Source organism: Sminthopsis crassicaudata, chromosome 1 (genome assembly GCF_048593235.1).
Source record: "Sminthopsis crassicaudata isolate SCR6 chromosome 1, ASM4859323v1, whole genome shotgun sequence".
NCBI classification, from domain to species: Eukaryota; Metazoa; Chordata; class Mammalia; order Dasyuromorphia; family Dasyuridae; genus Sminthopsis; species Sminthopsis crassicaudata.
Genome location: NC_133617.1, coordinates 352,704,041 through 352,848,219, shown reverse-complemented (window position 1 = coordinate 352,848,219; position 144,179 = coordinate 352,704,041). Strand labels below are relative to the sequence as shown.

Sequence of the window (144,179 nt, the reverse complement as noted above, 5' to 3'; positions counted from 1 at the left end):
CATATGTACAAAAATGTTTGTAGCAGCTCTTTTTGTAGTGACAAGGAATTAAATTTCAATCTACTCAAATTGGAGAATGGCTGAATAAGTTATATACATGAATGTAATGGAATATTATTGTTTTATAAGAAATGATAAGAAAGCTGATTTCAGAAAAGCCTGGAAAAACTTCCATGAACTGAGGCTGAGGCAAATAAGCAGAACCAGAAGAAGTTACACAGTAACAGTAAGATTATGTGATTATCAACTATGATAGACTTAGGTCTTCTCAGTAATACAATGATGATCCACGTCAAGTCCAGTGGGCTTGAGATGGAAAATGCCACAAACCTCCAGAGAGATAACTATGGAAACCGAATACAGATTGAAGCATACTATTTTCATCTTTTTTTGCTTGCTTTTTCTTAAAAGGTTGTTTTTTTTTCCCTTTTCTTCTGAGTTTTCTTTTACAACATGATAAAAATGGAAACATTTAAAATGACTGGATATATATATATATATATATATATGTATATATATATATATGTATATATATATATATACATATATATATATATATATATAACTTATATCAGATTGCTTACTGTCTTGAGGGGGAAAGGGAAGGAAAGAAGAAAAAAATGGAATTCAGAATCTCAGAAAACTGAATGTTGAAAATTATCTTTTCATGTATGTGCAAAAAATAAAATATTACTGAGGAAAAACATCTGAATATTGAAAACTATCTTTACATGTGATTGGAAAAATAAAATACTGGAGGAAAATACTATAAATTCATGAACTTCTCTTCTTTATCATAAAATGAAAAATTCAAATAACTCTTTTTGATTGATAGAAGAAAAATAACTGTAAGAAAGGGATTGAAATCAGCTCCACCCCACTTAGCTCTTATACATTTTTCAGGTGATAGAAAATCACATCTTGATTATTCACTTGGTGGGAACAAGATCTGGATACCACCCTAATATAAATGGAAATCTGGTAGGTTTGATTGAGGGACCTGATCATACCCTCTGGGAATTGTATCACACCAATGAACTAACTGAAAAGGGGGGGGGGATTTTGAAGGAATACGGGAGAAGAAAACATTTTAGTTAACACAGGAGAAGGAGTATGGGGGGAAAGAAAAGAGAAATTCCTTTTCTTAGAATTCCTTAGCCTCAAACTAGTCTGTCATCTTCCATACATATAAATATTATTGAGAAGAGGAATCATGAATTTTGAAGAACTAGAGTATTTAGACTGTTTTATTGATATTTTAACAACATTCCTGGGACAATAGTCAGCAGCAGTGCCTCCTTGTAAAAGTCCAGGGTGTATTGGATATGATAAGCAAAGATAAGATGGCCCAGGAAAAAACAACAACAAAAATAAAACCTCTACCCTATCTAATGGGAAAATCTTGAGTACTCTAGAGAAAGAATTTTTCAGAACTATGTCTTTGCTACATGTGTTCTATAAACTTGAACTTTTTTTTTTTTTTTTGGATTGTGAGAAATGAATGGACATTTATTTGACATCCATAGTTATGAAAATTAAATGAAAAAATGAAACTTAAATGAGAAAACTGAAACCCATAAGAACATCAAAGAATAATCAAAGTGGAGTTTATGTTCCCCAATAGAGTGTAAGCTCTTTGAGGGCACAAGGACATCAAGGAATGATCAAGGGTGAAAATTCTCTTCCCTCAAAAGAATGTAAGTTTCTTGAGGGCAGGGACTGACTTTTGTGATCAGGAGTGATGGCCTGAGATTTGAACAAAATCTTTGGTTTTTTGCCCTTAAACTTCTCTGTTACCTTCTCCTGGTCTAGATTATAAGCTCCTTTGGGGCAGGGATTGACTATATAATGAGGGGTGGAGATTCATGTCTAGAAACTTTTGTAAAATCAAATTAATGGGGAATCAGGGGAGGAATTTGTGCTTCAGGATAGGAAATTAAATGGTGCCTCTGAAGTTTTAAAGGTGTCTCTATTTACCTAAGCACCCATTCTTGCAAGAATGTAAAATAATTTTTTCCTGCATTCATCAGTGAGTCAGTGGAGTTCTTATAAGATATTTTGTTTCTTACAGACTATATTTTCTGGTAAGATAGAATACTTTTAGATGTTTTGTAGTAATTAAACCATCTTAAATACCCCTTTCTTAAAGGTAATTCTTGTTTGGTTTATTATTTAATGTCAACACACATGAAGCTCATGTACTCCCAAGATGGAACAAGTGAAGATTTCTCAGGGACTGTAGGATATAAAGCACATCAGAGCCTAGTTTCAGGTTGTTCATGCCAAAAAAAAAAAAAGGAGACAATGTTGTACATCAGCTAACAGCCCTCTTCCATGTTTCTGAAGAATTCAGTCCAACAAATGAATTTAAAAGTCAACAGAATAAAGGAGGACTTGTGGTTTTCAGTTAAATAGCCCAGCTTCTGCCTTTGCACTGAGCCACATCCTACAACACTACCTAGTGAGTGTGCTGACCCACTTCTTTCACGATCTGAATAAAGGCTTTCTGTTTGTATCTGGAGAAGTCTCCAAGTAACCAATTTGGGGAAAGGAAAGACTAGTACCCTGTCCCACATACTTCCATATTAGGAAAATTCCTAGAAACTAGACAGGATTTAGTAGCTATTAGAGCTCTAGACTTGAATTTCTGATGGCTACTAGGTCTCTTCAGCCTCTGAAGCTAAATGGTAATTGAGTTAAGCACCTTAAAGAATCATCTAATCCGGATTAATAGGATTCTTAGGTTAGGATCCATGAAAGGATTTCACAGATCACCTTTCAGAAAGTGATTTCAGTCATTTTGATGTGGTTAGTGGCAGTGTGGAAGAGTTATGGGAATCTCCTCTGGTCGGGGCACAGGGCCAATGTGAAAGAATTCATGAACCCAAAGTCTGAATGGCAAAAGGGAAGTTTATTAGCACTGAGAAGTTAGCTTTCCTAGGAAGACAGACTTGTAAGTGAAAAGAGGTCCTGGAAGAGAAATAACAAAAGGTTACCCTCTTACCCAAACTGATTACTTGGAGGCATCTCCAGATACAAACAGAAAGCATTTATTCAGTCCTTGCAAGGAGAGGTCCAAGTACATCAAATGGAAAAAGTCAGCATGGATGTGGCCCATGATGGAAAGAGAGAATGGATTATATAGCAATAACAGATGTGGGCACAACCCCCCTTCCTGTTGATTTTTAAGTTCATTAGATAAACTGAAATGGAAGTAATCATTGACTAATGGTCACCTGTGACCTGGGGCTACGAGGTCATTCCCACTTCAAGCAGTCCAGACCCAGATTCATTTGGAACAAAGAGATGAAGATCTTATCTTTTGGAACTGCTTCAGGCTGACAAGAGGCATAGAGCTGGCCCTGCCCAGTGGGATCCAGACTGAAGAGGGGAGATGAGTGACTTGTAGGTAACAGCAGGCTCTGGTGCTGAACGTCAGAATCAGGTATTAGGTTGACCAAGTAGTTGGAATTCCATGGTTTCGAGTTTGGAAGAAACAACTCTCACAAGTACATTAAAAATGCAAGGACTAAATATGAGAAAAAGAATAAACAAAAGTGGAGGTTAGTAGGGACAATAACCAGGAACCCCACCCAGAGGAAGACTAGGGGGAGATGAAGTTATCATGAATGCTACCCAGACAGCTTTTCCTAGAATAAATACCAAAGAACATTTCCCCAAAATTCCTGCTTTTATTTGCTCAAAGGAGTCGGGACAATGGGTAGGACAATGTGGCCTTAATTCTGCTAAAATGATCTCCTTTAGCAAAAACTCTAGAGCCTTTTCAGTCTTACAAAGGAAGGCTTTTGCCTAATTAGTACAGGTGTTAACAAAATCCAAAAGCAGTTTGAAGTCCCTGCCAGGAGGCATATGTGCAAAATCCATCTGCCAATACTCCTCTAAGTATATATATCCCTCCTCCAGATAGGCTTCAGAATGGGGTGGGAGGGAAGGGAGGAGATAACAATCCTTTCAGAATTTGCCTGGGAGGCTTGTTGCACATTACTATCCTTCAAATATTTTGAGCTCTTCAAACTGGACTTTTGGTTCCATGTATACAATGAATACATCTTTTGCCACTCTTTTTTTCTTTAAAAATTTTTAGAAAATTATGTACTTAGCAGTCATCAGCATATACATTTCCATATAAAAGAACAGAAAAAGGAATTATACATGTTTACCTCACAATTATGGACAACCCTTCCAATTGAGAGACATCAGGGAGAAGAGTGGCAAGATTTAAAGGGTGACAGACGCAGAGAGACAGATCAGAGGTATCTAGAAGGAGAATCTGGTACCTAGTAAGCCTCCCACTCGAGAGCCACTGATGCCCTTTGGTTTCTAGAATGCTCTGGACTCTGGGGGGGGGGGTGTTAAAATCTCTAATGGCTGACCAAGGGTCAATTTGGAGGCTTCCTCTATTTACAGGTCTGTGGCAGCCACTGCTCTGAGATAGAAAGGCCATCCTAGGGAAACCGAGTCCAGCTTCTTTGGGAAATAAGCCAAGGGCCTGGAATCAGGTCCTAGAGACTGAGTAAGGACTCCCAACGCCTGTCCACACCTCTCATCTACATACAGAGTTTCAGTAAGTTAGGCAGGGCAAGGGCAGGGGTGGAGGTTAGTTTGGCTTTCAGAGTTTTAAAAGCCTTAACCTAATCAGGTCCCCATTCAAGAAGAAGGTTATCAGGACCTTGAATAGAATCATAGAAGGGTTTGGCAATAATCCCAAAATTAGGAATCCAGATCCTACAGAGGCCAGCCATGCCCAGAAAGGTTCACAGCTGCTTCTTTGAGGCAGAGTCTGGGAGGAGCACAAAGATTATCTGGAGGTTTCAGCAGAGAGAATTGGGCTCCCAGTTTCATCATCAAATCTCTACCCATCAATGGGCTGGGACAAGAAGGGATAATTTAAAAAGAATGTGGAAAATGAGGTCCCTGAAATGGCAAGACAGGGGGAGGGTTTCCAAACAATTTCTATGTCTCCCCTCAATTCCCATCACCTTATGAGGGGAGGGGCAAGTAGGACCTGAATGCTCAAGCAGAACAGAAAGACAGGCCCCCATATCAAAGAGAAATGAGATTAGCATACCTGCTACATCCAGAGTCACCCTGGGCAGCTTGGCTTTGCTGATGAAGAAAGGGGGACCAGGTCCAGGAACTTTCCAGTCCAAGTCCAGAGAGGCCTGGAGGGCAAGACTGGGGGCCATGATCCTCCCCTTCCCTGGACAGTTGCTCTTCCAGTGTCCTTCCCGTTTGTATCCAGAGCCTGGAGGCCGGCTCCTATAAGGGCAATTCCTTGCCCAGTGGCCATGCTGAGTGCACCTATAGCACAAACCTTGGACCCCCTTGGAAATAGCAGCAGCCAGAATCTGGGCCTGCTCTCTGTTCTTTTGGTCCTTCTCCCGATCCCTGTTATTAAATACCCCAAAGGCGACTTCCAATAATTGAGTTATGGCAGTCTCGGGCCCTAGAACCAATCTCTGCAGCTTTCATTTTATATCTAGGGAAGACTGATTGGTAAAATGCATGCCAAGGACAGTGGTCCCCTCTGGAGAAGTGGGGTCCAGAGTAGTGTATTTCCTAATAGATTCTATGAAGTGACCTTGAAATAAAGCAGCTGGTTGGGTGACCTCTCTAAAGCTTATCATAATTCATCTGCTCTTTTTTTAACCCCCTTTTTCATGCCTTCAATAAGGCAGGTTAGGAGATGATCCTGCTTCTCTCTATCCCCACTCCTGTAGCTCCCAGGAAAAGTGGCAGCCACATCACCTTCAAATGTGGGCCAGGTCCCAGATCCTCCTTTTCTCCGCTATGGTAAAGAGATAATGATGTTAACATCTCCCCAGGACAGATTGTACTGGAAAGCAATAGCTTTAAACCCCTCAGAGTTGGTGAAATCCTCAGAGTATCTGCCCAGTTTCTCCTTAATCTGGGAAAGATTCAACATGGAGAAGAGCATTTGCACTCTAAGCATTTCCCCCCCCCCCCCAGGATTGGCCATTTCCCTCAAGGGGCAAAGCTTAGAGGAGGTAGTTAAGTCAGAGTCCTGAGCCACTGCTGTAGTGGAATCAGGCTCCGGGGCAGGGATAGAAGGGTGGAGGCTCAGGAGCAGAAGGGTGGAGGCTCAGGAGCAGGGTGGCCTGAGAAGGAGGCAGGAGGGAACATGAAGAGGAGAAAGAAGTGCTTCTTGGCTGGGAAGGACTAAGCAATGGAGTAGTCCCAGAGTCTGGGTGGGGGGGAGGGGAGTTGGATAGCATGGGATCCATGATACCCCTTCTGATAAGGGGGAGGCTCTGGAGGCAAGTTAGGAGTATCTTAACATTCTTTAAATAATCTTTTCTCTTCCTTCCAGAGGGTGTGGGATAAATTCATTTAAGTTTGTTTACACCACTATGCAGGGCTGTCCCCCTTCATCAAATGGACCCTAGAGCAGGGGCTGAAATCTACTTCCCTTGCCTGTCTAGCCCACCTTAGAATCCCCTAGGCAGGCAAGGATAGAGATCAGTTCAGCTCCATGCTTCCATCCTATGAGGAGGTGGTCCAGTCCGAAATCCAAATTATGTCAAACTCTTTATATCACTCTCAGCAAAAGAGCAGTCTCACTTTGCCTTACCCCACTAGAAATCCCAATCATGTCCCTGGGGCCAAATTCTCCCAACAAAATCCACTCATGGGCCATTTTGTGGCCATTGCCCTCTTCTGGATCAACTTGCCAAGGCACTCTGCCTCATAGTGTCTTTCCCCTTCCTCTTTGCCATGTGGTATCTCTCCTAACACCACAATGCTTTCCCACTTCACTTCTTATATCTGACTCTTTTAAGGTACTTAGTCACTCTCAGGATTTATCCTACCCCCTAAGGGCAAGCACCAATCTCATGGGGTGTTCCATTTCTCCCAACAAATAGCAAGTTCCACTAGAGAACTTACCCTTTCTTTCCATCATTAATTATTCAAACTCCTTTCTATTTTCTCCTACTCAGTTTCATATTTACCATTCCTAGTGTCTATTCTATAGATCCTTCTTTAGGCTTGGAACCACACATTTTGGAATAGCCAAAACATCCTGCTCCTCTCTGTGCTCTCACATCTCCTGTCTCTCCCTCCCTCCCTTTCCTTCTCTCCCTACTTAATTAGCAATTTCACAATTTTCATAAATGAAATAAATCAAATAAACATAACACAGCCTATCACAAAAACAGGAATCTAATGTAATTTACAGTCACTTCCAATTTTAATATAAACACCAGTTTAAAAAAAATGTTTTTTTAAATCAATACTTTACCTTGTGATATTCTAATTGAATGTTCTATTGAAATTATCAGCTGCTTTTGCAAATCAATCTTGACCCTTGTTTTTAAAATCACCTTCTTTTTTAAACTTTAAGATTGACAATAAAGTTAATATCTAAATAACTTTGGACCAAATTTCATAAAACTTATACATATATACATCAGAGCTGACAAAATTTTAAAGCACAGTTCATCATTTTTATAAATTACCCAATATACATTTTAGAAACCAATATATTTCATCTAATCAGGGGATATAAACATGTGACTTCTTAAGGTTAAGTTACTAGAACTGTGTTTTAATAACCTATTTTTAACTTCAAATAAAATACAGATTTCAGTTTCTAGTAGTAATGTTTCAATATTTGTACATAAATTTCTAAGATCTTGTGCTTAAAGTAAACAAATTCACAATTCTAGGACATAACAGTTAATAGTGATTGTCTCATATAATTATAATAGTAAGAGATTCATCATCATAAAAATGGCAACTCATTGATATCTAAGGAATGTCAACATTCCTGGCCCCAATTCTGAGCTATATACTCTCAGGCTTTTAAAGTGCAAACCTGATCCAGATAAGGTTCCCCCCTTCCCCCCCCAGATACAACCTTTTAGTTATAAGCCAAATTTCAGTTCTACAATTTTAGGAAGAAACCATTACCTTTTCATTGTTTTTGCCAGTCAAATCTTTTTCCTTTTCTTCTGTGAATCAGAAAAGGCTGAGTACCTGATAATGTAGACTGGTTTGCTTGCTGCCAGGTTTTAAAAGTAGTCAACTGCTTTTCTGTTTTTCCTAAAGTTCCCAAACACTTAAATCTTCTGTTAACACAGTGCAAAGAGATTACAATTTACCTGTACAATTTATTCTTTTAGTGGGCTTTAATTAGAGTTCCTTTAAAAAAAAATCAAGCTTTTTTTTTTTCTAAGATGGGAGTCAAGGATGTTAAGAAATCTTTCCCTGTTTTCTAACTGCAGCATAGGAGTTTTTTCTTCTTGCTGACTACATTTTAAATCTTTCCAGGTAACAAAATCCAGCTCACAGAATAGACATGACTTAGACATTCTGCACAAAGACACAGACGTAAACAAAAATTACATGGAAGAAGACTGTCCCTTCCTCACATAAAACAACAATAACTCATTAAGTGAACTACCTGGTGGTATTTTAGATTTTTGCTCCAAAGATTGCTCCAAAGTTTTGGTTTTGGACTGTTCCTTCCCTTTTTCCTGAGAGAACAGCACCCTGCTCTGTGCCATTTATCAAGACTTTCCTTTAAACTAGGCGCCAGCCCTTTCCTTGGATCATTAAGTCTTGATGATACCAGGGTCCCATTCAGCCTAAGGAGAGCCACAGAGCACAGGCAGTGCCTCTGCCTCTGGATTATGGGAGCACAAGTTACATGACTGTCCTCTTGTTATTGGGCTTCTTCAGAGGCTTTATTTTGCTTTCTGTTTTTAGCCAGACTTCCCCTCAGATTCATACTTCAGAGAGAGGGAGGCTGAGAGTTCGAGGACATTTGGAGAAAACAACCTGGTGCTTACCTCATATTAGAATTCTCAGCCATGTCTCTGGAAAGTTCATCATTTTTTATAAAACAATAATATTCCATAACCTTCATATGCAACAATTTATTCAGCCATTCTCCAAGTGATGGACATCTACTTATTTTCTAATTCTTTGCTACCACAAACATTTTTGCACATGTGGATTCTTATGGTTTTCTTGAGCTCCAGACAAGGAATGGTACTGCTGGGTCAAGGGTATGCATCATATATGCCTTTAGATATAGTTCCAGATTGCTCTCCAGAATGGTTAGATCCAGAAACATATTTTTGGAACCACAAAGGCAGCATTTTACTTCCTGATCCAAAGAGGAAGTCCCTTCCCCATTCTTCATTAATTGGATGTTTCAGAAATTACAGAATGTGCATCTCCACTTGTTATTACATAGTTAGGCCTGGCTGCCCTCCAAAGAGATTACATTCTTAACCAAGAAAGGATAGCAGCAAAGAACAAAGGATTCTTTTTCAAATCTCCAGGCACTGCCCAGTTTACATAAGCCATTTTCTGCTCCAAAAAGAGTTTATATTCTTATGAAAGTAGGGTTCATAGGATTCTCCTTCAAATCTAAAGCCTTCACCTTTATTCTTTGATGTCCTTATGAGTTTTTATATTTCTAATTTAAGCTTTATTTCTCCAATTTAATTTTCATAATTCTGTAGAAATCAAATGAATCTCTATACATTACTCATACATCTCTCAGATCTGGTAATTTTCTCTGACTGTCCTCTGTGTCTGTAGTGTTCTTTCTCATCTCTACCTACTGACCTCCCTAGCTTCCTTGAAGGCCCAAATAAAATCTTAGCTTTTACAGGAGGTCTTTCCCAACCCCTCTTAATATTAACTCCTCCCTTCTGTTAATCATTTCCCATTTATCCATAAATAGTTTGGATGTGTGTGTGTGTGTGTGTGTGTATGTGTGTGTTTGCTATCTTCCCCCATTAAATAATGAGCTCCTATTAGGCAAAAATTGTTATTTGCCTTTTTTTGTATCCCCAGACCTTAGTCACAATGCCTGATACACAAAAGACACTTTAAAAGGTGAGATGGTCAAGGAAAACCTCATGGAAGAGGTGGCATTTAATTTAGGCTTTGAGCAATGGCAGAATTTGAATAGGTGAAACCAGGGAAGATGGACTTAAAAAGTGGAGGATATTCCAGGGAGAGGGAATTATATAAGTAAAGAAATGAAGAGAGAAGAAGTTGTGTAGAAGGGGCTATGTTTAGAATATTTTAACTGCAGTGAAGTATTCTGATAGCAAAGTTGTGGGAGATGAAGCTGAAAACCTGGGATTGTGGACAGATGGATAGAAAGTCCTAAATATTGTGAAATTTGCCTAGATCCTGTGAGTCACTGTGAGATGACAGACAATTTCAGAAAAGGAAAGTATTAATAAGAAAAATATAGGTGGAGCCAAGGTGGCAGAGAAGGCATACACGACTTTCTGAGCCTCTCTCATACCCTCATTACTAATTATTAAATTAAGCCTCAAAAATAGTACTTGCCTGGTAAAATTAATGAAGATTGGAAGTGCAACAACTTACCAACCAAAGGTAATCTGGAAGACTGCCAGAAAAGGTTTGTCCTGAGTGGGAGGAGATCAGCGCAAGCAGGAATAGAACCAGAGCCTAGCATCTGGAGTGTACTGGGGGTGGGGGTGATCTCTGTGGTTGGAAAATTTACAGAGAAGAATCTACCATAGGTTGACTGCTCTTCTTTGCAACCAAAGCAGTAGACCAGCAGAGAAATTAAAGCCAAAGGTAGAGGGTACTCTAAGAAACGCCAGAACCTAACAGGATCTGGCTATACCCAGCCAAAACCAGAAGTGAGCGAAACAGCACAGGCCACATCACAGCTGTGTAGCCTTATTCTGAGACAAGGAGCTTTTGCCCTGGGCAGTCACACTTCTGCATGGCATGGGGGTGCAACTGCTAATACCTATAGGGAGCTTTTGGGTGGAGTAGTGACACTTTCACTGCTCAGCCTCTAGCCCCAGGGCAGTTGCTAATCCACACAGACAATTGTGGATTGTCTGAAATTGTCTGTCATCTCACAGTGACTCACAGGATCTAGGCAAATTTCACAATATTTAGGACTTTCTATCCATCTGTCCACAATCCCAGGTTTTCAGCTTCATCTCCCACAACTTTGCTATCAGAATACTTCACTGCAGTTAAAATATTCTAAACATAGCCCCTTCTACACAACTTCTTCTCTCTTCATTTCCTGGGCTCTTAACAGGGCACTTTGCAGCTCACCCATGCTACTCAGGCCTGAATCACTTCTGGTGTGGAGCTTTTCCCAGAGCACCCCTGCAGCTCAGCTGCTCTTTGCAGCTCATTGGCAGGATAGCTACTGTCCATATACCTATCCCTGCTCTGCAGAGGAAGATGGTAACTTTCTTGCCCTGAAGGCAGACCCTAAGAGCTTTAAAAAAATTAGTAAAATAATCAAAAGGATGTTCGATAGCTTCTATACAGAAAGAGAGTAGGTTTTCAACCACAAGCAGACTAATAACAAACATTCTCCAGACCAAAAAAAAAAAAAAAAAAAAAAAATCTTAAAGAGGAATATAACCTGGTTCCCAGCACACAAGGCTCTCCTAGAATAAACTATAAAAAAAAATCTTAAAAGAGAGCTAGAAGAAAAATGGGGAAAGGAAAGAGAAGCTATGCAAGAGAGTAACAACTTCCTGAAATGTGAACTCCCAGGAAGTGTAGGGAAGCAGAATTTGTGAATTGGAAAAGGTAAAGAACTCCCAGGAAAGTAGGATTTATGAATTGGAAAAACAAAATTACTCAATTAAAAAAAAAAATTAGTGAAATGGAAAAAAAAAATCCATAGAGCAAAACAACTCATTTAAAAACTCAATTGGACATATACAAAAAGAAGTAAAAAAAGCTAATGAAGAAAATAACTCAGAAAATCAGAACTGAACAAATAGAAATGAATGATTTATTGAGATATCAAGAATCAGTCAAGCAAAACCAAAAAAATGAAAAACTAGAAAAAATGTTAAATATCTACTTGGAAAAACAACAGACCTGGAAAATAGATCTAGGAGAGATAATCTGAGAATTATTGGAATTCCCAAAAATTATGATGAAAAAAGAGAGCCTAGATACTATTTTATAGGAAATCATCAAAGAGAACTGCCCAGGTGCAATAGAATCAAAAGATAAAATAGGCATTAAAAGAATTCATTGACACATTCTGAAAAAGACCCTAAAACAAAAACTCCAAGGAATATTGTGGCTAAATTTCAGAACTATCAGACTAAGGAAAAAATATTGCAAGCATCCAGAAAAAAAAAATTCAAATACTGAGGTGCTACAATAAAGATCACTCAAGATCTAGCTGCTTTCACATTAAAAGATCGAAGGGTCTGGAATCTGATATTCTCAAAGGCAAAAGAACTTGGAATGAAGCCAAGAATAAACTACCTAGCTAAGCTGAGCATTTTCTTCAATGGAAGAAGATGGATATTTAATGAAACAGATGAATTCCATTTGTTTATAAGGAAAAAAACAGAACTAATAAAAAAATATGATCTCCAACCGTAGGACTGAAGAGAAGCTGAAAAAGATAAAAAGAACTCTTGAGAACTGTATTTCTTTTGTGGTTATACATAAAGAATAAATATATAATTTGATTTTATTGATATAACAAAAAAAAGGAAGTAGAAATGGAAAGGGGAAAGTGTCAGAAAAAGGGGAAAGGGGAGATAAAAAGAGAGGAAATACATCTCATGAAGAGGCAAAGGAAACATATCATATCTGAGGGAATTTAGAGAGGGGGAGGAACATTGTGTGAATCTTATCCTCCTCAGAGTTGGCTCAAAGAGAAAATAATTGACATATTTGGTTTACAGAGAAACTTCTCTCACCTCATTAAAAAGTGGGAGAGGAAAAGGGAAAAGGAAAAGGGTAATAAGGAAAGGGTACAAAAAAGGGGAAGGGATTCAAAGGGGATGGTAGGGATCCTAAAGAGGGAGAGCTGCATGACACAAGTGGTGCCCATAAGCTTAATACTGGGAAAGGGGGGAAAGGGGGGGGAAGAAAAAGAAAAGCATAATCTGGGGATAATAAAATGGCAGGAAATACAGAATTAGTCATTTTAACCATAAATGTGAATGGGATGAACTTTCCCATAAAGTGGAGGCAGATAGGAGACTGGAACAAAAGTCAGTACAATATGTTGTTTACAGGAAACACACTTAAAGCAGGGAGATACATACAGAGTAAAGGTAATAGGCTGGAGCAGAATCTATTATGCTTCAAGTGAAGTCAAAAAAGCAGGGGTAGCCATCCTTATCTCAGATCAAGCAAAAACAGAAATTGATGTAATTAAAAGAGATAAGGAAAGAAACTATAACTTGCTAAAAGGTAGCATAGACAATGAAGCAATATCAATACTAAACATATATGCACCAAGTGGTATAGCATCTAACTTCCTAAAGGAGGTAAACTGATAAGGCTTAACATGATGACAATAACTCCAAGTAACTTAGTTAACAATTTTAGAATTTTCCTAAATAATGGCCAAAGTCTTAACTATAGTTAACATTCCCTTAAATAAGTTTCCCTTTTGTTTTAGGGAAAAAACAAGCTAATTCTTAAAATTGAGGCAAAACAGATTTAGAATTGACTTAACTTTAGTTAATGAGATTCCCTATATTCTGATTAAATGTCCAGAAAACTGAGTTGCAATTTGGTTATTTTCCAATTTACCCAAATCATTTCTCTTTTGTAAGTCAGGAAAAGGGTTAAAGTGCCAGTTTTTACTGACAATACCCTCAGGATAACCAGAGTTTTTAAAGTAGTCCCAAACTCTTCTGTTAACATTATCAGTGCAAATACATCCCTTCAATGGGCTTTAATTAGAGTTCCTTTAAAATTGCTTTTACTATCATCTCAGACAAATTTTCAATTTACTTTAGAAATCATTTATCAGTTGGTCACATCTAAAAAAAACCATAAAGTTATCAATTATGATGCAATTATATCCAATAAAGCAGCTAACATTCACACATTTATATAGCACATTTTATGCTAAGCCCTTTTGCAATCATGGTCTTCACAACAACAACTATTATTTCTTACAAATTAGAAAATTGGGCAGAGATAAAATTTGCTAAGATTATATAGCCAATATATATCCGCAATTGAGACAGAGAATAGTGGTCTTACCAAATGCAGAGGCTGACTTTGCTTTCTCACTTCACATTGCCATCCTGGGTAATGCCAGTGGTACCCAAATTCTTCCTAGGCAGTTTATGGACAGAACCTCTTGAAAGTTGGGGTGATTTTTGCCAGGATATCCCTTTGATGGTAGTTTCTGGTGCCAGAGCGCAGGGAATGCTGACCATTGCACCTTATTCCACCTATGTGGGGTTGGGAAGGTTATTTGGGCAGGGTCATGTGGGATTTCCACAGTTTTAAGCTGATCTGGGACGAGAGGGGTTAGCAAACAGAAGGACCTGGGATGTATTAATCTTGTTAGCAATCCCCAAAATTAAGAAACACTCAGAACCACTCCGGGGAGTGGAGAGTCCTTTAATACCTTCTGCTTTCCTAAAGGAACAGAAGTGGGATTCTGGACAAGATAGGAGTCAAAGGAAGAAAAGGTTAGCAAAAGGTTTCTATTTACCTAGTTTTATTTTTTTTCCTTTTCTTTCTGAATGGGGTAAATTCCTGGAATTATTCCCAATATTTCAGGAATTTTTCTTGCAATCTTAAAATGACTAATTGCCAGACTTTGTTTTTTGTTGAGGCAATTGGGGTTGTCACTTGCCCAGGGTTACACAGCTAGGAAGTGTTAAGTATCTGAGATCACATTTGAACTCAGATCCTCCTGACTTCAGGATTGGGACTATAGTCACTGCACCACCTAGCTGCTCTAATTGCCAGACTTCTTTTTTTTTTTTTTTTTTTTGAGGTTGGGGTTAAGTAACTTGCTCAAAGTCACACAGCTAGGAAGTATTAAGTCTCTGAGATCAGATTTGAACTCAGGTCCTCCTGAATTCAAGGCTGGATGTTCTATCTACTGTGCCACCAATTTGCCCCAAATTGCCAGACTTCTTAATCATTGCTCTATGAATTTGCTAAGATGTTTTTCTCTCAAAAATTTTGAGAATCTTTAAAGAGTTATTTTAATTTTAATTAGTTTACTTTCTGTGTAGTCCCCAGTTTGGCCAGAGCTGAAGTCCACAGAAAAAAAATTAGGCTTTTTAAGAAATCTTTCCAGTCTTCTAACTATAGCATAGAGGGGTGTGTGTGTGTGTGTGTGTGTGTGTGTGTGTGTGTGTGTGCATGTGTGTTTAATTTTCCATTTAAAAATTGAAGATTCCATTTAAAATTTTTCCAGCTAACAAAATCTAGCTCATAGAACAAACATGACACAGACATTCTGCACAGAGACACAGATAAAATGATATAAAAGAGAACTGCCCCATCTTTGCCAAAAGCTATAAAATTTTGCTAAAAGCTATTCTATAGCACTTCAGTTTTCTGGTGTTTCAGAGAAGGTGAAAAGGTAGCAATGGTTACCTAGGAACTTTGCCAAAAATTGCAAAAATTTCCTAGGCTGGGCATTCCAAGTCAAGGAAAATTTGCTGAGCATGGAGCTCAGGATCACCCACACAAGCCTTCTCTCAGTGGCTTGAGGTGTTCTGCTATAGGATTATGGGAGAAAAAAAATGGGAGTTTACCCTGACAAGGAAGGAATCAAGCCAGGGATTCCAAACTCTCCCTGTACCAGCCAACAAATGTTGAGATTGGGAAGAGGACATCAAAAATTTGGGGTCATAGGTCCCAAAGGACAGGAACTTTGGAGAAATATACTTAAATCAATCAGTATGATTGATTTAAACAAGGTGTTAACTCAGTGGAACTGATAATAATGAGGTCTAGATGTGGGGTACCTAAATGAAATTAGGTTTAATTGAGGTCTAGTAGCAGGTTTGGGGTACAGGGAGTCAAATAGAGCTCCCTTGCAACACCTTTGGATTCAGTGCAAGGATACAGAATTAAATGTCTAGTGACAGCACAAGAGTCCCCTATAAAGGAATTTACAGACCTGAAAACCTAGATTGATAAAAGAGGTTTATTTTGGAGTTTGGAAGTAAGGTTAAAGTCCAGTTAGTAAAAGGTGTTAAATAAAGATAAGAGGGCACCGGAACCAGTGTTCCAGTGGGCAGAGATCCTTGACATGCAAGAAGTAATGTTTGGAACCTCTGCAAAGATAGGACTCTCAGCACCCTGACTCCGCTCCTGCCTCAGTCTACCCCACTGAGTCTGAACCATATACATGTCATTGAGAACTCTGATTGTTTGCTGGATTCTTGGAGAAAATTGTCTTATTGAGCCCTGGGACCAAACTATGAATCCATTTGGTCCCAGTAAATCTCTCCCTTTTAAAGAAATTATTAAAAACTCTCTAGTCTCTATCTTGCCTCAATTGTTCCAGCATTACACCTGATTCCTCATTAATTGGATGTTACAAAAGTTACTAGACATGAATTTCCAACCCTCATTACATAGCTAGTCCCTGCCCCAAAGGAGCTTACATTCTAGAAGGGGGAAGATAGCAGGAGGGTTAAAGGCAAAAAACCAAAGATTCTTTTCAAATCTTTTATCACCACCCCTAATTACAAAAGTCAGTCCCTGCCCCCAAGGAACTTATACTCTTTTGGGGGAAGAGAACCTTCATCCTTAATCATTCCTTGATGTCCTTGTAGGTTTCAATTTTCTAATCAACTTTCATTTCTCCAATTTAATTTTCATAACTGTGGAAACCTAATAAATGTCCATCCATTTCTTACACTTGGTATGGAGAAGGTCTAACTGAACCTTGTAACATCAGCTGTTTAATAGAAGACTGTTGAAAAGGGAGCTAGAGCTTAGAAGAGAAGCCAAAGTTGGGAATAATTTCTATGTGTCATTTATAAAAAAATCAAGAGACATTTGTGGATAATTAATCATTTCATTAATAATGCTAGAGGATAATTAATAAAAGAGGTCAGTGGCATTCTTTTTTTCTTTTCTTTTTTTTTTTTTTTTTTTTTAATTATTAAAGCTTTTTATCATGACACTCTTGAATGCCAAGGACCCCTCATGAAACCTACTCAACATTTATATGCCTTTGGAAAAGTGGATATCCCAGAGGGTGGGTGGCAATTAACTTTGATTAGTGATTAAGGAGAAGGGATATTATAATGAAAGATGAAGCCATTCTAATGAGAGGCTAAGGAAATGTGACTTTGATTATTCTTCCTCCCAAACTATCCCCAGCCTCAGACATTTTAGACAAAGGATCTATCCATACCCAAATCTGAGTGGAACACAAGAGGCTGGAATGTGCCTTAAATTCTTTTTAAGGTTCTCTAGTTGGGTGGAGTTCTGAAGCTTCAGGTTTCTGAAAAAATCCTGATCTTACTTAACAACTGAATTCAACATGAGATTCTGGAGATGATATTTGAAACCATAAGAATGAGGGAGATGTCTGAGGAACTTTGTATGAATTGGCATACGACTATGAAATCACTATGATTATTTATCATTCCCCATGTTGACAGTAAAATTATCTTTAAAAGTTATCTGCCCTATGGGTTGTATCAAGTAGGAGAACCTAGGAAATTTGCCACAGGTAATTTGAGGGAAAAGGAATCAGAAGTTAGTCAAGTTTCACTTTGCTAGGCAATGAAAGAGAAAAAACTTTGAAGTTTACAATTGTCTAAGGGGATTTAGTATTCTGAGATAAGCAGAAATTTGTAAAATACATTGATGAAGTTTTTTATTAATAAAAATTCACAATTTTTTGTATCTTTTGAAATCTTCCCTTTGAAGATTTGTTTTGAAGACAGATCCCTGACTTCCTTTAAATCCAGCTCAGATTTTTTTTTTCCCACATGAATGTAGATATTCTTCCTGACATCCTTTACTTAAGCATCCCTTTGCTTGTTATACTGACTTCTTCAATGACAAAGTCCTGACAGAGAAATAATAAAAGGTTTTTTGCTGAGAAGAAAATGTCTTCACAGCGGGCAGGGTCCTGGCAGCTATGCCAAAGAGGCAAAGCATGTTACTTTGGACATTCTGCAAAGAAGTGAATTTAGAAATATACTTTATAGAAAATGTGACTTTAGGTTTCAGGTTGAAAAGAAAGCCAAAGTCCCCAGGCCTAGATCTCCAATTGAATGGAAATTACTTTTTGAAGGGTTCTGGAATTTCCTGAAAAGTGTTTGCATCAATGGGGTGATTTGCTTTAGATAAGCCCAGCCAGAAGGATATGCTCTCATAGACTCTCTGGAGTCTGGGGGGAAGGAGAGGAGAGAGAAGGGAAGGAGGGAGTCAGGAACCCAAGGGAACAGAATTTTAGTGTTAATTTTACAGCTCAAAAGGGAACACAGTTTCATACCCCCATTAAACTGTTTTTAATTGATTTCATCTTCTGACTCAATTCTGGATCTAACTGAATTTCCTTTCTATTCAATTATGACAACCAGTCTAATTTCTATCTTGTGAGAAAACTTAATTCAATTATGGAAATTGTGAGAAAATTGTATTGTATATTTGAAGCTAGCCCTGCATGGCTGAGAAACAGGACTACCTCTATCAGAAATCCAGGGAAACGCCTGAAGGGTAATGCAAGGAATTGAGAGAAATGATTATTAATAAGCAATTATTTAGGAGATTCAGATTTGTTTCTTTTTCTTAATCCTTTCTCTCTGAAGGTTGAGCTAATCTCCTCTTTCTAGATCCTATCCAGGTAGGGCAAACAGTGTTCTCTTTAGATTTTGGTAGAGTATATACATTTTTTGAATAGATTGTCCAAGGCTGGGAGTAACTTTTTAAAAAAATAATTTTTTTTTTATTAAAGCTTTTTATTTACAAAACATATTCATGTGTAATTTTTCAACATTGACTCTTGGAAATCCTTGTGTTCCAAATTTTTTCCTTCCCCCCACCCCTCCCCTAGATGGCAGGTGATCTGATACATGTTAAATAAGTTAAAATGTATGTTAAATCCAATATATGCATACATACTTATACAATTATCTTGCTGCACAAGAAAAATTGTATCAAGAAGGAAACAAAAAACTGAGAAAGAAAATAAAATTCAAGCAAACAACAACAAAAAGAGTGAAAATTCTGTGGAGTAACTTAAGAATTAAATGACATAAACAAAGTTCAGTTTCAGCCCCTCACTGTAATATTCATTCTCTCATTAATTGTTACCAAACAGGATTGATTGCCTCCCTGGGAACATCTCCTCTTAGAAATGCATAAAAAATTGTAAGGCAGACATGATTGTCTTTGATCTAAGAGAGAGTCAAAAGACCATCCTTTTATATAAATATTGGCATTATTAAGAAAATGATTAAATTACTCAAAAATTATGTTGACTGAACCTTTTTAAATGTAAGTGTTTTCTTAAAACTAATCATTTCAAGCAACTCATATGTCTTATCTGAAACCTGGCCTTATACTAGTCAATGAAACACCCGGGGCAGGGGGTGGGGAGTGGGATCCTTCTTTTTCTGAATTTTAAGGTATTACATCTATTCCTTTTCCCAACTCAGAAAGTCCCTAATCTTTCTTCAGATTAGAAATCAGATGACCTAATCTTGTATTCTGGTTTATGTCCTGTTAATTTTTTTTTTTTTAATGCATAAAAATCTGTCCACTGGGGTCCTTTGCCAAGCTGAGAAGACCTGTCCCAATTTGTTATACAATTGGTGTACATTGCTTAATATATCTGATATGCTCAGAAGATTGAATTTCTGTTTTCTCAAGTTATTTGAGATTTAACATGTTCAAATATCATGGTTCCACTATTGTCACTGATTAGAATAGTTCACTATATCATCACTGGCAAATGTTTCATTTTATTTGTTTGATGTCCTTTTTTCAGTTTTATCTATAAATGTCCTTGGAAGGATCTGGGTTAGATGTCTTAAAAACAAACTCTCCCTCTGCAGACTCATTTTGCCTTCAAATGTTTTTCTTTCTTTTGTGAGATTATATTGTTTATAGTATTTTGTCTCCCTCCCTGATTTTTCTTAAATGACCTTGCACTATGAAACAGTATTGTTTTAGCAGCTATATCTCTAGAAATCAAGAATTTATTGGCTAAAACGTATTCTGGATTATTTTTGGTCTGTTTCATTGCAATTACTATTGTAGATGGATTGTTAAATGTTATGTGATTTGGCTTGTAAGTTTTATTAAGTTTAAAACTGCAGTAAATTTTTTGGGACACCCTGTACATGTGTGAGCAAGTGGCATGCATAAGTAGTTGTTTAGAGTATGATAGATGTTGGGAAGACATACTAAGGAAAGAATATGTGAACAAGTCATTTTTTAAAGGTTCATTTATTTTGCATTTTGTCTTTAATAGTGTTACAAATAAAATTATCACGCTACCTTAACTTTGGGTAAAAATTAGTGTAATGTGTTCAAGTTCATATTTGTAAGAATTGAGAAATGTAAATTTTGGTAAGTGCAGGTTAATTTTTATGTTATTGATTTAATTAATTTCTTTGCAATAAACAGATATGATATCTGTTCTTTGTGAATGAGATGACTTGACAAATGCCATGATGCTTTATAATGGTTTCTATTTTGTATAACTAGTGTATTTTTTAATATTCTCAAATTAAATGTTAGGTTTTAGATTTAATAAATTTGAATTCTTTGTGACTAAGTATTTGATGAAGTGTAGAGCTAAATTGCATACATCAAAATTAATTTTAGAGTGAATGATACTTTTGAAAAAGCTTTATTTTAAAGAAACATGACATACTTCTGTGAACATTTTCAGGTCTATTAATGGATTTTATTGATGTTTCCCTTTTTTCCTTATCACAGTCAATTCTAGATATAACATCCTCTCCTTTTACAGATCATTACTTTCCCAAACAGAATCTTCCTCAGTGACAAAGAAAAATAAGTAATCTATCCACAAATGCAAAACTCTGTCCCTATATTCCTATTCCTCTCTTTTAATTAGAAGGAGGTATGTTTCATTATCTGTTCTCCCAGGGTGAAGATTTGTTTTGTAATTAGGAAAATAGATTAACAGCTGGAAGGACCTTCTGGGATATTTTGTCAGATTCCTGCATTTTATAGCTGAGGTATTTGAGGTTCAAGAAGTTCAAATAGTTTGGTAAGCTGTGGAAATAGAATTTGAACTTGGAACATTGACTCCAGAACCAGAACTCTTTTCACTGTACCTCTGGAATACATTAATTTCTTTATTCAGTTTGGCTTCCTTTTAGTATATTATTATGGTCACTGATATTGAGTATTGTATCTTCAGCACCCTCTATGGCACCTCAAGAGTTCTGAGCTCTTGGGTGCCTGGGCTGTTCCAGTCCAAGGATTGTTAAGGGCTCTAGTCACTGCTGTTCTCTTGGGTTTCCAGGGTCTCCATGCTGGAGCTTTCTGACTTTCTTGGAACTTTCTGACCATCTTAGGTCTTTCTAGAGGAGGCCTCTAATCTTTTTGTCTCCATATACAGAGTCTCATAGGCTACTACAAGGGGTGGCTTCGATAAAAGCTATTAACAGCACTCCCCTAAAAATTATATACATACATATATATAGTCTCTCTCTTTTTGGTTGTACTGGGAAGATGAAATTCTTTTTTTTTTTTCTTTTTTTTATTTAGAATTTTTTTCCCACAGTATATATGCATGACTAATTTTTTTTTTTTTAAATAACATTATCCCTTGTATTCATTTTTCCAAATTATCCCCTCCCTCCCTCTACTTCCTCCCCCGGATGACGGGCAATCCCATACATTTTACATGTGTTACAATATAACCTAGATACAATATATGTGTGTAAATACCATTTTCTTGTTGCACATTAAGTATTAGATTCTGAAGGTATAAGTAACCTGGGTAGATAGACAGTAGTGCTAACAATTTACATTCACTTCCCAGTGTTCCTTCTCTGGGTGTAGTTATTTCTGTCCATCATTGATCAACTGGAAATGAGTTGGATCTTCTTTATGTTGAAGATATCCACTTCTATCAGAATACATCTTCATACAGCATTGAAGTGTACAGCGATCTTCTGGTTCTATTCATTTCACTCAGCATCAGTTGATGTAAGTCTCTCCAAGCCTCTCTGTATTCCTCCTGCTGTTCATTTCTTACAGAGCAATAATATTCCATAACGGAAGCTGAAATTCTTAAACAAATTTAGTGCAGTGAACTTTAGTTACTGGTGGTCCTTTTTCCTAATGTCCGTAGATTTCTGTCTGTTTTTGTAGTTCCAGAGTAAAATATGTCACTGCAGTTTCTCATAGAATTTCTTAATCAAAGTTTACCCTGGATCAAATTTCAGGGTTTTTTTTTGTTGAAATTTGTATGTAGGAATGGAGTGTGCCTTTGATTAAGTAGCCATCTTGCTTTGGTTATATCCTATTGTTATCTTTCAAAAAAACTTTTATTCTCCCTGATAACTTGACTTGAGATGGGCTCCTCCATGTCTTTTACCTTTTCATGTAGCACAGAGTTCATTTGGTACTTTCTGTATAAACTGTTTCTTGGCCTTGGCAGAAATAAAAACAGCATAGCTTGTACAAATTATTGCAAAATTCTCCAACCTTTTATCCTTGACAAAGCATAGTCATTCGTATTGGAAGTTCCCACAGCTACCCTTGACAGTCTAATTGATAAACCTGTTCCTCATGGGTCCTGGCTTAATTCATTATGGCAGCCTTCTAATCTTTTCTCCCAACATGAAGATGCTATCTACTCAACTGCTTTGCAGGAGCAATTAGTACATTCCTGTCAAGCTCTAACACAAATAACAGTTGCTTCAGGTGTCTTTGGGAGATCAGCCATTACCAATTACCTAATTACTCCAATTACCTATAATTAACAAGAAAGGTAATTCTAACTCTTCTAATTACCCACTTCTGTTTGCTCTTCTCTCTGAAGACAACTGCTTTTCTTGGCTGTTTTCATAGTTTTTGATATCTGTTTTTTCATGAAAATTTTATTTTCATTTTGCTTAATTCTACAAACTACCCCACTGTTATTTTTTAAAAATAATATATACATTAACATAGGAAATATTGATATTTTTTTTATATTAGCTATATTGTACACAGAGCAAAACCACCTCCAATTACTTAGTTTTTCCCTTGTGACAAAAGTGTTTTATGACTTTTTATAATAGTTGCTAACATTTACATAATGCCTATTATGTGCTAAGGCACTGTGCTAAGCACTTTACAAATATTATTTCATTTGATCCTCACAACCACCCTGGGAGGTAGGTAATATTATTACCACTTTAACAAATGTGGAAACAAGACAGACAACATATGTGACTTGTTCAGGATTTCACAATTAGTGTCTAAAGCCAGTTTTGAATTCCTGTCTTTCTGCCTTGGGGCCAAAAGCTCTATCTATTGTACCATCTAGCTAACTTTAGATATATCTCACATATATTTTTGTTAGGCTAATGGCCAGATTTGATAAATTTTGTCATGATAGTATGTGGCATTTCTTCTAAAAAATTATCCCAGATGTTGGTGGCATTGTGAATACATCCAGTCATTCTGGAAAGCAATTTGGAACTATGCTCAAAAAGTTATTAAACTGTGTATACCCTTTGACCCAGCAGTGTTACTACTGGGCTTATATCCCAAAGAGATCTTAAAGAAGGGAAAGGGACCTATATGTGCAAAAATGTTTGTGGCAGCCCTTTTTGTAGTGTCCAGAAACTGGAAACTAAGTGGATGCCCATCAAGTGGAGAATGGCTGAATAAATTGTGGTATATGATTATTATGGAATATTATTGTTCTGTAAGAAATGACCAACAGGATGATTTCAGAAAGGCCTGGAGAGACTTATATGAGCTGATGCTAAATGAAATGAGCAGGACCAGGAGATCATTATACACTTCAACAAACAATACTATTTGAAGGTCAATTCTGATGGATGTGGCCATTTTCAACAATGAGATGAACCAAATCAGTTCCAATAGAGGAGTAATGAACTGAACCAGCTACACCCAGCAAAAGGACTTTGAAAGATGACTATGAACCACTACATAGAATTCCCAATCCCTCTATTTTTGTCTGCCTGAATTTTTGATTTCCTTCACAGGCTAATTGTACACCATTTCAAAGTCCAATTCTTTTTGTACAGCAAACAACTGTTTGGAAATGTATACATATATTGTATTTAATTTATACTTTAACATATTTAACATGTATTGGTCAACCTGCCATTTGGGGGGAGGGGCGGGAAGGAGTGGAAAAATTAGAACAAAAGGTTTGGCAATTGTCAGTGTTGTAAAATTACCCATGCATATATCTGGTAAATAAAAACTATTATTACTAAAAAAAAAAAAAAAAAAAAAAAAAAAAATCCTAGAAAGCACCTTGAAGACAGGATTATTTTTTTAAACTTTCTTTTATCCCCATCACTTAACATAGTACTTGCCACATAGTAATTTCTTAATACATGCTTGTTGGCTGATACATGAAAATATTTATTTTGGGAAACTAATCTAAAATCCTGTCTTCTTAGTAGTCATTAATAATTCAATGTGGTTTTTTTAAATGTTTCTTGAATTTCCTTAATATTCTAGTTTTTAATTTATAAATAATGCCATTCTTTATTATTATTTTTACCAGTGCTGATTCCCTTACTTTTTTCTTGCCTTGTAGCTAGCTTTTTTATTTTAAAAAATATTTTGTTGATGTTATTTTCTTTTTCTTTTTTTTTTTTCTGAGGCTGGGGTTAAGTGACTTGCCCAGGGTCACACAGCTAGGAAGTATTATCCTCCTGAATTCAGGGCTGGTGCTCTATCCACTACACCACCTAGCTGCCCCTGTTATTTTTTTGCATGATTGTTATTTCCCAATAGAATCCTACTTGTAATAAAAGTTACTGATCATCCCTTAACTGCCAAATCCAATAGCTTTTTGTCATTTCTCCTTTACTTCCTATCTACAGCTTTTGACACTATTTTATTTTCTTGATACTTTTTCTTCACTCTAGGTTTTTTTTTTCCCCATTGGATCTCCTTCTATCTGTTTGTCTACTCCTTCTGTGCTCTCTTTGTTGGAACTTTAGCTAGGCTACTATCCTTGTCATAGACCAGGTGTCAGTTGTATAGAAACTTGCAAGTAGTGTGATATAGTGCATAAAGTTTTTTTTTTTTTTTTTTTTTTTTTTAACCAAAACTGGAGTCAGGAAAATTTGGATTTAAATCATGCCTGTGACACTAAATAGCTGTGATTTAAGCAAGTCACAAAGTATTTCTAAATTTTTGTAACATGAAAGAATTGGATTAGATGGCTTTAACTTCTAAATATAGAAAGAGCAGATTCTATTGATAGGGTAGTGTAGAAGCATCAGCAAGAAGAGGGAATTTATGGAAGAAACAGCCTATTTTCCAAATAGCTAAGTCTCTTTCACAAAAATGTAAAAGGAATGGAAAAAAAGTGACCATTTCTCCCCTAGAACAGAGATCTGGATATCTTATTCTTAGAATCATTGACTAGCATAAGAGCTCTTTATCCCCTTGCAGTGGGTAAATGCTATTAAATGCATAGAATTTCATTTGGGAAAAAATCTGAAATGTGCCAACAACAAAAACTTTTGAATAAGATGGAATAATTAAGTCCACATATAAATAAAAATAAGATGGAATAAATAAAACTCAGGAATAATAAAAATCTAAATACAAAACCTCACCCTATTATTGTTACTGGGATATAGACACAGCTAATCAAATGAAAAACATTTTTTCGAAAGAGGCAGTTTTTAAAAATATTTTCCCTTATAAGCAGGATGCTCTCAGAAAAATCTGGAAAATCCTCCATGAACTCAAGAAAAGCAAAATGTACTATCAACAAAGCAATAGCAATGGTATGGGATGATCAACTATTCACAATACAATGATCCAAAACTACTCTGAAGGATGCATGATGAAAAATGCTCCGTACACCCCAGAGAAAGAACTGATTGTGTCTGAATATAAATTGAACTAAACTAAACAAAAAACTTTTTTTTCTTTATTATTTGTTGTTAATTTTCAGAAGGGGCAGAGAGGGAAATCTATGTTTTCTTTTACAACATGACTTATGGAAATGTTTTGCACAACTTCACATGTGACTTTTCCATGGGAGTGAAGAAGGGAAGAAGGGAGAGAATCTGGATTTCAAAGTTTAAAACAAATGTAAAATATTATTTTACATATACTGGGAGAAATAAAAATATTTAACACATATAAAAATAAATTTTTTTCATTATTGCCTAATAAATGCCTAGATACATTTTTTAAATAGCTTTTTATTTACAAGATATATGCATGGTAACTTTTCAGCATTGACAATTGCAAAACCTTTTGTTCCAACTTTTCCCCTCATTTTCCTCTTCCCCTCCCCCAGATGGCAGGTTGACCAATACATGTTAAATATGTTAAAGTATAAGTTAAATACAATATATGTATACATGTCCAAACGGTTATTTTGCTGTACAAAAAGAATTGGACTTTGAAATAGTGTACAGTTAGCCTGTGAAGGAAATCCAAAATGGAGGCAAACAAAAATAGAGGGATTGGGAATTCAATATAGTGGTTCACAATCATCTCCCAGAGTTCTTTCACTGGGTGTAGCTGGTTCAGTTCATTACTGCTCTATTGGAACTGATTTGGTTCATCTCATTGTTGAGGAGGGCCACGTCCATCAGAATTGATCTTCATATAATATTGTTGTTGAAGTATATAATGATCTCCTGGTCCTGCTCATTTCACTTACCATCAGTTCATGTAAGTCTCTCCAGGCCTTTCTGAAATCATCCTGCTGGTCATTTCTTTCTTTTTCTTTCTTTTTTTTTTAAATCACATTATCCCTTGTATTCATTTTTCCAAATTTTCCCTTCCCTCCCTCTACTCCCTCCCCTAGATGACAGGCAATCCCATACATATTACATGTGTTATAGTATAATCTAGTTACAATATATGTGTGTAAATCCAATTTTCTTGTTGCACATTAAATATTGGATTCCGAAGGTATAAGTAACCTGGGTAGAAAGACAGTAGTGCTAACAGTTTACATTCAATTCCCAGTGTTCCTTCTCTGGGTGTAGCTGTTTCTGTCCATCATTCATCAACTGGAAGTGAGTTGGATCTTCTTTATGTTGAAGATTTCCACTTCCATCAGAATACATCCTCATACAGCATTGTTGTTGAAGTGTACAGCGATCTTCTGGTTCTGCTCATTTCACTAAGCATCAGTTCATGTAAGTCTCTCCAAACCTCTCTGTGTTCATCCTGCCGGTCATTTCTTACCGAACAATAATATTCCATAATATTCATATGCCACAATTTATTCAGCCATTCTCCAATTGATAGATCCAAATGATCCACTCAGTTTCCAATTTCTGGCACTACAAAGACAGCTGCCACAAACATTCTTGCACATGCAGGTCCTTTCCCTTCTTTAGCATCTTTTTGGGATATAAGCCCAGTAGCAACACTGCTGGGTCAAAGGGTATGCACAGTTTGATAACTTTTTGAGCGTAGTTCCAAATTTCTCTCTAGAATGGCTGGGTGTATTCACAATTCCACCAACAATGCATCGGTGTCCCTGTTTTCCCACATCCCCTCCAACATAGTGCATTATCTTTCCCTGTCATTCTAGACAATCAGACAGATGTGTAGTGGTATCTCAGAGTTGTCTTAATTTGTCCTAGATAGATTCTAAATAACCTGCAACACTAATGCACTGGTGTTGTAAACTGATCCAACTATTCTGGAGAGCAATCTGGAACTATGCCAAAGTGCAACCAAACTGTTCATCCCTTTGATTCAGCAATATCACTTTTAAGTATATATTCCAAAGAAAATTTTAAAATTGTAGCAATCCTTTTTGTGGTAGCAAAAAATTGAAAATCAAGGGGATACTTATCATTTGGGGAATCACTGAAGAAGTGGTGTAGGAATGAAATGGAATACTAGAGTGCAATAAGAAATGAGCAGGCAGATTTCAGAAAAACCTGGAAAGACTTGTACAAATTGATACAAAGTGAAATGAGCAGAAACAAGAAAACATTGTACACAGTAATAGTAACATTTTGTGATGATCAATACTCTTAGCAACACAATGACAATTACAAAGGACCTATGAGGGAAAATGCTCCCCACATCCGATAAAGAACTGATGAACAGTGAATGCAGATTAAAGCAAACTTTTTTTCACTTTTTTTTTTTTTTTATTATTCTTTTGGACTGTTTCTTCTTTCATAACTGTGACTAATATAGAAATATGTTTTATATGAGTGCACATATATAACCTATATCAAACTGCTTACCATTTTAAGAAGGGAGGAGGGGAGAAAAGAAAAATTTGCAACTCAAAGTCTTGTAAAAATGGATGCTAAAAGTTGTATTTCATGTAACTTGGAAAAAAGTGAAATATTATTTTTAAGATTCTAAAAAAAATTTCTAAAATTAAGGTCATTACTTAATACAATACTATTAAAATCGCATGAATTTGAAAAAAAAAGTTTTTAAAAATGAATTCTGAATTCTGAGGTGCTTTCTAGTTTTTCAGTAGATCGGAGACAGTTCAATGGAATGGAATAACAAGCCTGACCAAGCTGGAAAGCTGTTCATTAAAGAAGCCTCTTTTTCCGAGAGGATCAGCAATCTGCTTTGGGAAATAGTGACCTTCCCTAAGACATCTTTTAAGAGTTCTTTAAATGGTAATATGCAAATTTTTATTGATTATTGATAGCATCAAAATTTTTCCAGCTGTAAATACTTTAGTGTGTTTCTCATAAGTCATGTACTGAACGTATCCGTTCCAAGATTAGGCTTACATTCCAAACCTGGATTGTAAATTAAGTATTTAAGAAACATCAGACACCATTTCATTGATATTTCATTCAAAGCTATGCCATTCTGGAAACATTTTCACATCACTCATTAATTTTCCCGATTTGATTAAAAAAAAATTCAGAGGGTAGTCCTCTATAAACTTCAGGTGCCTCATGGATGTGTGATATTGAAGGGTTTACAAAAATTTGCTCACGGCTTTACCAAATGCTAATGGAACTGAACATTTCCAAGTTTCAGGCACCATTCAACGCCTAGTATTAGACCCTCAGGTACTTGCCTTCCCGCCACCTGCGGGGAAACTCCTGGAGTGCCACGTGCTACCCAGTTTGGCGCTGCGCGCCGGCGCGTCCGCTCCTCCCGCCTTTCGAAAGCATAGCCCCGCCCCTTCCGAGGCCCCCAGTGCATGCTGGGAAGAGGGTGGCCGCGACCCGCCTGCTTATGTCACTGCCGGTTGGGGCGCCATCTTGCTCCTGCTTGCGTCTGTGGTGGGGTTGGATGGGACTGTGGCGGCGGCGGCGGCGGTGGCGGTAAGGGGGCGGCGCGCTGGTGCCCGGGCCTGGCGAGCCCCTCCTCCCCGCGGGCTCCGCGGCGTGTTGGGCGCCGGACGCTGGGCGGCGGGGGCGCCGGGCTGGGGGGATGTCCGCCTTCTCGGAGGCGGCGCTGGAGAAGAAGCTGTCGGAGCTGAGCAACTCGCAGCAGAGCGTGCAGACGCTGTCGTTGTGGCTGATCCATCACCGCAAGCACTCGCGGCCCATCGTGACCGTGTGGGAGCGGGAGCTGCGCAAGGGTGAGTTCGGGCCAGCCGCGGCAGCAGGCCGCTTCCTCCTCCTCTTCCCCTTTCTCCCCCTCCCCCATTCTTCCTCATCTTACCTTTTTTCCTCTCTCATCCTCCTTCTTTTTGCTGTTTACTATTCCTCTCTTCCTCCTTCCACCTCCTCTCCCCCTTTCCCCCTCTTCTTTTTTCTCCCTTTCTTTTCATCTTTCCCCCTTCTCCTGTCTTCCCTTCATTCTTCCAGCTGCTTCCTTCCTTTCCTCTTCTCCTTTCCCTCCCCCTCTTTTTCCTCCCTTTCTCTTCAATCTTTTCCCTCCTCCTCCTCATGTCTTCATTCTTCCTGCTCCTTTTCTTCCTTTTCTTCTTTCTCCTTCTTTCTCCTACCTCCTCCTCCCCCTTATCCCCTTCGCCGCCGCCTTTTTTCTCTCTCTTGCTCCTTGGATTCTCCCGGGGGTTCCTTGGGTCCCAAGAGAGCAGGAAAGTCTGCTCCTGACGCCTCCCGCCAGGATCCGGGAACCGCGAAGCCCAGAGGCCCCGAGGAAGAAGTGTTTATAATCCCACGCGTGCGGCTGCCTGCTGGACCTTTCTGGGGCACGTTCTTGCTCCGGGGCTGTCCCCATTAAATACTTTTGTATGAAGCCATCTGCAGGCTGTGGTTCTGGAAACCGCTCCTTCTTGGGTTCTAGGAGTTGGGCTGCATAGGTTCTGTGGTCCTAAAGCCTCTTTCTCTCGGATGGAGAGGTCCAGCCGAGCTGGACCATAAGGTCTAAAAGGAAGCAAGGGTAGAGGTAGTCCTGGAGTGGAGGAAACTTATGTGGGGAGTTGTCTACATTATATTTACAATTCATTTAATGTCACTCCCAGCCTCTGAGAGCTGTGGAAAGATTATTTAGTCCAGCTGTTATTTTTACAAAACTTGCCTTAAAGCCGCAGGTAAAGCAGCAAGGATTCTGTGGACAGCACTAGGTTCAACTTTGCAGATAGAAACTAGCTCGATAGAATTAGTTGTGTGTGTGTGTGTGTGTGTGTTTGTGTATAAATATATATATTTAAAATTAATTAATTAAAAAACTTTTCCCATTGGCTTGAATTTTATAAATTGATAATTTTGATGATCTATGAATATAATAAATATCTAAAAAACTCTCGGCAGAAGAAAGGTTCCCCACCTCTGTATTAAAGCATTCAAAGTTATCTGAGTATGATATGATTTCTGAATATTATTCATTCTAGCTCTTTGGGTTAGAGCAGTATGTTACTTCCTAAAGTTAAGTTAGTTCCAATAATTGTTTATTTCTGATAGATATTGTCTGAAATGATGGCTGCTGAACAAATTTACTTCTTTTCCTAGCTTTAGAGCTTCCAGAGAATTTAAAAGGCCATTTGGTGGTACTGCTCTCATTTTACAGCTGAGAAAACAGGCCATATAGATTAATTTTCACTTCACTTTAATTTTAGTATTTATTTAATTAAATATCTCCTTGCTCTGCAGTAGAAATACAAAGAAGCAAAGTTCCTGCCCTTAAGGAATTTATAATCTAAGGAGGGAGACAACATGCAAACAAATTTATACAAAGTAAAAGATTGACTTCCCTAATGTCACACAGTTAATAAGTTGCAGTCAGGACTTGGCTCTATTATCCCATGGTTTCCAAAGGAAAAGAGTGTTCCTTTCCATTTCCCTGGGGCCTCTTTAAAGTTAGAGGAAGCATCCTTTTAAAATTTGTTTTAATAGTCTGTTAACATTTTTAAAAAATATAACTGATGAAATGAATGTTTATTGAGATGGAAGTTATATGATGTGGTAATTACTTGACCTAAGATGGTCACAATATATTAGGGTTCCATGTATAATTAAATGAAGGAGCTCTTGTTTCAAAACATTCTGCATTTTCCTTTTGTATTTTTTTTTCTTGGTTTTGATTGAAAAATATGTGCATGCCTTTTTTTAGATTCATGCATTTGTGTCCCTGGCTTTATCTAATCTCACTGGACAATTTGTTTTTGTACACATTTTGTCGTGTGCTAATAAATTTTTTTTCATACATATGATTTTATCACCTCAAAAGTTTACTTTTTTGTGTAAAATCTAGGGCTTTTTTTTTGCCTCAAAGATATGGTTATTAGTAAAATTAGAATAATTTTGAGACAGTAGAAATGTCACATTTATGTGCTATAAAAATATGTAGCTTGTCTGTATAATTTTTCTTAATCACTTTGAAATTACTTGCCAGCTATATACCCCCCTCCCCTGCCTGAAGCATATAGTACTTAGAAAAATCTAATAAGACCAGATTTAGAAGACAATCTAATTATAGTGAGGCAAATAGGTAGCGCTAGATCTGAAGTTTAACAAGGCCTGAGTTCAAATGTGGCCTCAGATACTTAAATGCTTTGTGATCCTGGGCATATTACTTAAGTAAGTTTTCTCATCTGTTAAATAGGTATAATTATAGCACCAAGCGTCAAGCTTTTTGAAGATCCAGTGAAATATTTGTAAAATGTTTTGCATTTATTGATGATATCATTGCTTTTTGACATTAAAAAAATCTGTACATAATTTTCATTTGAACCTCAACAAGCATCTAGATTTCTCAAGAGATGAAGGAATAGAGGGAGACAGGGATTAAAGTTATTTGCCTAGCTAGTAACAGAGATAGTACTGAAGTTTTTTCTAATACAATTTTTTTGTTGTCTCAGATTGGAGCTACATAATTTGGTGAATTGGATGAGATAAGAAAATTTGGTTTCCTTATAAGTTCATTGTTATGTGTTTCTATAATGGCCTTTATGTAGTAAGCATTTAGTAAGCATTCACTAAACGGGCACTAATAATGGTTGTATTTGAGCTTGTGTAACTGGTACCTGAAAGCACTAATTTCAACTAATTTTTATTGGCAACTTGGTAATAGGATAATTCATTCATTTGTATTGGTCTAGTTGATTATTGTAAAATCATGACTTTAAGTGAAATACAGTAATCTTTGTGTTCATTATCCTTATTGGAGGTAGATTATGCAACCAGAAACACCCCTTCTCTTCCTGGGGTTAGCAATTACTCTTGTTTTGTCATCATTGTAGCTATCTAGTATTTAGATAGCAACTATACTACACTAGCTAGGATTTCCTGAGAAAAGTGGGAATGTTTGTTGGAGTTGATGCTTTCAAAATAACAAAATGGACTCTTTTTGGATTGCATGACTAATTTACTGTTATTTATACACTCACCCTCTTGGATTCTTCTGCCTGGTTCCCTTAAACACATTATTGGGTTTATTTTTAGATACTACATAATTTTCATGAGTGTTCTGGTTAGTTTTTTTAGCCTTAAAGTCACTTAATTGAACAGGTTATTCCAACTAATAAACTGAGAGAATTTGAAGGAATTGGTTTTACCTATAAGACAAAGTAGTTTACAACTAGGATGATTACTATAGGAGGATTAATAACTTTGTTCATTTGAGTTAAGTAACAGGAAAACTGGTGATTGTTTTAGTAAGAGGAGACAATTAACCATTGGTAGAGGAGAAAGCTCTTTAATAAAGCTACTTCTAATAGTGTTATATAAATATGATGTTTTGACTAAAACTTTTAAGGAATAGTCATATCTGTAGCTTCTTGCTTGCACTTTCATCAACTGAAGATAGTAGTGAACTCATTTCTGCTTAACATTTTAATGCATTGTTTCCTTAGAAGTTGGGGAGCTTTCTTGAAATTCAAGTTTCTTTACTTAAAATTTTTATGTACTATCTCATATCAATAGATCTGTGATCTTTGTGGTATGAGTATTCCTCCCCCCCCATCTAATAGTATTTTATTTATTACCTGCAAGGATAATTTTCAACATTCACTTTTGTTAAGATTTTTAGTTTGAAATTTTTTTTCTTCCTTTCTTCCTTTTCTTCTCCCCAAGACAGCAAGCGATCAAATATGGATTAAATATGTATGATCATTGTAAACATATTTCCATATTAGTCATGTTGTGAAAGAAAAATCATAACAAAAGAGAAAACCAATGCTTTCACCCTGCCCAAGAAAGCAGGCAATCTGATATAAATTATATATATGCAATCATTTTAAATATATTTCCATATTAGTCATGTTGAGAAAGAAAAATTAGAACAAAAGTGAAAAAAGCACGACAGGGAAAAAAAAGTGGAAATAGTATACTTCTATCTATATTTAGTGTCTGTAGTTCTCTCTCTGGCTCCAGGTGGTATTTTCCATTCCAAGTCTATTGAAATTACCTTGGATCACTGTATTGCTGAGAAGAGCTAAGTCTATCATAGTTGATCATTATATAATCTTGCTGTTATGGTGTGCAATGTTCTCCTGGTTCTTCTCACTCCATTCGGCATCAGTTCATATAAGTCTTTTCAGGCTTTTCTGAAATCAGCCTGCTCATCATTTCTTGTAGAACAATTATATTCCATTACATTCATATACTATAACTTACTCAGCCGTTCCTCAGTTGTTTGGCATCCCCTCACTTTCCAGTTCCTTGCCAGTACAAAAATGAGCTGATACATACATTTTTGCACATGTAGGTCCTTTTCCCTCTTTTATGAACTCTTTGGAATATAGACCCAGTAAGGAGACTGGTGGATCAAAAGGTATGCAGTTTGATATTTCTATGGGCATAGCTCTAAATTCCTCTCCAGAATGATTGCATCAGTTTAGTATTCTTTCTGTGGGTATGGTTCACTACCCATCTTATATTTTGCAATTATTTCTCATATGTTTTCACAGATCTTAAAAATTGGATCTATCCATAGACTTTCTAAAAATTATTTTCAGTATTTCAATATTCAGTGATAGAAATGTCCATAACCAATGTTTAGTGCCTTAAAATAATGTTTAATGTAAATGAAGTTTATCTTCAACCCTAACTTTAGAGCTGCATGTACCATAAAAATAACTTGTTGGGTTTTCACTGGAACTTTAAAACCAACTACTTTCAACATTAGTAGCATTTTTCTTGTAGAAGTTGAGTTTTAGCTGAAACTTGAAGAAGTCAAGAAACAGATGAGGATCAAGAGAATCTCAGGCTTCAGGGATAGTCACTGCAAATGCACAAAATCAGAAAAAAAATTCACTATTTCAGAAGCATAGGCACATTCAGTTCAATAGATTTCTTATTAAACATCTGCTTTGTATGAAGCACTGAGTTATAAAGTGGAAAAAAATTCTTATTCTGAAGGAATTTATATTCTCTGGGACATTTGACATATATATGGTAAAGTATAATAAAAAAATAGGAGGTAAAGAGGAATAAGGAGAAGTCAGTACTCTTGGAATATTTGAGAAAGCTAGAGGAATAGCTGTGAAAGGATTTACAGAAGTTAGATATATTTTATATGTAGTGTTTGGTGAGGGTAACTGTAGCAGGGAAGTCTGCAATGTATATTTCAGTATAGAAATTAGGTGAAACAGGACAATGGATACTGTATCAATAGTGTCTACTTCAAACATCCAGAGAAGCAGTAGTTGGATTTTCTTGAGATGGTTCTTGCTCCCTCCTTCCTCTCCTTCCTTCCCTTCCTCTCTCCCTTCTTCCCTTCCATTTTATTTTTCCAAATCCATGCAATGATAATTTTCAACATTTCAACATTCACCCCTGCAAAACCTTGTGTTCCAAATTTTCTCCTTCCTTTTCCCCCATTTCATTATAGATTAAATCTGATATAGGTTCTTCTACACATATTTCTATATTTGGAAGATAAGTGTGTGTAAAAGGTTGAATGGAGGAAGAAAAATCCATCCTCTCATTTAGTTGTCAGCTGTTACCTCAAATCATTCAGTAAATTCCAATGTCTTAGTATCTGTAGGATCAAATATAAAATTTTCTTTGGCTTTTAAAATTCTTAATAACCCGACCTCCTTCTACCTTTCCAGTTTTCTTATTCTTCTCCATACAGTCCAGTGTTACTTTGTGTCTCTATTCCTTGGGGGGGGGGGAAGGGGACGGACAACCCACTTTTCTGACTGTGCACTTTCAGTGACAGTCCCCATGCCTAGGATTCTCTTGATCCTCACCTCAGTTTCTTGACTTCCTGGGATTCTCTTGATCCTCATCTCAGTTTCCTTCAAGTTTCAATTAAAATTCCACTTTTGCAAGTTTTTCTTGATTCCCCATAACGCTAGTTAGTGCCTTTTTATTGAGAGTACTTCCAATTTATCCTGTATATATGTTTTTTTGTACATAATTGTTTTCATGTTGTCTTTTCATTAGACTCTGAGCTTCTTCAAAGCAGGAGATATACTTTGTGTCACTTGTGCTTGGCACAGTGACTTGGCATGTATAATTTCTTAATAAACCCTTGTTAATTTGATTTGTAAGTACATCTTATTCATAAGTTTAATTTTTTAAACCTTTTAAAAAATAATAGTTTTTTTATTTTTCAAAATACATTTATCCCTGCAAATCTTTTTTTTTTTTTTTTTCCCAAATTCTTCTTCCTCTCTTCTCCCCTCTCCTAGACAGCAAGTAATCCAATATAGGTTAAACATGTGTAATTCCTTCCGAACATTTTTACACATTTTAGATTTAGATGTTTTGTGAAAACATGGATTTTAAAAATTATTTTGATATATGTATATTCCACTGAAAGATCTTAATATATAACAGCATCATTCATAACACATATACATATTCCACTGAAAGATCTTAATATATATAACAGCATCATTCATAACAGGTAAGCTATGACTTTTTTTTTAAAGCATTTTTTGAAATTATACAGTATAGACTTTTAAATCTAATATTTTGGTTTAGATGGTAATTAAATAAGTAGAATTGATTTACTGAATGTGCATTAACTAATTTTCTATAACTTTTTAGGAAGCATGAATTGCCTTTTTAAAATATTTTTATGTCTTGAATTCTTTTTTGTAACAAAAAATTTGTCTTATTAATGATCTTATTAATTTAAAATAAAAGATGAAGGCTAACATGCTAATAGAAATCAATTCCTTTGTAACTTGCTTTTTGTGTTAGATTACTCAAATTAGTTTCTTTGAAAGTCTGGAAAGTTGCTTTTTCCTTTCCTAACTCAAAAGACTCCAGTGGATTCCTATTACATCAAAATAATAAAATGCAAACTCTTTTGTTTTAAATTTAAAATCCTTCACTGTCTTGCTCTGAGTTTTTTCCAGTCTTATTGCATATACATTATTCCCCTTCGTGTACTTTATCTCCAGCCAAACTGGCCTATTTGCTTATTTGTGCCAATCTTTCACTTTTATGCTTTTTCATCAGGCCCATTCTGTGCTTAGAATATATTCTGCTTACATCTTCCTCTTAATATCCCTTACTTCCTTCAAAGCTGATCTCAAGTGCTGTTTCTGCTTCCTGAATGATGCATGAAGTCTTTAAAGATCACTGTAGCTGATTGTCTTCTCTCCCCACTCCCATTTCTATATTTAAAGAAAAATAACCTTGTGTTTGCTTTAAATATATTTACTTTTTTTGTATATATGATCCCAAAAGAATGAAGTCTTTGAGGTCAGGATTGGATCTTTGCAGGTTATTCCCATCAACAGTGGGTATCCTCTTAAGACTGTCCCGGAACTTCTCCTTCCCCCCTCCTCATCCCCTCTCCTCAATTTGTACTCTTTCACATGGTGACCTCATCAGCTCTTCTAGGTAAAATTATTGTCTTTGCTTACCTCCACTCTAGAATTTCCAATTGCTTGTTGTACATCTTGAATTCATTATTATGATCTTCAACTTAACATGTCTAAACTTAAACTCTCCATTCCTTCAAACCTTCCCTCTTCCTAAACTTCCCTGTTACTACTGAGGACACTACCATTCTCATAGTCACATAATCTTGTGTCTTTTCTTTCTTCTCCCTGCTTTCTCTTTTTCCTCCCTGTATCCTTCCCACATCTCTTTATCCCTTCCCTACATTTCCCCCTTCTTTCATTCCTCTTCTCCCTCCTATCCACTCTGTTGCTAATGCTTGTTGATTTTACCTTTGGAACATCTCTCCAGTGTGCCTCCTCTCTTCCAGGCACAGTCACTACTCTAGCCCAGGCCTTTATCACCTTACAGTTGATTATAGCCTTCTGTTTAGTTTGCTTGCAGCAAGATTCCCTAATACAATCCACCCTCCACTTGGCTTTTAAAGTGACCTTCCTGAAAGGACCATGTGTCCTCTATGCTTAATAATGCTATGTAGCTATTAATAAACTCTAGTGGCTCTTTGTCACCCTTTGGAGCAAATATAAAATCCTGTGTTTTACGTTCAAAGGTGAGATTCTTCATAACTTGGTATATCTTTTCTATTTTTCTAGTTATTTTACCTTACTTATAATCTTAATGCACTTTGATCCAGTGATACTGTCTTCTTTACTTTTCTTCTGACAAGATGATCTAAACTATGTTCTGACTTAAGGAATTTTTGTTGACTTTTCCTATACATGGAATACTGCTTTCTGGCTTTCATGGCTTTCTTCAAAGTCCTTAATCCTTTTTAATTCTAGTGTCTTTAGTCTTCAGTGATTATTTTCCTTTTATCTTGTATATAGTCTGTGTATTTACTTGCATATATTTTTCCCCTTTAGATTGTAAGCTCCTGGACAGCAGGTACTTTTGCTTGTTTTTTGTCTTTTTGTGTGTGTGTGTACTTAGTGCTTATTACAGTGCTTGACACATTAAGTATTTAATTCAAGCTATCACGCTACAGATTTCTTCCTTTTATACTTTGAAAACTTATCTTTTTTAGAAAAAAGAAAATGCCTCTGTCTCTGTGCTTATTGCCTCCGTTTCATCCCATTTTTCCTTGTAGTCTGTATTCTGACCTCATAACTTTGAAGAGAGCAGTTTTAGTTAAATTAACTGATTTTTTTTAATTCTCAAAACTGGTGGGTTTCTTGATCTCTGCAGCATTTGACACTTTGATTGTGACACATCTTGGTTTTTGTACTTAAGTAACCCCTTCATTCTCTTTTACTGAATCATTATTCATGTCCTGGCGCCTAACTGTGGTTGTACATCAATTGTCTGTCTCTGATATTCTCTCTGTGAGTTCATTGGCTCTTATTGTTTCAATTAACACGAACCTGGAAGGTTCTTAAGGTACTTAAGTAGTATCTAATATAACTCTTATTTTTAATAGGTGAGCAAACAAGGATGTAGGGAAATTAGGACTTGCACAAGATCATACAGATACATTGAAACAGGCCCTGGATTAGAATTTACGTAACAAGCATATAAAAGCATTTATTTCATTTACTGTATCCAGACACTGATTAAATATTGGGTGATACAAATACAAGCAAAAGAAATATATCATTATACAATCTTGTTGTTATGTAGTGTTTTCCTGGTTCTGCTGGCTTTATTCATCATTAGTTCATGTAAATCTTATCGGGCTTTTATAAAATCAGCCTGTTCATTATTTCATATAGAACAATAATATTCCATTAATTTTATATACCATAATTTTTTCAGTCATTCACCAATTGACGGGTATCTACTCATTTTTCAATTTTTTGCCACCACAAAACAACAAAAAACTGCTATAAATATTTTTGCACATGTAGGGCCTTTATTATGTTTTTATGATATAAAATTATTGGTGACATTGGTGGATCATCAGGTATACACAGTTTTATAGCTCTTGAGCATAGTGTCAAATTGCTTTCCAGAATGGTTCCACAACCAGTGCATTAGTATCTTAGTTTTCCCACATCCCCTCCCAACATTTATCATTGTCTTTTCCTGCCATCTTCAACAATCTGATAAGAGTGAAGTGGTACTTCAGAATTGTAAAATCACATTTTTAGTAAAACTTTTAAAGCATTAACAAATATTTTTCTCCAAAGCCCTTTTCTAGATATATTAGGAAAAGGTGCTTTGGAAATGTAGATGAATGAAGGTAAGAGACAAGGAAAACTTTTTTTTAGGAAAATGGATTAAATATGATCTACATGATTTATCTAATCTTTAATGAAGATTAAGATTGACTTCTCTTCTTGACTTCACAGCTTCCCTCGTCCTGAAGCAATTGTTTTTAGAATTTAGCCAAAAATATATTCTCTGTTCTCTTGAAAGGGAGGCACCCTCACAGACTTATATCTGGGAAAGACTCTCCATGTTGATCTTTGATCCCTTAAGAGCAGTGAATCAGGAGGGACTGGATTGGGATTTGGTTATATAGTTTTGGAATGTTAACTCAGGATTGTATTACTATATATTTTAATTTTTTTTAGATATCCCTAAAAAAATTACCTGAATTCATCTTGGGACAGAGTTATGTAGGAGAGCATGGAAAACTGCTAGTTTGACCTTCTCTCTCCATGATAGAAATCCTTGGATCCTTTATTAATGTTAAATCAAATACAGTTATTTTGGACAAAGGACCCTAAAATACAATACAGTAGTAGTGGTGTTTTTCTTGGAAACCTATGATTTCCAAGTCAGTCCAAAAATGTCTGCTTAATCTATAACATAATGTAGTTGTTAGATTAATTGAACTGATTTCTGGGGTCTCTTTCATCTCTACAACTATAACAATAATATTTTAACATATTGTGTTTTGTGGTAACAAAAGGCCAGAATAGTTTTATATGTAGTAATTGGGAAATAGCTAAACAGACTACTTTATATAAATTTAATGTAACTCATTAAGAAATATGATCTCCATTCCATTCCAGTTGTAAATTTATTAACTTATAAATGGCAAATACAAACAGTTTAAGGAAACATGGGAAGATTAAAGAAGTGATGCAGAGTGAAAGAAAGGTACCCAGAGGAGTAATATAATGCAACAATATAAAGGAGGACAACATTGAGGCCACAGAACTTGGGTTGATAGTAGTACTCAAATGTTAATAAGTGTACATTCATCCTTTCTGTCATGGTAAATTTAAAAAAGACAAGTGGTATTTGCAGCTAATATTCAGTAACATCTTGCCTCTCTCACGATGTCTAAGGGGCCAAATAATCATTTATTATATTTTTTTGTTAGAAAACATAAATGGAAATACAGCCTCTTAACATACCTTTCTTCCTCCTCCCACCCATCCCACCCCCATTCTTAAATAGAAAACTTAGCACTATGTTTAATGCCTTAAATTGAATACTTATTGAGACAGGTAAATATATTGGTTCTGTGGAAATTTTATTTCCATCTATTTGATTCTTTTAGATAAGGTTTTGTAAGATGATGCAATATTGTTACTTTGTGTTTTTATTGTGTTTGTATTTGAATGCTTAAAGTGATAAATCCATGAGTTAGTGAATGAGAAAACTTAAGCAATCATAGATATTAAAAGGCTTCCTTTCTATGTCTCTTGACATTAAACTTGATAATTGTCTACATTATACTAATCCTGGTCTTTTATTTTTAACATTCTATGTTTAATTTTCTCCTCTTTCTAGGAAGAAGACATTTTCCCTGCTTTTTACGATCACAAATAACTTCTACAGCAACATCAAGTGACAGCATTAGCTTGGGAGGGGAGAAAATGTTCAGACTTTTACCAGTAGCAAACTACTGTGCTGTGAGGGTAGAAACTAATTTAGCAGGGAAAAAGCAGGCTAAACTTTCAATAAGAACATGTAAAAAATAGTATGCTTTGATTTTTTTTTTTCTTTTCAGCCCAGTTTTGCAGAAGAAGCTATTTCATAAGTTAATATATAGGATTTTGAAGCATAGAAGCAAAAAAATAACAAACAAAATACAACTCGAGAGGACTTAGAAGGTAGTTTGATTGTCAGAAGTGATTCTTGAGCATATTTCCCCCCAATTGACTATGTTGGAGGAGTATTGTTCTTTTTTACTAAGTGTCCTTTGTATGCAGCCAAGTGTTCAATTTTAATTTCTCTCTTCCTATAGTATCAATCTATAGGATAATTTGCTACTATTGTAGGAAGCAGCATCTGTGCCGTAATAGATATTTATGACTGAAGATGTAATTAGGCAAATATCATCCAAACTCTCAAAATAATAAATTGAAAGTGAAATTATTTCATTTTCATCATGCATTCCATTGTATGTATTGGAGCATTATTTCTTATCTTTTTTTAGTTGAGAAACAGTTATATGAACTTGAAAACTAGAGACCACCCAGCAAATAAACTCATTATTTGTAGTAGTTGTTTTTCCTTCCCAAATTATTTAACTGCATTTAGTAAAATTTAAACTAACCATCTGGATTTTTAGGCTTAAGTTTAATCTAACAGTTTGACTTTATTCTTAATTGTTGAAACTTTAAGCCTTTTTGCTATCTATTCATTCAAGTCTCAAATATGGAGCAACACTTGTAGTTGTAATTTTTAATGTAATAGAATTCAAAGCCCTTAAATGAGTAACAAGAAATAGTAAATTGTCATTCCCCAGGATTTTGGGGGAGCAAAGATACAGAAGATATTTTGTTCTTTTAATTTTTAAAAAAGATTTTTGCACTAATATTTGTTAGTGAAATTTATCTAATTTTCTTTTTACTCTTCTTGGTTTAGCTATCAGTATCCTGTTTCACAAAAAGTTTAATAGGATTAATTCCATTAATCTAATCAATTAACTAGCTTGGTTAGTTAATTTAGTTAATTTAATCATTTAGAATTAGGTGATCTGTAAATATTTATTAGAATTCACTTATAAATCCATCTGGTCCTGATTCTTTTTACTTAGGAAGTTCATTTGTGACTTGTTCAGTTGTTATTATTATTGTTTTGCTGAGGCAATGGGTTAAGTGACTTGCCCAGGGTCACACAGCTAGGAAGTGTTAAATATCTGAGACCAGTTTTGAACTCAGGTCCTCCTGACTTAAGGGCTGATGCACTGTCACCTATTTGGTCCCAATATTTTTTTCTAAAATAGGTTTATTTAGATATTCTTTTTCTTCTGTTAATCTGGGCAGTTTATTTCTGTAATTATCCTTTCTTTTCAACTAAATTGTTAAATTTATTGTCAAAAATTGGGCAAAATAGCTTCAAATAATTGATTTAATTTCATCTTCATTAGTAGTGTATTCATCCTTGGCTGTGTTAGAGAAAAACCTATTCCATATATGTAAAAATAGAGAGAGTAGTCTCTGAATATTTCTTGTTTCTGAAATAGAAAATACAAACAGTAGGCATGTAATCCTGCTGGCCTCCCTGGCATAGGCAAATTACCTAGAATGTATAATTTCAAGATTATAAATACTGTTCTAATGAAAAATTGGAAAAACAACTTACATAATAATAGTTAAACTGAATAATGAGAAGATGGGAATGGGCAAATAGTTTGAATTATGTTCAGAATTATAAATATCTTGGCAAATGCATTTCTGTGATTTTTTATTTGGAATTTTATTGGTCCTCAGGTTATAGATGCTTCATTTTTTCGACATTGCTCTCTTATGATTATGAGTAACAATTATATCTTTGTTGTAGGGGGGAAGAAATCTGTAAATAGAATAATAGATTGGGATATATATATATATTAAACAGATAAAAATATATATATATATATATTTATCTCTGTTTAATTGTTTACATTTTTTATTAAGTTGACAACATAGTTGAATTAGTTTCCCCTCTGAAAAAATATTATGTGTCTGCTTTATAAACTCTGAAAAAAATGTTTGTGGGATTTTTAACAAACCTGTCTGACAGATTGAGCAGCTTTGCAAATTTTTTCTTAATTTTTTATGACTATGCCTTTGATTTTTTTTCTACGTACCTTAAACCTAAGCTAATTGTAGGTAACTTCCAAATTACGATAAATTCAGAAACACCTTCTTTCCAAAAAATATTTACTCAGATTTAAAGCTTTTTGGCATCTTCTTCCCATCTTCCTTGTTCTTCCCTCTCTTACTTTATAAATGGGATCTAGTAAACAAAAAACATCATTTATTTATTTTTAGTAATTACTAGTTAACTTTATGCTTATAGGAAGACTCAATTATAATGAAGCTATTTTAATTTGAATCTGGGGGAAGAGATAATATGTTAACAATATATACTTAAATAATTAATTGATTCTGGCTTTGAAATTCTGTTACCATCCTGTTTTTAGTAACTGAAGGGTAGTTATTTTTTGTGGCATTATTTTTAAAAATTATTTATATTTAGTCACTAATTTTAGAAATTTTGTTTCAATACACCATCATCCATTTTACTACTGTGAGTGTACTAGAGGTATTAGAGAGTGTATAAAGTCTGTAGGAGTAAATAAGAGACAGAAAATAAGTCTTTTACTGAATGGAAATGTATGTTTTAGCATTTGATTATAATGCATGTTTATGACTGATAAAATAAAAAGTTAGGAAGTTTAGTTTTTATTTGAAACTGAGTTCAGGGATCTGGAACTTTGTGAGATATGGTTTGTATGTGTGACAGTATGACAGTGAGAAAAGGTGTGAGTGTATTTTATGGAAGTTGTTTTTGGAAGAGTGATAATATAAAATACAAAGAGGGTAAAAAAAGAATATTTTGAACTTGATACTTAGATAAAAGTGAGAATAAATGGATTAACATAGTATATCAAATATAACCACTTTGTCATTTAAAACACTTCACAACCTGTATTCCTTTCTTATCCACTTTTTTTTTTTTAAAACATTCACTTCCATTAAATTTTCTTGATACAGTTGTCCTTCATAATGCAATTCATATCTCATGTTTGCCTTTTCACTTTTATTTCTTAGAATCCCTGGTTTCCTTTAAAACTCATTTCACATAAAGTCTAATACTTATGTCTTTTCCTGAGTACCTCTGTGTAGTGTCTCCCTCAATAACTTTGTATTCTTTTTGCTATATTCCAAATGTATACATTTCCCATGAGAATGCAAGCTCCTTGAGAATGCACTATTCTATTACAGTTACTTAACAGAATATGTTCAGATGCCTTATAAAGCTTATTGATTGATTATAGCTTTGTAGATTTAAATATTACTGAGGCCTTTTAATAGGTTATTTGCAAGGTACTTTGTAGTGTAGCAGCTATCTTAATTACATTAAGTGCTGGATTTATCAAGACAGCATGGGTTCTATTCCTGTTTCTGTCATTTGTGATTATATGATTGTGTGCAGAGACTTGATGGAATGATGTACACAGTAGTTCCATATCTGATCTTTTTCAAAAGAAAAAGTAGATAAAAGGGAAAAGGTTAAGGAAAGTATGGTAGAGAATAATAATATTAACAATAATTATTTAGTAATAACTAGCATTTATATGCAAAAGCATTTTATATTTGTTCTCATTTGATCCTAATAGTTCTGTGAAGTAGGTGCTCCTAATAGGTAGGTGCTGTTACTTTCATTTTAAAGGTGAAAATAATTGACTTGCCATAAGTGATAATTCCATCCTTAAAAATGATAGAAGAAATAAGGGGAAATGCTACTTTAGATCTGATTTTCATTAATAGACAATAAAGGAGCTGGTTCTTGGGTGGAAATCATGAAACTTTGGTGTGATGTGATCACCCCATTCTAGAGTTTGAAATAGAAGAGTGAAAATCTGAATGTAGTGTGGCACATGCTCCAGATTTTGGGAAAGAGTTCAGAAGAGTCAGGAAAAATAGGATCTCATGGAACAAATTATTTTTTAAAAAACCAGTCAAGATTGTTAGGGGAAATAAATGCTCAGGAACAAATCTCTCCCCCCCCCCCCATTATATATTTATTTAGAATATGCAGGATTTAAATTTTTATTTTATTTTATTTTTAAAAATTTAATTATAGTTTTTATTTACCAGATATATGCATGGGTAATTTTACAGCATTAACAATTGCCAAACCTTTTGTTCCAATTTTTCCCCTCCTCCCTTCTCTTCTCTACCCTCCCCACCCCCCCATGGCAGGTTGACCAATACATATAAAATATGTTAAAGTATAAATTAAGTACAATATATGTATACTTGTCCAAACAGTTGTTTTGCTATACAAAAAGAATAGGACTTTGAGATAGTGTACAATTAGCCTGTGAAGGAAATCAAAAATTCAGGCAGACAAAAATAGAGGGATTGGGAATTCTATGTAGTGGTTCATAGTAATCTCTCAGAGTTCTTTCACTGGGTGTAGCTGGTTCAGTTCATTACTCTTCTATTGGAACTGATTTGGTTCATCTCATTGTTGAAAATGGCCACCTTCATATAATATTGTTGTTGAAGTATATAATGATCTCTTGGTCCTGCTCATTTCATTCAGCATCAGTTCATGTAAGTGTCTCCAGGCCTTCCTGAAATCATCCTGTTGGTCATTTCTTACAGAACAATAATATTCCATAATATTCACATGCCACAATTTATTCAGCCATTCTCCAATTGATGGGCATCCACTGTGTTTCCAGTTTCTGGCCACTACAAAGAGGGCTGCCATAAACATTCTTGCACATACAGGTCCCTTCCCCTTTTTAAAGATCTCTTTGGGTTATAAGCCCAGTAGTAACACTGTTGGATCAAATGGTATGCCAGTTTGAAAAATTTTTGAGCATAATTTCAAATTGAGGAACAAAATTCTTAAGATTCCATGGGAGATAGTTCCTATGAGGAGGAAAAAAATATGAGACTTTTGAAGGGACTGATGTAGACACAAAAGTGAACTTGGCAATTTAACTTAGCTTTTCAAAAGAAATAGAAAATAGATGATGGGTTCAAGTTTAGGTAATAGAGAATAGAAACAGACCTTAAATTGGAAAGATGTGACGTTCAAACCCCTCATTACATAGAATAAATTGAAGCCCAAAGAGGTTCAATGACTTGACTAGCAAGGGTTTTAATTGAATCCAGTCAGTAAGCATTTTTATTTATTTATTCATTCATTTATCTATTCATTCATTCATTCATTCATTCATTCATTCATTCATTCTGAGGCTGGGGTTAAGTGACTAGGAAGTGTTAAATGTCTGAAACCACATTTGAATACCAGAAATTTGAGAAAGGTAAAAAATCAGGACTACTCTTAAGGAGTTTACATGTTACTTGGGAAGACACATGAAAATATACAATGAAAAAGGAAGATCGTCTCAAAGGAAGAACACTAGCAGGGCATTTGAATGATTGAAGCTGTACGCATGGAGGATGAGGGTAGGACCTGGGAACTATGAATCAGAAAAGATCTCTTGTAGAAAGAAGGAATCTTTAAAGGAAATCAGGGAAGCTCAAGAGTTAGAAATGAGGAGAGCAAACATTTCTAGGGAAAGGGAGTAGTTAGTCACTGCAAATGTACAGAATTGAGTAGAGCATTTTGTGTGAGTTACTTGAAGGAGGTCAGTGTGGCTGGATCCTACGAGTTGAAAGTGGGGGAGTAAAGTATAAACTGCCTTGGAAAGATGAGAAAAAATTAGGTTGTGAAGACTTTGACTTCAAGTCCAGTCCAAGCCCACCACGTTAAGATTGTGACATGGTCCTCTAAAGACGTCAAGAATTCCATAAGCTTAAAATGAGGGAAACTAAGAATTTTTTTTTTTTAAGGATATTATATTTAAGTCAAAGGGAACAAAAGTATTAAAGAATTAGATCTTTTGGTGTATGTAGGATGATGATTGCTGAAAGCAGAAGTCAGTGCTTTTGACATTTTCTCTGTAAATAAACAAACCTTTGTATGGGAAATTAAAACAAAAATTACTATCATGGAGTTGATAATTTAATACATATAAAGAGATAGCAAGAAGATGCCTCACTTTGATGTTGAATTCAATGAGTCACTTGACCCAAATGAATTAGCAAGTGCGATTGCTGATTAACTCAATATTTCGAGTATTGTGGAAAATGGAAAGGGTATTTTTAAGATTAAAGAAAGGGTAATGTTCCAGCTTTCAAAAAGGGAAGTGTTTTGCACTTATAGTCTGAGTTTGATTTGATTCCAAGATAAATTCTAGAGTATTAAAATTGCTAACTATCTAGAAAGGGAGTCATTGCTTAAAAGGAATTAGCATGACTTCATTCAGAACCAGTCATTCCAGATTAACCTCATTTCTTTTTGGACAAGATTACTTACTAGTAGATAAAGAGGAATGTTGTGTTTATTGCTTACCTAAATTAAAAAAAAATTATTATAGCTTTTTATTTACAAGATATATGCATGGATAATTTTTCAGCATTGACCCTTGCAAAACTTTCTGTTCCAACCCCCATGGCAGCTTACCTAAATTTCATCAAAGTTTTTTGATGGATCTTAAATACCAAATGGGATAAATAGAAGTGGTATAGACAATATTACACACAGTTGAAGTCAGAAGATATTCGATGGGCTTCAGATATAGATCTACAGTGAAATACTCTGTAAGGATCTATATTTGATTCCATGCTGTTTAATGTTTTTATAAATGATTTTGATAAAGCATTGAAAGTGTGCTTATCAAATTTGCAGGCAACACAAAATTGGGAGAAATTCCAACAATAGATGACAGAATCCAGAAGACTCTTGACAGTCTCCTAGACCTAATCAGTTTTGGGCACTGTAGTTTAAGGACATTGATCATCAGAATACTGTTCAAAGGAAGCACTTGGGGTAGAGAAGACTCTATTGAAGAAAGTTGGAACAAGAAAAGATGAGGAAATAACATATCTGCCTTCAAGTATGCCCTCATGAGAGTAATTAGATTTATTAGCTTTGGCCCCAGAGGGCAGAATCAGGAGAAATAATAAATACAAATTGCAGAAGGACAAATTTAATTTTTTGACAAAAGCTGTCCAAAAGTGGAATGGGCTTTGTCCTTTTATAATTCTGAGTATAACTTACAAAGCTATTGTTAGGAAACTTAGGAAAAAGATAGAGAATTTGTTAAATTAACATGTCACTATAGTGTATGGATACTAGATTTAGATCAAATCACTCAGTTGTCTCCTCTCTGTAATGAAAAAATTAAACTAGAGCTCTTAAATCACTAACTATAGATCATTTGAACCTGGATTCAAATCTCATCTGACTTTTAGTAGCTAATGGTCAAGTCACTTAATTTTTCTGAACTTCATTTCTGTTTTCTATAAAATGAAATATATTACTTTTATTGTGAGGTTTAGATGAGCTGATGTTTCTAAAGTACAAACTTGTTAAATGTTATGTCAGTTATGTTTTGTTATGAATAAGGGACAATTATGGGTATAGGAGAGCTGTTGAGTTTATGAATTCAGCAAATGCTAAGCTTCAGGGAGCAGGAAGTAGGATAAGAAACATTCAAGTACTAATTCTGCTAAGGCAGATGTCCAGAGATGTGATCTGAGAGAAGATAGAATGGGTAGTTCAATAGTAGTATAGATTTTTAAAATAAATTGCTATCTTTGCACTCTATTAGAGCTCCAATTTTCATTCTTAATGCTTAATTCTCTTGTCATATACAAATCAATTACTATTTTCAATAAAGTAGTAAGGGAAAAATAATATATTTTATAATATTATAATATATAATTATATATTTTATATAATTTATATTTTATATAATATGTAATATATAGAGCAAAAGACTAAATTTGCACAGATGACAATTCATTTCTATGAAGGAGTGACAATATTGAATATAGGGGAGAATTGGGGGTAGTTACATGAATTTTTCATTGATTTCTGGCATGCCTATAATGCTAATTAATAATAATTTTTACGTTAGGAGGGCTGTTGAATTGCCTCTTTTAATGTAAGCTAATCTCCAAGATTGCTTGTGGCTAGGCAGAGTCAAGTGAATTGAAATAATACCATGCAACTAGCTGATTAAGAGGGAAGGTCAAAGAATGATAGAAGATTGCCCCAAAAACCCCAAATAATTCCCTTTCATGCAGATTAAAGGGTACAGGAACATTTTCAGATTATTTGAATTTTCCATGTATCTAGTTCATATCCATTAAAATGGACTAAAAAGAATGATTAGCATAGGACAACAGCAAAAGATAATGGCAAATGTTGGAGGGGATGTGGGAAAACTGGGACACTAATACATTGTCAGTTGAACTGTGAATGGATCCAACTATTCTGGAGCGCAATTTGGAACTATGCCCAAAGGACTATCAAACATTGCATACCCTTAGTTCCAATTGTGTTTCTACTGGGCTTATATCCCAAAGAGATCTTAAAGGAGAGAAAGGCACCTACATGTGCAAAAATGTTTGTAGCCCTTTTTGTAGTGGAAAGGAACTGGAAACTGATTAGATGACCATCATTTGGAAATTGGCTGAATCAATTATTGTTTATGAATATTATGCATGAAATATTATTTTTCTGTAAGAAATGACCAGCAGGATGATTTCAGGCCTGGAGAGACTTACATGAACTGATGTTCAGTGAAATGAGCAGAACCAGAAGATCATTATACATGGCAACAACAGGATTATGTGATGATCAACTGTAATGAACTTGAATTTTTTCAACAATGAAGTGATTTAAGACAATTCTAATAGATTTGTGATGGAGAGAGCCATCTACATTCAGAGAGAGAACTGTGGAACTGAGAGTGGATCATAATATAGCATTTTCACTCTTTTTTTGTTATTGTTTGCTTGAATTTTATTTTATATCTTTTTCTTTTTTAAGATGATTGTATAAATATGTATGCCTCTCTAGAATTTAACATGCATTTTTGCCATGTTAAATATATATTGCACTACTTGCCCTCTAGGGGATATAGGGTGGGGAAGGGGAAAATTAGAACATAAGGTAACACAAGTTTTTTCAAGGATCAATGCTGAAAATAATTCTTGCATATATTTTGAAAATAAAAAAGAATTAATAGCATTTATTAAGTCCTTATTTGCAAAGTGCTTTACTAAGTGTTCTATTATAAAAGTGAGATAGTCCTTGTTTTCAATTCCGATGGAAGAAATAAATTAAAGGAAACTGCAAGTCGGATAAGTTTCATGGTCCATAGGATCTAGTGAATTGATGTTTTATGATGCTTTAATATTTCCATTGATAAAATATCACTTTGTTGAACCATTTAATAGTGCCAAGGACTTTGATATCACACATTCTCTTTTTTGGGTCTTTTGTAGCTGAGGCTGTGGGTTGCTTTTTTGGATGATTTCTGATAGCACTGAACTAGAAGAATTGCTATTCCTAAGGCTCTTGGTTTTAGAATCCTGGATTTTCCTCATCAGGGTCCAAAGGACGATAGTGGTCAAAGTGGTAGTGGCAGTTTGGCACATTCTACATTCTGTCTCTTCCTTATGTTGGAAAATGAAAAATGTTCATCATGTCATTTCTTTCAATATGATGTTTATATTTCATTTTCTAGTTATTTCTCAGTTTGATGGTATCTCCTTGTTCACTTTCTTTGTTTAAGACAAAATAAATGGGGGGGGTGATGGTGGTACAAAAAGATCTTTTCTGTCTGACTACCCATGTATTATTCAAAGTTATAGTTTCACATTTTTTAGAATGTTTGAACCATTTTGAATTTGCAGCAGTGCAAAAGTGTCCTTATTCTTCCTATAACCTAAGCAGCAGTTTTATTTTCTTATCTTTTTTTCTCATCTTTTCCAGTTTGTTAGATATAATACCTTAAAGCCATCTTAATTTGTGTTTATTAATGATTTGAAATATTTTATTTCATTTTGTTGCTGCAGTTTGCATTTCTTCTTTTGAAAAATATTTCTTATTCTTTACCCATGTTTCTTATCTTGTTTATATTGTAGTGATGTAAATACTGCATGTATTCCCCCTCTTCATTACCTAGAAATATAATTTAATGTTATGAGAAAAAAACCAAACATCTCCTAAAATTTTCCCCTTTGCTATTTACTCTTTATTCATAAAATGGAAAGATTTCAAGTATACTTTGCTTTTTCCTTGCAAAGATGTGCTTACTCTTTTTTTAATATGGGGTTTGATAGTTGGGAACTAGAGATCAGTTAGATGTTCCAAAAATAACTAATTTTGAAGAAGTTCCACTAATATTTGAAATAGATTTTTAGGGATATAATAGGGTTAGTAAGAAATAATAGGGCAACATTTAAGCAGCCCTATATTTGAAATAATCCCTGACCTAAAAGGAATTAATTGGTAAATGAAGATTGAAGTTTGTTTTAATGCATATGTGGGTTTTAATAAATACACATCTTTTAATAAATGTTTCTGGGAGATTAGAACTTTACAAGAGAATGAGAAGTCTTTACTGTGCAAAGTAGTCATTAATTTTAAGGAAAAAGGAAAAAAGTGGGGACAAAATTTGTAAGGAGCCAAGGGTCTCATGAGAACACAGTTATGATTGCTGGATGTGTATTATCTGGTTTAGAATGCTGAAGGGTGCCATCTATCATTAAAGTCCTATCCCCCTTGATGGTGCTGATATTAGTTAGATGTGAGATAGGAATACCAGAAGAAATAATGAATTTTCTGGGGAGAGCACATCTAGGTGAGATGCTCCAGTGGGGATTTTAGGGCATTATAAAAGCCCAGGATGTATAAGAGGATTACAGAAAGAGATATAGGGAGACAGAAACCATCTGGCTTCTTTTTTTGTTTGGAACCTGTTTTGTAGCCAGGAAAATGACTTCACATGTCCCCACTCCTTAAGACCTAGGATAAAGATATTCTAGTTTAGTCACATTTTAAATTTAAATAGCCTCTTGTGAATTATTCCAGGAGTTCAACCAATTGACATCAGTTTTGAGAACATCATAGTTTCAAAGATATGTAATCAGTGTGACTTTGTTCCACTGATGTAGATAACAGCCTCTTGGTCTTCGTAATTCTTATCCATAAATACTGTATATATCGCATGCTACTACAAGTATCATTTATGGTGAAGTCAGAAGGCACCATGTGCACATTTAGAATAGTAATGGTGGCAACATCCACTGTGCATACTAATGTTGCCCCTCAGGTTGGTAAATTTACTTAACAAACCAGTGTTTGTACAGTGTTCTGTATCACATTGGTATTTGTTTTATCTATATAATTTGGTCAGCCTACATAACTTGGTTGACTAGCCATCCAACTACTGGTCTTGACATAAAGGTGACATGCTATTTTGTTTTTGTTTTTTTCAGGGAGGATTAGTCAGTCTGTTAAAAATCCCCTTTGATTTGATTTAATTGAAGAGATTTAGCAGGGCATTATCATTATTGCTCAAAATTTTATCCCTAGTGCTTAGGAAAGTGCCTTTACTTAACTTAAATGATTAACAAATGATTGTTGATTTGATACAGTTTAGTGTGATGTTATCTCTTAATTTGGAGAACTCAGCTACTACTAAGATAATTTTTTTTGTTTGATTCTTTGGTAGCAGATCTTCTGTGACTTTGGGGAATGCCTTAGTGTTAAAAAAAACACAACAAACCAAAATATGTCAACACTTAATGGATTTCTGTATTCATGGCAATTGTTAATCTCAATTTTGAAATATTTCTGAAAGTGACAACTGAGGAGATAAAAAATTTGATTTCTTCATTTAAAATTGTTATTTAAAATTTATAAAGCTGTTTATAAAAATAAGCGCAGTAGATTCTTAGCTGTGTGACTGTCAGCATGTTGAAAGGGATATTTAGTTTGAAGATATGGCCTAAAAAGAGTTTGATTGATGAAAATTAGGTAAATTTTCTTGTAACTATTCATAAAACTGATTTTGAAAGTGAATTCTTAATTATCCATCTATAATTCTTGTTATACATTTTTAAAAGCTATATTTCTGTTTTATTTAGGTACATTCTAATTTTTAGAATATGAAAGGTATTTTAAAAATAAGTCTTTTGAGGGGCAGCTGGATGGTGCAGTGGATAGAGCACCAACTCTGAAGTCAGGAGGCCCCCTGAGTTCAAATCTAGCCTCAGACTCTTCCCAGCTGTGTGATCCTGGGCAAGTCACTTAACCCCAATTGCCTCAGCAAAACAAACAAATAAAGTCTTTTGAGTAAGATAGTTTAATCCATTAACATTCAGTATTAAGTTTTTAAGTTAAATTTCATCCACCTTTTGATCTTATTTCCTTTGTTTTAGGAATTCCAGCATTAATATTTTGCTATTCTATTCCCTTTTAGCACTTTCCTATCTACACTTAAAACTAATTGTTGCTCTTCCACACGTTTCCCCTTAGTTTTGTAATATTATAACTTAATATTTTTTCCCCCTTGGACTTTCAGTGAGATAGTAAATTCCGACCTTTGTTGTTTTTGTCCTAATTTTAATCACAGATGTCAAGTTTCTTGTAATATCTTAAATACAGCCTAATTTCTGTTTATTTGCTTCAAATTGTTTCATTAGTTAATTTCAGGCTATCAGACTAAACAGTACTTTAACGATATAGCTAAAAACTTATTTGTAGCCTTTTCTTTGCAATTTTTCTCACTTAGAAATAATTCAGGAACTTATCTATCTATATCTTTTCCTGTGCGTTTTTGGTAATTTTGTTTTATTTTGTCACTATTTTTAACATGTACTTATATAGAGAGAGTCAGTGAATAAAGGGAGGCGGGGTGAGTTTATAGACTTTGAAAAACTCTTTGCATTACTCAGTATTAATATATGGGCATTTATACTTCTCACATAATTAGCAGCAGGATTGTCAGTCATGTTTCTGAAATAAAATATTTTGAAGATGTGCTTAAATTTACCCCTTAATGACTCCTCTGTTAGTGCAGAGAAATAGACTAGCATAAATGGTCTTTTATGGAAGTACTTTGAATCTCCATAAGATGAGGATCTTTGTACAGAATAGCATATCATGTTGCTCACTCTAGAGCAGACAGGGAAGTTTTTCTACATAGTAAAAGTGAAATAAAGGGTTGTGTAAGCATTAGGACTTAAAATTCTGATAGAAAATTTTATTTGATTGCCTTTCCTCTCTTTTAATCCAAACCTTTAAAAATAATTTGAAAATAAGGCATAATTAGAGAATAAATAAAACTGCTTCTCAGTGATTGGGTAGAATTGGATATTTTAAAATGCAGGCAAAATGTGGTAGAAAGCTTTGTGTAAATATAAACTTGTGATACTTTTAAAAAGTCAGTGAGTCAGTATTCTGAGTGTGTGGAAATGTAGCATAGGGCTGGATGTTAAAGAGCTTTAAATGCCATCAAGAATTGAGATAGAACCACTAAAACTGAGTAGAGAGGTGTGATATAGTAATTAGACTTTAGGGAAATGACCTCCAGTAGTTTGGAGGATGGATTGGAATGGTAGAGAAAAGATATGGAGATCAATTAGGAGGAAATTGCAATAGTCCAGGCAAGAGGTAATGAGTAATGAGAAAGCCTTAAAGAAAAAAAAGTGAGCAATCACAGTAAAGAATATAGCATTAATTGAACTCAGTTTTACTGTGGAACAAAGCAAAGTAGCAAGGATCCAGACAGCCTATGCTGCCTCTCATTGAATTCAGGGGTTGGAAGAGCCAGCCTAATCTACTCAGCCCACTTAAGGGGAGCAGAAGAAATACAAGAAAGGCATTTCTGCTTTTACAGTTTCCAAAAACCATAGCTAACAACAAAGGTTTATATAAAGATATGAGATGGAAAATGTATGACAATCAAATAGCCATTAGGCTAGTTTGAAATATAGGTTGCACAAAAAGGAGCCGTGTTGTTATAAGCTTTATTTGTTAACTTTGTATTTTATCCTAGATACATTAGGCAGATACTGGAGGAGAGAGACCCTTCAGGAAAACAAAATGAGCAGTCTGGCAAAAGTGATAATTTTCAAGAGAATGATTTTTCTTAATATTATAAGTATAAGCTATTCATTATTAAAAACATTCTGATTTTTTTGTTTCTTTGTTAAACTATTTCTTATCTTTTCTTTATTTTTCAGCCAAACCAAACAGGAAGTTGACATTTCTTTACCTAGCCAATGATGTCATCCAGAACAGCAAAAGAAAGGGGCCAGAATTCACAAAAGATTTTGCACCTGTCATAGTTGAAGCCTTTAAGCATGTTTCCAGGTATAGTACGGTATTATTTTAAAATAAGATTTTTCCCCATTTTCCGATTCAGATTATAAAAATGTATTTTTCTTAAAAGTTCCTTTTCATTCAGTCAACCATAAGTCCTTTTTAAAATACCAACTATATGCTAAGCATTACACCAGGTATGGGAGATAACATGATAAAGACATAACAATCCCTCAAGAAGTATATGTTCTGTTGGGAGAGAGAACGTGTGCATACATACATACAGAAGTTTTTTTTTTTTTTTAACAATTAAAAAATGTTCATTTTAATTTTCAATATTTTGTTTCCAATATATATTAAGATAGTTTTCAATTTTTTTTTTTTTTTTTTTTTTTGCTGAGGCGATTGGGGTTAAGTGACTTGACCAGGGCCACACAGCTAGGAAGTATTGAGGTGTCTGAGTCAAATTTGAACTCTCATCCTTCTGACTTCAGGACTGGTGCTCTATCCACTTTGCCACCTAGTGCCCCTTGATGTTCATTTTTGTAAGACTTTTAATTCCAAATTTTCCTGTCTCTTTCCCTTAATTTCCCTTGTACCAAACATAGCATCTAATCTGATATAAGTTAATAAATATGTGTAATTTTTTAAAAACATTTTCATATTTATATAAGCTTATTTTAAAGAAAATACTAGTTTAGATGCATTATAGAGGAATTATTTGTATATGAGTATTATATCTGTTGATTTTTAATAACTTTTGTCAATCCAGAAAGTATTGTCTTTGCTTTATGATTTTTGGTTCTGTTTAGTTTTTCTTCCCCCTTTATTTGCTATTCAAAATATTGAAAATGGTAGTTGTGTGTTACAATGATTTTTTAGTTTTGGATAAATCCCATAATGGTTTGTACATATATACATTTGAAACATGAGATTGTCTTAAAACAATTTCAAGCTTTGAATAATTTTATGACAAATAGTTAAACATAGCAGTTTCATAGCAACCATTAATTAGCTGTATATATGTATCTGTTTATGTATGATGCATATGTGAAGGATTTTGCGCTTTTTCCTGAAGCATTTGAGTAAATGTATGATGGAATCCCCCCTTGCCCCCAAGAAATTAAAATTAACAAAGCTATTAATTTTAGTTAAAGATAGTGCAATTGAGTTTATAAAGCCCAGTTGTGATTTTACTAAGATTTGTCATATCAAACAGGGAAAGAAGACATGTTTTAAAAGGAAAGATTTAGTGTAGCGTAGTTAACTCTTAAAATGTTTTTGTAGTTTGGATAATGTTACTATTTGTATTACTTTTTTAATCTTCTGAACTACTGGTCAATTTTGAAATTCTGTTCCAAGATATTACTACTTCCATTTAAAACTACCACTGATCTTTATCATAGATCCAAAGCATTCAATTTTTAAACTGTTAATTGTTCTATTTATTTTTCTTCAGTGAAACTGATGAAAATTGTAAAAAGCATCTTGGAAGAGTGCTGTCTATTTGGGAAGAAAGGTCTGTTTATGAAAATGATGTACTAGAACAACTTAGGCAAGCTCTCTGTAAGTATATATAAATTTATAATTATTTTAATCACAAAACTTCTTTTTCATGAAAATAATTACATTTTCTTTTAAATCAGATGGCGATAAGAAGTCTAGAAAGCGATCATATGAGCAGATAAAAGTGGATGAGAATGAAAATTGTTCAGCACTAGGATCACCAAGTGAACCTCCACAGGTAGAAAATGTTCTTTTTAAAAAGAGAATCCTAATATACAGGATATCTTAAAAGTCTTACTTCATTTTTAATATTTTACATAAGACTTCTGAGACTGCCTGTATATGGTTCTAAAATAGTAGTGTTATTACATTTTTGTTAGTCAAACTTTTCATTGAATTTTACTCTGGTGAATTGATCTTATATGATGTAAGTAAGGGTAAGGAAGATTCTCTGAATTAAATAGTTAGACAACTATTTGGATTTTATGTTTACCAGATTGCTTGTGTTTATTTACTTGAAATGGAATTCCATTTTCTTTGTTTAATTTTCCCTTCCCTCCTTCCCCCCTTCCCCCCTTCCCTCCCTCTCTTCTTTCCTTTCTCCCTCTCTTCCTCCCTCTCTTCCTTCCTTCCTTCCTTTTTGCTGAAGCAATTGGGATTATGTGACTTGTGCATTCAGAGCTGATGCTCTATCTACTCCACTACCTAGCTGTCCTGGAATTCCAATTTCTTAACTGTTGGAACTCTCCTGGGGGGAAAAAAAAAAAAAAGATATTCTTAGACAGTTACTTGTTCCTTCTAAGTAAATGATAATTCATTAAAATGCTAGGTTATATTTTTGTGACTCTTGAAGTCATATTTTTTATTGATATGTGTTATTTATTTTTCTGATTAAAAAAAACTTTTTAAAGGACTCTCAAAAAATTAAATATAATGATAAGTAAAGGATTTTAGTGATGTTCTTTGAGATCCCTTCCAGGTTTAAGTTTTCATTCTTTATTTTCTTCAAAGATGAATCAATATCATCCTTCCCATTTAGTACATTATGGCATCTTTCTTGAGAGTATTTTTTGCTTTCTGGATTTATAATGGATTTATTTATTAGCATATGTAACTCTAGGCAAATGACTTCTCTGCACCTCAGTTTCCACATTTGCAAAATGAAGAGACTGAACTTGATACTCTTTAGGTCTCTTCTAGTTTTAAATTTATGAACCTATGATCTAAATCAAGAGGAATGTTATCTCTTCCTCTTTAAAGAGACTAATTTACTTGGGGTTTTTCTCCATTCTTTCAGCTTTCTAATTCTAGCTTGCCTGCTTTTGAGTTGAGGTAAGTACCAAGAAGTGGAAGTAGTAGAACATATTCTACCCTACAGGTTCTGACTGGAGACGGCAATCTTACATGGGATATTTATTTTTTATTCAGCCTCCTCTAATTAATAAAGTACTAGTTCAGAATTCTAACCAAAGCACTTGATAGTATATAGCCAAATTCCCTCTTTTACATCTTTAGAGATATCCCCAAGTAATTTCTCAAGGTTTATCTCATACTTTTTGATATGAATAAATTTAGGAAGCTCATTCTCAGTCAGAAATCTGAGGGCTGTCAGACACTACCCTCATTTAAGAGCAAGATATTTTATTTTTGGGTCACCTTGGAAGAGTGAACGTGACTATTGTTCTTAGGATTTTCCTTTGCTCCTTCTTTGAAGTGTAGACCATTTGTTTTTTCTGTCTAGTCACTTCTGTCAAACCTTTTATCCAGAACCTTCCTTTGTCCTTAGAGTAGAATAACTTTGTCAACTTGACATCAGTTTTAACTAGTTGATAGTTATTTAGCTATAATTTTGTAATTGGAAAAGTATTTAAGATTGGTGATTTGAGACTCATTACTTCCTTTTATCAATAAGTTTGTTTCCCTAAAAATATATAATCCTTGATGTAAATTCTTACACATTACTAGTAGACTTTAGATTAGACACCTGTTACTATTAGACACTTTACTCCTAATCACTTAGTTTGCTCCATTTTACAGAACTCAGTTGACCTTTCTAGGATTTAGGAGCAATAACTTTTCTCCTGATTTGGGCCATGTCCTAATAAGATCATCCTACCTCTATGTTCTTTCCAGAATTCTGGCAAAACCTAGAATTGATACAAGAAAGATGCCTTATTGTATATCAACTGGCTGGGGCAAGATAAAGAAAACAAATTCACAACACCCATAATATGTTCTATTTGTCTTCACTTGCAAACATGCAATACTTTATAATTGTAATTATTATATTGGAAAAATTTTGGTAATTTAACCAAAATTCTGGTTGTTTTAAGTAAAATAATTGTTTTAAAATAGAAAACTACAAAGGACAATTCATCTAATTTTTTTTCCCTAGATGTGCTTTGGTTGTTGGGAATAGGGAACAGAGGGTGAGTTTTTTGGTTTTTTTTTAAAGGATAAAACTTGTCAAAAAAAAAATTTGGAGGTTATAAAAATGAGCAAAAGATTTGTTTTTCAATCTTCTCCAGTATACCAATGGAGTTTTGATTTGACGTAGGAGACATACTATCAAGTTGAATGACTTTTAAATTGATTTTTACTCTACTGATTGTTTTTTTGATTTGATTCTGAAGTTGGGTCCTTTTTCAGACTATAGATCTCATTAGAGCCTTACAAGAACTTGAAAATGCAGCCTCTGGTGATGCAGCAGTTCATCAGAGAATAGCTTCTTTGCCTGTTGAAGTCCAAGATGTATCTCTGCTAGACAAAATAACAGGTGAGAAGGAATGATTCTGATTTTTGAATAAAATATAAGTCATCGTTTTGTTTTTAATTTATTACCTACTTGTTCCATTACCTTTTCTTGCATCTTAGATAAAGAATCAGGAGAACAGCTTTCTAAGATGGTAGATGATGCATGCATGCTGTTGGCGGATTACAATGGTCGATTGGCAGCAGAAATAGATGATAGGAAGCAACTAACTCGAATGTTATCAGATTTTCTTCGTTGTCAAAAAGAAGCCCTTGCAGAGAAAGAACATAAGCTGGAAGTGCGTAACTCTTTAATTATTTGGAAGTATATAAATTAACATATTTGCTTCATGGGTTTTTCCTGATTTAAGCTTTCAAAGGCTTACTGTAGAACCTACAGTAAGTTTTTATTTTTATTGTATATAAATATTAGAGGCCATGCCCTAAATTTGTCTCTTTCCTCTACCAGATGGGTTCTCTCTACTTGATCCAAGCTAGTTAGCTAAAGGAATAATCAAAAACTTAGACTAAACATTTTATTCACTTTATCAGATAGCTATATGGAAAACCATGTATTAATAAAACAATTATCTCCTTTTCTCTCCTGGAACAAGAATCAGTAGACAGATAGGACTAATGTGAATGTTTAATAGGAATAATTTTTAAATATTGTCTTTATCAAGTGGTGGCCTCTTATGTAGTTGATTTATAAATGAAGGTAATTTATTAGCCATGAATTTTATTATGATTTTACAATTTGACCTAGTTGACATAATCAGAATTCTTCAGGATAGGGAGAGGAAATTTTGGACATGATCTGTAATCTTATTGATTGGGCTTAAGTAAAATGTTTTCTGCTATAGCAACTGCATAGTTTAATATTAATAAGGTTTTATTACATATCTACATTCTAGATTTAGGAGCAGTTACTGTAAACTTTGGAATTTCTCTTGACACTTCCTGAATTGTCAGATGAGGACCAATTATTATTGTCTATCTTCTCCAATTGCCAATAAGAATGACTATCTGGGGTGGAAACTTTCCCACTTGTCATCATTCAGATTAGAAGCAAAAATTATGCTAATTGGCATAATCAATTTACCAGTCTCTCAAATAGGATCTGAAAAAAAGAATCATAATCTGAAAAAAAGAATCATAATACCCATTCAACTCTCTACATTCCTGTCTATTTTCTAGCCTTCAGAGCAGCATGCACACATGACTGAAAAATTCCACATTCAAGGCACAAGCAATGAAAATTAGAAATTTAAATACCAGACAAATGCTATTTATTACTTTACTTTTCCTGGTCTCATTTGACCTCTCTACTAATGCTCATTATATCTTAGGACCATTGTGCTCGTAACACACATAAACAATGATTATATCATGCCAGCTCTATATACCCTAGCTAACTCTAGACTGATAAAATTATATAAGTCTATATTTGCCCACTGCTCCCTTAATCAATTGACTTTCCCTCAGTCACCATTCATTCAGTAGCAGCTCTCTTGTAACTTCCCATCCATCACACCAAAAGCAGAGGAGTTATAGTAGTTTAATACAACTCCTTTAAAAGCTTTGCTTAACCTGTATTATATTTAGAATTAGGGTATTTAAAAAAATAAAGATAAATCTGATGATTAATTTAGTGGCTGTTGATAATATGATTTAAACCAAAAGCTAATTTTGCTCTTGCTTATTTTCTTATTAACAGAATTGAGGGGTAAGTAGTGTCATTCACAGCTTTTAACTTTAAGTATGGTTTCTTTAACTTCTATCTAGCTTCTATTGCAGGTATTGGACAAGGGCGTATCTTCTAATGATGTCGTCATCCATTAGCACACCCATCCTGCTAAAAATAAATATCAAACTCAAAATCCTGTATTGTCTCATGTTTTTAAAAAAAAAAAAAAGGAAGAAGACATTTTGAATTTTTTTCTCTTTTCCCTCATACCACTGTCTCATTCTTTATTCTTTCCACAGTAACTATGTCATATGCTGAATTTTAATATTGGCAACATAAGGGAGTTTCTTCAACACATTAGTTTACTTTATTAGCATTGGCTTTCCTATCTAACATAGAATTTTAATTGGTCATGTTAGAGAAAAACATTTTTCCCCTCAAATTTTGTATTATAACTATTGAAAACACAGGGTGATTTGGTTTGTTTTTTTTGTATTTTTTGGATGAAAAAAAGTTTAAAAACTAATTAGACATTAATTATTTGAAGATTTATTTTTGTTTAAACTTTATAGAAACATTAAAATTTTACTACTTCAGTAGTTTTTTTTCCCCAGTATCTTAAAATTCAAGAGAAATTTCAGTCTCTTTCTTTGTGCTTAGTCTAAAAAGTATAATTTTAAAATATTCTAATTACATGAAATGTCTGAAAACTTGATATCAAATTGTAGCATGTGAAATTTCCCCAAAAAACTAGCATAAAAATTCTTTATTGTGAAAGAAAATATAAAATATTTCCTAAAATTTACCAGCCAGTTGCCACCATTTAAAAAAAAATTATAATCAGGTTATTGACTAAGTACAGATGTTTCTAATAGTAGAATTATTTGTTGCATAAAAGTTCAAAATTAGTACCTAAAGTGTTAGACGTAAATCTAGTTCAAAATGTTTTTTGTTTCTGTTAAAAAAAATGTATCACCATTTTTTTGTCAGTTTCACTTTAGGAAGTTAATAACGAGAATTTTAAAATTACTTTTTGAATTTTTGAAACAGTTTTGAAATTTTAGGTGCTTTATTTTTTCCACTTGAGGAAAACGTAGTTTTCTGCTGCTCTGTTTTAAAGGGCTGGTGGTGGTAGTAATTACTGAAAGACATGTCATGCATATGAAAACTTATTAAAAGGAAAAGTCCACTTTAATTATTTTAAATACAAACATTTAAGAAATTGCATTTAAAAAATATAAAAACTTTGTTTAAAAAGTTAAAAAGCCCCCAATTTGGACTGCTCACTTCTTTAGTATGTCATTTTATGTATATGTAATTTTTCAAAATAAATAAAATGGCAAAAAGTTCATAACTATAATTTATTAGTTATTTAGTGAGGAAAGCAAATCTTGTTAGTTCCAAGGTTAAAGAGTCAGGAAACACAAGGAAATCTGAATCTGTCTTTTGGAGTCATTCTGAATTGTCACCTATTTGTACTTCTTCCCTATGCCTCACATCATGAATCTTCTGGTTCTTCTACTCATCTATTTATGGCCTAAAATTAAAATATAAACTTAAATCTTTTGGCATATATTTTAAAAACTAAAAGCTGTAAAACAGAAATATTGATATAAAATATATTTAAGGAAACAACTTGTTTATTTTGTTCCCCTTTATACTATCTTCCTATTGAATTAATATAAATATTAATTCTTTTAATAATATACCTTTTTCTGATTCTACTTCTGTTCACATACCATATAGCTTTTTCAGTAGTTCTTTATTGGTTACTCTTAACATAGTAATGGCTACTACATTATTATTTCGAGTTTTGTTCAACTCTTACAACTATTGAACACATGCTTTATTTAGTTTTTCACCACTGTAAGTAAAACAGCTATGCCTAGTGGAGTATTTTGAAAGGTGTTTTTTTTTTTTTTTTTTTTTTGTCAGCATTCTTAGGCAATGACCTGCATTACTAAGGTCACTTAATCAAAAGATACTTGAGTTTCTAATTCTCACTGCTTATTTCTAGATTTTGTTTATCCAAGTATATGCTTATCATTTTAGTTTTTCCATAATTTAATATTAGAATTGTACATAAACTATTTATTAACTGGTCAAAATGTGCCACAAATTTCAGTAAATTAAGCAAAAAGATAGTTCCCATTTTATGGTGGGAGTTTTCATTTTGATTTCTTTGCAATTTGATTTATCAGAAAAAAATGGCCACTTGATTAAAAGTGGTTATTTATTCATTTTATAATCTTCAAATTTAAAAAGCTGTCCAAGATTTTTATAATGGATATTTAAAAATAGTTTAAAAATACAACAAACTTTGATCTGTTAATGTTTTAATGTAGTTCTGAACACTTGTAAATGTGGAAAAGTTTACTGTTATAAAGATCATGGAGAATGCTTTTCTGACAGGTTCAAAAAGGAAAAAATTACATTGCTTTTCTTGATTTCCTCAGTTTTTGTGATCTCAGCAGCATAGAATTATAAATTGAGAACTCAAAGAGCTCATGGAGGCACAACCCTCTTTTTGTTTTATAGATGACTAAATAGGCTTAGAGAATTTGAGGGGATTGATGAGCATTGAAACATTCAAACTGTTTTATCTTCCTTTCTCAAGGTCCAGCATTTGATTAATTGTGTTATAGGTAGTCCACTAGCAGTTCCTTAAACATATTTAGAGACTATATTGTTTGATTTCTAGGATAGGAGACTGATTAAGAAAACCATAGGTAGTATTCTTTTTTCTCTTAAACAATTTAGAAATTTCAGATGAGGAAACAAGCCCAGAGAAATTAAGTGATTTTCTGTAGGCCATGCAATTAGTTAAAAAGTTGTAGAAGTAAATAAAGTTTAAATCCAGATTGTCTTTTAATTTGTTTCCAACACTCTTTCTACAAGAGTGGCCTTGCCGATATTCTTTATATTCCTGTTCTGTAAAATATGCCCCAAATTTATTTATTGAATATTATGATTTCTTTTTCAGATTTCTTTTTTTTAGTTTTGTAAAAATTAATCTTCCAATTAAAATCCACCTTTTCTTCTGCACCTCTATTGAAAAAGAAAAACAAAACTGTTAAAACATGAATAATCAAATGTCTAAATTTGACATTTTTAAAAAATGTCTTATTCTGTACTCTGAAATTCTTTGATTTAACCATAAGATTATAATTTTATGAATTGTTTTAATCTTATGGATTTTATTCTGCATCAGTTCATACAAATTTTCCCAGGTTTTTCTGAAACTATTTGTCATTTCTTATGGGACAGAGGTATTGCTACATAGTGGTTTTCCATCATATTTATTTGCCATAATTTATTCCACCATTTGAAAATTAATGTCCCTCCCCTGATAGTTTCCCATTCTTTACATCCCTCCATTAATACTATCCTGCAGAGTAAGGTAGATTTCTATTCCCAGTATTATTTTCTCTGTGAACCAGTTCTGATTCAAACATTCCTTCTTACCTCCTTCTTCCCCTCCATTGTACAGGCTTTTTTTGGCCTCTTTGTGGTAACTTACTGTATTCCACCTCTCATTTTCCCTTCTCCCAGTATATTCCTCTTTCCTCTCAATGTGAAAGGATGATATCTAAAATAATAAAATTAAGATTTATTTTTAGATATCGTTCCATATTCAACTAATACCTGTGCCCTCTGATATATACTTCTAGCTGCCCTAATAATGTGAAAATTCTTATGAATTACAAGTATTCTTCCATGTAGCAATGTAAATAGTTTAACCTTTATTAAATTACAATCTCCCTTTCCTGTTTACCTTTATGTTTTTCTAGAGTCTTGTATTTGAAAGTCAAACTTTCTATTCAGCTGTGGTCTTTTCATCATTAAGATTGTAAAAAAAGTCCTTTTATTTCATTGAATGTTCATTTTTCCTCTTGAAGGATTATATTCTGTTTTATCTTGGCAGATGATTCTTAGTTGAAATCCTAGCTCATTTCCCCTCAGAAATATATTCTAAACCCTCTGATCCTTTAAGGTAGAAACTGCTAAATCTTGCATCATCCTGACTGTGATTCCATCATATTTGAATTATTTATTTCTGGCTGCTCTTAATAATTTCTACCTAAACTGAGAGTTCTGGAATTTGACTATAATATTCCTGGGAGTTTTCATTTCATCTCTTTGGCAGATTCTTTGAATTTGAATTTTATCCTCTTTCTAGAATATCAGTGCAGTTCTCTTTGACAACTTCTAAGATGATGTTTAAGCGTTTTAAGTTTTTTTTTGTTTGTTTGTTTGTTTTTGTTTTTGTTTTTGATCATAGCTTTCAGGTTGTTCAGTAATTTAAAAATGATCTTTTCTAGATCTATTTCCGGGTCAGTTGTTTTTCTATTTCACACTGTATTTCATTTTTTTCATTCTTTTGGTTTCGCTTTATTTAATTTCTTATAAGAAATAGCTTCCATTTGCTCAGTTCTAATTTTTTTTTTTTTTTTTTTTTTGAGGCTGGGGTTAAGTGACTTGCCCAGGGTCACACAGCTAGGAAGTGTTAAGTGTCTGAGACAGATTTGAACTCTCTTCCTCCTGAATTCAAGGCTGGTGCTCTATCCACTGTGCCACCTAGCTGCCCTCAGTTCTAATTTTTAAGGAATTATTTTCTTCATTAGGTTTCCTCTCTCTCAACCTTCCCAATTTGGCCAATTTTGCTTTTTAAAAGTATTCTCCTCATGGGCTTTTTGTGCCTCCTTTACCATTTGACCTAGTTTTTTTTTTTAAACAGGTATTTTTTTGTCCTTTTATTAAGCTGTTCTTCATAATTTTATCACTTATTTCTCTTGCCAGTTTTTCTTCTACCTCTTAAATTTTTTTGAAATTTTTATGGGCTGATTTTTTTCTTGAAGGCTTTGGATGTAGCAGCTTTAACTTTATCTTCTAAATGTGTGTTTTGATTTTCCTTGTCACCATAGTAACTTTCTATGATCAGATTCTTTTTCTGTTGTTTACTTTTTTCTAACCTATTTCCTGATTTAACTTTATTAAAGTAAGTCTGCTTCCAGGGTAGAGAGTAACCTCGTCTCAACATTAGGGGCTTTGTGTAGTTTTTTCCAGGCAAACTACTAGGGACCTATAAATTTTTAGTTCCTTCAATTTGGCGTGATCTATGTAGAGGTGTGTTTTCTATTCTCTCGGCTTGTGCTCTATTCTGTGAGTGGCCACAAACACTCATTTTTGTCCTGTAACTGTGAGGACGGTCCTGGCTTCACTGGTTTCGAAACCTAGTATGCTAATGCTTTTGTACTGGGGCTGTCACCCAGAATTGTGACAGCAACAAAGTCATGCTTTGCCCTGAGAAGCTGTTCTTGCTGCTGCTGACTCACGGCTTCCCAGGGTCTCCTGCTGGCTTGCTGGTAGTTTAGTCTGAAAGTTCAGGTAACAGCCACTGCTCCCACTGAGTCTGCTGGGGCTTTGCTGGCATGTTCTGCAGGGGAATATATTCTGTTCTCACTCTAGGGTGATAGACCTTTATTGCCTACCTTCCAAGTTGTCCTGGGTTGAAATTGAGTCTTTGTCTTTATTCTGTTATCTTGGATCTACCCTCCTCTGTTGCGAACTCATACCCATTTGTGTGCAATTTGCTGCTTGTTTAGCCCTAAATTTTGATTTCTTATTTTTGAAATCACTTTTTTTTTTCATAGAAAACTGAAGACTTTTAAAAGATAATCTTAAGTTATTGACTTGAGAAAACCAAGACTTTTATTTGATGTTAACACTACCACTGCTTTCTCTTGTTCACCTTGAAGTGATGTAGGAAATAATTATTGGACTACCTGATTTAAAAAAAAAAAAGAAAAAGCTTAGATATCATCTCAGAAGAAACTGTCAAGAAGTGTCCTGATATTCTAGAACCAGAGGATAAAGTAGAAATTAAAAAAACATCTACCAATCATCTCCTGAAAGAGATCCCAAAATGAAACTTTCTAGGAATATTATAGCCAAGTTCCTAAACAGTTTTTAAAAGATTTGGATTATGTAGTATTTGATGGTACTCTCTGTGGGTGAGAATAATTTTGCAAGTTTTGTTTTTAAGACTGTATAGCTTTCAAACTCTTTCCCAGTGTTTATGGCTCTTATTTAATTTTCTACATGGCATCTTCATGCTATTTTCAGAAAATATTTAGAAATTATAGCTTTGCTCCCCTTATGTTTTTCTCTTTTCTGCAGACTGGAAACATCTATAATTGCAGTTTTAGATAAAGGCTTTTTGTGTACCTGAAAATAAATTTTAGATATCATACAAATTCTCTTAAAGAAACCCTTGTTAAATCATATCATAGGTAAGAAATTATAGATCAGCTTATAACTATTTAAATGTCTCCTGTGGCAATATGTACTGTCCTAGACTTAACTTATATCTTGGGGCAGGAGAATGCAACATGTTCATAGACAAATAAATACACTCATGAATTAGGTGACAATTGGAAATCAGATAAGACCCTTGAAATAGGCATTTAATCTTAATTATAAGAGGGAATAAGTTCTAAAAAGTAGAGGGGAAGTGCCATATATATAAGTTTAACCACTTTCATGTATGCGAGATTTAATGTTGCAAAGGACCAATTATTGATATTTTGTTGTTTCATAGATCCATTATTTCAGTAGTATAGGTACTCCAATGATGTAGACACTGGCTTCTGTACAGTTCTTTTTACTCTGTGATTCTTATTGATGTCTTCTATTAATAAATATAAAAGACTTGCTCAATAGCAGGAGGCCTTTCTTTGGTTATTGAATATTGTACTGGGTACTAGTGTTGAACTTGAATCATATCAATCTGACAATAGGTGCTTTCATCAATGTGAGTTTTTCCTCCAGTTATTATTCACTCTTTATATCTTCTGTGACTTGTCCATTTGCTCATGTAAATCCACTGTTGTTGGTTCACTCAATGTACTCAAGCCTTTGTATTCTCTATACAGTTCAAATATCAGTGCAACATATAAATTTTTTTACCCATAATTTCTCATTTGTAATGTTTGTCATACCCATAGTACACATCTTTAGTGCCCTTTTGGTGATCTTTGACTTCCTTACTTTGGAGACTGGAATTACTTGACTTGCTGCATATTTGATTGAAAGAATGTTAGTATGATTAGGGTGATCATTGCATAATTAAAAGAGTTGTACTATTTGAAAAGGCACTCTTCTTTTGTTCAGTTATGAGCCCCACTCATTTATAGTGTTCATTTATAGTGTCCATTTCGGTACATGTGTTGATTGTTCTATACTTAGGTTGTCTACCGAGCTCTGTCATAATCTAGAAAATAGAAATTCATTTGCTTTGTCTTGTGATTGATTGGTATAATTTGAGTTATTGTTCCTTAAGATTAGGATTCTGAAATGTTCTGGATTTAATGTCCTTAATTTTTGCCAATTTGCAGGGTCTGAGATAAAACCTCAGCATTCTTTTGATCTGTATCTCACGGTTAGTGATCTATGAATTTCGGTGTTTTTTAGTTAATCAGGAAAGTAACTATTAATGATAGGTTGACATCACAGAATAGTATTTATCTTCATTTTTGGTATGGCCACTCTTAATGTAACAATGAGGTGAGTTTCATGGTCCAGCTACTAATGATATCTTAAAAATTCTTATTTTGGTAGCAATCATTCATGGCTTTTTCCATCCATTTCAGTATTTTCTGGTTTCCTTTTCTCTTTCATTTTAACTTGATAATTTATCCTCCAGGATTTTCCAAAGTCATCAGCTGCAGTTTCAGGTTTTTCTTTCCTCTTCTGGTACCCACTTTGTTATTAGGATCCCAAAATATCAACGTATATTGCAACTTGTTTTTGGAAATTTTGCTAGTAACTTTCTTCATAAATTCTGCTCTTTCAATCACAGCAATAGATTTTTGAGCACTAAATGCTTTTATTTTCATTGAGGTCCTTTTTTTTTTTTTCATATTTATCATGCACTTGGAAAGCCAAGATGGTCAAGATGATATGTTTACAGCTAAATTCTGAGTAATTCCCAAAACTATATGTATACACACACACACACACACACACATATTTATATATGCGCTATAGAGCAGATTTTAAAATTGAGATGAATCTGTTCGTTCTGGCTTGAGGTATTCCTTTTACTTTTTTTGGGAGGAATTATAAAAAGATAATCTTTTACACATACTAGCTACCAAGTTTGTTAAAGTTGCTGTGTACTACAGTTTTAATGATTATAGCAATAACTATAACTTTTAAATTATTGGCAGTTCTTTAATAAGTTTGTTTATTTACTGTTCATACTAGCCTGTCACTTATCAGATTTCTATTTTATAAATCTAGCATAGCATAAGAGCAGACTATTAGATGTTTTAAAAACAAAAATTTAACTTTGTATTTTTATTTGACCTTATCTTACCACTATAACACTATATGAAGTTACTGGTTTAAATTTTAGTTTTGTCCAAGATTATATTCAGCTAGGTTTTATTTATTGATGAGCAAATTATTTTTGTGCATTAGGTATGACGTTACAATAGAAATGAATAGTTTTTTGCCTGACTTCATGGAGAAGAAAAACATTGGCTCAGTTATTGTCTTGGTATTTTGTATGTGAAGAGATTGTCTAAGTCATTTAGTTTGGCACTTTTTCTTAGTCATATTATCAAGGACAAACAGTATTAAAATTCTATATATTTTTCTCTGTTATTAATTTAAAAGACAACAACAAATTCTTTTTGTATGATGAACATTTCTGATTTGTAGGAATATATCTTTATCATCCTCTGCTTTTTTTTTAATGTTAGAAACCATCACTATTGGTTATTAATGAATATAAATTGCTATAAAATAGTTTATGAACTTAAATAAAATTAAAGTAGTCCAAGAAGCAAAAGTTGGAGAGGTTCTCAGATCATTCCAGTGACTCACACTTGTACAAAATTCTATCCTTAATATACCTAAAATTGGTGATATCTCACCTTTAATCAAGGTGAAATTGTTTCCAAAAATAGCTCTTTTCAATTTTGGATAGTTGTAATTTATATTTTTATTTTTATGAGATTGTACTGTTTCGTGATTTGTCTAGTATCATCTGAAGTATAACATTCTTTGATTTCATCAATGTCCAGCCTACCAGTGCAGCTTAAAAATCAAGTATTCATATATTTACTCATTAACCATTTATTAAGTGCCCACTGTTCAAGGCTTTGTGCAGAGTATTAGAGACAAAGAAAGACAAAAACCAACTAATACTTTAAAGTGATTCTTTAGGATTATTAATACATGTCTTTCCTAGAAGAAGAATCTATTCAGTGTACTGGAAGTTTTTTACTAGTTCTTAGAACAATATGTGGTTTCCATCATAATGCTCATGTTAACTTATTACTTGTTCTTGTTACATAACTGCTACATCTTTTAAAAAGTTCTTTGTAATGTTCTTATGCTATTATTTTAACTCCATCATTGCAGATCTGCTGTGGCCTGTTTATGTCTATTTTATGAGTACTCATTGATAGTGTATACTTTCCAGTCATTTGTGATTGTAAAGAGAGAGACTCTTCCAAATATTGCTTTTATTTTCATCATGGATGCCCTTATAGATCATATTCATCAAGATGAAAAACCAGGCATTTGATTTGGGATTGGCAGTTACAATAGTATTTTTAGTGATCTTTTCAAAAATCCTTTTTTTCCCCATTCTTTAAGAGAAAGTTCTTGAATATCTTGAGAATTTTGCCTTTAAAATGGTCTCCTTGAGGGAGCTAGATGGTGCTGGGCCTGAAGTCAGGAGGACCTGAGTTCAAATCTGACCTCAGTCACTTAATACTTCCTATCTTTGTGATCCTGGGCAAATCACTTAACCCCAATTGCCTTAGCAGAAAAACAAACCAAAAAACACAAAAACAAAAACAAAAAACAAAATCCCAAAATGATCACCTTACATATAGAGCTATTTATATTTTAGTCAGACTCATTCATCTTTCCCTTTTTTTAAAAAAATTTTTTTTACTTAATATAGCACATTGAATATTGAGGGATTGTTCTTGTGTTTCAGTTGCATCTGATTCTTCATGATCCCATTAAGGTTCTCGACAGATACTGGATCCATTCTCCAGCTCATTTTACAGATTTTTTAATGACAGGACACTGAGGACACAGCTAACTTGACTTCCATGTCCTGCTCTCAGACCTATAAATACTACCTCACTTGGTAAATAAATATCTTAAGTGTTGTTCTACTACTGAGCTTGTAAATAAATATGTAAATACATATATACACACACACTTTAATAATTTTACTCAAAGTAAGGAAAGAGGTACAAAGTCAAGTATTAGAGGCATGGAAAATCTAACATTTTTTGAGCTATACATCTTGTGGTTTCAGAAATTAAAATAGGAGATATAAAAGTATAGGGCCTGAATCCTGAAATACTTTGCAGTGAAACTGAGAAGATAACATATGGAGCAATTAATACAAAATATATCATGGTGTCAAATTCTGTGGTAAAGAACAGGACTATAGTAGCCTCCTTTAAAAAATTAGCTTTTTATTTTCAGAATACATGCAAAGATAATTTTCAATATTCATATCCTTGAAAAACCTTGTGTTCCAAATTTTTCTCCTTCCCTTTCCCTCACTGTCCTCCCTTAGACATCAATTAATCCAATATAGGTCAAATGTACATTCTTCTAAACTTATTCCACATCTATCATGCACAAGAAAATAAAGACCAAAAAGGAAAAAACATGAGAAAAAAAATCAAGCAAACAAAAATGGTGAAAATATAATATTGTGATATAAATTCATTCTCCATGGTCTTCCTTCTGCATGCAGAAGACTCCATCCATCAAAATTCTATTGGAACTGGACCTATTTACCTCATTGTTGAAAAGACCCAAGCCCATCAAAATTGATTGTTGTGTAATATTGCTGTTGCCTTGTACAATGATCTCTTGGTTCTGCTTATTTCACTTAGCATTAGTTCATGTAAATCTCTCCAGACCTCTCAAATCATTCTTCTGATCATTTCTGATAAAACAGTAATATTCCATAACATTGATATACCATAACTTATTCAGGCATTTTCCAACTGATGGGTATCCACTCAGTTAACAGTTTCTAGCCACTACAAAAAGGGCTGCCACAAACGTTTTTACACATATGAATTTCTTTCCCTCCTTTAAGATCTCTTTGGGATATAGGCATGATTTGATAGTTCTTTGAGTATAGCTCCAAATTGTACTCCAGAATGGCTGGATCCGTTCACAATTCCATCAACAATGCATTAGTCTCCCAGTTTTCCAATGCCCCTTCCAACATTCATTATCTTTTCCTGTCATCTTAGCTAGGGGTGTATTGGTGCCTCAGAGTTATCTTAAATTGCATTTCTCTGGTCACTACTAGATTTAGAGCATTTTTTGATATGACTAGCAATTTATGGCTTTAGTTTCTTCATCAAAAATTTGTTTATTTTCTTTGACCATTGATCAGCTGGACACTGGCTTGATTTCTTATAAATTTGAGTCAGTTCGCTATATATTTTAGAAATGAGGCCCAGAGCCCTTGGATATAAATTTTTTCCGCAGTTTAGTGTTTCCTTTCTAATCTTGGCTGCATTGGTTTTGTATAAACAAAATATTTTTAATGTAATATAATTTTTATATTTCATAATGTTCTTTAGTTCTTTGGCCATAGTAAACCAATTCTTAAGTTTGTGTAAGAATTAGAGAAGTGGAAAGAAAATTCCAAGAAGGCTAATGAGAAGGGCATGGAGGCATGCATATGTATGGAATAGACTTTTTTCATTTTTTTTGAAAAACATTGAAAATATTTTTAGAAATGTGCATTGTTGAAATTTAGATATTGGGTATTTTGGGGGATCCTTTCTAATTTGAATCACTATACCAGAGATTCCTAACCTTTGTTGTGTCCTAGACTTCTAGTAAAGCCTTCATCCTTATAGAATAATAGTTTTAAATACATGAAATGAAGTAATTACAAAGACAACCAATTCTATTGAAGTAAAATTATCAGCTCTTTAAAAAATTCACAAATTCATGAATACTAGATTAGGAATTGCTACATTAAAGAATATATTATTGAAAAAGAATTTTATGAGGAAATTTTTTCATTAAGCAAATTGCCTCTTTAATTTATTTTTCTAAATCAGTATTTTAATAAGACTAATTCTGCTTCAGGAATTACCATTTATAACTTCTTCCTTTGCAAATAAAAACCTGCTTTTACCTACTCTATGCCATGATTTCTTCAACTTTTCTCATTCTAGACCCCTTTTCATCTGAAACATTTTTATACTACTCTGGATATATAGGTAAAAAAATTAATACAAATTAAATATTTACTGATAATTTTTATTTTGTGACTCACATTCATTTGAGACCCCCATATGGGGTCTCAAGCTTAAGAAACTGGGTCCTCTCCCTCCTTCCCCCACCTCCCATTTAAAAAAGAATAAGCTAAATGAAATGGTATAATTTAAATACTGTGTGTTGTGGATAAGGAAAAGTGTGAGGAAAATAAGAAAGAAAAAAAATGTTAATATTCCATTAACCTATTGAAATTAACCTTGCAGTTAGCACAATACTCAAGCATCTGTACCTCAGCCCCTTGCCTGGTCTATTCAAACAGGTCACTAGAGTTGGGCATTTGTGAATACTTTTATGTAGAAGTTGGGATGCTCTAGATGTAACATCCTGGACGTTAGGGATTAATTCTGGGTTCTCCACTTGATGTGTAATTCATCCTATCTGCTTACAGTCTAGTTTTATGTATATTATCTATTAAGTCTTGTGTTCTGCATAAGATTTCCAATTTCTTCAAATTAAAAGAACGCATACTCTGACATGTAATGGAAGCATGTTATTTTCCTTGTTAGAGAGGGCCAGTCTTTAGCTTTTATAAGTTTATTTGAAATTCTAAGAATTCTTTACTAAGTTCTCCATATTCCCCCCTTTGCAGTGTTTTATGGTGCTGACTTTGGAGTCAGGACAACTTGTAGTCTAGTCTTGCACCAGATATTACCTTTATGACTCTTAAAAAGTCATTTGATGTACCGAGCCCTAAATTTCCTCTTCTGTAAGATTAGGAAGTTGGACTATTATGGGCATTATTAGAGTTATATCTTAAGTGTTTCCTTATGCTGTGTGTTAATTCCACTTGTTCATTCCCTTAGTAGTTTATAAGCTCTTATAAAGCCATGTATTATACGTTACTTGAACTTGGTCACTGAGTTCCCAAATGTTATTTGCAAATAGTACAAATATTTTTGGAGTTGAAGGGCATTGCTGTTTTAAGTGTAATTGAACACGGTTTGTGGAAGAGCATTGGAATAAAGGTCAGAAAAAGCTTCATTTTAGTCACTTAAGGCAATATTCGGGACCTTTCTTAATTCTTCAATGATGGATAGTTACTAAAATCCCACACTTCTACTTTATCTCCCTCTGTTTTGTAGCTTATACAGAAGTATTTCAGGGCAAGTATGGTCATAGGAAGGACATTGGAACTGTCCTTAGACTTAGTGTAATGTAAGACTATTATGATCCTTAAACTATTATAACTAGTCTAACATTGAATGTTCAAGTTATCTTTTCCTTTTCTTTTTTCAGTTTTGATGAGTTATTTGTAAGTAAATCTTGAATTGTAAATTTTGAATACCTTTTAAGGAAAACTCACTTTTGGGATGGGAATAAGCTTGATTAGTTGGGCATTTTGTACCAGTTTTTGGCAGATAATTTGCTCAGAATCTGATGATATTTACACACACGCACATACACACACACACATATATATATACACACACATAATGATATTTTGGTAGTAAAAATTAAAAAGTGGAGATGAACAAGAAAACTTAAGAGTTGTAAAATAATCTAATTTTTAAAAGTATTAGAGTAAATACGATGGAGAAGAAGGAAGACTTAAGATGAGTAGAGAGTTGGAATTTGACCAACAAATTGGATACTGCTTTGACTATCATAGGGAATAAATTGAAGTAAATGCCCAAACATAAAAACCGATTTCATAATGTCAGTTACTATATAAGGTTCCAGTTTGGCAAGATCAACCTTCAGAAGCCACTACTGACAAATATCTTTAATTCTCTTTGGAACTTCTAGGAAATAAATATCCTTTATATCCAATTTTTTATTATAAATTCTTATTATATTATGAATATTATATTATATATACATACATAAATTTGCATAATATATAATGCATTTAAATCTATCATAAATATTTGCATTATAAAATATATGTATATATATTTATATATTTTTTGCCTCTTCTGAAGGTTAAGTTGAAGAAAGTTGCTTTCTTATCTGGCATAGGTTGTTTTCCTTTCCAGTACTTCTTTCTCTTCTAAAAAGAAATCATACTCTAAACTATGTCAAATTATATACAAAGATTTGAGAGTATGTTTCTCAAAACTAAGTAGAACTATATTTTATTGTCGTGGATTTTAAATGTTTCCAGATGTAATTCATCTTGGAAGCTACATAATTTTTTTGTGATTTTATCACCCCATATGAAGCTTTTTTCTTTTTTTAGTCACAAAAAGAAAAGCACAAAGAATTTAAAAAATCATTTTAAGCATTATATTTATAAAAATTCTTCAGTTTTTGTATTGTGGACAGTTATATAAGAGTGAAAAGGAGAGAGGAGAAAGGGTGACAGCAGACCAGGTGTGAATTACAGGCAAAAAAAAATCTCTGACCCAGTCTTTCCTGGGTAGCCTGAGCCTAATCGATGAAGAATCAACTCTATAATGTCATAGTTGGAACAACCTAGTGCAAGAAGACCCCCCTATAAGAATCCTCATCCTTGTCATCTTAATTCTTTCAGGTATGCTTAATTATATTTATTGAGTTTTCATCTGTATTATAGAGGTGTATCAAATATGGCATAATTTGTCTTAGTAGGAACATGTTTCTATTTTTCCCAATATAAAATCATTTGTCCCATAGCTGTGTCATTAACTATAATTTTACTGCTTTTGAAAGATATCAGAAATAATGTAAGTTTAAATTTACTGTCCCTTCCAAATTTGATTCTGTCATTCTATAATTAGCTAATTCAGAGTGGAAGAACTTTAAACTTGTAAAATCATTGAGTATTTTGAAAAATGAAGTTGCATCAGGTATGTAAAAAAGGTAGAAAATCTTTATAAATGAGGGAAAGTTAGCTGTTAATAAAGTTGTTGCTTAGTAAAGTTGTTTCTTAATAACTTTCTTGTAACTCTTAAGTTTAGATTTGAAGTTGCCTACCCCTAATTTCTTTTTTTTTTTTTTTCTTTTTTCTGAGGCTGGGGTTAAGTGACTTGCCCAGGATCACACAGCTAGGAAGTTTTAAGTCTCTGAGACCAGATTTGAACTGGGGTTCTCCTGAATTTAGAGCTGGTGCTCTATCCACTGCGCCACCTAGCTGCCCTTCCCTAATTTCATCTAATGGACTTTTTTTTTTTTTTTTTTTTTAACAATATTATAATTTTTATTCTTTTTAATTTTTTTTTTTTTTTTGGCTAATTAGTGTTCCAAATTTTATTCCTGCAAATAGATATTTATTTTAGATAGTATTGCAATATATATTATTAAAAAAAATGATTTCTTGAAGTCCTTTTGTAGTGTAGTATACTTTTTTATACTAAGATAAAGCCAGCCTTAGTCCCAATGAAATTGACACTCTTGCAGATGATAGACAATATTTGCCAACTTAATATATACCTGAAAGAATGTTCAGGGTTTTTTAAAGGGGGGGGAGGTGTTGTATATATCTATAGAAGTTGCGGTATATGACTTGAAAATATGGTTAAGTATTGACCATACTGACTCATTGTGGGGGGTACTTCAGAAGACATTAAATAAGAATTGACTAAGAATAGGTATTTTCTATTTATTTTAAATTTGTTAACAGCAGAGGATCATTTTCTTAAAGTTAAAATATAGGGACATTAATTTTGTAAACAGAATGTAAGTTAGATTGAAATAATATTTAAAAAGCTATATATTCAGGGTAGTCTAGGTGAGGTGATGGGAATTTAAGCTAGCAAAATAGTGTAAATGAAGAGGAGAGTGCATATTTGCGAGAGATTGTAGAAGGAAAATAAACAATAGACTCATTTTTCAAGAAGGTGAGTAATTATATTGAATTTTTGAGTATTAATGAAATTGGAATCAGAAAGAAGTGTTTTTTTTTTTTTTTTTTTTTTTTAAGGGAATATGATAACCATAGTTTCATTATGAAGTTTAGAGATAATACGCAGAGGACATTTGGAAATGTCAGTTTGGAACTGAGAAAATGTGTGGTGTTATGAGCCAGGAAAACAGTAAAAGAACAGAAGGAATGATAACAGAACTCTTGGAAACTAACATATAGGAAATGGGAAAAGAAATTAAAAACAAAAAAGGCAGCTAGAGAGAACTAGGTTTATTACAGAATGTATCACAGAAATTGGGGAAATAAGGTTTCGAAAATGGTTTGTGGTGAGTCATATCATCACTGTTAAGATGTTAAAAAAAGTCACTAGATAATAAATTGCCCTGACTATATAAGTCAAATATTTATTAAAGATCTACTATATATCAAGTATTGCAACTTTTGGAGATACATATAAAGAATAAAATAATCTTTGCTAATAGTCACTTTCAGTCTTGCATGACATTTTTATGCTTACACTGCTACAGTGATAGATGGTCAACAAGAAGACTAAGGATGTTAAAAAATTAGAGGGTTCTTAAACCATCTACAAATCGTCTTTTAATCATTGATATTCTTAATATCTATATTTAACTGTCAGTAAATTAACATTAAAAGATGTGAACTACATGCATATTAGACTTGTGATAATTGGAATCAAAAAGTTTAAACATGGTGGAGGTAATGGGCAGAATGGCGTGCAAAAGCATTAAGAAATTGATATATATTAGTTTAAGCATTAAGTTGATACACATTAGTTTAATCTTGTTTCTAAAGGCAGTCAATCATTATTTCACATTTATTTAGTACCTTAAGATGTATAAGTGTAGGGGGCAGATAGGTAGTGCAGTGGATAGAGCACCAGCCTTGAATTCAGGAGGACCCGAGTTCAAATTTGGTCTCAGATACTTAACACTTCTTAGCTGTGTGACCCTGGGCAAGTCACTTAACCCCAGTCTCAGGGGGGGAAAAATTTGGGGGAAAAAAAAAAGATGTATAAGTGTAGGTAATACCAGTATCTGCATTTTTCAAAAGAAGATACTGAAGCTTAGATTGTGTCTTGTTCATGATTATATACTTTGTTAGGTTTCCTTACTCCAATTCCTATACTTTCTGCTATATCATACTGCTTCTCACAAAAACACTATTTAATTACACATTTCATAAGAGAATGACATGAAGATCATAGGATCATAGTCTTAGATTTGAAAGGATTTTCAAAGACCATTGAGTGTGAACCTCACCGAGGCCTAGAAAGATTTGATTTGATTTGCCCGTAGTCACAGAGGGAGTAAACAGATTTAGCCCAGTTCTGCTGACTTTAAGAATTAGTTCTCTTTTCCACTGTAGTGTGTTTTTAATAACAGGTTCATGTGTTATTAAAAAGTTTTACTAAGAACTTAGATTCCTAATTAAATTAAGATATGCTTTAATGCCCTTATTACTTTGATGTAAAAGCAGGTATGGTAAAGTCATCAAAACTCCTATGATGTGAATTCAAGAAAAGGAAGAGGCAAGAAATTTAGTCATTAAACTTAACATACTTCATGTTGGTTCATCACAAATAATTTATTCAAGAATACAACTGGATAGTAATGGAATTGGAGAACACTTAATAATCTGGTCAGTCTAAAGGAAGCTGTTGACTTTAAAAAGATGGAGCCTAAAAAAAAAAATTAAAGCATTTACTCTGAGTCTTCACCATTTTCTGAAGAAGTTTAACTGTCACATTGTCAGTGAAGAAGCCAAAAGAATTGAGAAACCACTTCACCTAATCAGAACTTCCTGACCCAACAGAGACACATGGCAGCCAATGGCATATATGCTGGGAAAATACCAATGAGAAGACTACCTAAAGAACTTGAGTAAACAACAATACATGTTGGGGTTGGGGAGCAGTGAAAACTGATAAAAGAGAACATCAGACCACTAAGCTTAATAGGAAATTAAACAAAACTAGAAAATCTCATCAGAAAGAAAGATAAAAAAGAATATTCATCATAGAATATTAAAGCTGGAAGGGACTTTACAAATTATCCAGTTGAATCTGGAAAGAAGATGACACACAAAGCAAAGCGGATTACCTGATGTTTATAGAAGGATTTGTTCTCATCGGTAAAAATATTGGAAATATGGTAGCCAGCATGATGTTATAGAAATAATAGTGCCTTTGAAGTGAGAAAACTTGAGTTTGGGGCCTTTAAAACTAAATATTAGACAAGTCACTGTATCTCTTCAGGCTTCTGTTTCTTTATAATGAAAAATAAGGAGTTGAACTAGATGATTTACAAGGTTTTTATAGCTTTAACACTGTGTTCTATAATTGCATATCAAATTGAAAAGAAAGATAAAGTATCATACAATATTAAAGCTGGAAGGGACTTTACAAAATTTCCACTTTAACTCCTATATTTTAAGGATGAGAAAATTGACCTAGAAAGGTGACTTTTCTTGGCAAAGTTCACACAGTGAGAAGTAGACTAAAGATTGCACACAGGTCTTCAGACTCAAAGTGCAGCAGGCTTTCTAGCCACCTAGAAATATCTATAACAGTAATCCACCATTTTACTTCAGAATCTATTGTGTCACTTCTGACACAATTTTAAGGGCATTTGAGGATAAATTGTTATATCTAAAATGAAGCTAAAAGAATAGAAAAGATCAATTAGGGTGTGGATAAATGAAATACGCAAGATAAGAGGGTTATGTCTAAACTAGTATAAAAATGAAAGGCATCAGCAAAACTTTAAGAGCAGTTGAGAACACATCAATATTTATAAGCCTGCTTTCTCATTTCAGTAAAATCTTTGAGAATAGACTTTATTTCTTGAGGATGTCCTTCATGAAAAGATGAGAAAAAAAGAAGCTCGTGCAAAATTTTTTAGTACACCACATATTCATGATCACATAACGGATTTGGATCCCTCTTCTATTTTCAAAAGATAGTTGACAAAAAATGCAGCTTGAAAGGTACTTCTGTCTGAAGATATCTCCTGAATGAACATTAAAATGATGTGATTGCCAGTTTTAGCAGAGTACTGTAATCAAATTAAGTGTTACATATGGGAAATATATTGTAACCAATTTGATTATTTTGTCTGAAAGGTGATAACCAAAACAAAAGAATTGCCTATTTGGCAAAGTTCTTTAAATTTCCCTTAGATGTTATTATCTTAATTTCATCGAATCCTAGAACATTCTCTTGAACAAAAATTGTAACAATGAAATCATGTGACCATCCACAGAAAAACAAAATTCATACTGATGAGATTGAAATGTTGCTAAATTGATGGCCCTGTTTAATTATCTGTATTGTATTTTGGATTTTCACTCCAAATATACAATGAAGTATATCTTTGAATAATAGAAAAATCAAATTGCATCTCATGTATATTGCTTTCAACAATCCCTATTTACTACTTTCTGCTACTCCCTTTCTTCCCTGGGGGCGGGGATGGGGGAATTAAAAATTTTTTTTTTTTTTAGTGAGGATATATCTGTGAAATATAAAACATTTGTGTGGAACCTGTGATTCTATCCACCACATTGCAGTTTAACATCATTAATTTTTTATAGTTTTTTAGCTAGGCTCAAAAGAGCCTAGTTTTTTTTTTTTTTTCAGTATTGACTGAATTTGGGATACTATACCATTCATCCAGTCCCCAGTTTCCAGAGTATTTAGGTGATTTGAGGTCCTTGGATTTGAAGGTTAGATCAGACTCAAATATTGAAGATTTCACAATCAAAAGCTAAGAAAAAGTCTCATTTGAAATGGGACTTATTAGCAACTTCTAATCACAGATAAAAGATAGTGGAGCAAGTTAGGCTCTTGAAAAATCCTTGGATAGATATCCAAAATGGGAAAGCTTTGCCCATGAGTTCTTCTCAGAGATCAGAGAATGACTTCTTCATCACTAAAAGTGATGAAGAAAGAACAAAGTAAAATTCAAAAAACTGATTATTGAGGGATGAAGGGATTGGAGGATAAGAGGCAAGAAATAACTGAGAATTGGAAGAATTAAGACCTGAGGGAAGTTAGCCATAAATATTAGCCACAAGGATTACTGATTTCCAGTAAGCATGGAAAGGAAGGAGACTTTACAGTGACTTTCAAAGATATTGCTATTTGTGTTTCTAATAGCATTAAATAATTACATCAATGTACATAATGTAAGTTTGTTATTTAACAGAGAAAAAATGAAGTTTAGATGGTTAATTCTGAGGATAAATATTAGCAATAATTAAGTTTTATTTCTTAAATGGAACCAGTTTTTTTTTTTTTTTTTTTTTAATACTAGCTTTTGGGGCAGCTCGGTGGTGGAGTGGATAAGAGCACCAGCCCTGAAGTCAGGAGGACCTGAGTTCAAATGTGATCTCAGACACTTAACACTTCCTAGCTGTGTGATCCTGGGCAAGTAACTTAACCCTATTGCCTCAGCAAAATAATAATAATAATAATAATAATAATAATAATAATAATAATAATAATAATAATAGCTTTTTAGTTTCGAAATACATGCAAAAATAGTTTTCAACATTTACTTCTGCAAAATCTTGCAGCAAAATTTAAAAAGGGAAAACAAGTATAAAGAAAACATTCAAGACAAAGGAGAATTTGTCACTTGTGTTTAGAGGTTGGAAGATAGAAGTAAAGAAATGAATGGAAGAAAAGAATTTTTCCACTGAAAATGCAACTATGTAATCAATCTGATTTTGCCCTATCAAGGGTAGACAGTGGACCTTTTGATAAGGAAACAAACTTCTTAAATCAATAAAACAACCAAGGAGTATTGAGTATTCTATTTCTTAGGTTCTCTGTAACTTGGAATTATGATATAGAGCCATAGGTGCCATGGGAAAGAGGCCATCATTCTGTCTGGACGAAGAGATAAGTAATATGGCTGGTAACATTCTCAATGAGTACCCCAGTTGCCCCTCTCTTAACCTTACATGAATAGTGGGGAAGAATTCAGTCTTCCTTGGGTATACATTTCAGATTTGTCAAATTTAATAAGTTCTGGCAAATCAAATGAAAAGAAGTGATATAATAGTAGATACCATTAGAATATACGTGAAATGGGGAAAAAATTGAATTTCTAGGAGCTCTGACTTTGTCACTACTGCTTAATGAAAAATAGTATCAGGAAAGGCTGATTTGATGTTTCAAAATTTTAATTTCTATACTACTACATAAATATAGGAATAATGAACTGTTGGTCAGAAGTATAGACAAATACCTAATGAGGAATGGCTAAATTATATTTCCTTTTGCAGATCTGCCCAACTGGCTCTTAAAATGAAACTGATAATGGAGGGGAAGGGCAAAAACAATGCATATTTGCTAAACCAGCTATCACAGATAATTGGCTATTAGTGAAAAGGATTATTGATTCCTAGAGCCTAATTTCCAAGATGAGCAGCAAAATACATGACTTATAAACACTCAGCTTAGCTATACCTGCAAACAAATGTAGAAAGTATGAGTAGTAAACAAAGTGAAGTTTAGATTTTAATTCAGGGAGAGAATTTAAACATGTTGATGTGAAATGGAATGATAAAAATTTTTTTTCAATTTTACAATGATTTGAGACTGGCAGGGAATATTAATGACAATTAAAATGATAATATTAGAGACAAAAAAGAAGATCAAAGAAGTAATAAGCCTTTTTTGGAATGATATGAGTACAACAAAAACTTCATTTCTTATTTTGCTTTTTTTCTTTTTTCCTCCAAGGAAAATGATTTCAATTTAGGAATGACAATTAGATCCCCTCCTCTGCCTCTCTTCCCCCTCTTCTCCCCCGCAAATGGTTAGAGAGTAATTGAAACTGAAATTTTATTTTAATTTTGATTTTTAAAAAATATTATATATCACTGAGTCACCTTGTTTATGTCCTCTGCATCCCAGGACTCTTGAAAAATGTGTTTTCTCAGTCTTTAGTATTTAAAAATTGTAAGGCATAGAAAAGATGCTGCAAATATCAGACATGGGAAAATGTCCAATTTTCAAATCAAAGAATATTGAAGTCTCTTATTATAGGCTTGTATTCCTAACAGAATCCTAGAATGCATTATAAATATTTATCAGTGATCACCAGGAGCTTGCATGGCTTTGTCAGCTACAAATTAAACAAAACTAATCTCATTGACTTTTTTTGACAGGACATGTAGACAGATCTAAGTAGAATGTGAGGTACAATGTGGATTTCAGAAAATGATTTTATAATCTCAGGTCACTTTTTTGGATAAGATGAAGAGATGTTACTGTAATATAGTTATACAGATTTAGAACTAGTTAACAACTCAAATAATTGTTGTTAGATTGAGTCTGGTGGGAAATATATTTTAGTGAAGGGATCTATGCTTGACTCTGTACTGTTGAACTTTTTTTTTTCTTTTTTCAATTTTTCAGCATTTTTTGTTTAAAATTTAGAGTCCCTAGTTCTATTTCTCTCTCATTTTCTCCCTTCTCTGTGATGGGTAAACAAATATATCTATATCTATCTATCTATCTATCTATCGGTATATATATATTTACATAATTGTTTGTATATATATATATATATATATATATATACACAAACAATTATGTAATTTTTTTTTTTTTTATATTAGTCCTTTTGTACAAGAGACTTGAATAAAAGAAAAGAAAGAGTGAAAAATAGCATGCATCAGTCTGGCCAATCAAGATTGTTTTTTTTTTTTTTTTTTTTCCTGGAGACAGTATCCTTCATAGTCTTTTGGAATCATCTTGGATTATTATATTGATTAGAATAGCAAAGTCACTGACAGTTCTTCATCAAACAGTATTAACTGTTTTCTTGGTTCTGTTCACTTCTCTATGTATCAGTTAACATTTGAGTCTATCCAGGTTTTTCTTAAATCATCCTGGTTACCAGGATTCTGTTACAAACACCACAGTTTATTTAGCCGTTCTCCAGTTGATGGGTATCTATCTTTTTGATTTTCATTTCTTAGCCATCACAAAAAGAGCTAACATTTTAATAAATCATTCGAATCTATATAGATGGCATGCTTATCAGATTTTCAGATGTCTTAAGGACACAAGGATGAAAGGGATCTTGTATCACTGTCTATGATTGGATCAAGGGGCAAAAAAATAACCCAGCAATTTGGAAAAACCATCCAAATTTAATAGGATAACGTAGGATAAAGTTTAAAAAAGGTGAATATGAATTCCTACTGTCATTCAAAACTTTTTCTTCACATGTAAACAATAGAGATATGGCTAGATAACCCCATGTGAAAAAGAACTAACGTTTAAGTAAGCTGCAGGACAAATAATGTATGATAGCCAAAAAAAAGTAGCTCACTGTTCCAGGACAATGCATGGACATAATGGCAAGAACAGTGGATTTGAGTAAAGTGTAGGCCCTATTACATAAGACCCGAGTGATCCTTTTCAGGTCATTTAGTATCTGAAGCCTGGTCTGTGAAATGATAGAGTTGATTATGTTGTCAGAAGTTTTTTCTAATTCTAAATCTATGAGCTTATTTAATAATTCTGCTTTATTCTTCACTGGCCCTGACATATTTGCTTCAGTTTTAATATGTAGAATTACATTTTAAGCTGGAATATATGCGGTAAAAGATGACCAGAATAATGAGGGGACTGATGGAAGCAATTGGGCACAATTTTACCTGATGAAAGAACATGTTAGCAGGTATATGATAGTTGTCTTCTAGTATTTTGGGGTTTGGCACATGGAGGAAGGGTTAGTTTTATTCTGGCTGGTCCCAGAGAGTACACTAAGACAAGTGATTGTAAGTTGCAGAGAAGCAGATTTCATTTTGGTGTAAGGAAAAATTATTTTAATATTATAGTTGTAGAATGGGTTGCCTTGGAGATTTTCCTTTTTAGTAGTTTTTTTTTTTTTTTTTTAAATCAAGTTTGGGTCTTACTTGGTAAAGAAATTAATATAGGGGATTCATGTAATATAGACTGTCTTACTCTGAGGTGCCTTCCACTTCTGACAGTCTTGTTATTTTCCTTTTTCATTAATGAGGTGATGAGTATGAAAAGGAGAAGAGTACTATTTATTTAGGGAGTTTATTTAATAGTAAAATTAAGTTCTTGTTATATATTAACCCTGTTGTGAGAAAGTGTTAGCTAATTAATGTAAGATGGTGTAGCAACAGAAATTTTAGGCATATAAGATATTATGGAAAAATTTTTAGCTAGTGTCCAATACCAAATGACTAACAAGTCAGTTATAGAACTTTATAATTAAAAGGTAACTTTAAAGCCAAATTTATTTTGAGCTTGTAGCATTGAAAAGTAAATGTCATGGCATAATTTGCCCTAAAAAGACATTTTTCCTATTTGGGATTTCACTTATAGTTTGGATGTGATGAAGAAGAAGAGTGCAATGGTACAACAGTGAAATTTTTTTTTCCTTGTCTTTGTGCCCATATTAGGGACACTTGAAATAGCACTGATCTCCCCAAGTCTAGTCCCATAAGAAATTGTCCAGTGCCTGATTGGTTTGAAATTCCTCAATCTTTCTGAGAAGAGAATCTGATCTTGAAAGTTTCTCCATGTAGATTTAACTTTGTTCATTTAACCAAATAGTGATTAAGAGGATAAAGGAAAAGTACACAAATCCAAGACCAAGTAAGTTTACACATATACTCTTTAAGTTGCATTAAAGTATCAAGTTGAATGCCAATTCAGAAAGATTTGTGATGTCAAGGCATTGTGAAACAGTGGAAAGAATGCTAAATTTGAATTTAGAGGATCGGGTTCCAATTCTGTTCCTGATACTATAAGACCTTAAATAAATTATTTTTAGCAAGGCAATTGGGGTTAAATTACTTATCCAGCATCACAGTGCTAATCAATGTTAGTGTCTGAAGCTGGATTTGAACTTAGGTTCTCTTGACTCACTCTGCCCTTTAGTATTTTTTGGACATTAGTTTCTTTACATATAAAATTCGAGAGTTGGATTAGATGACATCTGAGTTCTTTTTATGGTTTTGCTTCTATGATCTTTGCTGAAGAAAATCTTGTGAAAGATTCATTTCTGTATTTAAAAACTGAATCAAGGAATCATTCTGTGAGTAATATTTCAAAGAAAACAATCAATTAAAAATTAGTCCATAGTACATAAATCCTAAAATAATAATAGAATTATGAATTTTGCTATCAAACCATAACACTGCTTTGAGGACTTAATGTTTTATTGTAGTGAAATGACATTTAATTTTAATGTTAATAGGATGACACTTTAGGAAGGTGATAGTAACCCTTAAGTTTTAATCTATTGTGTCACAGCTGACTACAGTTTAAAAAAAAGTCTGACATATTTTTGTAGATCTCAGTTTAATTTTGAATAAGTCGGCATAGAAAATGATAAGTGCTGAACTAAGGAGTTTATGGTTCGATAAATAGGTTATGATACATTTGCATAGGTTCCACATATGGAAAACTGAAAGAACAAGTTTTTGAAGGGAATCAAGGAGAAATGTGAAAATAGTCTTTAGTAAATACTATATAACAACTGAAATATCAGTCTTATTTCAAATCAAGATCTGACATCTTGTTTGATTAATGCACAGGTAAACCAGCCACATTCCTGTAATTACTATAAGGCGTGAGAAAGTAATGCACTATAAAGGATGGTCTTTCCCCCCCCCCCCCCAATAGTATTTTATTTTTTCCAATTACATGTAAAAATAATTTTCGACATTCACTTTGTAAAAATTTTTAGATCCAATTTTTTTTCTCTTCCCCTCCCCAAGACAGCAAGCAAATTGATATAATTTATGCACAATCATTTAAAACATATTTCCATATTAATTATATTGTGAAAGAAAAATCAGCACAAAAGGGAAAAACATGAGAGAGAAAAATAAAAAAAGGCAAATATCATTTACTTGGATCCACATTCAGTTTCCATAGATCATTGGAATGCAGATGGCATTTTCTATACTAAGTCTATTGGAATTGTTTTTAATCTCTGTATGGTTGAGAAGAGCCAAATCTATCATAGTTTATTAACCCACAATCTTGCTATTACTATGTGCCATATTCTTGATAACGATAATGAACCTCAGGTAATACCTACTCAATTCCTATGTTAGTAGAATTTATTGATATATTTTGAAAACCATAAAGTAGTCATGTTAATAAAGAAGAGGTAGCTGTGGTACAGAGAATACAGCTAGCCTTGAAGCCAGAAGACCTGGGTTCAAGTCTTGTTTCTGACCATACTGTCTGTGTAACTTAGGGGAAGTTATTGGATCTCAGTGCAGGATACAGCCTGAAGGACTATACATCTCAGAGAAATTTCTGACCTGCATTGGGAGAGGGAATCTCCCTATCCAGGAATTCCCTAAAATAGATCAAAATTTTAGCCCCTTTCCTTTAAGTAATCCCTGCTCTTGCCATACTTTATTTATTTAAACTTTGTAGTAATGCCAGGAAAAATTTCATGTCATAGGGGTTAAAAGGGCTTTAGAAAAGAATTGATACTCAACAATGGCATGCAACAGAAAAATTGGAAGTACTGACCAAAAAGCTTTTATTTTTGGTAAGGGAGCCACTGTTTGTTTTCAGAACAGGGAAAGTCTAGTAGAGGGAGGTAAAAAAGTCTAGTAGTTAAAAAAAAAAAATTGAATGAAAATTGTAGCAGATAATTAGGAGATTAGATAATAAGTAGATTTTGTGGTGCCTGAAGTTAAGTTTTTTATATTTAATGGGAGAATTGAATAGAAGGCTCTCAGGAGACAAAGAACATGAAGATATTTGAGGAAAGATCAGTTTTGAGATAAAGTCTAATATTAGAAAAAAACATTCTTTTCTGTTGCTATTATCACCACTCTTAATATATACATGTTAATGCCATAACCTGGACTATTATAATAATTTCTTCTTCTTTTGGACTCCTTACTCTAGAGATTCTTAACTTTATCCCCAGCCTTATATTATTTTCCTCCGGACATTTTATGATTTAGACAAGTTGACCTCTGATCATAAGTGTTTTGCCTCTGATGACTCCCTCCCCCAATATGCCTTTCCCCCTTCTTATCTTATCTTCCACTCCTAATTTCCTGCAGGGTAAGATAGATTTCTACATTTATATTGAGTATGTATGTTATTTTCTCTTTGAGCCAAATTTGATGAGAGAAAGGTTTATTTATTCCCTTTGTTCTCCTTCCCCCCACTGTAAAGGCTTTTTCTTGCCTAATTTATGGCATATAATTTACATCATTCCACTTCTCCCATATATTTTCCACTTTGTCTCATATATTCTTCTCATCCTTTAATTTTTCAGTTTTATTCCTTCCTATTCAACTAATATTTGTGCCCTCTGAGAAAGTTCTTATGAATTAAAGGTATCATCATACCATGTAGGGACTTAATCAGAAAAATCTTAAGTCTTGTACAATTTCACTTTCCTGATTACCTCATTGTGCTTCTCCTGAGTCCTGTATTTGAAAATCATATTTTCTGTTCAGTTCTGGGTTTTTCATGAATGCTTGAAAGTCCTCTTTTTCATTTTCCCTTGATGGAATACATTCAATTTATCCTCTATCTCCCTTACATGATTTTAAAAATCCCTTTTGAGCTTTTCTGTGTCTTGAGACCAATTCTTATTGGAGGCTTTGGAGTTAGGAGCTTTAATATTATCTTTTAAGTGTATATTTTTATGTGTCCTTTGTCAGTATAGTAGCTTTTTATGGTCAGAATCTTTTTCTGTTGTTTGCTCGTTTTCCCAGCCTACTATTGGGCTTTGTTTTAAAGTTGGAGGGTATAATGTCCCAAGCTTCAGGAGTTTAGTGCAGCTCTTTTCAGAGATCTCCCTACTGCTACTTCAGTGCTAGCAAAAAGGCCTCTGCAATCTTCCTCTGATCAGCTGTTTGGCTCCTACTGGTGCTGAGATTTCTGCAAGTTGTTGCTGTCACTTTGCTGCTGTTGCCACAGCTTCTGTCACTTCATTCAGTGGCATCCCCTCACACTCTAGTGCTCTAAACCTTTCCTCCCAGTTGTCCTTGGCAACTGTGGGCTGCTGCCAATTTAGAGGCCCTGTGGTCTTCTCCTGGTTTTCTGAGGACCAGGTTGTGCTGCCATAGTCTATGCTGTGATTATGCTTCAGACTCATTCCAATGCAACAGACCCTGCCTACCAACTTTCCAAGTTACCTTTGGCAGGAAAAGTGTTCCACTACTTCTTTTGTGGGTTCTGATGCTCTAAAATTTGTTTAGAATCCTTATTTAAAAGTTAGCATAGAACTAAAACTGAATCTGACCCTAGTAAAACCAACTAGCTACAATGCTATAAAATTTGACAGCAAAGGAAGTGTAAGAAAAAAAAGTTATCCTGAGTTCTGGAACAGGTGAAGAAATAGGCCCAGAAAATACATACAGTTTGCCCAAGATCAAGGTAGTTGGAGAAACAATAATATTGCTAACCATATTAACATTATTTAGATAAGAGCTTTGAAGTTTGCAAAACATTATCTCATTTGATCCTCACAACCCTGGAAGATCTGGTTACTAATATCCCTACAATGTATATGAGGAAATAAGCAGAAAATTAAGTGATTTTGCCCAAGGTCTGTTCAGTAGCAAAGCTGTGCCCCCTTCACGTGCAATACACTTTCACCTCAATTCCCAGTCCTTAATTCACTATACAAGGCCATTCTTTTTTGGTAAATGCAAAAAATATAATCAGAGGGAGAAGAAATCTTATCATGAATATTTATTTTTTCAAATTATTAAAACCTGAGTATGTCAATTTTCATTAGCAAATGAATATGCAAAGCTGTCTCAAAGTAAATGCAAGATGATATTCATATGGAGTTGTGAAATAAAAACTAAAGGTCAGGAGAACTATGACTAAAATGACTAAAGATATACATGATCTACAAAGTCTGGCAATGAGAACAGGACTAATGGGAATGCCTCTAGGGAGAAACAAACCTCCAAGTCTATATGGCTTTACAAGATACTATAATCTTTTACAATCATGATCAATGGAACTTGTAGCTAATATTTCTGGTCTTCAAGTTCTCGGTTCCCCTTAATGCTAGCATCTTCTCTCTTAAGATTCCCTCCAATTTATTCTGTATTTATTTTGCTTAAGTATAGTTGTTTGCATGCTTTCTTTCCTATTAGACTGTGAGCTCCTTTTCTTGGATCACCACTGCTTACTTAAAAGTCTTTAGAATGGCTTCAGGGAGAGACTGGGGGAGTCCTGGCTTTCACTCTGGCTTTCCCACCATAGATATTTTTCTTGATTAAGCAACCTATCAGGTATTCACTTGAATAAGGCTTATGAGAGAGATAGCCAGAATTCTCACTCTTATGTATGTATGTACATATATGTTCACATACACACATTCTATACCTCAAAGAATTTGCAGTAATGTTAAGAAAATGAGGCTGATAATACTTTAAATGATTAGAGAATAATTCAAAATGTAAATATGTAGCTATGGTAGTACATGTAAGTATAATAGAAGTTGATAAAGGAAAATCTTGTGAACTAGAGTGGTCTTCCTAAAGGAAATTATTTGAGTTGGAACTTAAGATTTTTCAGAGGATTAGGGGATGATATGGAATAGAAGTAGGAAGCTCCATTGTCATTGGAGTTCATAAACTCCTTTGTTTGGAGCAGAGATATTTCCTCACAAATGTTTTACATATATCATCTCATTTAATCTTGGTGAGGTATTAGTACCAGTATTGTCTCTTTTTCTTTTTTAAGATAGAGTGATGCCTATTAAATTATGGAGGACTTGGAAACCAGGCCAAATTAGGGTGGAAGAAACTATAGAGTTTCTTAACTTTGGGTCCATGAACTTGTTTTTTAAAAGAATTTGTTAACCTTTAATGTAATTGGTTTAGAAACCACTGTATTTTATTTAATGCATCTAAATTTTTTTTTTGAGAAAGGGTCCATAGGTTTTATTAGATTGGCTGGTAGTTTTTGCTCGTTTTTTATAGAATTGTCTTTCAGGCACTTGGAACAGTTCTAGGTAAGCACTTCAGTGTTTGTTGAATCAGCTCATAATTGGATGTCTATGAAAGTTGGCTTTTGAAGGAATTTTGCAGTCACTTTTGTTTTTTTCATTAATGTTCAGGAATCATTTCTCCTATAGATAACAAATTGCTGGGTTGGTTTGTTTGTGTTATTTCATTTGTTTATTTTTGCTGAGGCAATTGGGATTAAGTGACTTTCCCAGAATCACACAGGATTTTTTTTTTTTTTAAATAACCAGACATTATTTTGAATGAATGTTTTGTATGGGACCAAAATAATTACAAGAGTGGTAAAATTACTGAAACTTCAAGTTATATATTAATATTGTGAAATGTTTAAGGATCTCAATCTGTACCCATTTTTAGAAATTAACTACTATGCTACATGAATCTCATTTACAATGGAAAAACTACAATAAAGTTAATGAGTTAACATTTATATAATGCTTTATGGTTTGCAAAACATTTTACTTGTATCATTTCATTTGATGGAAATCAAAATACTTGGAAATTGAATGTCTATCTCCATTTTACAGATGAAGAAGCTGAAGCTGACTGATTAGCTTACTAAGCTAGGTTCACAGAGTTATTACGTGTCTGAGTTAAGATTCAGACTTGTGTTCTGACTCCAAATCCCAGATTCTGTCCACTATGCCACCCAGCTTTCTCTTCAGTCTAAAAAAAAGTTTCAGTACACTTCTAGGTAATATAATTTGTTTCAGTATCATATAAGAACTTATAACCTAATTGAAGTATCAGTATGAAAAATTAGACAAAAATCCCAGGCAACAGTAGGAGATATCACAAAGCAGCTATATATATATATATATATATATATATATATAGCTAATTTTGAGCTAATTTATGTAAGTTAGGCAAGATTTCCACACTTAGCACCTGGCAATAGTATTTTAGTGACAGTATAATAATTAAGCATTTCAGTAATAACTTCTTTTCTGTTCTTGCTTGGCCTCCCATCTTTCTTGCACTGGTAATTCTCGTAAGTAACTCCTACCATAGTGAATACCTTTTCTTCTCCTATTCCCAAATACCCAAATGTTCCTGTTACAAATTATGGAATGATTCCATCAGTAATCTCAATACAGTATTTTCATCTTTAATCTAATATATCTTATTCTGTACAATGACTTACAAATCTACCCATTTCATAGTGACCATTTGATTGTCTCAGGAGCTATTTGCTGAGATTACCCTGTCATGATTTCTCCCTTTATATCTAGAGCTTTACACTTCTATCATGCTCTTACCATGTGTTATAATATTTGTATATACCACATCCCTTTAATGAATATAAACTTTACAAGGACAGGGACTATTCTCCATTAAAAACTATCTGGTCTTCCAGAGCCCAACGCACTTAACTGCATGTTTGATTTTGTTAAAGTAATTCACCAATTTTTTTTTTTTAATTGATGTTGATTTCTGGTTCCTGGAAACCTTACTTATTTTGCCCCTTCATAAATTATTTACTCTACATTGTCTCAGAACTCTTTATCCTGTTTTGTCTCCGTTCAACTCACAAGTTTAGGGTCGAGGTAGATAGGATCAGAGAGCAATTCACATGAAAAACAACCCAGGGGTTGTAGACTAAAAGTTTTGTACAATTCTTCAATATGCCATGGTAGGCAGAAAGTCCCTATGTTGCATGAACAAACTAGAGCATTCCTAATGAGAGAGACAGTAGTTATCATATATTCAATTTTCAGACCACATCAGGAATGCTTTGTCTAAGATGGTGATGGAATTTAAACTGCACCACATAGAAATTGATGGAAGGATGTAGAAGCATCTTTCCTGGAGAAGGGAAGCCTATGGGCTAAACAGTTCTAATAGCTTATCATTGATATAGTACTTTCAGTTGCAAAGCATTTTATAGATATTATCTTGTGATCCTTAAAGTAATCCTATGAGAAAGATGTTATCCTTTTTCAGATGAAGAATCATAATCTAGGAGAGGTTAAGCAACTTGCCCAGGCTCACACAGCTACTGAGTGTCTCAGACAGAAAACTCAGGTTTTCTTGATTCTGAAGTTTAGTTTTATCCATTTGGACCACCTGGCAGTGTAGAGTTGTTTACAGTTGTTGAATTATTTTGTGAAAAAATAGGATTAAATCTTCCTGTTAGACCTTAAAAGGCAATATGGTATAGATATAGATTATTGAACCTGGAGGGCCTGGTTCAAGTCCCTTCTCAGACACTTAACTTAAATGTAACCCTATGTCAGAAGATTGGATTACATGACTTCATCTTTGGGGCTTTAAATATAAAGGATAACACTAGGACTGATGTTTGGAAGTCCTAAGAATACATAATTTAGCTTAATATAACAAAATTCTTAATAATCAAATTTGCCCCAAAAGAGATAGGTTTCTACTGATTAGAAGTCTTCACATAAAATCTGTAAGAACAAGAGTATTGTGAACAGGATTAATATGAATAAGTAATGAGCAAGATGATGTGAGGTCTTTTCCAGATATATTATTCTGTATTTCCCTTTAAGAATGATTAGCTGGAAGGAGCTCCAATCTCATCCTTTCACAGATTTGGAAACCAAAACATAGAAAGGATATACGTAGCCTATCATACAGTTTTCTGAAATCATTGAATATCTATGTTTGGATCAACAAGTAAACTATAGTCCTTTGTAACTACTCCTGGAAACTAGCACTGATATATTTCTATATTTATTCAAGATGGTTCCAAACAGGTGCTTTTATGCCCATTTATGCTTCCCCTTTCTTAACCTGGCCAGAACTGACAATAGTAATTGAAGTATCAATTATTTCATTAGTTTATATTCTCATAAAACATCCAATAAAATCTTTAGCTTCACAGGCAGGCAAACCATATTCCTTATACTTAATTTATATCTTGTTCATTAACAGTTCTCTAATATTCCATTGGATCTATGATTCCATGTCTTATCTTGTGTCATTCTTGTCTATATTCTTCTATAAATTCACCACTTAAAGGCATAATGTCTTAAGGACCTTCCTGACATTCTCTCGATGGTAGTGAATACCAATAGAAGATATAGGCTACCTTTTATATATTCCTCACTCCTGTTACTTGACCAGGCCATTGACTTTGATGATACTTTTTTTTCATGACATCCTTGACACCCAGTTATTGTTTCTTAAAAGTTGTATCCTAAATACTTATATATACAAGTTGCTTTTCCAACTCCCTTTGAGTTATCCTCAAATTAAATTCTCCACATTTATTAGAATCCTGTGATCCAAAGCTGTCATACAATATCACTGGAAAAATTTTCTTGTTAAAGGATGGATATTTGTTTTGGATGGTAATTTGGAGTCATCTTTGCAATTGTTCTGCAGCATCTAGCCTTCTCTTTTCTTCTCTTCTGATTCAATTATGGTCCCAGCTCATTATCCATTTATTTTTGGGAAATTAAAAAGGAGGCCTTAAAACAATCGTATTTTTGCAGAAGAACTGCAAGTTTCAGTACTAGTTGTGATTTTACTTGCTTTCAGCCATTTTTTAAAAAATCTAGTTAAGTGACTTACTAGCAATTTTAATATGTTAGTCAATAACTTATTTTGGACTAGTTATAAATGGGCTAAAATGTGTGATGTAACTCTTTGATTTAAGCTTCTTAAATAACTAGTCACAGATGCCCAGGACTCAATTGAAGCCTTAACATTGAGTCATTAATTCTTTTTTTTTCTTTTCTTTTTTTTTTTTTTTTGGCTGAGTTAATCAGGGTTAAGTGACTTGCCCAGGGTCACACAGCTAGGAAGTGTTAAGTGTCTGAGGCCATATTTGAATTCAGGTCCTCCTGACTTCAGAGCTGGTACTCTATCCACTGTGCCACCTAGCTGCCCTGAGTCATTAATTCTAATAATAATATTTGTTACTAATTGTTCTTTGAATTTATCCATTCAACCCATTCCTTTTCTACCTGATTATACTTTCATTTAGCTCACATTTCTCTATCTTATTCACAAGGATAAATTCATGAGAGACTATTAGAATACTTTTGTAGTCATTGTAGCTATATTTTATGACATTTCTTGATCTACCAATATAATAACTTTGTCAGAAAAGGAAATACCTATCATTTCTAGTCCAGTGACTAATTGGACCATATTGGGCCAAAATTATAGAACAGTACCTCCACTTGATGTTTCATTTACCTTTTGGATGATGAAATTCTGATGAATAGATATTAAATGACATTTATATAGCACTTTATGATTTGTAAAACGCTTCAAATACCTTACCTCATAATCAGCCAAAACATTATTAATTCTGCTATTGGTAGAGAACTCCAACTGATGTAGTAGTATTTGAAGGTCTCTGTTCCTGTTATTTCTGTGTAAGGTTTATGATGTTTCCTAAACTCCTCATCTCTTTTCTCCTTTGCAGATCATTTAAAGTATATTCCCATCAAAATATCCCTTGTGTTTCTCTACCTCCTTTGTTCATCACCCCAGTAACTCTTCACTGAAATATTCTCCAACCAATTTCCTATTTCTTGAGTTCTGGATTTTTATAAGTTTAAATCGTCTTAATAGGTCCCTATCCTGTTTATTTAGTTCTTTTAAAGTAAGTTATATCCTTCCAGAACCATCTTCCAGTTATAGGACTATCCCACCAAATTTCAGTGCTAATCAAATTTGCCTCCTTGTATTAGAATCTGTAGTTGACCTCCCTTATTTCCCATACTTCATGCATTTATAACTATACATCTTGAGACCATGAACTTTTGTTTTGTCTCCTATGAACTACTCTTTACTGTTTTTACTATTCTTCCTTCATTGTGGCTACTCTGTTTTATCAGCTTGGTAATATACTAATATATAGATGTTACATACCCATATATTAACATAGATACCATAGATCCAAAGGCTTTTAGAAGGGTATTGCTTGATTCATTCCTCATTCTCTTCCCCAAAGTTCACAGAAATTGATTCAGTCACCAGTCTTTTAGCTCCTGAACTTCTTCCCCTTTAAGCTCAGACCCTATTTCTTATTTTTTCTAGAGGTTGGAGAGTGTTTTGCTGGGTAACTTGAACCCAGGCTATGTTATTAGCCAGGGTGAAGTCAGAAATCTTCAGTACCCAGCCTCACCCTTCATGAGTTCTATAAGATCAGGGGATTTTTTTTTTCCTAAGGAGCTAAAGTGGAATTAAAAGACTATCAGTCTTAAGTGATCCCTTTCCAAGATATTAACCAAATTACTTCATAGGTTGGTTATGAGGCAAGTATTATATAAAAACTGTGAAGTTTATTATTTTATATATATATTAGCAGTTTGTTGCTCAAGAAATATGTTCATCTGCTCACAGTTTAATAGGGGAAACAAAAGTAAATGCTTTATTCATCTTATCTGATAAGGGCACCTTAAACCATAATCTAGATTTCTAACAGTATTCTATTGCATTAAATGCTTATGCATTGTTAGATATACTAATATATTTTATCTTTCCTCCTCACTCTCCACAGGATAGGAACATTGGTATTAATATAATCGCATCAAAATTTACCCGATTAGTCATTTTTCCAAAACTCTGCTTTTTTTTTTTTTTTTTTTTTTTTTTTTTTTTTTACAGTCCTGACTAGCCATCCTAAAGACTAAATTGTATTCTCACTGTTCATTTTGTAAGTTTCATGAGGTGATCAATTAACTGTTAGCTAAGTAGCTAATCTTGGTGTAATCTCCAAGTGCTAATACAAAGTTATTTCATTTCAGGAATACAAGCGCAAGTTAGCCAGAGTATCCCAGGTTCGAAAAGAACTCAGGTCTCGAATCCAGAACCTGCCAGATTTGTCTCGGTTGCCCAATGTCACAGGCAGCCATGTGCACCTGCCATTTGCTGGAGACATCTACAGTGAGGATTGATGACAACAGCTTTTTCCAGGCCCTCAGGACTTTGCAAGAGCTGGAGATAGGTTAAGTGGATAGTCTTGTAGTATTATTTTTGTACCTTGTTGAGAAAGTGACACAACACAGATATCCCCAACAAAATACAAAAAAAATTATAAAAATATTTAAAATGTTGGGTTTTTTTCCTATTTTATTGGCAAGTTAACATGACAATTTAAAAATTGACATCCATGTGTTAATATGTTCACAAAGAAGTGATTATTTTAAAAAGATCCTTTTATATATTTTTTGATCCAGGGCCCTGTGAGAAACTAAAACCTTTCTATTTTTCTTTATGTAATTTTGAAGGTTCCTCTTTATGTTTCTGCATTAATATGTGAATGTAACTTCAATATCTAATCACTGTATGATATGTAATTTCTTCAGAAAAAGAACTAATCAGGAGGTTGAGACATTATACTCATATATTATAGGGATTTGATGATGAAGAGGACATAAAGTTGACAGATTAAGGCTAAGCTTTACCCTGGTCTATCAACTCCAGTGTCACCTTGTCTGTGCCTCTCAGTACTTTTGACTCAACACACATGAAAATGGAAATCATTTTCTGAGTTAAACTGAGGACATTCACATTCTTAGGGTAATATTAAGTGACAAGAGAGTAGTTTTTTCTGAACTTACTGGAATTATTACAAGAATGGAAACAAGTTAAAGTATCCCAGGATAGACTTCAGTTTTCATCTAACTCACTTTGTCCCTGAGCACATTGACGTTCCATTTATAGTCAGTGGGACAGTAGAAGAGTCTAATTTGTTTATTGCCTATTAAAAGCATTACTTTGTTTATCTTAATTCATCAATTCTCAATGTAGAAAAAACATAGCATGCTTAATTGGGCATATGCATTGAGTGCCACTTCTTGAATAAATAAACTTGGAAATGCTTTCTAGGAATTTGTCAATTCAAAGAGTTGATCCCTCAAATTATTCTTGATTCTGGAGCTAATTTCATAAGATATAAATCTTTATCTCCTATCCATGGAGATAAATCTAGCTTTATCTTAAGTATAGTTGATCTCATTAATGTGAAGAATCTACAAAATCAATTGGACTATAAAAACACATTTTGTGACTTTTCCCAACTATTTTCCCAACTTCCATTTATTTTTAGCTTCAATATCCAGACAGCACTACAAATAAAACATTGTAGATGAGTTGTAGTGTTCTGTGTAGTCACTTGGAACACTTTTAATGTCCCCTCAAAGTTTTTGAATAAAAAGCAGTGCTACAGATCTGGTATATTTTGCATATAACCAGAGTTACCAAAACAAATATGTTTTTTCTTTTATTTGTAACACTGTGTGTTAGAGCTATTGGATCCCATGCTTTCTTTTTAAAGTGCATTTTTAGCAATGGGTTTGTACCAGGTAATAGCCATTTTAGTATAATTGTTCATGACATTGTCAATAAATGATGGAAATTTTTCATTTTGTGCATTGCTTTACAGATTAGACATTTTCATTTCTGTTGTAAGTATATATGACCTAGTATAGACAATAAATTATCATCTCTTTTTACATCTTAGAAACCAAAAAGTCTCCATAGTCTCAGTATCGTCAGTGTAAATATTTCTTTTTTAGTGTTAGTCATATTCATAGATAGTGTGCATGTATAATAGAAGGGGAATATTTATTTTCTAAGATCCAACTATGGAAAAATAATTGTAATAGTGAAGAAATTTCATAAAGTGCATTCTTGTAAAACCTGAGAAGGAATTTAGAATAATTTCATCTTTCATGGCAGTAAATGTGTGATTAGAAATTGTACTGGTTTAATCTGAGCTCTCCTCAGCACGTAAATATGGGATGCTCCTCAATTACAAGTGCCCTGTGTTCCAAAAGTCTGAAAGTTGTTTGTTAGCTCTTCCTGTCCAATCTTAGCATTTATAATGCCAGCTGTGTATAAGGAATCGGAGCTATAAAAACAAAAGAGAGAATAGTTGCTGCCTTCCAGGAATTTGTATTCTACTGGGGAGATACAACATATGAACATTTAATAAAGCATTCAAAGAAAGAAGAGGAGAAAATTAGATCAATGAGAATATAAGGAAGCACTTCTCACAGGGCATGGCTCATGGATTGGGCCTTGAAGAAAGCAAGGGTAGCAAACACCAGGAAGGAGTGGGTATATTCCAAATTTTGAGGATTGCCTTTGTAAAATCATCAAAGTGGCAAATAGAATATCAAAGTATTCAAAATAGCAAATAGGCCATCTTGACTGGAACACAAAATATGTGTAGAGGGCTGTGAAATAAACCTAGAAAGGTGGGCTGGAAACTGCCATGTCGTATTTTGCATTTTATTTAGAGGTAATAGCTTTTGAAAGCTTTTGAGCACAAGAGTGGTGTGGGTACATGTGAATTTAGGAAGACCATTTTGGCAGCTGTGTGAAGGATGGCTAAAAAAGGAGAAATCTGAAATCCAGTTCAGTTGGTGGGAATATTGCAATAGTCAAGGTGAGAGGTGATGACTTCCTGAATTAAGTTGACTTGGTACACATTTTCCCATTGAAATGATCTTATAAATGTTTAGGTTCTCAGGCTAGCCCACAAAAAGCCTGCCTGGAAACTTAAGGTATTTAATTCCAGTTTAGTTTTACCTGTAGTACTGTAGAAGCCACCTAGAAAACTTTGGCAAGAGAAGATTCTCCTTAAAAAAAGACAAAATAGCAGTAATTACTCACTTTTAGAATTAAGTAAACCTCTGTGGAGAAGAAAAAAAAAAGTCAGAGGTTGTAATGATCTAATTCTTTTAAAATAATATACCATCCTTTTTTTAGATTTTCCAGTCCAGAAATATCTTTAGGATGAAAGAACATATTGGGAAGTATAAAAATCAAATCTTTTCATCAAGATTTGGCTAATAAAGAGGATTGAAAAGTATTCTAGGCAAATTAACCTTTCTTAAAGAAACTTCTTAGATGAATCTTGCAAAGAATAAGAGTTTGATGTGCTTTCTCAATCCTTCATCTTGTATAAACAGCAAAGTTTGTATTTGACCCTATTTTCAACTTTTTTGGATTTACTAAAAAACAGTGATTTTGTTCAGAAGAAATTTTTTTTCCTTTTAAAATTGTGTATAAAAATATTCCATTCTTTGGTTTGAATTTATTGAGGGTTCAGAAAAATGTTTTCATTTGTTCAAAATGTCCTTTTGGCTTAGGAATGACTTTTAATGTTGATATCTTTTTCATATTTTAACAATAGTGACCTGATGTTTTTTTAGGAAGAAGAACAAGTAAGAACTTTTGATTAGCAATAATGCTAAGGAATTAAGGACATCTCCCATTCTCCTTGCCTTTCCCTACCTTTCTCAGTCTTTATTATATAATCATTCTAATCATATGTCTCAGACTGAGATTCGAGTCTTGAAATCCCTGTCCTCCACTGCTCAGGACAAAATATATAGAAGTCAGTAAGGACTCTTTTTTGGAGAAAGTGTTAGGGGACAACAGGGCTTTTTTCTGAAGAACTGTGGAGCGTCAGATGGGCAGTCTTTTGATGACTCCTTTTGCCGAAGAATAGAGATTATTTTAAGATAATATCTATTACAAATGATAGTTAATTCCAAACTACTAATAATTAGTAGTCTTCTTGATATTTCCCTAAATAGAATTTTTAGTGAATAGACAATTGATTCCAGATCCTGATCGTTTCTTTCTACCCTGCCATAAAGCCATCTCTTAATTTTGCCTAGCTTTTCAAAAAAACAATTATTCAAAAATTGTAGAACATCAAGTATTATGATTTGAGTTAATACCTTTGAATGTTTTGGGGAAGGAAATTGCATTGAGTGAATAGGGTCATTCTAGTAGATATCTAGAATATCCTATCTGCTGGGGGAGGGGGAAAAGTAAAAATACCATCTGGGTTTGGAAGAAAATAAGAATGATAGCCTGGTTCTACCATAATACCTTACAATTCAGACAAAGCTCTTTAAGCTGGTACTTCTACCTGAGAGATTGTTTTATACTTCCTCTTCAAGGGTTCCCCTTATGTCTTCTCTCCTCAGTAGAATCTCACATCTGGAAGACTGGTCTTGAGGAGAAGGCAGTTCTTTTAAGAAATTAATCAGAACTTTATCACTTGGACTCCTGTTTTTACAGAGATGCTAGGCTTCACTTTTGTGGTCAAGTTTCCTTTAGAAGCCTTTGCATGGGAAAAAAATCATAAGCTCTGGCTAATTCTTTGGAAAATCCAAAAAGGATTTTTATTATTTTAAGTTAAAAATACCATTAGGATGAAAGAATATACAATAAAGGGACCTCTTTTGATAAGTGATTATACAGAGCCTACAGATGAAGCTCTCTAATGCTTTGGTAAATCCTATTATAGAGGCTCATTTTAACTGCTTCATATGTCAGAATTGTTACATTAAATCCAAACCTTGTTAAAATGGAAGTCTATTGCTATAGTGGACAGTAGTTTAAAATACATTTACATAAAATGAAATGTTTGACATACATTGTTTTAAGCCAATAACAAACTATGTAGTGTTTGGGGGAGAAAAAAAGGATGTTTTGCCTATTCTAAAGCAATAACATCTGAACATGAATTTTCTGCCTTTACTTTCTGTCTGCCTATGACTGTCTGTCATAACTTCATAACTGCATTTCAATGCAATATACAATGTTGTTAATAAAATTACAACTTTTTAAAAAAATAAATGTGCTGGTGACTTGAGGAAAAGTCTTAAAAGTTGGGATATGGGTTTTGTGTTTGTGTTTTTGTAGGGTTAGTGGTGCTGGAGGGCAGTTGGTACTCAAAGTTTTCTAAAGAATCGTTTCTTGAGTGACTCTGAAAAAGACTGCAGATATAGTTATGCACATGAAGTGGCTTTAACCCATCTTTATTATTCTGGGTTTATGCATAATAATGATGGTCACTTGTAGTTGTTTAAGTAGCTTTCAGTCTCTTAGGCAATAGTAAAATGCAATATCTCTATCCATCCCCACCCTGCCTTCTCTTTATCCTATGTTGTTTTCTTATACTAATGGTAAATGCACAAATGATGAAGTTTTAGTTAGACATTCTCCAGCTTTTCTTCTGGGAAATTTCTTTGTGGAAGGAACCATGTCTTATACTTTCTTTTTCTTGTATAGCATCTAACACAGTGCTAGGAACATAGTAGATCAACAAAAAAAAGTGTTGACTATTTAGCCTGGAATCTGGTTTCTCCTACCCTGGATTGGAGAGATCTTTCATCTATTGGACTCAAAGCTACTCTGTGGGTTGTTAAGAGACCAATGTGATGATCCCTTAAATGCAGAGTTTTGGATTTATGTTCATCTGATAGAAATTTTACAAACCTATTTTATATCTGTTCATTTGATCCTAATCCAGCAGTCTCAAATCCCACTTCATCTTTTCTCTGCAAAATGATTCATAGTACTTTACTGTCATCAGCAAGAAATAGAAGTACCCTTACTCTCAATATCTTTCTCTTTATATGTATATGCATATATATTTCTGTGCCCACACCTCAAATCACCATATGCTTTGGGAAAAAAAATTGTACTAAACAAATTAAACATTGCAGACACTCAAATGTTACAGTATAGTACATAGTATGCCAAAACGGCAACATCTTTTTACGATCTGGTAAGTAGATAATAATTTTTCATTCTAAAGACTGTTGTATCCACATAGCAAAGTAGTGACCTAAAAATGTCCTTAGTTTTTAAAGAAGCTCAGTATCTGCTATAGTGGCTCATATATCTTGTTTAACTTGTATATTTTTTCTAGACATACAACTACGTACCTCAAAGAAATCTCTTTATGTAAGGGAGATCTATATTGACACAGAGGAAATACAAATTTAATATTTCTTAAGTAAGAAGTTTCATATCTGTCCTTGGGCCAAATCTCTTCTCTCCAGGACACCCAGAAGAGATCTTGTATTGTACCTAACCCATCTTTTACTCTCTTCATTTTTGCAGTCCTCTACTCTCCCTTTTCCTACAATAGGAATATGGTTAGATTTTGCTTTGTAATAGTCATGATAACACCACCCTTAGTAGTAGGGAAGGGGCTGGCTCAGGGACACAGAATTAATAACTGTTCAAGGTCCTACAACCTGGGTTTGTTGTCTCCTTCCCTTATCCCATTTTCTATTCTCCACATTTGTAAAAGTCTCCCTATACTCATTATCAGTTACACTTGAAAAAGTTTTAGCCACAATACATAGCTAAATCCCAAAGTGGCTTTGTCCCCAATTCCTGCCCTCAAATTCTATATTTTTCTATGTTTTGGAATTTCTCTTATAGATTGACTGCTGAGTGGGGTGTAATGGTGCGGTGGGGAGTAGGAGTGTGGGGTGAAGCAGGGATGGACTTGCTAATGAGGGTCCAGTCCTAGGAATTAAAAATGAGTTTTGAACTACACATATTTCAGAATGTGATCTATAGGTCAAAATATAGAAAATGAAAGTCTTTAATGACAATCAAGTGCTTGTTAACTAAATTATCATTATGGAAAATCACAGATTTAATCCTTCATTATCAAAGGCCATTCCTGCAAATGTTTTTGATCATGCTTATTGTCATTTTTCCTATGATGCTATTTCATTTAGTCATATGTATTGAACTGACACTTGCGTTTCACTTAGAGAAGTATAAATTTGGAGATGAAAGGTTTTTTTAAAAAGGGTTTTTAAAGTACATTTAAGAAGGTGTTATTTTCTTGTTTTCCTAGCTATTAATATTTTAAAATGTAATGATACTGCTCTCCACCACATTATAGTTAGATATGCCAGCTCAGTATTCAAAGGGTCTGTTTATTTCCTCTCAGTTGCTTTGTTTGTGATCAAGATATGCTCTGGCCGTGTGAGCAGTAATTTTGGCCAAACTATTGTCTTAGACTGACTTAGACTTTCTGGGACTCATCTAAGGTCACTGAGGGCTTTGTGCCAACATTCTTGTGGCATTTGTACAAAAAGATCTTATGTATTTTTTTCCATTTAAGGGAGAGTAGATTTCCATCTTTTAAATGAGAGAGGAACTTTACTAGCTGCTGCTCTTTTCCTCTCTGTTTAATATAAGTACAGGGTAACTCAAAAGTCTTTGAAAAATTATTATGCATTAAAGAGTTAAAAACTGTCCTCACATGTAATAGTTCCCTAACAATTATAAAACTTTACAACAGAATTTTGTTATGGTTCTTGGAGTTATAAATATTGGACTTTTTAGAAAAAAAAAAAAATATATATATATATATATTCTTCCCCAGAGGACCAATAATTATTCCAGAGCAAACTATTTAAAAATAACATTGGAAAATAAACTTAACTTGGTTTGTAAATGAGAAGATTAAAAGTATTTTCACCACACACTATTTTTAAAAGCTGGTATTTAATTTATATTAGGTTTAACATTATATTGTATAAAGTTTTCCTCCAGTGCCTCATCATGGTGGAACTGGTCCTGGGCTGTTGAAAGCTAAGACAATGATTCAGAAGTTCTAGCAGCTTCCACCAAACTAGAAAGGCTCTCAGTACTTCCCTGGTGATAGACAGCCATTCAAGGGCCAAGCTAGCTTTGTGCAGAAGGGCCCATCAGTAAATGAAGGATTAAGTTGGTGACTTTGGATAATTAAGATTAAGCTAACAAGAACTTAATTGTCACTATCTAAATGTCTATCAGGTGTTGAATTTTGGTTAAAAAAAATTTCATGAAGTAATGTACTAAGGCATGAAAAGGATTGCAGTTTGCCCTGTTGGAGGGGGTGTACTTCAAGTGATTTAAATTATTATTGAATAAGGCAGTTTTTAAAAGAAGCGGTATCAGGTTTATATATGTTTTATGTGTCTGGCTTTACCTGATGGCACTCCTATTTTAGAGAACATAAAACAAAAACAAATGACAGACAACGCCCTTGTAGTGATTTATTATAATCTAAAAATGTTAATGGGATCAAAGAAGATGAAGTGGTCTCTAAGAGCTTGTTTTCTATTGCTATAGAAATTATATGGTTACTAGTAGAAGTGTTTTTATCGGTTTTAATTTGTTTTTAACCAAGAGAAACTTTTCTCCAATTTTTAATAGAAAAAAATTGTAACTTTATTTTGAGATGAGTAATCAAATTATGAGCATCTTTTAACAATGACTCTTCATCCTTATTGTGATGGTTTTTGGATTTTAGTATAATTTTCATCTTTATTACAATAATTCCCTCCTTACCGCATGGTTTTTAGGTTGCACTCTGTACAGAAATAATGCAGCACTTTGTAACTTCTTTGTAACAAATATTATTTGTTTCAAGTTGTTAAAAAAGGAGACACACTATTAAAAATGTACAGACTATTGTTTCATCATATGCTATTCCCTGGATTTGTGATTCTTGTGTATTTCATGTCCTTTAAGAACACTTCTGTATAATGGTTTTTCATATTGAAAAGAATAAAATACACACACATAAAAAGAGAAGTGATGTTTCAAGAATTGTCTTCAAAATTCTTACTGAGGGAAAAAAAAAAAAAGCAAAATGTTACCCTCTGAGCAGATTTGCAGTTACAGTAGTCAGCACATGCCAGTATCACTTAGTAACATTGCATTATCTGATAAAATGAGTTATATATCATTCATTATAGTCCTGAGACATAGTGGACCAAATTCTCCCAAGAGTTTCCCTTAGTGGGCAAAAATTACAGGGAGAGAAGTTGCAGTTAAGTGAATAGAATGAAATGCCTTCTGAGATAATAAATTCCTGAATATCACCTATAGAGATTTTTAAATGGAATCTGAATATTGGATGTGAAGGTTAGGTGTTTGGATTTCAGTTAGCGTGTCATATTAAGTGATCACTGAGTTCTTTTTAACTTTAATATTCTGTGATCCCAGTCTATTTTGCATTCCTCTCAGATGAGATGTTTGATGAATCCCATAATAAGCAAGTGAAAATAATCACTCACTTGGGTGACTTTGTTCTTAAAATGCAACTAACTGACCAATGTCCTTCAGGAGTAGCTGAGCATTCTTTGGGCTTTACTGTCATCAGATTTGGTTTAAAGAGAAAATTACATATACATTCAGTTGGATACAGAAATTTATCTTATTCTGTAGGGGAAAGGGGGGGAAAAAAGGGTGTGCTGTTAAGAGAGGGCAGATTGAGAAAGGCTGGTGGTCAGAAGTAAAATACTAGTGAAGAGGAACAGGGTGAAAGGAGTAAAAAGCCTAAGAGAAGGGAAATAGGATAGAAGGAAATACACAGGAATCATAACTGAATGTGAATGGGATGAACTCTCGCATAAAACAGAAGCGATTTTTAGTAGACTGGATTAATAACCAGAATCCCACAATATGTTCAGAAACACATCTGAAGCAGAAATATAATAATAAAAACAATAATTTCATTAAAGAAAATGACAAAAATGAGACATGTCGGAAGTTACAGAACGCAGCCAAAGCAATTCTTAGGAGAGAAGTATATATTTTTTAAATACATGAATAAAATAGAAAATGAGTGAATTGGGTATGTAACTAAAAAATCTAGAAAAAGAACAAAGTAAGAATCCCCAATTAAATACCAAATTAGAAATACTGAAAATCAAAGAAGAGAACTGGTTTTATGAAAAAATAAAACCTTTGGTTAATTTGTTATAAAAAAAAGAGAAAAAAAATCAAAATTACCAATATCAAAACTAAAATGGGTGAATCCATCACCAATGAAGAGGAATCTAAAACAATTATCAGGAATTATTTTGCCAACTGCATGCCATTAAGTCCGTCCATCTAAGTGAAATGGATGTATAAATTGCCCAGGTAAACAGAAAAGAAAATGAAATATTTAGCCCATTTTAAAAAAAAAAATTAAGAAGCCATCAATGAACTCTAAGGAAAAGAAAATCTTTGGGGTAAATGAATTTGAATTCTACCAAACATGAGAAAAACAAAACAACAAAAAACCAAACCCATCCCAATAGCATATAAACTTTTTGGAAAAATAGGTAAAGGAGTCCCGAAAAATTTCTTTTATGATCCAAATATGGTGTTGATATTCATCAGGAAGATCCAAAACAGAAAGAAAAATATAGATCAATTTCTGTAATAACTTAATGCAAAAAAATTTAAATAAAATATTAGCAAAGAGATTTATCATGAGGATAAAACACTATGACCAAGTGGAATTTATACCAGGAGTGCAGGGCTGGTTCAATATTATGAAAACTGTCAGTGTAATTGGCCATCTCATTAAAATAAACCAACAAATCTTATATCTCAACAGAATATTTTGACAGTAACAATACCCATTCCTATTGAAAACACAAGATATAGAAATAAAGGGGAAGTTTCATAAAATAAGTATAACAATTTTCTAGCTTTCCCAGTGAGGTCAGAAGTGGAGCAAGAATGCCCATTATCACCACTGTTACTCAATATTATACTAGAAATGTTAGGTTTAGCAATAAGAGAAGAAAAAAAATAGAAGGAATTAGAATAGACAACGAGGGAAAAAAAGTATCACTTTTTCCAGATAACATGTTAGTATACCTAGAGAATCCTAGAAAATCAACTAAAAAACTACTTGAAACAACTTTAGCAAAGTTGCTGGATATAAAATAAACCCACATAAATCATCAGCATTTCTATATATTACCCACCAAACCCAAGAGCAAGAATAGGAATAAAAATTCCATTTTAAATAATTGCCGACAATATAAACAATTTGGGAGTCTGCCAAGACAAACCCAATAACTATATGAACACAGTCAGTTCTAAATAATTGGAAAAATATCAATTGCTCATGGGTGGGTTGAGCTACTATAATAAAAATTAAAAATCTATGTAAACTAATTTACATATTTAATACTATCCCAATCAAACTACCAAAAATCATTTTATAGAGCTAGAAAGAATAGCAAAATTCTTTTGGAAGAACAAAAGAACAAAAATATCAGAGGAATTATTGAAAAAAATATGGAAAAGATAGTGGCTTACCATACCATCTAAAGCTATATTATAAAATGGCAGTCATCAAAACTAGTTGGTACTAGCTAAGAAACAAAAGTGGTGGCTCGGTAGAACACAATACACAATAGTAAATTACTACAGTTACCTACTTTTTGATAAACCCAAAGACTCTAGTTTCTGGGATAAAATTCACTATTTGACAAAAATCTCTGGGAAAACTGGAAAATAGTATGGCAGAAGCTAGACATGTACCAACTCTTTACATCCTATACTAAGATAAAGTTGAAATTGGTACAGGATTTAGACAAAAAAGAGGATACCATAATCAAATTGAAAGACTAAGTAACAGTTTAGCTTTCAGACCTTATGGAGAAGGGAAGAATTTAAGACCAAGAAATGGAGAGCATTATGAAATGAAAAATGAATAATTTTGATTACATTAAATTAAAAAGGGTTTGCACAAACAAAAACCAATGCAGCCAGGATTAGAAGGGAAGCAGAAAGCTGGGAAACAATTGTTATAGCCAGTAGTTCTGATTAAGGCCTCATTTTTCAAATAGAGAACTGAGTCAAAATTATAAATATAAGTCATTGTCCCATTGCATGTTCAAAATATATGAATAGGCAATTCTCAGATGAAGAAATTAAAACTATAATCGTATAAAAATGTTTTAAATCACCATTGATTAGAGAAATACAAATTAAGACAACTATGAGATATTTCCTTACACCTATCAGACTAGCTGATATGACAGAAAAGGAAAATGATAACTATTGAAGAAGTGGAAAAATTATAACCCTAATGTAGTCATTGCGGGTGGAGTTGTGAATTGATGCAAACATTCTGGAGAACAATTTGGAACTATGCCCAAAGGGCTATCAAATATACCCTTTGATCCAGCAATACCACTAAGAAGGTCTATATCCCAAAAAGATGATAAAATAGGAAAAATGACCTACATGTGCAAAAATTTTTATAGCTGTTCTTTTTGTGAGGAATAGATAATTAAGGTATACTTATCTGCTGAGGGAATGATTGAACAAGTTATGGTATGTGAATGTAATGAAAAACTATTGTTGTATAAGAAATGATGAGCAGGCAGGTTTCAGAAACCTGGAAAGACTTACTTGAATTGGTGCTGAGTCAAGTGAGCAGAACCAGAACATTGTACACAATTGAGTACATTGTGCAGTAAATAGCTATTCTCAGCATAACAATGATCCAAGACAATTACAAAAAACTCATGATGAAAAAGATTTTTTCTCAAATACATGTAAAGATAGTTTTCAACATTCATTTTTATAAGATTCTGTTTTCCAAATTTTTTCCCTTCTCTTTCTTACTTCCCCCTCCTCAAGATAGCAAGCAAATACATTTACATTTTTGTCATGTTGTGCAAGGAAAATCAGACCAAAAGGAAAAAAAAAAACAGGAAGAAAAAGCAAACAAACAAAAAAGGTGAAAATAATATGCTTTGATCCACCTTTAGTATAATAGTTTCCTATCTAGATGTAGATGGCATTTTCCATCCCAAGGCTATTGGAATTGTCTGGGATCATTGCATTGTATTTAGCCCTTAGAAGGGCTAAGTCTATCATAGTTGATCATCACATAATCTTCCGATTATTGTGTACAATGTTCTCCTGGTTCTTCTTATTTCACTCTTTCCAGGGTTTTCTGAAATCACACTGCTCCTGATGAAAAGTTTTATCCACATTCAGAGAAAAAACTATGGAGACTGACTGCAGATCAAAGCATACTATTTTTATTCTGTTGATTTTCTTTTCCCTTTTTATTCTATTTCTTTCACAGCATGATTAATATGGGAATATGTTTAACATGATTATACATGTATAAACTACTTTAGATTGCTTGCTGGGGGAAGAAAAGGAGGGAGAAAAATTTAGAACTCAAAATCTTATAAAAAGGAATATTGAAAACTACATGTAATGGGGGGGAATACTGTTAGGTACAAACAAATCGCAATTAAATATTTTTGCTTCACTAAAAAAAAAAAAGTAAAGTAAAGCACATGCTCATGAACTAATTAATACCAGTATTTGGTAGTATCTATGTGTAAAAAGGCATTTTCAAAGATAAAATATGTAAAATCTTGTTACGGATCTGCATTAAGAAATGAAAATATCCAATTTATTCTGATGATAGGAAACACTAATACTGAATCCCAATTAATGAAATGTTTGTTTTTAAAATCTGTTCTGACTAGATCTCAAAAAATTGTACTCAATTATTTTTATAGTTTGAATCAATAAAAGTTTTGCAGAAAAAGAACAAAGCACAAAAAAAAGGAGTCCTTCAGAGTCTATCATTTCTTAAAAGCACCTATTTAATATTTTCTTCTTCAGCCTTTCCTGCTATTTGGACTTTAATAAGCAAAGAAATTGCAACTAACACTGACACATAGGAAGTACATAAATGTTCATGTATATTGGAAATAAACTAGCCCAAACCATGAACCTGGTTGGAACTTCAATTAATCTTAGCCTTTAAATCAATCAACATATAACATTGTGAATAGTTGTGGGAGTAAAACAAAACAAAATAAAACTAGATCTGTTGTTTTATTTGTATAGAGAACTATTGATGGTGGAATTCTCACTAATTCAGTCCTGCACCATCTCAACAATTTATAGCCTCAGATTTGCCCAGGGTTATGAGAATTTTAATAACTTGCCCAAAAATGCTCAGTGAAATCTACAGCAGAGGCATAAATTGAATTTAGATCTTTCAGACTATGAAGTTAGTCCACCATAATGGACAGGGGTTCATTATTGCATGTTTCTTCTTGTTACATAATTTATTTTTCACAGAAAATAATTTTGATGACAGTGTTTTAAAATGAAGGGGATCCCTCCCTCTCTTCTGGCAGAAGTGGAGGTGTATATTTGTATATACTATCAGACTTAAATATGTTGGGTCAGTTTTGCTGAAATGCTTTTTTCTCCCTTTTTCCTTTCTTGTTATGAGCAATGGCTCTCTGAATGGAAGCAGAGAAGAGAGATATACTAAGAAGTAAGGGTGATAGAAAAATTTTTTAAAATTAACATTTTTGAAGGTGGAAGTGGATTGTGGGCAGATGTTGGTATATTAAAGCAGTGAGGATCCCATATCCCTAAAAGCGCTCCCTTAGGGCTTAGGGATACATCACATTATTGAGCTACAGAGGGAGTTATTTCTGTACTTCCCCACCTAATACAAAATTCCACAGAGGGACCATTAGAATCTGTGCAGATCCTCCTGTGGACTTCCTGGGATAGAAAATTTGCCTGGCAGATTGAGAGTCTAATGCAGAGAGCTGAGCAAGGCATTGGCACCTGTGGCTGAGGGAGAGTACCACAGCTCCCTGCGGAAGAGAACAACCTTGAGGCATTCTGGCCAGTCCAGCACAGCATTCCTGGAAAGGGAAGGGAGGAAAGGGAACACATATTTGTACAGCATTTAATGTGTTCCAGGGATAGGGCTAAGGTCTTTAGAAATATCCTTTCATTGGATACAAAATGTAAACAGAGCCTGAAACCAGCCTAGCACTGACTCTGGGCCTTAATAAACCCTACCTTAGCCTGTGGCCATTTAATGAAGGTTTTGTTTGGGCATTAATGGCCTCAGCTAGACTGTAGGAGAAGGACCTTTTACAAAATCCAGGCCAAGATGCCCTGTAGCCCACCTTATAGTGGGAGTCCAGCACTAATTAAGGAAGAGCTCAGGTAGCCCCTACAATGATAAGAGTTCCAGGAGTCCTGTGACAAGAGGAAGCCCCTAGACAGAACCCTGAATCCTCTAAAGAAAAGGCATGGTGTGGTTCATTGTATTCAATGCTTGGCAGGCCTAGTTTCTACCACTCTGAATGGGCCAGACAAATATAAATAAATTATTATTTAATGATTCAATAAAGCAACCCCAACAAATAAATAAGAAAATGTAAGAAATGTATTTTTAAAAACTATCCTAAAAACAGGTCAAGAAGAGAATCTAAGTATTTTGGGGCTCTCTAAAAGTTATCAGGAAAAAAAAAAGTCTGGACACTGTATTTCTGGCAATCACAAATGAAAATTGCCTAGAACTCCTCAAAGTAGAGGGCAAAGTAGGAGGGAACTGTAAAAATCCAGTAGTCATTTACAGAAATACCAACACAAAAAACTCTTAGGAATAGATATCCAAAATCAAGAGCTTCTAGGTGAAAGAAAAAAATACTCCAAGTAGATTGAAAGGAGTTATAATACCAAAGAATGACAATAAAGATTATATAAGATTTAATAGTTGCTTCTTTTTAAACAAAAGAAGTGGTTGGAATGATACTCCAAAAGGCAAAAGAGAAAGGATACAGTTAAGTATACTCTTACAAGGGGAAAACATGTAACTTTAATGGAGGAGAGGATTTGCAAGCATTCCTGATGAAAAGACTAGCAATGAGTAGACTTTTGGAAATGGAAATACAGGTGATAAGGGAAACTCAAAAGATATGCAAATATATATATAATTCAAAAAAAATGGAACTCACTAAGCCAGTATTTGATAGAATAGAAAACATCTAATATCTAGGAAAGAACTCTCTACTGGATAAAAGAAAAGAAGGTGAAACATCTCATAAGAAAAACGACCGATCTGGAAAACAGTTCAAGAAGAGAAAACAGAATAACTGGATTACCTGAAAGCTCTAACCAAAAAAAAAAAAAAAAAAAAAAAGAACTTTGACACAGTAATGCAAGAAATAATTAAGGAAAGTTGTTCTTCAGTGATAGAAGAGGGAAATAGAAAAAGAAAAAAAAAAACAACAAAAAAACTGATTACCACCTGAAAGAGATCCTACAAGAAAAACATATAGAAAAATCATTATTAAATTTCAAAATCCCCAGATCACAGAGAAAGCAATAGCAACAACAACAAAACCTAATTCCAATGTACTGGGCCTACAATTAGAATTTCACCAGACTTATCAGCAGCTACAATAAAAAAACTGCAAGTCCTGGAATGCTACATATTAACAATCAAGAGAATTAGATTTGGGACCAAAAATAATATATCCTGTGCAATTAAGTATAATATTGAAAGAAAAAAATGGACATTCAATGAACTGTCAGCCTTTTAGGATTTTGTTTCAAACAAACCAAGATGCAGTAGAAAATGTAAGAGCCAACATCAAAGACAAATTTAAAGGGGCTAAATAAGGACAAACTATTTTATACATGGAAATGTAAACCATATTTCTAAGATTGTCTGGTAAATGGGTAGTCCAAAAGAAAGATTGGGGTAGAGCTGCGTAGAGTATGATGACACTCCAAAAAGCTAAACCTTATAGGAAAAGATTAAAACAGTAATTATGCTATATGAATGAGGTTCAGGAACAAGAGCTGACAAGGAGGAATTAGATGGAGGAGGAGGGCTGGTAGTTCTGAAATCTTACTTTGGGAATGGGTTAAAAAGAGGACAATACAAATATTGCATTTGTACAGAAGAATATAATATCCTCCAAAATATATAAGAAGGGCAGAAATAGAATAAGGTATGGTTTAGAAGGATATGTACATTAATGGGAATGGGATAAAGAGGAAGAGAAAGAGTGAGGGAGATCTTTGGAGTGGGGAAAGATTAAATAAAACAAGGCAAGTTAGCCAGTAGAAATAAAGTAGAAGAGTAAGGAGGAATAGGATACAAGAGATATACACAAATACATTAACAATGATCAGAAATAGAATTTGTTAGGAAAAAAAAAAGTAGGGGTAGTAATCATTGATATCAAACAAAAGCAATTTAAAAAGATTCAATTGAGAGAAAAATATTCATTAGATGCCAGCCATATTAATATGTTTTAGATGTTTGTGTGTATGCATATGTATATGCATATGTGTATATGAATGTATGTGTATATATATATATATACATATATATATATGTATACATAAATATATCCCTGCTTAACTGTAGCTTGCATGGGGAAGGTGAAGGGAGGGATAAGAAAAGGGGAAAAAAGAATATAGTTAAAAATTGTGTAGCAGAGAACAAAAGAAAATTTACAAGGAAGGGAAAAAAAAATGGACAGTTCTGAATATAAGGAATTCTGTGATTATATATGCTTTCTTGAAATGGAGATTTATTGGTACATATTTTGAATCTTCCCTTATGTTCTGCTATGTATGTGACAATGCTTTTTCTTTTTCTTTTCAATTTTGTATTTGTTTCAAATAAATAAATACATTTGAACAAACATCTCAAAAGAAGAATTGCATTCATAATTACATAAAAATCACCAAATCATTAATAACAAGAAACATGCAGAACAAAACAACTTTAAGATTTTTGCCTTGCATGCTGTAAATTGGGAAAAATGACATTTTTGTCCTTGTATCTCCAGGGATTGACGTAGTTCCTGGCAATTCCTTGAATTGACTTCGTTAAGACTTTTCTTACATCCTACAAGGATCTTTATCAAATGTTTATCAGTAAACATGATGGTAAAACCTCAAGTTTACTAAGGAAAATAGTTGTGAAAGATTTCTTGTATCTTAAATTGATGAGGGAATCCTTAAAGCCTCCAAAGTAAAATCCTTAGTGATCCTCCTGGTCTTTGTCATCAGAGATCTTTCTTCCCTTTAGATGGGGCCCATACCTTTGTTCCACTGGCCCTTGAGATTATTTTGACCACTTAAATCCAAGCCTTGAAAATTTTGGCTTCTTGACTCATGGCATCCTTTTTGAATGTCATATAGCCAATAGACACATGCAAAGAACCCAATTCTCCCACTACCCCTAGAATCAAATAATTTCAAAACCTCTATTTACTCTTTCTGCTTCCAATATCTATTATCTCTTATCCATCCCTCCATGTGATTTCCAAATGACTGTTAACTCAAGTTTATGTGAGAACTCAGGATTAGACTGGGGTAAGGGCTTGTTACAGAAAGCTTATTATTTCCCAAACTAACATGTCCTAACACTAGGTTAATCAAAGAAGTTAATTTAAGCCCCTTGTTGAGAAAATTTCTTTATGCTTCTTTTGAGATATGGGATTCATTGTCTCAAGGAACGAATGCACTTCATATCAGCCACATGGATCTGAAAGTCTTCAGATTAGCTTTCTATGTATTTAGATGTAGCACTGTCTCAGTGTATTGTAACAAAAAAAAATTACCATATTGACAGAATTCCTATATTGCTTCATCTAAGCAACTCTAAATCTTTTGGGAAAAGGGTGCTACACAGAGATAGTCTAATATCCTTCTTTTATGTGATTAAGCATATAGATGCTATCTGACCAGAGTGTTTAAGATTTAGAACTAAGTTATACATTCCTTGAGAGCAGAGAGGCTTTAACTTTGTATATTCTTCCGGACTTATTCCAATGCCTTTAGACACTTTGCAAATATTTATTGAGTTAATAAATGAAAAAAAATTTTTTAAGAGAACTGGACTGCTATTTATGGGTCTTTTTTGAAGATACCAAAGGAGGCAGCAATCTAATAAGGACTAACTTGAAGGATGTTCTGCCTCTTAAGTTCTCCTCAAAAATAGCTCTAGAGAAGAACAATAAGTATCCCAATATTTGCTTTCTTTATTCCATGAAGAATGCCATAGCTTTTAATGCTCTTTCTTTTTGAAAATGCTTTTATTAATGTTTAAAATTTTTTTTCCACATCATTAGTTTCCCCAAAGTGTCTCCCTCTGTTCCTTCTATAGAACCATCCTGTATTATAAAGTGCTTCTTTATTTTTAGAAAAAATAATAAAACAAAAAAAAAAAAAGAAAAGGGGAAAATCAGCAAAACTTAATCATGAATAATATAATGAATAAATCTGAAAAAAGAAGTGCATTATGTGCAACACCTGTGTTCTATTCATCTCTGCAAAGGAATGGAGAAGTATCCTCTCATATATTTCCCTTCAAGCTATGCTTATTCTTTTTTTTATTTTATAATTATAAATTTTTTTGACAGTATATATGCATGACTAAAATTTTTTTTATAACATTATCCCTTGTATTCATTTTTCCAAATTATCCCCTCCCTCCCTGTACTTCCTACCCTAGATGACAGGCAATCCCATACATTTTACATGTGTTACAGTATAACCTAGATACAATATATGTGTGTAAATCCAATTTTCTTGTTGCACGTTAAGTATTAGATTCCGAAGGTATAAGTAACCTGGGAAGATAGACAGTAGTGCTAACAATTTACATTCACTTCCCAGTGTTCCTTCTCTGGGTGTAGCTGTTTCTGTCCATCATTGACCAACTGGAAGTGAGTTGGATCTTCTTTATGTTGAAGATTTCCACTTCCATCAGAATACATCTTCATACAGCATTGAAGTGTACAGCGATCTTCTGGTTCTATTCTATTCATTTCACTGAGCATCAGTTGATGTAAGTCTCTCCAGGCCTCTCTGTATTCCTCCTGCTGGTCATTTCTTAGAGAGCAATAATATTCCATAATCTTCATATACCACAATTTACCCAACCATTCTCCAATTGATGGACATCCATTCATCTTCCAGTTTCTAGCCACTACGAAAAGAGCTGCCACAAACATTTTGGCACATACAGGTCCCTTTCCACTCTTTAGTATTTCTTTGGGATATAATCCCAATAACAGCAATGCTGGGTCAAAGGGTATGCACAGTTTGATAACTTTTTGGGCATAGTTCCAAACTGCTCTCCAGAATGGTTGGATTCTTTCACCACTCCACCAACAATGCATCAGTGTCTCAGTTTTCCCACAGCCCCTCCAACATTCATCGTTATTAGTTCCTGTCATCTTAGCCAATCTGACAGGTGTGTAGTGGTATCTCAGAGTTGTCTTAATTTGCATTTCTCTGATCAGTAGTGATTTGGAACACTCTTTCATATGAGTGGATATCATTTCAATTTCATCATCTGAGAATTGTCTGTTCATATCCTTTGACCATTTATCAATTGGAGAATGGTTTGATTTCTTATAAATTAGGGTCAGTTCTCTATATATTTTGGAAATGAGACCTTTATCAGAACCTTTAACTGTAAAAATATTTTCCCAATTTGTTACTTCCCTTCTAATCTTGTTTGCATTAGTATTGTTTGTACAGAAACTTTTTAGTTTGATGTAATCAAAATCTTCTATTTTGTGATCAATAATGATCTCTAGTTGTCCTCTGGTCATAAATTCCTTCCTCCTCCACAGGTCTGAGAGGTAGACTATTCTCTGTTCCTCTAATCTATTTATGATCTCATTCTTTATGCCTAAATCATGGACCCATTTTGATATTATCTTGGTATATGGTGTTAAGTGTGGATCCATATCTAATTTCTGCCATAAGCTATGCTTATTCTTAATAAGTTTGTAACATTGACTTTTGATTTTATTTTATGTATATCCTTTCCATTTTTTAATTTGTTTATTTGATTTTTCAATCCTCTTCTTTTTAATCAGTTAAAAATAAAGGTTTATCAATTTTATTAGTTTTTTTAAAAAGAACAGCTTTTAATTTTATTAATTATATCATTTTTAATGTTTATTTCTGCTCTAATTTTAAAAATCTTTCCTTTTGTGCTTACTTTATATTAATTTATTTGTTGGTTTTCCAGTTTTTAAAATACGTGTTCAATTGATTAATCCTCTATTTCTATTTTGTTAATGTATGTTTGTAGAGTACGATTTTTTTCCCTTGAAGATTGCTGCATCCTATTATTTTGTTATGCTGTTTAATCATTATCATTTTATTCCAATAATCGCTACTGTTTGTTCTTTAACCTATTCAATACTTAGAATTTTATCATTGTCTGCATTTTGGTTTGTATCTTTCATTTGTGGTCCCTAAATCAATGACTATTTTAAATTATTATATCAACAAAAACTATACTTACTATTTCTGCCTTTTTAGCATTTGTTTGAAATATCTCTGTGCTGTGGTCAATTTTTATAAAAGTTCCATATGGTGCTTAAAAATATGAACATTCTGAGGCAGCTAGTTGGTGTAGTGGATAGGGCACCAACCCTGAAGTCAGGAGAGCCTGAGTTCAAATGTGACATCAGACACTTAATACTTCCTGATTGTGTGACTCTGGGGAAGTCACTTAACCCTGATTGCTAAAGCAAAAAAAAAAAAAACCAAAAAACAAAACAAAAAAAAAAAAAAAAAAAAACATTCTGACACTAGCTGTGTGACTCTGGGCAAATTATTTAACCCCAAATGCCTTGCCAAAAAACATCTTTTTGCAATTCCATTTAGGAGTTGCCATAAGTATTTTAGCTCTAGTTTTTCCAACAATTTGTTCAGTTCCATATTTCCTCATTTGTTTATCTTTGCTAGACTTATCCAAAACTGAAAGTGGGATAAACTGTTCCATCACTATTGGTGATATCTTTTTATAGCTCAATTAATATTTCCTTTTTAAATGTGGGTGCTAAGCTATTTTGAACACACAAATTTATTTTTGACATTGATTTGCTTTTCATGGTTCCTTTTAGCATAATGTAGTTTGTTTCCTTGTTTATCCTTTTTATTTTTTTAAGTGTTTTTTATTTTGTCAGAAAGTTTGATTTAACTTCTGTTTTTGCAGATTCACATGATGCACAATAAATTTTTTCCATTCCCTAAATTTTATTTTGCATATAACTTTGTTTTTTAAATGTATTTTTCCTCCTGAGGCAATTGGGGTTAGGTGACTTGCCCAGGGTCACACAGCTAGGAAGTGTTAAGTGTCTGAGACCATATTGGAATTCCTGACTTCAGGGCTGGTGCTCTATCCCACTGTAACACCTAGCTACCCCTTAAATGTGTTTCTTATAAAGCAACAGATTGTAGGATTTTGTTTTCTTATCCAGCATATCATTCCTTTTGTTTTATTGGATTATTTAATCTATTCCCATTTAAAGTTATGACTTAGGTTTATAGTTTTATCTGTCTCTAATATTATTTTTCCAAGTTATAATTTTCCCTCTTCTATAAACACAATGTCTTTTTAATTACTTTACCTTACTATTTCTTTTTAAAAGACTGCTCATTGGCTTTCTATCCCACTCTTCTATTTGTTACCCCTTTCACTTTGGAGTTTTTACTTATTAATGTCTTCTTTCTTATTTTTATCTGGTTATTTAATTCTTCTCTTCTTTTTCTCCTCTCAGTTAAATAGATTATCACTTCCTCTTTAACCAAGTCCTCCTATTCATTGTTGGTGGTGCTTTTTAATTTCATCCTATCACCCTCTTTCCAGAAAGGATTTCTCTGTTTCTTCATTATCCATCCTCTGTTACTCTAGATCCTCATTGCTTAACTCATGACCCTTATTATTATCTAGTCCTTCTATATTTTCTGGATTCCTCATGAGATCAAAACTGCTGAGATACACATGCTGGGTTCTCTCCTTCAGGCAGTTTCTGTCGCTGACTTGTAGAGCTTGCCTCAAGGATTCCCCTCAGTCCTGGAAGAAAGTCACTTCCTACTGGTGAGAGGATGCTGCTCTCCGATAGCACCCCTTTGCTCTGTCTCTGATTATGCACCCCATCACTATCCTTGGTAACTTTCACCATTTGCTGCTCTCTTCCTCCCTCAAGTGCCAGCCATCCCTAGGAGTTCTCAGATAGCTCAGACCACACCCATCAAGCTCTCCATCTCCCTTTACAAAACACCTCTTTTATCCTCTAAGAGCAATCATGAGCAGGACCTTCTCCCACCGCCAAAGCAAGGCTTCCTTCAGTCTTCATCTTTTCGTTCTTTCCCCCTCTTCCTTACTCACTCCCTAGTAGGGCCTCCCTGTTAGACTGTCGGGTTCAACTTCTCATTGCTAGTCTGCCTGAGCAGATCACACTCCCCTGCATTCCCCGGCTCCCCTCCCTCCCCATATTATAGTGTACTCCCCCAAAGAATACTGATTCACCCATAGGCAGAGTGTTACAAGGTTTGGTCTCAAGTACCCCAGGCTTGTGTCCCTATTGTTATCTCCACCTGCCTTCTACTTTTACTTGTCCTTTTTATGTTCATCTAGGAAGAAGATCCTTACTGGTGTCTCTACTATCATTCTGATACTTTAATTACCTTAATACACTGGAGAAAAGATGGTCAATCACTCCAGTATCTTTGTCAAGAAAACCCCAATAGGATCATGAAGAATAGGACACAACTGAAAATGACTGAACAACTACTATTATTTCTTTGTAACCTATGTCTTAGAGAGCTTGCAGAGAGCACCGAGACATAAATGATCTACTTTGGATGAAGTTGGAAATTGAACTCAGATCCTGGCTTTGAGATGCCTCTTTTCATGTTGGTTTCATTAAGTTTATGATGAAAATTAATTTTTAAAAATCTAACACAATTTATAAGGAGATAATCCACAACTCTATAAATTCCAATAGTATAATTATGATTGTTATTTTTTCAATATTCTTCATTTATTCACCTATTAGGTTTAATATATGTTCTTTAATAAAATTCTCATAACAATCACATGAGGTTTGGGAGTCAGGTTTTATTTTTCCATTTTATAAATGAGAAAACTGAGGAACACAACTTCTCCATAAATATGTGCTGGGCTTATTTACTTTATATGCATTTCTCCCTTGGTGATCTCAAGTGCTTCCTTGGGTTTGCATATCATCTGAGATAAAACTCTCAGATCTATAGTCTAGCCCCAACCCTCTCTCTCCTGACCTCCAACTCTTCATTGTCAACTCTTTGCTGGATATCTCCACCTGGATGACCTTTAGACAGCTCAAGCCCAAACAGAATCCAATGTCTTCCCCTCCTACACTTAACCTTTTCCCTCACATTTCCAATTTCTGTGATGGCAGCACCATTCTCCCAGGTTCATAATCTTAGGAACATCTTTAACTCTTTCCTTTCCCTCATCTCACCCCCCCCCCCCTCATAACTGGTCAGTTACTGTCTTGTCAATTCTACCTCCCCATTTCATACCGGAGTACCTCATCACCATAATACAACTATTTTAATAGCTTCCTAATAACTCCTCCTGCTAGGTCTCTCCTCTGTCCACTCCATTTGTCACACAACTGACAAAATAATGTATTTCTAGGATGGGTCTGACCACATCCTTGACTTGCTCAAAAACCTTCAGTTATTCACATCTTCCTAGACACAACATAAATTTTCCAGTCAGAAATTTAGCTCCTTTCCCTCCCTCCTTCACCCACCCTTAAGGACTTGTTACTTCCCTTCACATGTATTATATTCCATTTGGACTGACTGACTTGATGGTTTTTGAACTCCACAGTTCCCAGCTCTATGTACTCACATAGGCCACCATGGGACTGGAAGGTATGCCCTCATCTCTCTGGGACTCTTTGTTTTTCCTTCCTATATAAAGCCTAGTGCCACATTTTTATGAGATTTTTATTGACCCATTAACACCCTTTTCCTCCTCAAATTACCTAGAAGTGATTTATACTAAATTCCTCCACCATCTCAGGAGAATGTAAGTTGATTGTAGGAAAGGCCTTTAAAAAATCCCCAGGGACCTGTATATAGTAGACACTGATTTGCTTCAAGATTTTAAGCTACAAGAATTGTTTGCAGAACTGTGGATGTTTATCTCAGAAAAGACTTGATGGGGAGGGAAAAAGGTAACTCTTAGAATTTTAAAAATTACTATGTAGGACTGCACTAATCTTGCTTGGTCATAGTGGGCATATCTAGAAGGTGAAAGCTGCAGAGATAGATTTATAAGGATAAAATTTATATTTTTTATTTATATTAATCCTCAACTTCAAACAGGATGCCTTTTCAGGTAATGGTTCTTGAGGCCTTTAAGCGAAAGCTGGATGAATTCTTGGGAAAATTGTAAGCAGATTCTTGCGCAGTCATTCATTGGGCTTTTTAAGTCCCCTTCAATTGCTTTTTTGGTGAAAGGAAAATTTATGTGACATGAGATATTGCAATTTAATCTGCTTCATCATAAAATATTGGAGTAGATCACCCGAAGTCTAAAATCTATGATTTTATTCTTTAGTTTCATAGCTTTATCTCTATGTATGTTATCAAATGGGATAAAAGCTAACCAAGATCCTATATTCTAGATTTTTAAAAGTTTTTAAAAGATTTTTAAAAGGGTAGGAACTGTTATTTCAGACTAAGGAGAATTTATTCTGGACAATCATGGAAAATGACTATCTGCATTCATCTCCAATTATCTTCACCTGGATTTAACCTGACAAGCACAGCTGGTAATACATAGCTTGAGGACGCTTCTGATGGAAGGGATATACTCAGATTCTATAGGTATGACAAGTTGTTAAAATATACAAATGTTCCTAGGTCCTGGTCTAATCACACTCTGGGAAGTTATTCTTTGCTTTGCTTTCTGGGAAAATTGGAAAGAAAATTTTTCCATGATGAGCTCTGCCTCCTTTGAGACTCTCTTGGAAACTAATAGGTTGGGTCTATATAGCTTTGGTTGGCTCTGATAATCTGACCTCTGGTTTCAAAAAAGATTAAAGGGAAAGTTCGGTGATCATCCCTCTTGCCATGCCCCAACTTCTGTAGCAAACATAATCCCAAAATCAGACTCCAGCATCACATTTTTATATTTATTTGCGTAATTACCTATAAGTTCTCCTATCTTATTTTAGAATTTCTTTTTTTCTCCAAAGGGGGAAGAAAAATTGTCAAGCATGATAAACTTATCTCCAGCTGTGGAAATCTTCACAATTTACTCCCAATTAGAATCTAATGCCGCATTTCCATCTTCAGAGTAAGAGAAACAACCATCTCAGCCTTAAAAGATAGGTGCAAATTATTTTCTCAAACTTGTGAGAATCTGACTGTGGGCAAAGCCCTTTCAAAAAGCTACTAATTCCTGATCTAGAAAGTTTTAAATTTTAAATACAAAGAAGTTTTGAACTATAAAAATATAATAGAAAGCAGCTTAATCATTTAAATATCCTAAGAAACCTTCAGTACTATTTTAGCTTAGGACAAATAAAAAATTAAAAATTACCACATTATGTTATAAAGTAATTTTTAGACTTAGAAATTAAGTATAGTCCCAGTAATTAAAATATCTTCTTGTGATAACATCTCTCTCTCCAAAGAAAAATGTGCAGCATATTTCTATCTTCAATCAGAAAAGAAATTTCTCAAAGTTAACAAATACACTGGCATAGAGATTTTCAGTACAAACCACTGATGCAAGGGAAAGAGGAAAGATGTCTAATTCTTGGAAGAACTGCTTAAGAATAAATAGACATTTGTTAAATTAAATAAACATTTATTAAATTCTTACTATGTGCCAGACACTGTAGAAATACCAATTACTAAGTACTGAAAAGGATGTAAAAGCTGTGTGAGGACAAAGCAGCTCTCCCTCCTTCAACAACTGTTCCAGTGTCACCAAATTCACTGCTTAGAGGGAGGACAAGAAAGTTCTGAAATCCTTTGATGGAATCTTTTGGCTTTCTTCACTATTAAGCATTGTTTTCAGCTGAGACAAATGAAGCTTCATTTTACTGAGACTTTTTGAGGCTGAATTAGGTGTTGATTGTCCAGATGTAGGTGTTCTGAAAAACAAAACAGAAAACAAAGTGCAAATTAATACTGGTAAAAGGTTAATTTATTTCTTATAAAAGTCTCTTTTCTGCTCTGTTTTAGAGCACTGCTAAAATGCCATAGGTCTGTGAGTACTGGACTCTGAGATTTGTTATTCTTTAGGTTTCCATATAAAACAAACAAAAGCTCATTCTTATTTAGGATGTCTTAGGTATTCAGCTTTCATACCTTTTAAAAACTGCACTAAATGTTCTGGTGCACTCTGTATTTAGCATTCTAGCAATGATTATGTCAGGTACATATGTTGTCATCTTTATTTCACATGAAAATATTTTTCTTTCTTTTTTGTCTCAATAGTCTCAACTAATCAGGTGTTGCTTACAGCTTCTCTAGGACACTTCAAAGAATTGGCTGGTGGTGTGCTTCAGGTAGCATCTCCTCTAAAACTATGATGACAACCCTGAACACATGCTGCTTCTCCTTCCCTGCTTAGGACCCTTTTAATTCCTACTGTGAAGGAATGTGACCAACATTAGGAGTGTGTGTGAGGAGTGACTCACTTTACACCATTCAGAATGTGTTTCTGTGTGTGTCCCTGTGCAAGGGTGCCTCTGACATTTTCCTTGAAGCAGGTATGTGGCACTTTATCCCCTGCCATGGAGCCTATTCCTCCAGGTGCCTGGAGCAAGAATTATGCCAGGCAATAGACTAAATATTTTTGCAAATATTATCTAATTTACTCATGACAAGCTCTGTGAGGTAAGTATTAATATTGTCCCCATTTTACAGTTGAAGGAATAGGCAAAGAAATTAATTGATTTGTCCAGGGTCACACAGCTCATTTCTGAGGCTAGATTTCAATTGAAGCCTAGGTCCACTCCTGTCTTTGGTACCATCCCTGCTGTCTGATGTTATAGGTAGGGCTTTGAGATGTGAGGTAGGAATCAGGGAAAGTTTTTACAACAACAACAACAAAATAGCACATGAGTTAGGCATAGTAAATAGATCTGCAGTCTTATCCTTCACTAATACAGATCACAAGTCATTTGTGCCTGCCCATCCTGTAAGACTTTTGTCCATGTCCTTCCCTAAATTCCCAAGGTGGAATCCACCCTACATCCTAGAACTTTTCTCAAGTTCTCTAGTTATGGCAATGATGCTAATGGAACATGAAATTATCGAACTTAGTAAGTGAAGAATGGGTGAAAGACTCATTCTCAAGTATAAGATCATATGTCCGAGCTGAAAGGGCACCAGAGGCCATATGTTCTACCCCTCTCATTTTATTTATGAGGAAACTGAAGCTCAGCAGTTGTAACTTTAGAGCTAGAGTGTAACCCACTAAGCCTCACTACCCATTGTAGTGTAGGCAAAGAGGAAAAGAGCTCAGGAGTAGCAAACAATCTAGATTGACTGGTGAGTAAAGTATCACAAAGACAATAGTATGAGCTAAAGTTGGAAGACAGTTTTAGGCTTGCCTGAGGGGTCCATATCAATTGAATAAAGGGGAAGCACAGTCCACAACAGAAGACTTCCCAACAAACTGGCAACAAGCCCCACCTCATCAAACCAACAGGATATTCTGAGCCCCAATGTGGTGGAGTGGGTGAATGCCAATACATGAGGAGTTCCCACGTGCCGTAGCATAGCCAAGGGAGCTGGTAGATTCCAACTCCAGGAATCACCCAGTGCTTCAGTGTAGCTCCTGGGCAGGAGCCAGATCATCACATGCTTTAGCACAATTTGGGGAAACACCAAAACACCCCTTATGGCCTTAGCATATACCAAATATTAGGATGCCAGTTCAGCACCAGGAAAGCTATAGAGCCTTAGAGCTTCCAGCAGCATTAGTAACCCCATACCCAACACTTCCTAAGCACAGCACCCAGATACTAGGTTCTCCCATGGGCCTCAGGGCAACATCAGTACAGTACAGTACCAGGTAAACAGCCAGGGCCTGTAGCTACTGGCATAAGAAGCCAAAGATAGTATCCTTCTGCCCTGGGGCAGAGATGAAATTTAAAAGAAAGAAAAAGGTGAGAGAGGAGAGAGAGAGAGAGAGAGAGAGAGAGAGAGAGAGAGAGAGAGAGAGAGAGAGAGAGAGAGAGAGAGAGAGAGAGAGAGAGAGAGAGAGAGAGAGCGCGCACAAAAAACAAGAGAAAAAGAATATGATTATAAAAGACCAAGACACAAGCTCAGAAAAGGGCAATAGTCAAAACATCTAAGAGCAAAGTCCCAAAGAAAAACAGGAAGTGGTCACAAGCCCAGAAAAACTCATGGAAGAGATCAAAAAGAATTTAACAATCATATAAAAGATGTAGAGGAAAAATTAGGAAAAGAAATGAGAGTGATGTAAGAAAATTAGGAACAAAAGAGTCAATAGCTTGGAAAACTGCTTAAAAAGTAAAACTGGTCAAATGAAAAAGGAGTTACAAAAATCCACTAAGGAAAACAACTTCTTAAAGAGTATAATTGGCCAAAGGGAAAAAAAAGTACAAAAGTTAACTAAAGGAAACAATAGCTTAAAAATTATAATTGGACAAGTGGAAACTAAGGATATGAGACATCAAGAATAAAACAAATTCAAAAAAATGAAAAAAATACAAAACACCTCACAGGAAAAACAAGTTACCTGTAAAACAGATCCAGGAAAAAAAATATCAAAGATCACTGGACTACCTGAAAGTCACAATCAAGACTCTTTCAAGAAATTATCAAGGAAAACTGCCCTGATATATTAGAAGCAGAGGGCAAAACAAATATTGAAAGACTCCATGGATCACCTCAAGAAAGAGACCACAGAACAAAATGATGTTATTAGATACTCTAATTCTCATTAAAATCAAATGAGTTTAGGGTCTGAACATGTTTTATGCTCTTACTCACTTAAACCTACAGTGCAGAGGGAGTTATGTTTTAATTTGTCTCAGTTTTGAAAACATCAACATAAAAAATTGCAACTTTGTGTGTAAATGAAAATAGTCCAAGAGCCTGCTCAATTGATTATTTCAGCTTAAAAGAATGCCTTCTCTCATTTTCCCTTTTATAAAAGCTGAAGATTACAATTTCTTTTAGAAGCCTTGAGAGACTAAGCTATCTGTACATTCTATTATGATATTTAATATGGCATTTTAAATAAAGTTATCAGATACCTGAAAACTAATGCTGGACTATTGGCTTGGGAGCCAGGTGTATTACTACTAAAGGATTTCTTCTTTTTCTTTGTAGATCCTGAAGTTTTTATATTTGATATCTTCAGGCCAGACTGGATCTTGGGAGTGCTAAGATTATTTTTCATTTCTGCCAGAAAGCTTCTGCTTTTACCATCATACTTCACTGTTTTGTTGCATGCTTTGCAGGTAACCAACTATAAAGAAAAAAAGATACATAAAATCTGTTATGTATAAATTGAGTTTCAGTTTACTTGTATATATTTAAAATAAAAGGGATAGACCACATGATGATCTCCAATAAAAAACATTTTAACTCCTATCTTCTATATTGGTTTTTTAGAATTTAGCTAGCATGATATACATATATTATCTCAAATGATCCTTTTGTTAAAGTACTACATATATTGTCTCAATTAGATCCTCTAAGTTAAGATGTGCTTTATTAAAAGTTCTCAGAGAAAAAAAAAAGTCATAATAGGCTTCTTAATTTCACTTTTAAAGTACTACTACAACCATTTTTGGATTACATTTAGGTAAAAATAAAATAAGAAAATAGCATCAAAATATACCTTAAGAGATAGGGAACTCTTATTACTAAGATTCTTTACAATATAGATTCAGAAAAGTGCCTTGAACACTGAGAAGTTAAGTAACTTACCCATGTTACATGGAACTGGTGACTCAGGTTTTCCTGATCCTGAGCCCAGAACTCATCCTCTCTGCCACAGTGCTTTTCACAATCTACCTTGTCAGCTAATTTTTTCCTCTACATAACTTATTCTTTCCTTATTTTTAGGCAAGAAAATCTTCTATGATTCTGTCAACACCATTTTAAAAGACAAAAGAAACAACATTCCAAAGATCTGAAACTATAACAAACACTCTCTTGACCAGTGGTCCTCAAACTTTTTAAATAAGAAGCCAATTCACTGTTCCTCAGACATATAATCCGGAGGGCCGGATTATAATAAAAAGAAAACCTCACACTGTCTCCACCCCTCAATCCATTTGCCATAACCTGGCAGGTGCATCTGGCCCTCTGGCCATAGTTTGAGAACCCCTGCTCTTGATTGTTGACACTACTGTTTCCTTCTGTTCAGTTTTATACTTTTCAATAGAGATTCTGAAACCAGGTCTTCTATATAACTTGTCCCTTGGCAAAGACAGGAACATTGTATTACATGCCTAGATAAATTTTGAAAATTGTTCACTAAAGGATTTGAGTCTTTATGATACATGGGACTTGAAGACTTGTCATAAAACAAGTATCAGGGTTTAAAATTTTCTGATATAAATACATCCACTTATAAAAAGTAAGCATTGCACTGTATTTATTGCATCCCAGGTACCTAACTACTGTGGCTATTAATAGACTATATTATATCTCTTACCTTTTGTATAGGTAGCTCTCTACTAAATAAACAAATCATTAAGTTGGGGAAAGAAATGTCAAAACAAGCTTATCTACTTATTCCTGTTTTATGGTCAAAAGGTAACATGCATAACAAAAATAAAGATAAAGAAAAACTCAAGGACTTGTATACTGTTCACAGAAAACTGAAGACAAATTGAAAAATAAATTAAGAATTAAAATGAATGAACATATGTGAAAAGAACTTTACTCTTCAATTCTGGGAATGATTTTGTTGTTATATTTTAAATTTATTAATCATGATTTTTAAAAATACCCTGGATAAATGAGAATGATTGAGGGGTTTGTTTTTTTTTATCTGAACTTCATTTTAAAAAACACCTAAACCTTAAAACATAATTCTTATATTTCAGGTCAAGTCAGTCTTGGGAAAAAACATTTTTGTCTTCAATAATTTAACAATCACAATAAGAGTAAGCCTAAATAAAAAGATTCTTCCCCAAAAAAGATACTTTTTAGTCATAAACTCAGATAAAAATCTTACCAGAATACTTTTGGAATCCCAGTACTTTTTAAGAATCTTTGTTTCTTTAAAAGTGAGTCTACAATTCTTTGATTCACGAGTAAGAACTTTCTTTACTTTTGGTGTTAATTTAGGCTTGGGCTTGAGGCGAACTCTGTATCTATCCAGCACCAGAAACTGATAACAATATGGACACTGGCCTTCTGAAACCATCTTTTCATCTATAATTTGAAAAAAAGAAGCAAGTTATAACTCTTAGCTCAAATCAAACTTAATTTCAACATACTTCTTTTTTTGCTGAGGCAATAAGGGTTAAGTGACTTGCCCAGGGTCACATAACTAGGAAATGTTAAGTGTTTGAGGTCAAATTTGAACTCAGGTCCTTCTGACTTCAGGGCTGGTGCTCTACCCACTGCTCCACCTAGTTGCCACTAACATATTACTTCTTAAAGAATTTTTATCAAAATGGGAAATATGAACAAATGTATTCAAACGAAAAATATTTATGTGAGGCTTATCAACTAGCAATATAAACAATAAAAAACTATAGGTGTAAGTGCCCTATAAACAAATGCAATAAATGAAAATACAACTTTACTTAAAAAAAAAATGGGAGGATGATAAAGTGGAAAAACAAGATGACTATATGCGTTTCAGTAATATATATGAAATGCCTTGTTTTCGTAATTTTGCTTATAAAGATTTGTGTTTTAAGTCATCCTTCATACTTAAGTCACATCCTTTTATTTTACAGATAACAAATCTGAGAGATTTGCTCATTATCATATAAGTATTAAGTATTAGATCCAAGATATAATACCAAACTCTGACTTGAAATTCTGCATTTATAGTTGTTTTTTTTTTTTTTTTAAATACTTATACTACCAATGCCTCATTTGGCTTGTAGTCTGATTTTACCTTACAGAAAAGCTCTCTGGAAAATAATATTTTCCTGCAGGATGCTCTTATTCAGGTTTGATAACATTTATGAAAACTGGTTATCTTCAGAAGATAGATTATTTCAAAAAGGAAAATACAACTGGACTAAAAAACTGATTTTTCAATTCTCAAGTATTTCTGGGTCTTCTTTCCTTGCTACATACTCAGGTTCAAGAAATTCAAATTAATTTAAATAGTAAACCATAATGAGGAAGGCAAACTACCAGCTAAAAAATATTATGTAAAGTAGGTTCTTATTTTTAAAAACCTGATGGTACATACAAATGTGGCCAAAAAATATACTAACAATTTCCCTTAAAGAAATGGCTGTCACAGGGGCAGCTAGTTGGCACAGTGGATAGAGCACCAGCCTTGAATTCAGGAGGACCTGAGTTCAAATCTGGCCTCAGACACTTAACACTTCCTAGCTGTGTGACCCTGGGCAAGTCACTTAACTACAATTGCCTCAGCAAAAAAAAAAAAAAAAAAAAAAAAAAAATAGGCTGTCTTAATTACATTTAAAATATACTTTAAAAACCAACTCATGAAGACATTCCTCATTTCCCCAAGCTTTAAGTGATCCTGACCTCCTTCAAACTTTAATACTTTTTAGTCCACATCTTTCTTCTGCAGTTGTGATATACTGATGAACTGCCTATTTCTTATCTCCTATTAAATGGAAAGCTTTTTAAAATCAAGTATCTTATTTATCTTTAATATCTCCCTTAGGGCCAAAGATATTTCACAGATGCATATTAAATGTTTTTTGAATTGAAATTTGTAAAACTCTATTTGCTAAATAAACGAGGGACTTATGTGTCTGAAGTTCTTTGGTTTTGGGTTCCAGTTCTGATCTTGTCACATACTGGCCATGTGACCACAGGCAAGAACTTTAACCTCTTCTTGCCCCAGAAAACCCTCTGAATTTTTAAGTGGGAGAACACTGGCCTATTATAACTAACACTTAAATAAAGCTTACCAGGCACTGTGCTAAATTACAATTATCATCTCCTTTCATCCTTACAACCACCCTGGGAGGTATACATTATCGACATCTCCATTTTATGAAGAAAATGAAGAAGACAGAGGTTGGCTTGACCAGGGTCACATAACCAAGCTTTTTTTCTTCTGGATGTGAATCAGCTCTTCCAGACTTCAGGTTCCCATTACCTCAATTCTACTGAGCTAGGATGACATAAAGTATGTGCTTGGCATTGGGATGCAGAAAATGACAGCTTGGGATGGAGAAATGGAGTGGGGGAGAGGACGGTGCATCCTGGGCAAAAGGTCCAAGTCCCTCTTGTAAAAAACGACTTCAAGACTAGGTTGCTCTTGGGGGGGAGGGGAATAACTGGCCTTAGTGGCAGGGAGATGTTGGAAGAGGGAGCATCCCTTTTTCTAAATGTTTCTAAAAGAAACAAAGCTGCCAGGGATTATCCATGCCCCCCACAGGGCCTGGCGAGGAAGGGGCCAAGGAGCCAGCGCGCCATGGGTAATAACATCCCTGAGCTTCCGTCATCCGGAAGAACGCAGATAAACCCTGCGTGTGCTACCTTCTTTACCGGACTATCTGGTCCATAACCACGGGGCGTGCCCCACAGAATGCTGTTCCTCCTCCTCGCTGCTCCCCTCCACTGGAGAGCAGCAGAGCTAACGGATATACCCACACTTTTAGAGAAAAACCTCCCTCTCCGCCAGTGCTCTCCTATATACTCACCGTGGGAGGAATTGTACATCCAGCTTTGTAAAAAGAAAAAAAAAGTTAGTTATCGAACCGAACGGAAGAAAAACTACGGGGGAGAGGGAATCTGTCTCTAGACACGCCCCCTTGGGTCACTGCGCACACTCTCTGCCCTCCCACCTCTACATCCCGGGAGCCATTCTTTCCCCGAGGAAAGGTTTTCTCGCCTGAAGTCGGTTTCGTTTTCTCTTACAGAAGATACCGAGACTGGCCCGGACAGGTTTCCATGAGCTGCTCGGCAGCCACCTTGAGGAAATTCTTTGTCTTCATAACTGCCGCCGCCACCACAGAACACGAGCAAAACAAACTCCACGCTTGCCAGAGGAGGAAAAAGGAAATCCGATATCCTTCTACGCACCCACTTCCGGCCTGCAGTACCATAAATGACTACCGGTGGCGGAAAAGTTCCGGCTTTCTTGCCCGGAAGAATTAGTACGCAAGCGCACATTCTAGCTGGAGACGCTTCTCGATCTACGCGTTAAGCCCCTCCCCTTTATCCCATCTAGGAAGCCACGCCTTCCTCCAACTCCTGATGCCCCTGATTGAATTGTTTCGGGAAGCGTCCAAGGAGAGATGTCCTCCCTCCCTGGGGGAAGCTCGATTTCTATTAATTCATGCAGACGCCTCATGGTACCAAACACGGGGGCAGGAGAGGGATGCAGATGCGTGGCGGAGCCCCTGCTCACCTGAACCTGCAGCGGGGAAAAACGATCAGTTACCAAGCTAACCCGCAAGACCTCTAAGCGCAACTGAGGCACGCACTCCAGTAGCTGTCGCCCAAAGTAGAATAATGGGCATATGGTGCTTTGCCACACAAAGTGACCCGGGGGAGGGGGGGGGCTCAAATTTTTTTTAGTTGAAGAAATTAAGAATTAAGAAATTAATTCTTCTCCTCCTCCTTCTTTTCTTCTTTTCTTCTTCTGCTCTTTTTTTCTCCTGCTCTTCTTTTCTTTTCCTTCTTTTCTTCACTTCTTTTCTCCTTTTTTTCTTTTTCTTTCTTCTACCTTCTTTCTCCTCATCCCTCCTCTTCCTCTTCCTTTTCTCCTTCTTCCTTCTCAAAATATAAAATAAAAATAAATAAGCCTCATGAATCATATAATATAAGAATTCAGTAGACATTTATTAAGTTCTCTAATCAAACATTGTTTTAAGGGCTGGGGATACAGTGAAAGGCAAAGGAAAACCTATCTTCAAGTAACTCTCAATCTAATAGGGGAGCAATGAACAAATGTATACTAAGGGAGATATATACAGGAAATAGGAGAAGGAAAGTACTGTAATTAAGAATTCATAGAATGGGGCCGCTAGGTGGCGCAGTGGATAGAGCACCAGCCTTGAATTCAGGAGGACCTGAGTTCAAATCTGGTATCAGACACTTAATACTTCCTAGCTGTGTGACCCTGGGCAAGTCACTTAACCCCAGCCTCAAGGGAAAAAAAAAAAAAAAGAATTCATAGAAGGGGAAAAATTGTGGGAAGATGGCAGAATAGGTCAGAAAACTCCAAGCTCTCCAGATTTTTCCCCACAAACAAAACAAAACTGTGCCTCATAGATCATATAAATCAATGAGAAAAAAAAGTTGGGGACAGAACAGGGGTCCTTCTGGGCCAACTTAACAGATCCAAAGAAAGACCCCAATGGGAAGTATAGATACCTCCAGGCTAGCTCCTGTGAAACTGCAAGCAGGAAGCCTTGGGACTAGCTGGATCCTGAGGTAGCTTCAGCCCCATCTACAGAAACTGTCACTTCCTGGACAATGATCAAGAGTAGAATTTATTAGGAAAAAAAAGCAGGAGTAGTAATCAATGATCTCAGACAAAATTAAACTTTAAAAAAGATTGAATCAAGAGAAAAATTTACCTTAAATGTCAGCCATATTAATATCTGTATGTGTATATGCATATATGTGTGTGTGTATATATGTGTATGCATAAAGTATATGTGTATGTATGTATATGTGTGTGAGTATGTGGATGTGTGGATATGAGTGTGTGTATCTATCTATAAATATATGCATACACACGTATGTGAATGTGTATGTACATATAAATATATCTCCATCCTTAACTACAGCCTTCTTGGGGGAGATGGAAAGAAGAAAGGGGAAAGAAGAATAAAGTAAAAAGTGCATAGCAATGAAGAAAACAATAACCTACAAGGAAGTAAAGAAAATATGGACACTTATGAATATAATCTTTATGAATATAATCTCTTCTATTATTATATATGCTTTCTTGAAATAGAAATTTATGCTTACATATTTTGAATCCTCCCTGATCTTCTGGGAGTACATGACAATGTTTTTTGAATGTTGTTTTTTCTTTTTCTGTCTGTCTTTTTTCTGTTTTGTTCTTATTTTGCATTTAAGTTTTATATAAATAAATACATTTTTAAAAAGAGAAGAAAAATTCATAGAGAAGAAAGGGGTTCTGTCAACTGCTGCTACCGACCTTAGTTAATCAACCAATCAATATTTATTAATGTATGTCTATTTTGTAAGTAATGCCTACTATGTGCAAAGTTCTGGGGATATAAAAAGGGTTAAAAGACAACTCTGCTCTCAAATGAAATCACAACTGAATGGGAGAGACAACATGGAAATAAAAATATACAAAGCAAACTATAAAGAAACTATAAAAGGAAATAATTAAAAGGGGAAATATACTGGAATTAGATGGGTTGGTGAAGGCTTCTGACAGAAGGTAAATTTTTAGTTGAAACGTAAAGAAAGCCAAGGAGATCAGCAGTTGGAGTTAAGATTCTCATAAGGTGGGTTTTAGCATAGCATTATAGTTATATATATTATTATATTTAATAAGGTTTAAAACCCATTTTCATTACATGATTTCATGTGTTTCAAAAATTACTTATCATTAAGTCTAAACTTGATTTAAGATTACTTAAATTTTGTGTAATCTTTAGGTACTAAAGCACATTCTGTGATAGATTGTAAAGAATTTTGTAGTCATTTGAGATCAGTGCTACTTATATAAGAAGTAAGTTAGCCCTGTTAAAAGCAAAACAAACTTGGCAAACAAAATTAGAAATTGTTAGAGGTCTCTTTTAGACACACAAATTCAAAAGATAGTAAAAATGTAGCTCATCTTAAAATGAAACGAAAGGAGTTATACCCCAGTGGTGTTATATCTTCAACCTGAAGGACCAATGACAATGTCATCCAGTAGTTTTGATGACTTTGGGAGATCTGGATTTAAGTGAGAAATAAATCTGTGAATACTCTAATATAGGGAAATATCACTGAAATCTGATTTCCCTAATAATTTGTGTAACCTTTCCTAAAAGGTGAATTTCCCACAGATATTTAAAATAAATTGTTTTCTTGTATGAATTTCTAGACTCTCACTTTCTTTCCATCTTCTTCCCCATCAAATACTTATCAGAGGAATTTCTCACCTTTTTGGAATGATGACACCATACTGTTTGATGTAATAATACACTCCTCTCCAAAATATGCTGTCTAGCACATATTTATTTTTGAAATTAAAATCAGATAAAATTAATTCTGTTTTGAGAATTTGAAAATATCATGATACCCCCCTGAAATGTTTGGAGATGTTTTCGTTATTTCAAAACAAGAATTGAAAGGCACTGATTTAACAGATAATTTTGTGTATACAAACCTGTTTTAGTATTATTATTATTCATCCATTTTTAGTTGTGTCAGTCTCTTTGTGACCCCATTTTTGGGTTTTCTTGGCAAAGATATTGGAGTGTTTTGCTATTTCTTTCTATAACTCATTTTACAGATGGGGAAACTGAGGCCAATTAGAGCTGAGTGCTTGCCAGAGTCTGATGAGCTGAAGACTTTTCCTGTCTTTAGAGCCAGAACTTTATGCACTGTGCCATCTAGCTAGTACTTAAAGTGACTCAAATTTACTTGGAATTCCCTTCCCCCACATACTTTGTTTTCTTTTATGAAGAGAAAAGATGTTTATTCATCAGTGTACTGAATAGTCTAACATCTTAAATTTAACACTTCATATTTGAAAAGACATTTCAAAATTTCTTTTCTACTAGTCCTTCGGTTTAGCCTACAAATCTGTTCAAAATTTGAAAAACTCCTTTCATTGAGAAGAATAAATCTTTTGGAAATACCTAACCATATTTGACTTTCTGTAGGAAAAAATTATTGAATTATAGAAGATTGGAGCTGGAAAAGACCTTAAAGATCATTTAATCTAATGCCATACTTGACACATATGGATACTGGGGACCAGAGAGGCATACTGATTTTCCCATGGTCCCAGAAACTGTTTTGGAAGAAACCTTGTAGGTTATTTAGCCTAACTTCCTACTTCAGGCAACAATCCCTGTATTATATTCATGATTATTAGTGGTCACCATTCTTAGATTTGAGCAGGTCATTGTGGAGGTCATCTGGTCCTATCCTCTTATTTTACAGAAGGAGAAACAAAAGTTCAGAGAAGTGACTTGCCTAAGATCACACAGATAGTAAGTTATAGAGCCAAAATTCACACCTACATCCTGTGACTACAAGTTCAGCTCCCCCTCCTTCTCAACTATTTTTTCACTACCTTACAAGTTAGATATTCAATAGCTGGATAGCTTGAAAGGTTCTTCTTTATATTGCCTGATAATAAGAAAAACATTATAATAATTTATTATCATCAAAATATTAATATAATATATCATTTCATTTATTATTATTATTAAGTGCCTTAAATATAAAGTACTTATATTTACATAGTGATTTACCACTTAAAAAATTCTTTCATATACAGTATCTCATGCAATATTCACAACAGCCCTGTGCAGTAGGTAGTACAAGTATCATCTTTGACTTCTCCACTATGCCCCCAGTGAACATCATTGGGAACTCTCATCATCCTGCATGATCTAGTCTTACTGCTTATACCTCCTCAGTATCCTCGTCTCTTTGATTGGAAGGAGGAGACCAAATTCCTTTATTTAAGGAGAGGAAACAAGACAGATATTTCCTCATTTCCCACTGGCTACACTAATTCTGTATTTTGGCTTCTCCAGCATTTCCTCTTCCTTTTTTGTATGTTTCTTCCTCCAGTTGATTATAAACTCTTTGAAAGCAAGAACTACCTTTCCCCTCCCCCTGCCCCCCAGATTGCTAGAACTTAGCACAGTACCTGGTATGTGATAGTGTTTAATATATGTTTATTGACTACTGACCACCTATTTTTTATAGATGAGGAAATTGAGACACAAAGAAGTTAAACTTTTTTTTAGTATCATGTAACTAGTAACTTGATAAAGTCATCTAGTGCAACATCCAATATACTCTGATACTTTGCTATAACTTCCACACTTTGGTGCTGATTTTACTTTGGAATGATGCAGAATTAAGTCTGACAGGCAAAATATTCATAACACTTTTCATGGCCATCTTTTCTGGTCTTTTCTTTTCCAAACTAAAAAAAACAAAACAAAAACCCAATATCTTTAGTTCTTTAAAATTAGTTCTACAAATGAAAAAAAATATTAGGCTCATATTGTATTTCATTAGTTTTGCCTTTTTATTTGTAATGATTTATAATTAAGATCCAGAGATCTGTAATGATCATTGTTCATGGAATATCATTGTTGATTTAGTCTAGGATTTGGGAACTTTCACACTCTGGATAAAGTTTGGTTTTCAATTTATTTTCCTATGAAAAGTGATGAATGCAAAATTGTAACATTATTTTAAAACATTTTAGTGGAAATATCACAAAGTGGTGCTCTTATCTTTTGAAAAATCTTAGCTTTTTACTCTTTACTTTCTAGAACAGGAAGTAAGTTTTTTTCTTAAAATTAAGAAATATCAAGGATTTTAATAATATTTATGTGATATCATAGGTATTAATTAAAATTTACACATTTGAAATAACATTTAACTAGACTACAAATTTGAGCTGAGGCATTTTTCCCCCTAAGTGCTGGGTTTTGCTGAAAGCAGGAGTTACTTCAGGCAGGGCTGTGCTTATAAATGTTTATCTTATAAATGTTTATCAACTAGCTTTTTTTGGGGGGGAAATGTACACATAACACTCTTTTAAGTTTAATTGGCATAGTTAATTTTCTCTGTCACTTTAAGTTTAGATAACCAACCAAACAACAAATTAAGCCTTGATTTATATGTTTTGCTAAAGTCTGAAGTGTAAATACTTAAACTGAAAATTCAACAGTTAGCTTTCTTGAGTCAGTCTGTTTTGGCTTCAACAAAACCCTGGAGCTAGCTATTTTGGTAATTATAGCTGAACAGTATGGAGACTTCTAGAATGTATAATATAAATTCAGAGAACATAAATAAGAATTTAAACCTTATAAAAACCATCTATATTTGTAATCAAGTAATACTAATTAAATATAATAAAATGGAATAAGATGTACCTTTTAGAACAAACTTATGAAACTGATAATAAAACTACTCTTTACTTCTGAAATATGCTGTCAAAAATAAATTGTGCAGCCCTTTGAATCTATACTATCTCTACTATGGCTGCTAACCTGTATTAACTGTGCTCACTAATACTAAATTATTCTTGTGTTTGATTTAATACCTTTAGTGATTAACTGTGCCATCCTCACTCTATTTCTGGTTATTGGAATATTAAGATGATGGATAAAATTCATGGGATTCATGTATAATTCCTTTAAGATAGAGCTGAGGTGGGCAAGATGCTCACATATGTTATTTTCAGCAAAGTTCTGTTCTCTGACAACCTTAAGAAACAAAAAATGTCCAAATATATAATACAGTAAATTTAAGCAAGAAGAAAACATTGAAAGATGTTTCTAAAAAGGACCCATCACCTGAAATAATGGTTATTGTCCTTTGTTAAAGAGGACCAGAGTAACATCATTGTGTGAGAGTCAAGATACAGTGTGTCCAACTGTGGCTGATCAGACCAATATGAGCTTGTAATGCTCTACCACAGGTAAGGCACAAATGGTTTATATGAACATTTGGAGTGGAGATTGTCTAAATTTGTGCATCCCATGTTTCTTTTGAGCTCCTGCAATTCTGCTTCACTCATATTGTTGAATTAAAATTTAAAAAAATTCAATAGTTCTTATTTCTCCAAATACATGCAAAGATAGTTTTCAATATTTGTAAGACTTTGTGTTCCAATTTTTTCTCCCTCCTTCCTTCCCTTCCACACCCCTCCCCAAGATAGCAAGTTATTGGATATAGGTTAAATATGTACGTAAATTCAAAATTTTAATCCACTGTTTATTTCTTCTGTTTTATGGATAAACCCATTTACATTCTTTTTTTAAAAAAGTTTTTAATGTATTTTTTAAATTAATTTTTATAATTATAACATTTTCTTTGACAGTACATATGTATAGGTAGTTTTTTTTTTTTCTTAACAACATTATCCCTTGTACTCCCTTCTGTTCTGAGTTTTTCCCCTCCTTCCCTCCACCCCCTTCCCTAGATGGCAGGCATTCCCATACATATTAAATATCTTATAGTATATTTTAGGTACAATATATATGTGCAGAACCGAATTTTGTTGTTGTTATTGCAAAGGAAGGATTGTATTCGCAAGGTAAAAATAATCTGGGAAGAGAAACAAAACAAAACAAAACAAACAAACAAACAAAAAAAACCAATGCTCTCAGTTTACACTCATTTCCCAGTGTCCCTTTTCTGGGTGTAGCTGATTCTGTCCATCATTGGTCAATTGGAATTGGATTAGCTCTTCTCTATGTTGAAGATATCCACTTCCATCATAATACATCCTCATACAGTATCATTGTTGAAGTGTATAATGATCCCCTAGTTCTACTCATTTCACTCAGCATCAGTTGATATAAGTCTCTCCAAGCCTCTCTGTATTCCTCCTGTTGGTCATTTCTTACTGAACAATAATATTCCATAACATTCATATATCATAATTTACCCAACCATTCTCCAATTGATGGGCATCCATTAATTTTCCAGTTTCTAGCCACCACAAAAAGGGCTGCCACAAACATTTTGGCACATACAGGTCCCTTTCCCTTCTTTAGTATTTCCTTGCGGTATAAGCCCAGGAGTAGCACTGCTGGGTCAAAGGGTATGCACATTTTGATAACTTTTTGGGCATAATTCCAGATTGCTCTCCAGAATGGCTGGATTCTTTCACCACTCCACCAACAATGCATCAGTGTCCCAGTTTTCCCACAGCCCCTCCAACATTCATTGTTATTAGTTCCTGTCATCTTAGCCAATCTGACAGGTGTGTAATAATATCTCAGAGTTGTCTTAATTTGCATTTCTCTGATCAATCGTGATGTGGAACACTCTTTCATATGAGTGGAAATAGTTTTAATTTCATCATCTGAAAATTGTCTGTTCATATCCTTTGACCATTTATCAATTGGAGAATGGCTTGATTTCTTATAAATTAAAGTCAATTCTCTGTATATTTTGGAGATGAGGCCTTTATCAGAACCTTTAACTGTAAAAATGTTTTCCCAATTTGTTACTTCTCTTCTAATCTTGTTTGCATTAGTTTTGTTTGTGCAGAAACTTTTTAATTTGGCATAATCAAAATTTTCTATTTTGTGATCACTAATGGTCTCTAGTTCTCCCTTGGACACAAACTCCTTCCTCCTCCACAAGTCTGAGAGGTAGACTATCCCATGTTCCTCCAATTTATTTATGATTTCATTCTTTATGCCTAAATCTTGGACCCATTTTGATCTTATCTTAGTATGTGGTGTTAAATGTGGGTCCATGCTTAGTTTGTGCCATACTAATTTCTAGTTTTCCCAGCAGTTTTTGTCAAATAATGAATTCTTATCCCAAGATTTGGGATCTTTGGGTTTATCAAACACTAGATTGCTATTTTTATTCACTATCTTGCCCTGTGAACCTAACCTATGCCACTGATCAACTAGTCTATTTCTTAGCCAATACCAAATGGTTTTGGTGACTGTTGCTTTATAATACAGTTCTAGATCAGGTACACTTAGACCACCTTCATTTAATTTTTTTTTCATTACTTCTCTTGAAATTCTCGACCTTTTGTTCTTCCATATGAATTCTGTTGTTATTTTTTCTAGGTCACTAAAATAGTTTCTTGGGAGTCTGATTGGTATAGCACTAAATAGATAGATTAGTTTAGGGAGTATTGTCATCTTAATTATATTTGCTCGGCCTATCCAAGAGCACTGAATGTCTTTCCAAATATTTAAATCTGACTTTATTTTTGTGGCAAGTGTTTCGTAATTTTGCTCATATAATTCCTGACTCTCCTTTGGTAGATATATTCCCAAATATTTTATACTATCGACCGTTATTTTGAATGGAATTTCTCTTTGTATCTCTTGCTGTTGGATTGTGTTGGTAATGTATAAAAATGCTGAGGATTTATGTGGATTTATTTTGTATCCTGCAACTTTGCTAAAACTCTGAATTATTTCTAATAGCTTTTTAGCAGAGTCTTTGGGGTTCTCTAAGTATACCATCATGTCATCTGCAAAGAGTGATAGTTTGATTTCCTCTTTTCTTACTCTAATTCCTTGAATCTCTTTCTCAGCTCTTATTGCCGAGGCTAGAGTTTCTAGTACTATATTGAATAGTAATGGTGATAGTGGGCAACCTTGTTTCACTCCTGATCTTACAGGGAAAGGTTCTAGTTTATCGCCATTACATATGATATTTACTGAAGGTTTTAAATATATGCTCGTTATTACTTTAAGGAATAGTCCATTTATTCCTATACTCTCAAGCGTTTTTAGTAGGCCATTTACATTCTAAATTACAATTACTTGTCATGTATTTTTCTTCTTCCTATTTTTCCATACTGTTCTTTCATCTTATTTATTCTATCCCTCCTCACTCTTTTGCTTTACTTTACTGCTACTTTGCCTTCTTATTCTTTAACCTATTCATCTCTTCCCCCCCATCCCTTTGCCGTCTTATTTCTGAATTTATGATTATATACTTCTAGATATATATTTTTCCCTCTTTAACTCATTCCTAATGAGAGTAAGTTCCCAACACAATTCACTATTCCCCCACCAGTCTTATGTATCAATTTTTTCCTTTTATGCCTCATTTGTATGAGATAATTACTTTTTTTTATCTCTCCCTACACAGTTTTTAAAAAATAGTTATTTTATCATACTCAGTTTGGCTCAAGCCTTTCTTTCAAACTACTCATATAATGATGATAATCATAAGAAACATATGATACATATAAGAAATTAAGAATTTGACTTTACTGAGTTCCTTATAAATGGTCTTTAATGTTTGATGTTATATTTCTCCTGGATGTTATGTGTTGAATTTTCTCTTGAGTTCTGGGGATTTTGTCACAAAAACCAGAAAGTCTTTCAGTTAATTAAATGTCCATTTTCCTTCCTCCCCCCATTATTATACTTACCTTTGCTAGGTAAGTTACCTTTGGTAACAACTTCAGCTTTTCTGCTCTGTGGAATATAGTATTCCTAGACTTATGATACTTTGACATAGTAACTGCTAAATCTTGTGTAATCCTTATGTGAAGCACAACACTTTCTCTTTTTTTTTTTTTTTTTTTCTTTTTCCTTTTTGCTTTCAATATTTTCTCCTTAACCTGGAAGTTTTTAAACTTGGCTATGATGTTCCTGGGACCTCTTTTGGGTGGTGATTGGCAATTTTTTTTAAAAATTTTATTTCTGCTTTGCCTTCTTGTTTTAGAACTTCAGGGCAATTTTCTTGATAATGTCTCATAATATTGCATCAAGATTTTTTTTTAATTATAATTTTCATGTAGTCTAATAGTTCTTTTTTATCTGTTCTCTAGAACAGATAAGATCTGATAAGATATTTCACTTTCTTTTCTATTTTTTCATTCTTTTGATATTGATTTATGATTTCTTGGTATCTTATAATATTATTAGTTTTTGCTTACCTAATTCTAGTTTTCAAGAAATTATTTTTGTCCGTAAGTTTTTGGTTCTCTATTTCAAGTTGGTTGACTTGCTTTTCATACTTTTCTTAGCCTTGGATTCTTCTTACTTTTTTCCTTAATTTTTCCTAGATCTTTCTTATTTGACTTTTAAAGGCCTTGTGCATTCATTTGATGTTTTTCATTGAAAAAGGAATGACTTTTTTGGCTCCATTATCTTCCTCTGAATGTGAACTCAGATCTTCTCTGGATTCAGCAGTTATCTATGGTTGGTTTCTTTTTCCTTTGGTTACTCATTTTATTTATTTATTTATATTGATTGATTGATTTTTTTTTTTTTTTTTTTAGTAGTTGTTAGTATAATCAAGTTTTAGTCTTAAGGTATGAGGAAGCCTCTGCTCCTGAAAGTCAGGTCTTTATTGGAGTCTTCTCAGATTGTCCTAGGAGGACAACTACTTTACCCCAATTTTTGTTAATTTCCTTTGTTCTACATTCACTTTGAGGTGATGTTCTGCCTTTTTTTTTTTTTTTTTTAAGAGGAAATTTGGAGAGTTGAAAGGTTTATGACCTACTTTTCCTTCCCAGAATCCTATTCTCTAGTTGTTGTTTTTTAAGGACTTTTACTTAAAATAGAATGCAAGGTATATAATAAGAAATTAAAATAAGCAGTGAACACTTTTATCATCCCAAACACCCTCTTGCCACAATCTTTCCCTAGATGGTGCGATTCCATTTATTTCTGAGTTTTGGCTTATTTGTTTGGTGAGGTAATCTAGGAAATGGCAATTAGATGTTAAATTGCCCAATGGATAAGCAATGGTATCTCAGTACCTGAGATGGCACTGACTCCTAGCATGAACACAACAATGTCAAAAAGTTTTATAGCCACCGATTTCTGTATGGGAAGGATATTCTCCAGATGGTACAGAATGTACTGTTGTTTCAAAGTGTGAAAGTGCTAACACTAACACTGCATAAGTGAAGGGAAAGCCCACTGGCTCCATTGCACCTTCTTTCTTCCTTCTCTCTTCCTTCTCCCTCCCTCCCTCCTCTCTCTCTCTCTCTCTCTCTCTCTCTCTCTCTCTCTCTCTCTCTCTCTCTCTCTCTCTCTCTCTCTCTCTCTCTTTCTCTCTCTCTCTCTCTCTCTTCATTTCTCTCTTCATTTCTCTCTCTCTTCATGTATCTGTCTCTTTCTGTCTCTCTTTATCTCTCTCTCTGTCTCTGTCTCTCTCTTTTTCTCTCTCTCCTCCCCTATCTCATCCCTTTCTCTCCCCTTTCCTCTTTCTCTGTTCTCTTCCCCCTGCTGTTCTTCTCATATTAAGCTTCCTTCTAAAAATTCAGTCACACCATGTTCCCTTCAAAATTTTCTCACCCTATGGAGTGTATCCCCCAATCAATCTGTTGGGAGTTAAATACACAAGTCTAGAAATACTAGAAATCATGACTGTGCCTCATCTTGTGATTAGCTGGCTCTGCATAGGGTAAAATAGGCTCTGTCTCATTGCTCCTTGGACTGAGGGTAATATAAACTGATGTTTTCTCTGATAACCTTACAATCTCCAAAACTTTCCTTCCAAGTCCTGGAATCTGATCAACCCCTGGGTTTTGAAACTTGATTATAACAGTTCTTCTCAGTTAATACTCTCTTAATGGAACTAATCAGAAGTGTACTCTCTCCAAATTAAAATTAGCCTGGTTTGCCTATGGCTATTATTCTCTTTCTCATAAAAAATAGATTCTTTCATAGTTCCTCCCCCACCAGACTAAACTCTGTAGCTCTGAAAATAAAGTCTCATTATAAAAAAGAAAATCCCTTAAAGGTGCATTTCAAGAGTCTCATTATAAAAA

The 144,179-nt window shown here is 34.0% G+C and overlaps 2 protein-coding genes across 8 annotated transcripts; one reads left to right on the top strand and one right to left on the bottom strand.

Moving 5' to 3' along the window:
• The first annotated feature begins 29,240 nt into the window (after window positions 1–29,240).
• On the top strand, window positions 29,241–127,112 carry RPRD1A (regulation of nuclear pre-mRNA domain containing 1A). 5 transcript variants are annotated; one of them, XR_012484389.1, is made up of 9 exons: window positions 29,241–29,518; window positions 55,169–55,298; window positions 56,707–56,813; window positions 56,894–56,991; window positions 59,403–59,529; window positions 59,628–59,803; window positions 97,114–97,313; window positions 122,806–122,906; window positions 126,929–127,112. XR_012484389.1 is itself a non-coding variant. In XM_074279218.1 (7 exons), the coding sequence occupies exons 1-7, from the start codon at window positions 29,368–29,370 to the stop codon at window positions 97,261–97,263; spliced, it is 939 nt and encodes a 312-aa protein (XP_074135319.1). In that variant the 5' UTR covers window positions 29,252–29,367; the 3' UTR covers window positions 97,264–105,722. The 5 variants fall into 5 exon arrangements, 3 of the variants coding, with proteins under 3 accessions (XP_074135319.1, XP_074135321.1, XP_074135320.1); XR_012484388.1 differs by having other exon boundaries at window positions 29,252–29,518; window positions 122,806–127,112; XM_074279218.1 differs by lacking the exons at window positions 122,806–122,906; window positions 126,929–127,112 and having other exon boundaries at window positions 29,252–29,518; window positions 97,114–105,722.
• On the bottom strand, window positions 123,402–131,846 carry RMP24 (ribonuclease MRP subunit p24). Of its 3 annotated transcripts, none has more exons than XM_074279221.1 (5): window positions 131,642–131,846; window positions 131,425–131,447; window positions 128,790–128,989; window positions 126,853–127,067; window positions 123,402–123,711 (listed from the first exon to the last, which is right to left on the bottom strand). In XM_074279221.1, exons 1-5 carry the CDS (start codon window positions 131,827–131,829, stop codon window positions 123,558–123,560), a joined length of 780 nt encoding a protein of 259 aa, XP_074135322.1. In that variant the 5' UTR covers window positions 131,830–131,846; the 3' UTR covers window positions 123,402–123,557. The 3 variants fall into 3 exon arrangements, with proteins under 3 accessions (XP_074135322.1, XP_074135323.1, XP_074135324.1); XM_074279222.1 differs by having other exon boundaries at window positions 131,616–131,809; XM_074279223.1 differs by lacking the exon at window positions 131,425–131,447 and having other exon boundaries at window positions 131,569–131,762.
• Between the last annotated feature and the right edge of the window lie 12,333 nt (window positions 131,847–144,179).

Bases quoted from the DNA above. Each gene is read 5' to 3' on its own strand.
- RPRD1A (XM_074279218.1), top strand. From the start codon at position 29,368: ATGTCCGCCTTCTCGGAGGCGGCGCTGGAGAAGAAGCTGTCGGAGCTG. The intron at 56,992-59,402 runs GTAGAAAATGTT...GTCCTTTTTCAG, and splicing joins CACCAAGTGAACCTCCACAG to ACTATAGATCTCATTAGAGC. The intron at 59,530-59,627 runs GTGAGAAGGAAT...CTTGCATCTTAG, and splicing joins TCTGCTAGACAAAATAACAG to ATAAAGAATCAGGAGAACAG.
- RMP24 (XM_074279221.1), bottom strand. From the start codon at position 131,829: ATGGTACTGCAGGCCGGAAGTGGGTGCGTAGAAGGATATCGGATTTCC. The intron at 131,448-131,641 runs GTAAGAGAAAAC...CTTTTTACAAAG, and splicing joins GGCCAGTCTCGGTATCTTCT to CTGGATGTACAATTCCTCCC. The intron at 128,990-131,424 runs GTGAGTATATAG...TTCAAATTATAG, and splicing joins GATGTACAATTCCTCCCACG to ATGAAAAGATGGTTTCAGAA.